This window comes from Rhinopithecus roxellana, chromosome 13 (assembly GCF_007565055.1).
Source record: "Rhinopithecus roxellana isolate Shanxi Qingling chromosome 13, ASM756505v1, whole genome shotgun sequence".
NCBI lineage: Eukaryota > Metazoa > Chordata > Mammalia > Primates > Cercopithecidae > Rhinopithecus > Rhinopithecus roxellana.
The window spans coordinates 51,559,543-51,703,721 of record NC_044561.1 but is presented as its reverse complement, the minus strand read 5'-3'; the positions used below and the strand labels follow the sequence as shown (position 1 = coordinate 51,703,721).

General features: G+C 44.5%; 2 protein-coding genes across 4 annotated transcripts; both read right to left on the bottom strand.

Annotated features, from left to right (window-relative positions):
- Positions 1-38,312: 38,312 nt before the first annotated feature.
- CHAF1B (chromatin assembly factor 1 subunit B) lies at positions 38,313-69,144 on the bottom strand. 3 transcript variants are annotated; one of them, XM_030914507.1, is made up of 14 exons: positions 69,046-69,144; positions 67,662-67,861; positions 66,235-66,367; positions 61,965-62,082; positions 60,505-60,608; positions 57,669-57,765; positions 55,579-55,663; positions 52,613-52,706; positions 46,676-46,745; positions 46,051-46,142; positions 43,544-43,685; positions 41,831-42,265; positions 39,752-39,846; positions 38,313-38,868 (listed from the first exon to the last, which is right to left on the bottom strand). In XM_030914507.1, the coding sequence occupies exons 2-14, from the start codon at positions 67,785-67,787 to the stop codon at positions 38,777-38,779; spliced, it is 1,683 nt and encodes a 560-aa protein (XP_030770367.1). In that variant the 5' UTR covers positions 67,788-67,861; positions 69,046-69,144; the 3' UTR covers positions 38,313-38,776. The 3 variants fall into 3 exon arrangements, with proteins under 3 accessions (XP_030770367.1, XP_010383454.1, XP_030770368.1); XM_010385152.2 differs by lacking the exon at positions 69,046-69,144 and adding an exon at positions 68,473-68,546; XM_030914508.1 differs by lacking the exons at positions 39,752-39,846; positions 69,046-69,144 and adding an exon at positions 68,473-68,546.
- An 8,749-nt stretch (positions 69,145-77,893) lies between these two features.
- On the bottom strand, positions 77,894-134,316 carry MORC3 (MORC family CW-type zinc finger 3). The gene is made up of 17 exons (XM_010385250.2): positions 133,767-134,316; positions 121,238-121,310; positions 119,519-119,651; positions 118,571-118,785; positions 117,285-117,432; positions 115,026-115,173; positions 111,915-112,043; positions 111,586-111,705; positions 106,497-106,594; positions 99,545-99,649; positions 95,884-96,006; positions 95,703-95,777; positions 93,769-93,814; positions 91,690-91,856; positions 85,751-86,639; positions 82,460-82,617; positions 77,894-79,393 (listed from the first exon to the last, which is right to left on the bottom strand). The coding sequence occupies exons 1-17, from the start codon at positions 133,803-133,805 to the stop codon at positions 79,240-79,242; spliced, it is 2,820 nt and encodes a 939-aa protein (XP_010383552.1). The 5' UTR covers positions 133,806-134,316; the 3' UTR covers positions 77,894-79,239.
- Between the last annotated feature and the right edge of the window lie 9,863 nt (positions 134,317-144,179).

Below are 144,179 nucleotides of genomic sequence, written 5' to 3'. Positions count from 1 at the left end.
CATTAAATACCTTCAGATATGTGACTCCTCTAATATATTTGACATATGATTTAATATAACTTAAAAATTCATTTGCACAGAACTTTCCAGGACCATATTGTGTGGAGAACAAAGTCTCTTGGAACCATAGTGGCTGCCACTCCACTGCGAAAAGAAGAAAGAAAAGAAAAGGGTAAGGCCTTGACCAAAGCTGAAAGAGAAGAAAAAAATGTAAGAGAATGTGTTTTGTGCAGGACCCAAGAGCCCATGCCTTTTCCTAAATGGAGGCTGAACCCAGTTTCATCATGAGAGTCGATAATAAATAGCAGAGACAGACACATTCTTCCACCATGCCCAAATATGGTCAAAGCTACAGTCAAATCAGGGTCTTTTGGGAGCAGCTCTGAAGTGTGACTCTCAGTGCTGTAAAACAGCACCATCTGATCTTTTGTGCACGAAATTCTTTTAATGAAGGCAAAGCCTTTCTATTCACATTTAAATAAAATAGGACTGGTACAGTGACTCACACCTGTAATACCAGCACTTGGGGAGGCTGAGGTGGGCAGATCATGAGATCAGGAGATTGAGACTATTCTAGTCAACGTGGTGAAACCCTGTCTCTGCTAAAAATATAAAAATTAGCTGGGCGTGGTGACACGCACCTGTAGTCCCAGGTACTCAGGAGGCTGAGGTAGGAGAATCACTTGAACCCAGGAGGCGGAGATTGCAGTGAGCTGAGATTGTGCCACTGCACTCCAGCCTGGCAACAAAGCTAGACTCCATCTCAAAAAAAAAAAAAAAAAAAAAGAAAAGAAAGAAAATAATCTTCCTGCTTCTTATCTCCAAATCCTCAAACTTACTTGTTTCTATTCCCATCCGCTGCTTCCTTTCTGCTCCTCTCCCAAGTTAAAAGCCAGTCTTTCACACAAAGATGTGTCCCTGCTTTTCCAGACTTCTTCAGACTGTCTCCTTGGCAATTTCTCTCTCTCCTGTGTTGTTTGATTCTTTGGTATCCACTCTGCTTTTTTTCCCTTTTTTTCTTAGAGACAGGGTCTTGCTCTATCACCCAGGCTGGAGTACAATGGCATAATCATAGCTCACTGTAACCTCGAACTCCTGGGCTGAAGCAATCCTCCCACCTCAGCCTCCCAAGTAGCTGGGACTACCAATGTGTGTCACCATACCCAGCTAATTTTTAAATTTTTTGGTAGCAACAAGGTCTTGCTATGTTGCCCAGGCTGCTGGTTATGAACTCGTGGGCTCAAGCAATCCTCCCACCTCAGCCTCCCAAAGTGCCGGGATTATGGGTGTAAGCCACCATGCCCAGCCTGCTTTTCTATTTTTCTATCAATTATTGATAGAGAAGTATTGAAATCTGACTATAAATTAGGATCTATTTCTCCTCACAGTTCTATAAGTTTTTACTTCATATATTTTGAAGCTCTGTTGTTAGGTGCATAAACTAGAATTGTTATAGTTTCTTGATTTAAACCTAAGAATATCAATAATTACATTAAATGTAAATGGTCTAAACACATCAGTTAAAAGCAGAGACTGTCAAATTGGATAAAAAAGCACATCATTGGGTTGAGTCTTCCCAATTATGTGCTGCCTACATAGAAAATCACTGTAAAAATAGAGACACGATAAGTTAAAAGTAAAATAATGGAAAAGTATATGATATTAACGCTGATTTATTTAAAAGATGGAGTGGTTATATTAATATCACACACAGAGATTTCAGAGCAAAAAATATTATCTAGGATAAAGAAGTTAAGTTCCTAATGATGAAAGGTTTATAACAACCCTGGAAAGTTGTAGAATATTATTCAACTTTCCACTTCCTTCTGATAAAACAGCCAAAGTAATCCTTTAAAATTGGGAGCTATCAATTTAATACAGCAGACTAAGTTCATGTGTTTAAATCCCCATTCTTCCCTGGCCCCATTAAAATAATAGTAAATAATAAAAGAATATAATACAACAATAAAGAGAATGTGAGAAGTGTCAAAAAATTTTTTTAAAAGTATTGAAGACAGAAAGCTGAAGTGAAATAATATATATATTTTTTGAGACAGGCCATCACCCAGGCTGGACTGCAGTTGTGTGATCATAGCTCACTGCAGCCTTGACCTCCCAAGCTCAAGTGATCCTCCTGCTTCAGCCTCCCAAGTAGCTGGGACTACAGGTCATGTCACCACGCTGGGCTAATTTTTTGACTTTTCATAGAGACAGGGTCTCACTATGTTGCCCAGGCTGCTCAAGTGATCCTTCCACCTCAGCCTCACAAAGTGCTTGGATAACAGGCATGAGCCACTGCTCCCAGTCAAAAATACAATGTTTTTGATATAAATACAAAAATACAGGGTAGCAGGAGGCACAGCTGGGAGTATAAACCTGGAGTACAAGCGGAGAGTCTGCAATTGAGTTAACTAACCTGACAGGCAGACCCTGAGGGGGGAGTGGAGCTGAAAATGCAAAATGCAAGGCAACCAGGTATTTACTTGTGTATTGCCTCCCCCTCCCACACATCCCACCACACACATACAGAATACTCTTTTAAAACAACTAAATAGGGCAGGCATGGTGGCTCACACCTGTAATCCCAGCACTTTGGGAGGCTGAGGCAGTGGATCACCTGAGGTCAGGAGTTCGAGACCAGCCTGGCCAACATGGTGAAACCCCATCTCTACTAAAAAAAAAACCAAAAAACAAAAAAAATTAGCCAGACATGGTTGTGGGCCCCTGTAATCCCAGCTACTTGGGTGGCTGAGGCAGGAGAATCGTTTGAACCCAGGAGGTGGAGGTTGCAGTGGTCCGAGATCATGCCATTGCACTCTAGCCTGTGCAACAGAGCAAGACTCCGTTTCAAAACAAAACAAAAAACAAAACAGAAAAACAGATAAACCATTTGGAAAGAAACTTACAAGGTGGGTAGTACAAGTGTTGGCACCTCCCCACGAAGCTCTTTACTTCTGTCATTTGAGAAGTCCTTGCGGGTAAACCCAGTTTCTCTGGTTAAAGGGAAGCCTCCCTTTTGACAAACCTTGCTTATGTAAGCAACACTCCCTGCCAGCCTCTGTATTGCCTCACATACCAAAGAGTCATCAGACATTTGAAGAAATACTGCATCATGAAAGGGAGAGAAAAGAAGAACAAAGAGAAAACACCTGACACCAGAGGAAACAGATCATTCAGGGAAGAAAATCTCAATTTAGGCCAGGTGAGATGGTGCATGCCTGTAATCCCAATACTTTGGAAGGCCAAGCTGGGAGTACCGCTTTAAGCCAGGAGTTCCAGACCAGCCTGGGCAACACAGCAAGACCCTCATCTATACAAAAAATAAATTAGTCGGGAGTAATGACTTGCGCCTGTAGTACCAGCTACTTGGGATCTGAGGAGGAAGGATCTCTTGAGCCCAGGAGGTCGAGGCTGCAGTGAGCCGTGATTGCACCACTGCACTCCAGTCTGAGTGACAGAGACCTTGTCTCAAAAAAATAATAATAATAATTCTCTATTCTCAGAAAAATTCAAGGTCACATTTTATCTATAAGAATAGAATGCTATGTAATTCCAGCACTTGGGGAGGCCGAGGCGGGTGGATCACTTGAGGCCAGGAGTTTGAGAGCAGCCTGGCCAACATAGCAAAACCCCGTTGTTACTAAAATTAGCCAGGCGTGGTGGCTGTAATCCCAGCTATTTGGGAGGCTGAGGTGGGAGAATTGCTTGAACCTGGGAGGTGGAGGTTGCAGTGAGCTATGAAAAGGTTAGAAAATGGAAAAGTCTCTTAAATTTAAAAAATGTAAATAAAATATTTAAAAGTTTAAAATAAAAAAATACATTTTTAAAAAGTAAACAAAAGGGTTGGAATATACAGCAGAGAAAACATTCTAGAGCATAACAGAGATTACAACACAAATAAAAAGGAACCACGCACCAGAAGACGAAGGACACAGAAGTTCCCCGTAGGAGGTCAAGCATCTGACAAGCAGGAGTCCCTGAAAGAAAAGAATACAGAAAACAGATGAGCGAAAATTATCTTTAAAAATGTTGAAATAGGCCAGGCGCAACGGCTCATGCCTGTAATCCCAGCACTTTGGGAAGCCAAGGCGTGTGGATCACCTGAGGTTAGGAGTTCGAGACCAGCCTGACCAATCTGGTAAAACCCCATCTCTACTAAAAATACAAAAGTTAGCCAGGCATGGTGGTGGACGCCTGTAGTCCCAGCTACTTGGGAGGCTGAGGCAAGAGAATTGCTTGAACCCGGGAGGCAGAGGTTGCAGTGAGCTGAGATTGCACCACTGTACTCCACAGCCTGGACAACAAGAGCGAGCGAGACTCCATCTCAAAAAAAAAAAAAAAAAAAAAAAATTGAAATAAATTTTCCAGAACTAAAAGGGGACCTGAACTTCCCAATTGAAAGGGCTTAAAAAGCATCAGATAGAATGAATGAACAAAGATCTACATTAAGAACTAAGATACGTCCTGGCCGGCCGCGGTGGCTCACACCTGTAATCCCAGCACTTTGGGAGGCCGAGGCGGGCAGATCACGAGGTCAGGAGATAGAGACAATCCTGGCTAACATGGTGAAACCCCGTCTCTACTAAAAATACAAAAAATTAGCTGGGCCTGGTGGCGGGTGCCTGTAGTCCCAGCTACTTGGGAGGCTGAGGCAGGAGAACAGTGTGAACCCGGGAGGCAGAGCTTGCAGTGAGCCGAGCTTGAGCCACTGCACTCCAGCCTGGGTGACAGAGCAAGACTCCGTCTCAAAAAAATAATAAAATAAAATAAAAGAACTAAGATACATCTTCATGAAATTTCTGAACATAAAAGAAAAAGGACCCGAAAAAGCTCCAGAAGGAAGGATTAAATCCAGATAGTATAGAAGAAGTGACTGGCTCCTTCTCACCCAAAGCAGCCCCCACATCCCTGTGAGTTATTATCTCAGCACACTGTTCATTTCCCACACAGTTTTTCTCAGAATAAAACAATTACATTTTTTTTTTTTTTATTAATTGGAACACACGTTTTTCTGAATCTTCTATTAGGCTCTAAGGTCTGAGTTCAGAGACTATATCCACGTCATTCGTTATTCTACGTGCAGGACCAGACACAGCCCCAGCTAAATTTCAGGTCTGGTTTTTTGTTGTTGTTGTTGTTTGTGTGTGTGTGTGTGTGTGTGAGAGCGAGACAGAGAGCGAGAGAGAGAGACTGAGTCTTGCTCTGTCGCCCAGGCTGGAGTGCAGTGGTACAATCTTGACTCACTGCAACCTCCATATCCCTGGCTCAAGCAATTCTCCTGCCTCAGCCTCCTGAGTAGCTGGGACTACAGGCGTCCGCCACCTCGCCCAGCTAATTTTTTGTATTTTTAATAGAGACGGGGTTTCATCATGTTGGCCAGGATGGTCTCGGACTTCTGGCCTCGAGCAGTCCACCCACCTCAGCCTCTCAAATGTTGGGATTACAGGCCTGAGCCACTGCGCCCAGCCCAGGTCTGTATTTTAATTGGAGGGGGGAGGCAGGGAAGGCAGGAGGTGGGAGTTGTTCCTCAGAGAGCTATCAAACCAGCTTTGACTCCCACTAAAGTAGAAAGCCTGTTGCCTCAGCAAGCTCAGGTGCCTAAGGGTGGACGGGAAAGGGCACCAAAAGGGACAACCAGGGCCAGGCTCTGAGATGGACTTGAGTCTGGCACCACCTGGCAGCCTACACAACACAAGAACATTCTTGGGAGAGGCCTCAGCCCAGAAGCTGCCTTTGGAGGTTGGGTTAACTACAAAATGAATCTGGTTTCCTAGAGCATGAAGTCTGGAGGAGGGAGAATGGAGCACAGGGGTGAGGGCAATGGGACCAGAAGGAAACTTTGGGTGCCCCAGAAGCAGTGGGCTCCTTGGCTGCCCTGACCATCTATAATAGACTCCACTGTCTCACAGGCTCAAGTTCACGCTCTGATTAGCAGCGGACACTTTCATCAGATGCCTCTGCCTGACCCAAGGGCCACAGGTGGTAGCACTGGCCCTCCTTCCCTCACAGGGCTGCTCCGGGTCACTGGTCTTGCAGCAATGACTGATTCTGCTGGCAAGGGAGGGTCCAATGGTAGCTAAAGAATAGCAGCTTCGGCCAAGCGCAGTGGCTCACTCCTGTAATCCCAGCACTTTGGGAGACCAAGGTGGGTGGATTGCCTGAACTCAGGAATTCGAGACCAGCCTGGGCAACACAGTGAAACCCCATCTCTACTAAAATACAAAAAATTAGCCAGGTGTGGTGGCAGGCACCTGTAATCCCAGCTATTCGGGAGGCTGAGGCAGGAGAATCGCTTGAACCTGGGAGGCAGATGTTGCAGTGCACCCGGATCACACCATTGCACTCCAGCCTGGGTGACAAAGCAGGACTCCATCTCAAAAAAAAAAAAAAAAAAAAAGAATGACAGCTTCATCCCACTTCTGTCGCCTTCCCCCTCGGCCCCGCCACAGCAGCAGAGCACTCTTCCTCTTTTATTGACTCTATTTCAGTGTAGACCCAGAGCAGCGTGTGAGAGGTTAAGGTCTTCACAACATGCACCTCGGAGTCCATGAGTGGTTCTATGGGAGGCCCTCAGGTAGGTGAAACTAGAGAATTCAGAAAATGTGAGATGATGGACAGGAATCCTTAAAAAGCCACAGACAATGACGCCACCAACACATTTCAGAGGGTAGAGAGTCCTTCTAACTAAAATGCAATAATGACCCCACAATTCCACTCCTAGGAATATATCCAAAACAGGAGAAAGCAGCAGGGACTCAACAAACCCTTGTACACCAATGTTCATAGCAGCATTACCCACAATAGCCAAAAGGAAGAAACAACTCAAATGTCCATCAATACAGCAATGGAGGAACACAATGTAGTCTGGCTATACAGATAGTATACACGCCACGTGCATTCTGATACATGCTGCAGTGTGGCTGGACCTCCAAGAAAACACTATGTTAAATGAAAAAAAAACAGATACAAAAGGCCACAAATTATGTGACTGCATTTATAGGAAGTTGCATAACGTCTAAGATTCATTCATGTCATAGCTCATATCCAAACTACATTTTTTGGTGGGGCTCGGTGGCTAACGCCTGTAATCCCAGCACTTTGCAGGGCCGAGGCAGGTGGATCACCTGAGGTCAGCAGGTCGTGACCAGCCTGGCCAATATGGCGAAACCCTGTCTCTACTAAAAATACAAAAACATTAGCCAGGCCTGCTGGTGCCCACCTGTAATCCCAGCTACTCAGGAGGCTGAGGCAGAAGAAATGCTTGAACCTGGGAGGCAGAGGTTGCAGTGAGCCGAGATCATGCCACTGCACTCCACAAGACTCCATCTCAAAAATGGAGTCTTTTTTTTTTTTTTTTTTTTTTTTTTGAGACAGGGTCTCACTATGTCACACAGGCTGGAGCACAGTGGCGAGATACAGCTCACTGCAGCCTGGACCTCCCAGGCTCAAGCGATCCTCCCACCCCAGCCCCCCAGGTAGCTGGGACCACAGGCGTGCACCACACACTTGGCTGAGTTTTTAATTTTTTTGTAGAGATGGGTTCTTTCTATGTTGCCTAGGCTAGTCTCAAACTCCCAGCCTCAAGTGATTCTCCTTCCTTGGTCTCCCAAAGTGCTGGGATTACAAGCCTGAACGACAGCACTTGGCCCATTTTTTAAACGGTTGAATAATAGTCCAATGTACAGATGTCCCCATGTGCCATGTGTGTGCCCCACTGTATCAGCCCAGTCCCACTGGTGGTTGCCAGGGGCTGCGAGGAGAGGAATAGACAGTGAATTCCTAATGAAGTATGGCATTTTCTTTGGGGATAATTAAGACATTTTTCAAGAGTAAAATATTTTTCACTAGATAGACATGGTGATTGTGCAACATTGTGTATGTACTAAATGCTACTGAATTGTACACTTTTATGCATTTATTTAGTTTTGAGACCAAGTCTCATTCTGTTGCCCAGGCTGGAGTGCAGTCACATGATGTTGGCTCACTGCAACCTCTGCCTCCTGGGTTCAAGCGATTCTCCCACCTTAGCCTCCCAAGTAGCTGGGACTATAGGCGTGCACCACCACACCTGGCTAATTTTTTATGTTTCTAGTAGAGACATGGTTTCACCATGTTGCATGGCTGAATTGTACACTTTTAAATGGTTAATTTTATGTTATGTGAATTTCACCTCAATTTTTGAAACACGTAATAGGAGATGATTTCCCAAGCTGTGACCAGGGAGGAAGACAGGAGCTCCCAGCCCGAGGCTGCAGCCGGGAAGGAGGAGGCAGGAGCCATGTGGGAGGGACACAGACAGCCCCACACTCCTCTCTGACCACTCGCAGAGTGAGAGCGATCTCTAAGGGGTGGCACCCACTGAGGGGTAACCTAAGGGTAACCCACAGAGCAGCATCAAAGGAGGATTTTCCACTGTTTGCGATGGAGTACAAGATGCAACTCCCTGCTGTCTCCATACTAAACCTTCAGTAAAATTTGTGAAACCACAAATGCCTTTGAGCAACTGGAAATGTCTGGAGGGAAACTGCAGAAACATTGAGTTCCACGACTGGGCTGGCACAGCATGGAACAGACACTGGAGACTCAGGAGCAAAAGGACAAAGGGACAATGGGATAACTGAGTTCTATGAGAAAGAAAAGTCCATTTCATCTGCAAATATGAAGAGCTTCGGCCTCTTGTCATAAACATCAAAGGCCACTGACTGGGTGTAAGTGAAAAAGGACACACCAGGGACACACACAGACATCGGATTGCGAGCACGGTGAGGGTTGTCACAGGAAGAGAAGGAAGTTCTGAAGGGCTCCCCACAACCCCGAAACCCTGCTGGCCTAGAAGAGCTAAAGGCATGAGTGGGTTCTTTCGAATACTCTTCCTGCTGCAGACCAGCAAGGCGGTAGGAACAGGCTCCTGGCCAAGCAGCATCAAGACACTGCAGCCCAGGGCTTTCTTATCTGCTGTTCCCTCTGCCTGAAATGCTCTTCCCCACAATCTCCAAATGGCTCTTTCCTTTCCTTCATTCAAGTTTCTCCTCAAATGTTGACTCCTCAGAGAGGCCCTCCCTTCCCAACCGGGAAGATCTGGAGACACACACACACACTTCACAGCTGCAGACAAGCAGCGACTGTTGGATAAAAATCAGCGCTCACACACAGAACAGAAGTCCCCAGGCCAGGCTGCAAGGCACCCCTCCAGCGCGAATTCTCAGTGAAGTGACTGCCTCATACCAATGCAGAAAAACAAACTGAAATCCAAAGGTCATCCCCACATGCACAGAACAGCCAGTGTCCCATGGAGTCAACATATTCAGAGATAAGCCACAGGGCTGGAGTTTCCAGAAACCACAACCTCCGTCCTCCTCCCAAACGCTAAGGCAACCACTCAAGCAACTAACGATCTAAAGAGAGAAGAGACGGTGAGATCCCACTTCGCGGAGTAAATGCTAAGGGGAGGATTCCAGCCATGCTCAGGAAGACAGGAAAGGGAAATTTCTCCCATATTATTTTTGACAATTAAGATAAAGATTTCTATCACCCACAAGCTTAGGCAGTCTCTCCCTCTCTCCACCCCGTCCTCAGGTAACTACCATATGGTTCCATTTACATAAAACTCTATACTTCGTGACCTTCTATGTTTATGTCTTTTCCTTACCTTTGCCATGTCTGTAACCTCCAGAACCATGGGGAATAGAAGTGTTGAAAGTGAACGTACTTACTGCCAACCTCAGAGGAAAACAACATGGTCTTTCATCATGTGATATGATGCTAGCTGTAGTCAGGTACATTTTAGGGAAGACTGAATGAATGACATAGTTCATAGATTCCTGTCCATAGAACATCTTTCTGTGGACTTGTCACATGAATGATAACTTGGCTGGGTATGGAAAACTGGGTCATACAACACCCCTCAAACATAGTCCTCAGTAGGCATTACTCCATCTTCTTCTTTCGTTTAAAATTGCCAGGAAGGCAAGGCACAGTGGCTCATGCTTGTAATCCCAGCATTTTGGGAGGCTGAGGTAGGAGGCTCACTTGAGCCCAGGAGGTCGAGGCTGCAGTGAGCCAAGATGGTACCACTGTACTCCAGCCTGGGTGACAGACTGAGACCCTGCCTCAACAAGAAAAGGAAAGAAGAAATCTGAGTTAGACTACTTTTCTTGGTATATAACTTTATTTTTGCCATATTCTTTTTTTTTTTTTTTTTTTTTTTTTTTTTTTTTTTTTTTTTTTTGAGACGGAGTCTCGCTCTGCCGCCCAGGCTGGAGTGCAGTGGCCGGATCTCAGCTCACTGCAAGCCCCGCCTCCTGGGTTTACGCCATTCTCCTGCCTCAGCCTCCGGAGTAGCTGGGACTACAGGCGCCCGCCACGTCGCCCGGCTAGTTTTTTGTATTTTTTAGTAGAGACGGGGTTTCACCGTGTTAGCCAGGATGGTCTCGATCTCCTGACCTCGTGATCCGCCCGTCTCGGCCTCCCAAAGTGCTGGGATTACAGGCTTGAGCCACCGCGCCCGGCCGCCATATTCTTTTTAACCTTGTCTTTCAATAATTTCTCTCAGAGTTTATAGTTCTTTATTATAATGAAGGACTTCTTTGATGTAAACATTTATGTCTTCCTTCATTTCAGGGAATTCCATTTTTATTATGCTTTTAATTTTTTTCTGTTCAATTTGTTCTATTGTATTTTTAGGTCTATAAAATTAGTGGAACATTAGATACTTGGGTTGTCCATCCTCCATATAGAGCATTGCTTTTCCTCAGATGGAAATGCCTCTTCTCTTTATTGCAGTGATAGTTTCACAGGTATGTGTGAACCTAAACTGATCCAATTGTACATTTTAGATACATGCAATTTAGTATACTGCAAGTATACCTCAACAAGATTGAAAAAATCTACTTGAAGACACAATCTATGTTAAAGACAAGATTAAAATAATTAACTTAGGCTGGGCAAGATGGCTCATGACTGTAATCCCAGCACTCTGGGAGGCTGAGTCAGGAGGGTCGCTTGAGCCCGAGAGTTCAAGACCAGCCTGGGTCTGAAGACAAGGCAAGGGCCTCATCTCTCTTTTAAAAATAAATAAATAGCCAGGTGTGGTAGCTCATGCCTGTAATCCCAGCACTTTGGGAGGCCGAGGTGGGCGGATCATGAGGTCAGGAGATCAAGACCATCCTGGCTAACACGGTGAAACCCCGTCTCTACTAAAAATACAAAAAATTAGCCGGGTGTGGTGGCAGGCACCTGTAGTCCCAGCTACTCGGGAGGCTGACGCAGGAGAATGGCGTGAACCTGGGAGTTGGAGCTTGCAGTGAGTGGAGGTGGCTCCACTGCACTCCAGCCTGGGCAACAGAGCGAGACTCTGTCTCAAAAAATAAATAAAATAAATAGATAAATAAATAACTCAGAAATGAGGAAGTCATATGATTAAAAGTCAGTAAGGAGCACTGAATCTATTAACTATAAATTACATCCAAGTAATGCAGAAGCTCTAATTACAAGAATATTATTGTAATTCCTGGGAAAGAAAGGCCTATTTCATTATTTTCAACAGACAATGGTATAAAGTAGGACAAACACTCCAGAACAAGCACATAAAATTAGGAAATGGAGAAATAGATACTCCAAGAGTACATTTTCTTTCTCTCTCTCTCTCTCTCTCTCTTTTTTTCCTTTGAGACAGCCTCTTGCTCTGTCACCCAGAGCAAGTGCAGTGTGCAATCATAGATGACCGCACCCTTGAGCCCCTGGGCTTAAACGATCCTCCTGCCCCGGCCTCCCAAAGTGCTGGGATTACAAGCATGAGCCACTGCGCCTGGCTTCACAGTACGTTTTAAAAGATAGCTCTAAATATATGCTGATATATTAAAACAATGTGGTTCAGAAGAGCTCAAAGTCAAATTACAAGCAAAATAATATGATGGTACCTAAATAAATGATGGTGCCTGAATAAAAAGAAAGCAAGGGAAATGTATAATAGTCTTATCTGAGAAAGCTGAATGCAAGGAAAACTCAGTAAGTTATACAAAAAGGTCACTTGATTATGATGAACCTCATAATCCACAGTGAAAAGATATTTCTCAGGACCTGCAGCAAAGGACAGTAACATATTAGTGTAGGATATTTTAACTCACTTCTCTCAGTCGCCATCATCAAGTAAGTGGGTAAAAAAGATGCAAAGAGTCTGAATAACAAGATGCACAAGGCTGATCTTACACTGCACATGTATATCTAATTCTTTGTCCTGAAAGGAAAGCGAAAATAGAATACACTGTCTTTTCAAAAACAATAGGAGACTTATACAATTTTACAATATATTAGATCACAAAGAAAACCTCAATACATTCTAAGAAGTGAAATAGAAACCACGTTCTCAAGCTACAATAAAACTAAGAATAATAAGGTTGAAGCAAAAAGAAAATTAATACTCAACCTATCGGAAATGTAAAAAAAAAAAAAATCTTGTTTTTCCTCATTTTAAAGAGGAAATCAAACTACAACTGCAGCCTATCTAGGAAATTACAATAATGAGGATATTATATCTCAAAACCTCATGGGACAGGGTCAAAGCCGAAGGCAAAATGATATTTATATTCTTAAATACTTCATGGAAAGCAGAAGTGAATCGAGTATTCCGCAGGGAGGAGGGACTTAGAAACATTAACACAAAACTGAAAGGAGACAGAAGGGGGAAACAGAAGAATTGTTAGCAAATTCGTGATTTATCACTGAGCGCAGTGGCTCACTCCTGAAATCTCAGCAGTTTGGGAGGCCAACGCGGACGGATCACCTGAGGTCAGGAGTTCAAGACCAGCCTGGTCAACATGGCGAAACCCCGTCTCTACTAAAAACAAAAAAATTAGCTTGGTGTGGTTGTGGGCGCCTGCAGTCCCAGGTACTAAGGAGGCTGAGGCATGAGAATCGTTTGAACCCGGGAGGCGGAGGTTGCAGTGAGCAGAGATTGTGCCACTGCACTCCAGCCCGGACAACAAGAGTGAAACTCCGTCTCCAAAAAAAAAAAAATCACGATTTAGTTCTCTTTGAAAAACAAAGTAGAAAGATCACAAACTCGTTTGATCATTTTTTTTTAAAGGCAAGGGTCGGGGAACACAAGTAATAAAATTAGGATCAAGTAAGGGAAATAATTACAAGACAATATTTAGGCAACTCTGTGCTAGTTAATGGTCTTCCAGGAAAGTACATCTTACTAAAATTGACCAAAGGAAAGATGGAAAGGGTTACTTAGTAATTTTGGAAAATGGAAGAAGTTGTCAATGAACGATTCCCCCACAAAAGCTTTACATTCAGATGGTTTCATGGCAATTCTGCCAACTTTTTGTTTTTAATTTCCAACTTCTACTTTAAGTTCCGGGCTACATGTGCAAGATGTGCAGGTTTGTTACATAGGTAAACCTGTGCCATGGTCGTTTGCTGCACAGAGCATCCCATCACCCAGGTATTAAGCTCAACATCCATTAGCTACTCTTCCTGGTCCTCTCCCACCTCTCACCCCTCACCCTCCAACAGACCCAGTGTTTGCTGTCCCCGCCCCCACCCCCACCGCCCCCCATCATGTGTCCATGTGTTCTCATCATTTAGCTCCCACTTATGAGTGAGAACATGCGGTATTTGGTTTTCTGTTCCTGTGTTAGTTTGCTAAGGATAATGGCCTCCAGTTCCATCCATATCCCTGCAAAGGACATGATGTCGTTCCTTTTTATGGCTGCATAGTATTCCATGGCGTAAATGTACCACATTTTCTTTATCTAGCATCTATAAGGAATTTAAATAAATTTACAAGCAAAAACAACCCCATTAAAAAGTGGGCAAAGGGCCGGGCATGGTAGTTCAAGGCTGTAATCCCAGCACTTTGGGAGGCCAAGGCAGGAGGATCATTTGAAGTCAGGAGTTCGTGACCATCCTGGGCAACATGGTGAAACCCCATCTCTACTAAAAATACAAAAATTAGCAGGCATGATGGCGCATGCCTGTAATCCCAGCTACTCAGGAGGCTGAGACAAGAGAATCGCTGGAACCCAGGAGGCAGAGGTTACAGTGAGCCAAGATCATGCCACTGCACTCCAACCTGGGTGACAGAGCAAGACCCTGTCTCAAAAAATAAATAGATAGATATTGATACAAATGCTTAATAAAACATTAGAAAATAGAACCGATAAAGATAAATGTACACCATAAATGAGTTTATTCAAAATCCATCCCAGAGGACTCAATAGTTCAAAGGAGAAAAATAATACAAGCATCACAAGATGAGCCATTGAGACATTTGATAAACTTCCATTGCCTTTTCTAATCAGAAGGAGAAGGTAATCATGAAGAAGTTCTTACCTTCTACTCCAGTGACACACCCACTTTATCTTCCTGGCACCTTCTATTCTGGTGACACCCACTTTCCCTTTGTGGCACCCGTTTCCCTCTCAGCCCAAGTACTTTGGGTGAGGCTAACTCCACTCTAGCATTGACTCAGGCCTGCCCCAGGATGGGCCTGCGACCCCATTAATGCCAGTAAGAGCCAGTGGGGTTCACAAAGCACCCAAAGAGAGGCAGTTGGACTTGAACCTGGGAAGAGACAGGCTCTGGCCTAGGTTGGGAACAAGGTTGAGTGACAGAAGTTAGAAGTTCTTTATGCTTATACTTGTATAAAGTATCCCTGGAAAGACACACCAGAAACTGGTAATATTGGCTGCCTCCGGGAAGAAGAGCAGAGGATGAGGGTGGGAAGAAGACATTTAATTTATTTTTATTTATTTATTTATTTAATTTTTGAGACAGGGTAAAACTTTGTCACCCAGGCTAGAGTGCAATGGTCAATCTCAGCTCATTGCACCCTCGACCTCCTGGGCTCAGTGATCTTCCCACCTCAGTTTTTTGAGTAACTCATACTGCAGGCGTGCGGCACCACCCTCAGCTAATTTTGTTTATTTTTTGTAGAGATGAGGTCTCACTATATTGTCCAGGCTGGTCTCAAATTCCTGGGCTCAAGTGGTCCTCCCACTTTGGCCTCCCAGAGTGCTGGGATTATAGGCATGAGCCACCTTGCCTAGCCAGGATTTTTTATATTATATCTTCTTATTATAGCCTTTTGTACCTTCTGAATTCTGAACCACAGGAATGTATTACATATTCAAAAAAGTTTAAAAAATTGAGTAAAAACTAAAAATTTTCTAAAAACTTCAAAGATACATTTTAGTAAACTATGTTTGGGTTAAGATTTCTTTAAAATGGTGATATATTTTATGTACACATGTGGGCATGTTACAACACATATTAGGAAGGGCACCCACTGCCTCCATTATTGACCATTATTTAGGAAGTGTTGTACTATAAAATGGAACAAGAGAGTCAATAGGATAAATAAATGGTTGAAAATAAGAGAAAAAATTATATTTATTTCCTGATAATATGGTTATATGTCTGGAAAATCTAGTTCAATAAGATGACTAGTTACAGGATTAGACAGATAGATGATTGATAGATAGATGGTAGATAGATAGATGGATAGATACAGAGAGATGGTTTTAAAAGTTTCATGTAGCACGCAATGACCATAGTATCAAGATGAAAATCTACTTCAATAAGATGACTAGTTACAGGATTAGACAGACATAGATAGAGAGAGAGAGAGAGAGAGAGAGAGAGAGAGAGAGAGAGAGAGAGAGAGAGAGAGAGAGAGATAGAGATGGATAGAGAGAGAGAGAGAGAGAGAGATGGTTTTAAACGTTTCATGTAACACGCAATAACCATAGTATCAATATGACACAGGATCTAGTTGAGAACACAGAAACTACCATAAGAGGGAGTAGTTAATATAAGGAGTTGATTAAACAGGCATTGGAGAAGTGAAAAGGGAACTGTGGTGGGCAAAAGAAAGACCCCCAAAGATGCCCATAGGGCGATGCTCAGAGCCCATAAATACATGAAGTTACAGAGTACAGGGAGCTGAGGCGACAGGCAAAGTTGCAGTTGCTAGTTCCCTGACCTTACAACAAGCAGGTGCCCCTAGATTGTCCAAGTAGGCCCCATGTCTTCACAAGCGTCCTTATAAGTGGAGGAAGGAGGCAAGAGCCAGACAGATGGCAGCATGAGAAGGACTTGGGCCAATGTGGCTGGCTTTAAGGAGGGGGCCACAAACCGAGGATTGCAGGTGAAACTAGTATACAGGAAATGGATTCTCCCCCAGACCGTTCAGAAAAAACACAGCCTGCCAACACCTTGGTTGGAGCCCAGTGAGATAACTGTTGAACTTCATTTATTTATTTATTTTGACAAGGTCTCCCTCTGTTGCCCAGGTTGGAGTGTGGTAGCACAATCATGGCTCACTGCAGCCTCAACCTCCTGTGCTCAAGCGATCCTCCCGCCTCAGCCTCTTGAGTAGCTGGGATTACAGTTGCATGCTACCACACTTGGCTAATTTTTGTATTTTTAGTAGAGACAGGGTTTTACCATTTTGGCCAGGCTGGTCTCAAACTCCTGACCTCAAGTGATCCGCCTGCCCCGGCCTCCCAAAGTGCTGGGATTACAGGAGTGAGCCACTGCACCCAGCCAGGATCTCTTGAGTCCAAGAGGTTGAGGTTGCAGTGAGCTGAGATCACACCATTGCACTACAGCCTGGGCAATAGAGCAAGGCCTTGTCAAAAAAAAAAAAAAAAAGAAAGAAAGAAAAAAAGAGAAAAAAAGGAAAAGAAAAAGAAATAGACTATCAAGCCATAAAAAGACAGGAAGAAATCTTACATGCTTATTGCTCAGTGAAAGCAGTTAATCTGAAGAGGCTACATAGTACATAATTCCAACTATGGGACATTTTGGAAAACACAAAAACTATGAAGCACTAAAATAACCAGTGGTTGCAAGGGGCTCAGAGGAAGGAAGGAAGGGAGAGAGGGAGAGAGGGAGGGAGGGTGGGATAAAGGGACGCTGGCATTTCTAGGGCAGTGAAACTGCTCTGTATGATACTGTAAGGATGGATAACTGACATTATACATGTGTCAAAACTTTGAATGCACAGCACAAACAGTGAATGCTACTGTAAACTAGAGACTTTAGGTAATAATAATGCATCAATATGGGGGCATGGAATGGTGGCTCAAGCCTGTAATCCCAGCACCTTGAGAGGCCAGACTTGAGCTCAGGAGTTCCAGACCAGCCTGGCCAACAGGGCAAAACTCCATCTCTAGTTTAAACAAACAAACAAGGTATCAATATTGGCTCATTAATTTTAACAAACGTAGCACTTATGCAAGATGTTAATAACAAGGGAGATTGGGTGGGGAGCGGGGCAGGGTGGGAGGTACACAGAAACACTCTAAACTTTCTGCTTAATTTTTCTGTAAACTCAAAACTGTTCAAAAACATAAAGCCTATTCATTAAAAAACAAAAAGCCCCAGTAATGAATTTGAGAGATATGCGGAACCCATATGAAGATTTTAAAACTCTCCTGAGAGTAATTAAGGAAGACTTGAGGAAATCAAGACGTAGCCCGTGTGTTTGGATAGGATGACTCAATACACTCAGTACCGTGAGGGCGCCCTTTGTCCTGAGAACAATCTATAAATCCAATGCAATCGAATATAAGCTTTCATTTTTCTCTTTTAGAACTTGAAAAAAATTATTTTCCGAATTGAAATGTAAGAATTAACACGTGAGAGGCTGGGCATGGTGGCTCATATCTGTAATCCCAGCACTTTGGGAGGCCGAGGTGAGCGGATCAGCTGAGGTCAGGAGTTCAAGACCAGCCTGGCCAACATTGTGAAACCCCGTCTCTACTAAAATACAAAAATTAGCCGGGTGTGATGGCAGGCACCTATAATCCCAGCTACTTGGGAGGCTGAGGCAGGAGAATCGCTTGAACCCAGGAGGTGGAGGTTGCAGTGAGCCAAGATTGTACCATTGCACTCCAGCCTGGACAACAAAAGTGAAACTCCACCTCTAAAAAAAAAAAAAAAAAAAAAATTAACACATGAGAATAGCCAGGGAATTTCTGGAAATGAGGAGAAACAAGGTCTGCATGGGGACCGATAGTGATTTACAAATGGAAGACATCCTTTGGTCTCACTGCCCAGCCCCTACTGGCTCTTACCTTCCATTCTGGTGACACATCCACTTTCCCTGTGTGGGACCCCATTTTCACTCTCAGCCCAAGTACTTTGGGTGAAGCTGACTCCACCCTGGCATTGACTCAGGCCTGCCCCAGCATGTGCCTGTGATCCCATTAATGCCAATAAGAGCCAACAGGGCTCGTGCAGCAGCCAGAGAGAGGCAGCTGAACTTGAACGTTTGAAGAGACGGGCTCTGGCCTAGTTTGGGAGCAAAGTCAAGTGACAGAAAAAGAAAGGATCCTGGTGACTTTCAGCACTCCCAGTCTTTTCATTTATTTGAGCCAATATATTGCCCTGTGCTTAAACCAGTTTAAGATGGATTTTCCAGCACTGGCAACAGAAAGGCTTCCTAACTGACACATAAAGCTACAGTGATTAAAACAGTATGGTACTGGTACAACAGCAGACAAATTCATAGGTAGACTCATGGAACAAAAAATAATTCAGAAATAGAGCCACCAATATGTGGAAATTCATTGAATAAGAAGAGTGGCATTTTAAATTGATTGGGGAAAAATAAATTGTTCAAGAAATGGTATTGAAACAGCTGGCTAACTACTTGGAAAATAAAGCTTGGCTTTCAACCTCTCTTCTGACACCAAAATAATTCTATAAAGATCAAAGCTTCAATCTTAAAAAGAAACTATAAAACATAGAAGAAAATGAATATTTTTATAATATTGGGTTGATGAAGGCGTTTCTAAGCAAAAAAGAACAAAACTGACAAATTTAACTATGGAATAAATACAAAATTTAAAGTTGGCAAGAAAAAACACTTAAAAACCATAACACTTTAACAAAAGGTAACCATAAACTGGAAAAAAATTATATATCATGTGTGTATATATATAAATATATATGTATATATTATACACATACACACACACATTATATATATATATGAGCTCTGATGAATCAGAGGAAAAAGAGCCCAGTGCGGTGGCTCACACCTGTAATCCCAGCAGTTTGGGAGGCCAAGGCAGGCAGATCACGAGGTCAAGAGATCCAGACCATCCTGGACAACATAGTGAAACCCTGTCTCTACTGAAAATACAAAAATTAGCCGGGCATGGTGGCGGGCACCTGTAGTCCCAGCTACTTGGGAGGCTGAGGCAGGCGAATCACTTGAACTCGGCAGGCGGAGGTTGTAGTGAGCCGAGATGACGCCACTGCACTCCAGCCTGATGAAAGAGTGAGACTTCGTCTCAAAAAAGAAAAGAAAAGAAAAAAGAATAACTGAAAAGAAACACGAGGAAAAACAGAAATGCAAATATCCAATGGAAAAAAAGAAGTTCAAGTGAAATTAACAAGAGTTTTCAACTACCAGATTAGCGAAGATTTAATTTTGTGTTAAACTAAAACTCAAAAACGCTGCTGATGGGAATGTAAATCGGTAAAACCATTTAGTAGACATCTGACGATGTGGATTACAATTTAACATATGCATACCTTTTGACTCAATGGTTTCTAGACCTTATCCAAAAGAAATACTTTCACAGGTTTGCAAACATATATGCACAAGACACTCATTGTAGCATTGCCTTCATTACAAAAAAGCAGAGAAAAAAGATACAACTCTCAGTCCTATGGGATCTGGGCATAAAAAAAGAGAGAGACAAGCCAAGTGTGCATCATTAAGGGAGTGGCTACATCCACCAGCCAGTGAAAAAAGTTCTTATCAAGGACATGAATGGCCCGTATTTTGCCAAAACCACCAGTTAGTTTTCTGTCCTCATCTTACTCACAGTCTCAGCAGCCAAGTCAGATATTTGACCACTTCTTCATCTTGGAAACCTTCCTCCTGGGGCTTGGGGAACACTGCAGGTTCTGGTGTAACCTCTTTGTTTGCTCTTCCTCCCTCCAGACCCAGGTCTCTGTAATGACTTTTTTTTTTTTTTTTTTTTTTTTTTTTTTTTTTTTTTTTTTTTTTGGAGACAGAGTTTCATTCTTGTCGCCTAGGCTGGAGTGCAACGGTGTGATCTTGGCTCACTGCAACCTCCGCCTCCCAGGTTCAAGTAGCTGGGATTACAAGTAGCTGGGATTACAGGCGCCCACCACCACGCCCGATTAATTTTTGTATTTTTAGTAGAATCAGGGTTTCGCCATGTTGGTTAGGCTGGTCTCGAACTCCTGACCTCAGGTGATCTGCCCACCTCTGCCTCTCAAAGTGCTGGGATTACAGGCATGAACCACTGCATCCAGCCTGTCCTGGACTGTCTCCTCTCCTCTGCTTGGTGATGTCATCCAGTCCATGGTTTTAAAATTTCATTCATATGCAGTGCTCTCAAATCTGTATATCCTGGAGTTCCAGGTAGGCATGTTCCACTGTCTCCTTGATTTCTCTACTCAGAAATCTCACAGGCATCTCAAAATTAATGTGACTAAAAGAGAAGTATTGATTCCCCAACCTTATGTTTTCCAAATCAGTAGACAGTGTCATTGGCTTCCCAGTCCCTGGGGCCCAGAGCCCAGATATCATTCTTGTTTCTCTCTTCCCCCAACATCTTACAACAGTTAGTCAGTGAGACACTGGGCAGATGCCACTAGTTGTATACTATTATCCCTTCTATCATTTTTTCTTTAAAAAACTCCAGTATTGTTTGGGGTGAGCAATGTACCCAGATAAAGACATTCATTTTTCCCAATCTCCCTTACAGCTAGATCTTGGCCAGTGAAATATTAAGTGGAAATTACCAAGGCTTCCAGGAACTCATTTTAGCAGCTTTTTAACAATGCCTAAAACACCTATGTGATGCTGGAGGTGAGCAGCCACATTGTGACCATGAGGCAATAGACATGAAGTAGTTTATGTTTACGTTCAAATCTTTCAACTATCTGGTATTCACATACATATATATATACACACACACACACATACACACATAGTGGGGTGCCATTTTTAAGCCACAACTTAAAGTTTACTTGATCAATTATTATTTGTCCAGGAGACCAATATTATGTCTTCACATTACTGCATTCTAGGTCTAGCTTCTGGCTCCCAATTTTTTTTTTTTTTTTTTTGTGAGAGTCTCGTTCTATTGCCTAGGCTGGAGGGCAGTGGGGTGATCTCGGCTCACTGCAATCTCCACCTCCCTGGTTGTGCCACCATACCCAGCTAATTTTTTTTGTATTTTTAGTAGAACGGGGTTTCATTGTGTTGGCCAGGCTGGTCTTAAACTCCTGACCTCAGGTGATCTGCCGGCCTTGACCTCCCAAAGTGCCGGGAAAAGTAGCAGCAAACAGATTTATAGATGTCCCCAAAGCTCAGCAAGCTGTGAGATCCTCTCCTGTTCCTGCAACCTGCCTGAATTGCTGGTCTGGCAAAGAATGATTTTTTTTTTTTTTTTTTTGAGACAGAGTCTTGTTCTGTTGCCCAGGCTGGAGTACAGTGGTGCTGTCTTGGATCTCGGTTCGTTGCAACCTCCACCTCCTGGGTTCAGGCGATTCTTATGCCTCAGCCTCTCAAGTAGCTGGGACTACAGGTGTGCACCATCATGCCCAGATAATTTTTGTATTTTAGTAGAGATAGGGTTTCACCATGTTGGCCAGGCTGGTTTTGAACTCCTGACCTCTCATGTGATCTGCCCGTCTTGGCCTCCCAAAGTGTTGGGATAACAGGCGTGAGCCACCACGCCTGCCAAGAATGACTTTTAAAAGAAAAAAAAAATTTTTTTTTTTTTGAGATGGATTCCTGCCCTGTCACACAGGCTGGGGTGCAGTGGCACAATCTCGGCTCACTGCAATCTCTGCCTCCCAGGTTCAAGCGATTCTCGTTTCTCAGCCTCCCGAGTAGCTAGGAATACAGGCGCCTGCCACCTCACCTGGCTAATTTTTGTATTTTTAGTAGAGACAGGGTTTCACCATGTTGGCCAGGCTGGTCTGGAACTCCTGACCTCAGGTGATCCACCCGCCTTGGCCTCCCAAAGTGCTGGGATTACAGGTACGAGCCACGGTGCCTGGCTGAAAATTCATAATTCTAAGAGTTGCCCCAACCCTCCAACAGTTGATACCACCTCTGATCCCCAGGCTAGAAAACCGGGGGCCAACAGCAGATGCATGCAGAAGCATCAACTGCAGCTGGCCGGAAAACACAGACATGCACATACCCAGGCTGGGGCGTCTGCCTTCGGAAAATCATTACAGATAGGGCTGCTTGAAAAGACACTTTTCCCTTTGAGCATTAGCACTGTGGAGAGGGGAGTCTCAGTCAATCCATTACAAGAGAACCAAAGAAGAACCCTTTCAAATAGGCATTTTATTGGCTTTTTTTTTTTTCTTCCTTGAGGCAGAGTCTCGCTCTGTTGCCCAGGCTGGAGTGCAATGGTGTGATTTCGGCTCACTGTAACCTCTGCCTTCCAGGTTCAAGCAATTCTCCCACCTCAGCCTCCAGAGTAACTGGGATTACAGGCGGCTCCCCCCACCATGCCTAGCTGATTTTTGTTACTTTTTAGTGGAGACGGGGTTTCACCACGTTGGCCAGGCTGGTCTTGAACTCCTGACCTCAAGTGTTCTGCCTGCCTCGGCCTCCCAAAGTGCTGGGATTGCAGGCATGAGTCACCGCGTCTGGCCGCATTTTATTGACTTTTAACACATGCTGGCCACTGCCTTTTGTATTTTTCTGTATTCCTACTGTTATTTCCTCTCTTTACCCCACCTTTTGTCTCCAAAGGTACAGTTTTTCTAAATGGACTAAATAAATAAGTCTGTGAAAAGCCGAATCCATAGCAGAATATGGGGGACTTGGCAGGGTGGTGGGGGCGGAAAATGTACTTGCAGGGCTTCGATAAAGTAATCTCTCTTTTGAGGTGTGCTTTTGAATTTGGGAAAGTCTGGATTTGTCAGGCAGGAGAAATAACATTCAGAGGCCCCAGCGCTCTGCAGGATGCTTTGGTGCAGGCACAAGTCTCAACAGGACAGCCTAGAAGGTGTGAGTGATATGCAGAGAGGCTGCAGGGAGAGCCCAGGGTTATACATCACGCTCAATTACTGAGGCTGGCCGGGCCCTTAAACCACCTGGCTGATTCTCAGCAACCTCCCTCCCTTGAACTAGGGCTCTGGCTTCCATCTGACTGCAGACTTTTCCAGAAGGGGTTCTCCAGGGATAAGATAAGCAGTGCAGATTATAACCCCAGACAGCACTGGCGCAACTTCTTCAATAGATGTTAGCACCCCTTGTGTTTAAGACACAAAGAATTCCCTAGTCTGTAGCAAGCGTTTAAAATTTTAAAAGACACAAAGACAGTAACCCTGTTTACTACAGCTAAATGGCATGCAGGCATGGTGATCTCCCAAAGACTAGGAGTTAGAGAGGGGGACATCCCATAAAACAGAATCGCATCCTCTCTGAGGTTGTGCTTGGCCTGGCAGGTCCCCTAGAGACTCTGGCTGGACACTGGTAACAGTAGCCCCTGGCCCAGGCTTCCTCCTCTGCAAAGGAAGGATTGGCTGGAGCTGAAGGCCCTGGCAACACTCAACATTCTATGACTCCAAACACTCTTTCATCTTCTGGTGGCAAGAAAGAAGCAAGGGCTGGCCGGGCATGGTGGCTCATGCCTGTAATCCCGGCACTTTGGGAGGCCGAGGCAGGCAGATCACGAGGTCAGGAGTTTGAGACCAGCCTAACCAATATGACAAAACCCCTACTAAAAATAAAAAAATTAGCCGGGCATGGGGTCGCGTGCCTGTAATACCAGCTACTCAGGAGGCTGAGGCAGGAGAATCGCTTGAACATCGGAGGCGGAGGTTACAGTGAGCCAAGATCACGCCGCAGCACTCCAGCCTGGGTGACAGATCGAGACTCCGTCTCAAAAAAAAAAAAAAAAAAAAAAAAGCAAGGGCTGCGTGAGAGAGCAGCGGCGGCCTCGAGGCCCTTTCTGACACCCTACGACTCTCCCCTTGGGCGGGAGATTGTCAAGCATGAACCACTGGGTCCAGGCAGATACATGCACAGGCTGATCTTTGGAATAACCAAGCCTGCCTCTGTGGCTGGGCCTTCCTGTGTCCCCAAATCACCAGGTCTGGACGGAAATCTCAGGTATCTCTCCTCATTGCTTTATTCACATATAACCTTCATCTTTGGACACTTTGAAGGGGAGCTCCCCTAAGCCAACCACTCCCCCCACTGGTAATACTCAGCCTTCCGTGGGGCCACGCAACCATGGCCAAGCGCCAGGGATGGGTGGGTGTGTGCTGGCTTCACGGGTGCTGGAGGGGATTGGAGGTTAGATGGTAGGCAGATGGTGCATGGACGTTGGTTGGAATGGTGGCTGGGTGGGTGGATGTGTAGGTGTTAGGTGGATTGTGGGGGTGGTAGTGAATTGGCGGGGGGAGTTGGGGAGATGAGTAACTACAAGAAAGAAGGCAGGAGCTGTAAAAACCCATTTTCATAACAGCTTAAGGGAGAAACACCATTGACAATGATTCCAACCCATCCTCTGGTTGAAGTACAATCTGAGAGCCAAACATTCCTCATTGGTTTAATATTTTCCAGCTTGCAAGTTTGCTCTTCGCAGAATGTGGATCTTCAGACAAGTTTTATCAGTTCCTAGCTGTCATCTGTGTAGCCACACAACAGTGCCTTTCTTACCATTATGAATAGCTCATTCCTTCCACAGCTATTGATTTGTCATCTAACTTTTGTCAGGCACTGGGCAACATGCTGGTTCCACTCCGTTTCAAATAAAAAACAAATACAGTCTAGAGTAAGCAGACAGAAAGCAGGTAAGCAATGAACTGATCATCTTAAACTGTGATCCATGCTATGAAAAAAATAGGCAAGGAGTAGTGAGAGGGTGACAGGGTAGGTCTCCCCTACACAGGCATGTTGGCAGAGGCATCCTGAGAAGGATACACTGGAGGTGAGACCCACAGGCCAGGAAAGAGTCAGAAGGGAGAAAAGCAAGACAACAGCCATCCGGGCTCCGGGGCAGCCTGTGCAAAGGCCCCACACGGGCAAGAGCTGAGAAACTCAAGGACACACTAGGGCCAGTGTGGCTGAGAGCAATGGCCAGGCTGACCTCCCCTCCTGGTGTGCTTAAGACAGTCCCAGTGGATGTCTGTTGTCCTCCTTTATCTTTCAAAAACCTCCCCGTGTGCACGCTGTATCTCACGATCTCCCTTGGTCATGAGAGGGAAGAAGTGAAGTGGGTGGGGAGTCGGGGAGCCACCATGAGGACTGTGTGAGGAATTCAGGTTTATTCTAAGCCCTCTGAGAAGCGACGGGATGGGGCTGCTGTAACGTTCCTAGTGAACTAGCTACACTGAATGAAAGCAGTGGGGAAGGCCAAGGCCAGGGCTTTCCATCCACTCATACATCCAAACAGAGTGACTAAGCAAACCATATAGGGCACTGTGCAATGGGGAGTTAAATACAAATGAGAGGAAGAGGGGCCGGGCGCGGGGGCTCATGCCTGTAATCCCAGCACTCTGAGAGGCTGAGTCGGGCGGATCATGAGGTTGGGAGATCAAGACTATCCTGGCTAACACAGTGAACCCCCATCTCTACTAAAAATACAAAAAATTAGCTGGATGTGGTGGCTCATGCCTGTAATCCCAGCACTCTGAGAGGCCGAGGCGGGTGGATCATGAGGTCGGGAGATTGAGACCATCCTGGCTAACACAGTGAACCCCCATCTCTACTAAAAATACAAAAAATTAGCTGGGTATGGTGGCAGGCGCCTGTAGTCCCAGCTACTTGGGAGGCTGAGGCAGGAGAATCACTTGAACCCAGGAGGCGGAGGTTGCATTGAGCCGAGATCACACCACTGCACTCCAGCCTGGGTGACTGAGTGAGACTGTTTAAAAATAATAATAATAAAAATAAAAAACAAGTAAGAGAAGATGTACGGATGGCCAGCGAAGATGCTGAGCACCCCACGCACGAGGGAAATGCAAGTCAAGACACAGTGAGATCCCACTCCATGCCTACTAGGATGGCGACAATTTTTTTTTTTTTTTTAAAGGAAGGCTGGGCACGGTGGCTTACGTCTATAATCCCAGCACTTGGGAGGCTGAGGCAGGTGGATCACTTCAGGTCAGGAGTTTGAGATCAGCCTGGCCAACATGGTGAAACCCCAATTCTACTAAATATACAAAAAGCCGGGCGTGGTGGCACGCGCCTGTAATCCCAGCTACTCAGAGGATGCGGCAGGAGAATCACTTGAACCTGGGAGGCGAAGGATGCAATGAGCCAAGATCGCACCACTGCACTCCAGCCTGGGTGACAGAGCAAGACTCCGTCTCAAACTATGAATGAATGAATGAATGAATGAATGAATGAATGAATGAATGAATGGAAAATAGCAGGTTTTGACGAGGATGTGGAGAAATTGGCGGCCTCTTACATTGTTGGTGGGAATGAAAGTGGTGCAGCTGTGGAGGGAAGTGATTTGGCAGTTCTTCAAAAACCTAAACAGAATTACAATATGTATTAGTTTCTTAGGACCGCCGTAACAAAGCACCACAAACTTAGTGGCTGAGACAAAGAAATATGTTGTCTCCCAGTTCTGCAGGTGGGAAGTTCAAAATCAAGGTCTTGGCAGGCACAATGGATCATGCCTGTAATCCCATCACTTTGGGAGGCCGAGGCAGGTGGATTATTTGAGGTCAGGAGTTGGAGACCAGCCTGGCCAACATAGTGAAACTCTGTCTCTTCTAAAAAAAAAAAAAAAAATACAAAAAACTACCCAGGTGTGCTAGCAGGTGCCTGTAATCCCAGCTACTCAGAAGACTGAGGCAGGAGAATCACTTGAACCTGGGAGGTGGAGGTTGCAGTGAGCCGAGATCACGCCACTGCACTCCAGCCTGGGCAACAGAGCCAGACTCTGTCTTGAGAAACAAAACAAAACAAAACTTAAATCAAGGTTTTGGCTGAGTTGGCTCCTTCCACAAGAGAAGGATCTGTTCCAGGCTCTCCCAGCTTTTGGTATCCCTAGCTTGTTGGTGCCACCTTCTCCCTGTGTGTCCACAACGTCCTCCCTCCATACATGTCTACGTGTGTCCAAATCTCCCTGGTTTAGAAGGACACCAGTCAGATTGCTTTAGGGTGTGCCATTTTCAGTTGATTACGTCTGTAAAGAGCCTCCTTATTTCCAAATAACATTACATGCTGAGGTACTGGTGGTTAGGACTTCAACATATCTTTTTGGGAGTACATAATTCAACCCTTTACATCATTTGATCCAGTAACATAGAGAAACCCTGTCTCGACAAAAAATACAAAAATTAGCCGGGTGGCCGGGCGCGGTGGCTCAAGCCTGTAATCCCAGCACTTTGGGAGGCCGAGACGGGCGGATCACGAGGTCAGGAGATCGAGACCATCCTGGCTAATATGGTGAAACCCCGTCTCTACTAAAAAATACAAAAAACTAGCCGGGTGAGGTGGCGGGCGCCTGTAGTCCCAGCTACTCCGGAGGCTGAGGCAGGAGAATGGCGTAAACCCGGGAGGCGGAGCTTGCAGTGAGCCGAGATCCGGCCATTGCACTCCAGCCTGGGCGACACAGCCAGACTCCGTCTCAAAAAAAAAAAAAAAAAAAAAAAAATTAGCCGGGTGTAGTGGCACATACCTGTAGTCCCAGCTATTTTGGGGGCTGAGGTGGGAGGATTGCTTGAGCCCGGGCTGTCGAGGCTGCAGTGAGCTGAGATCGCGCCACTGCACTCCAGCCTGGGTGACAGAGTAAGACTATGTCTCAAAAAAAAAAAAAAAAGTACACACCCAGAGAAACTGACTCCCCCGCAAGCTTGTGTTACATATTGTGGGCATCTCGACCCAGGCTCCATTTCCCGTTCTCTCATTTAGCACAGTATAAAAATCCCACGTTACCTTGGAAAATGAAACTCCGGCTGCACAATTCCCTGCCTCTGAACAGGGAAGCCCGAGGGCCAGCCTGAAGGCGGAGGCGAAGGCTCCTGTGCCTGTGACTTAGGAGTGCCCAGAGGTGGTTTCTGGTCCCACCCAGCTGCGCTCGGGTAGTCACTCCGCAGGGTCATGAGCTTCACGCAGCCTCCAGGCCAGATTGTGTTTCTTCCACCTGCTTCATCAGCCAGGAAACAGGAGCCCCTGACTAATCTGAAGCCCTGGCCTCAGAAGAAAAAAACGCTAATGACTCAGAGGCCACAGCTGAGACCAGACAGACCCGGTGCAGCCACTCAGGCCAGGCTGCTCTGTGAAGCTGTTGTTTCCTCTGCTGCCGAAGTGATTTCTTCCACTCAGGTCAGTGCGGTGGTTTGGCGACTTAGAGTTTTGGAGGTCCCCCTCTTCCTGAGAGTTAACTGTCCTGAAAAAGAAAGCTCAAAACAAGAGCCGTATGATCTTAAATCCTGGGGGAGAGGACGCAGGCTGCCCGGAGGGGCCGAGGGTACACCTACAGCTGGGGTTTTGTTTGTTAGAACCAGGGTCTCGCTCTATTGCCCAGGTTTCAGCACAGTGGTGCGATCTCGGCTCACTGCAGCCTCGACCTCCCTGGGCTCACATGATCCTCCCACCTCAGCCTCCTGAGAAGCTGGGACTACAGGCACACACCACCACTCCCAGCTAATTTTTTTGTGATTTGTAGAGACAGGGTTTTGCCATGTTGTCCAGGCTGGTCTTGAACTCCTGGGCTCAAGCAGTCTGCCTGCCTTGGCCTCCCAAAGTGCTGGGATTACAGGCGTGAGCCACCGTGCCTGACCACAGAGCTGAGTTTTGATTCCGTATGTGGAGAAGCTGCCTGCCTAGGGCTGAGTGGGAAGTGTCTAGGGCTGAGCTCACAAAGTGATGAGCTCCCATTGCCAGAGGGCTTCAAGCTGAGGCTGAGTGAGACGAGGCACGATGGAGTGAACGGTATCCCTGTGTTGGAAGGAGGGTGGATTATGTGGATACTGTCCCTTGTGGTAAAGAGCCCAGCCCTGGGCTCCACTTTCTTGAAAGCGAATTTGGCGTCTGCTCCTTGGACAGACCAACACAAGCACCTACCCTTCCTGGGTCTCAGTCCCTTCTTCACCCAGAAGGGAAGTTCAGGGAAATTGGGCAGACATGGGCAATCCCACTGGGTTGGCTGCTTCTGGCTGTAAAATTCAAATCTCTAAGGCCTTCCCAATAACAGAGTCCTAGAATTTCACATCACCAGCAAAGTCATGATTGCCAAAACACCCCTCCAGTGCACCTATTGTTTCACCCCGCAAGCCAGCATCTGGCCCAGGCCCGTCCCCGCTGCCTGGACTATTGCAGTAACTGCCTGGCTAGGATTCTGTCCACAGTTCATTGCCCACCCAGCATCCAGACAGCTCTGTCTCAACTGCAGATGAGGAGTCCTCTGTGTGCTGTGAATATACGCAGACTCCCCTCTGTCCTCAGCACACATCCTCTGCCTGCTGGTGCACAAAGCTCCAGCCACACGGGTGTCTGTCTATCTGTCTGTTCCTCAAATAGGCCAGGCCTTCCCATTTCAGGGCCTGCTGGCTATTTCCTGTGCCTAAAATGCCCACCTCCACTTCTCTTTGTATTTCAAGCCTCTACTGGCTCAGATGTCATCCCTCAAGTCAGCCTTACATAAACATGCTTTTAAAAATAGGTACGGCCAGGCACGGTGGCTCACACCTGTTACCCAAACACTTTGGAAGGCCAAGGTGGGCAGATCACCTGAAGTCAGGAGTTTAAGACCAGCCTGGCCAACATGGTGATCTCTACTAAAAATACAAAACTTAGCTGGGTGTGGTGGCACGTGCCTGTAATCCCAGCTATTTGGGGGGCTGAGGCATGAGAATCGCTTGAACCCAGGAGGCGGAGGTTGCAGTGAGCTGAGATTGTGCCACTGCACTCCAGCCTGGGCAACAGAGCAAGACTCCATCTCAAAACATTAAAAAATAAAAATAGGTCCACTCTCCTGTGACTCCCCTACCCCTATTGTCCATTGCAGCCTTCTGGGACCACCTGCTGCATGGGGTGGGGACCACAGTCTAGCCCAGAAATCCTTTTGTCTTTCACTGAAGCCTCCACCTCAAAATCCCTCATCTTCCCTTTTACTCTAGGGCTCTCTCACGAGCTATCTCCATGGTCGGAGTGACCCAGTCCGACCTGTCACGGTAGAGCTGAGCTCAGAAAAGCTAAGCCAGATGGCTGCCACCTTCACTGGACTACCAGGTGGCAAGTCTTTTCATTCTTTTTTTTTTTCCTTTTTGAGATGATGTCTTTCTATGTTGCCCAGGCTGATCTCGAACACCTGGGTCCAAGCAAGCCTCCCACCTCACTCCCTCAAAGTGCATCTTTTCACTCTTTTACTAGTGAAAGGAAAATCCGTCCTCGAGGAGGGATGGAGTGAGTTTGGTCCAGCTTCACTTGAGCTCTTGGAGCTTCTCCTACACCCAGGGAAACCCAGGTTCTGGCTCGTTATATGCCCACATTCCCCAGGTAAAGATAGGATTCCAGTCAGGTATCAGAGTGGGTGGGACCACAGGCTTTGGAGCCAGCTAGCTCCCAGCCAGTTACTAACTGCAAGTTTAAGACTATGAGCAAGTTTCTTATGCTCCCTGCGCCTCGGTTTCCTCATACCTCCAAGAACTGTGTGAGGATCTGGGAACTAATGCTGGTGCCGTGAGGCTAACTTCAGCAGCCCCTCTGGCTGCCCACATACCATCGCCTCCTCTCCTCCAGCCAGCACCAGCCAAGGCAAAGGAACCTTCAGAAGGGCCATGCCTAGCCAGCTGAGGACAGTTCCAAGGACATGTTGCATTTCTGCAATTACGGTGGTTTCTTCCTGGCTTGGGTTTACCCGCCACGTGTTGTGAAACTGCTGTCCATCTTCCAGCCAGCCCTCCTCACAGGCCCATCCCATGGTATAGTGTAGATCCTGTCCCTCCAAATTTGGTGTCCACCCGAAACCTAAGAATGTGACCTAATTTGGAAATCACATCTTTGCAAATATAATTAGTGTACTCATCCATTTTCATACTGCTATGAAGAAAGACCCAAGACTGGGTAATTTCTAAAGAAAAAGAGGTTTAATGAACTCACAGTTCCACATGGCTGGGGAGGCCTCATAACTGTGGCAGAAGGCAAAGGAGAAGCAAAGTCATGTCTTACATCGCAGTGGGTAAGAGGTCATGTGCAGGGGAACTGCCCTTTATAAAACCATCAGATCTCATGAGCTCTATTCACTATCACGAGAACAGCCAGGGAAAAACCCGCCCCCATGATTCAATTACCTCCCACCAGGCCCCTCCCATGAATTATCTTGAGGCCAGGTGCGGTGGCTCACGCCTGTAATCCCAGCAATTTGGGAGGCCAGGCAGGCAGATCACCTGAGGTCAGGAGTTTGAGACCAGCCTGGCCAACATGGTGTAACCCCATCTCTACCAAAAATATAAAAAATTAACCAGGTGTGGTGGCGAACGCCTGTAATCCCAGCTACTCGGGGGGCTCAGGCAGGAGAAGCACTTGAACCCAGGAGGTGGAGGTTGCAGTGAGCCGAGATCGTGCCCTGCACTCCAGGCTGGGCGACAGAGTGAGGCTCCATCTCAAAAAAAATAAAAAAGAATCTTGAGATATCATCCTGAATTAGGGTGGACTCTAAAGCCAATGGCAGGTGTCCTTAGAAGAGAAGGGAAGGAAGAAGACGGGAAGACAGGAGAAGGCCATGTGAAGACGGAGGCAGAGGTTGGAGTGATGTGGCTTCTGGGAAGACCAGAAGCTGGCAGGAGCTGGAGGAGGCAAGGAAGGATTCTCCCCTGCAGCCTTTGGGAGGTGTGGGGCCCTGCCGACCCCCTGCCTTAGGACTTCTGGCCTCCAGAACAGACAGAATACATTTCTGTTGTTTCAAGCCACTCTTGACGAAGTATTATAGTAGCCCCAGAAACTAATATGAACTCATGAACTCTAGTATTCTGTTTCACACTGGCTTGGTGGATAGAATCTTGTTCTGTTTTTTGTTTGTTTTTGAGACACAATCTCACTCTGTTGCCCAGGCTGGAGTGCAGTGGCACGATCTCGGCTCACTGCAACCTCTGCCTCCCAGGTTCAAGTGATTCTCCTGCCTCAGCCTCCCAAGTAGCTGGGATTACAGGCGGGTGCCATCGCGCCTGGCTAACTTTTTTGTATTTTTAGTAGAGATGGGGTTTCACCAGGCTGGTCTCGAACTCCTGACCTCAAATGACCCACCCACCCACCCCGGCCTCCCAAAGTGCCGGGATTATAGGCATGAGCCACTGTGCCCAGGCTTGCTCTGTTTTTTAAATGCTTGTTTCTCACATTGGCTGTTTTAAATTCCTTTCTGCAAACGTGTGCGTGAGAGCCTCACTCAGGACTGTCAGCTGTAGAAGCCTTGCCACACATAGGAGCCTCATCCGCCTCACATCACCAGACGTTTCTGCCCTGCCTCTGGTTCATGGCGCCCACCCTGCCTGAGTCAGCTCCCCTAGAGGCTGCTCTGGCCTGGGCTTCTCTGGTGGGTGTCAAAGCCAGCCGTGGAGGGCGAGAAGATGATGTTATGACTGCAGCTTGAGAATGTGCATCTCACTCAGCCCTCAGGGTGGTCCAGGGCCACCAGCCCGCTATGGGTCGCTGCTCCTTTGTTGGTGAACAGTACGAATCCCACCGTCCCCCAAAGGGAACTTTCTGCCCAACATCTGCTTCTCAATAGCAAGAAACCCAACGGTAAAGGGTTTTTGGTTTTTTTTAGAAATGGAGTCTTGCTATGTTGCCCAAGTTTGAGTACAGTGGCATGACCATAGTTCTCTGCAGCCTTGAACTCCTGGGCTCAGCCTCCTGAATAGTTGGGACTACAGGCTTTAGCCACTGCCTCCATGTAGGGCTTTTGAGATGTTAATTTGATAGCTTTCAACAGGGCAAGGGTCCACTAGGAAGAGCAATATAAGCTGGAGCCCAAAGGCATTGGTTTGGACCGAAACCCCTGCAGCACATGTGCCCATGAGGGGGTCAGTGGCGATGGTGATGGGGTCCAGAGAGGAGCACCCCTGGCTGGCGGGTTCTGAGACTCACCACAGGGGACACCAACACCACAGGGTCTCTCATTTAATCTGCACTGCAAGACCCCGAGCCCAGGGCTCTCTGTCATGTCATTTTACAGATGAAAAAACCAAGGCTCAGAGAGGTTAAGCAACACAGCTTTGGTCACATAGCAACTGGCAGAGCCAGGATCCAAGCCCGGGCACACTGGCTGGGAGTCTGTAGCCTTTAAACCATGTGATGGCTGAGAACCTGTGTCGTGCTGGATTCAGCTACGTATTAACTCACAAATGCTTTGGGTTGTTCCTGCTCACAGGGAAGGAACCAGCCTAACCCTGTTTGAGTAGTTCCTGAATTGTCATGAGAGGTTCTGAGAGTATGGTATTTTATTGATATCCTCAGAGTATTCTCATTTTGTAGATGAGAAAATTCGGGGGGAGAGAGGGTATTGTACTAAATGTCTGGGAGGCCAGGTTAGCCATGGATTAAGGATCCAGACCCATGGCTATTTGGAGTATAGACTGTTAGTCAGCCCACCAGGCCACACACATTCTCAATTCCCAATTCCTAGTGCTGGCCTGGGTGCGGGCTGATTTTGTGTGTCAACTTGGAGGGTTGGCCATGCACATACTGCTTTCACCATCCTCTCCCACCCGTGTCTGCTCAACAATGCTCCACTCCAGGTCTGGCCACCAGGGGCGGAAGCCGGCGTCTAAGGCCACTCTGTTCCCAAGACTGGACGGGGACGCGGATCACTTCGAGGAGGTAGGGCGGAGAGATGGGGCCTTCAGGCCTAGGAGGCACAACTGCTGAGTGGATTCAGTGGGGACAGTGACCCCCAGTGGCCACTGAGAATTTGTGCACGAAAACAAGTGTCTGTTACTTCCACATGCCAGGGAAGGGAAGTGCGATCTGGCTCAACTTCCAGCCGCGTTATTTCAGTTTCTCGTTTCTGCTTGGGTGACTCCCCGATATTTTCTCTTACCCCTCTCCCCTACCAAAGCAAGCAAAGTCCAAGGTTTTCTAGCTGTAGAGATTTTTCTGGTGAAGAAACAGGCACAGACTCATGAAGTAATTTGTTCGAGGTCTGTCTGTCCTACACACACACCCAAGGTTGAACTGTAGCCAAATAACCAGGGAAGCTGCAGTAGTCCTGGGAGACCCCAGGCCAGGGAAGAAGGGGCTGGAGCAGCTCATCCTCCACCTCCTCCCTCTCCCTACTTGATGTTTCCAGAGCCAAGGACTCGGACCTATGTTGTTTAAGTGAACGCTGACAACTATTTAGGTAAGGAGGGCCAAGGGCATCGTTACACAGATGTGTTTTCAGCAAAGACAACGCAAGTGGATGTAAGGGAGGAAACTGGAGTAAACGAGGACCGCAGGAGGCTTTCTCCCCTGCCCCGTGGCACATCCTCCTGCCTCTCCCTGCTGGAGGACCCTGGCCCTGGGGGCACCTGCCAAGGATGGCTGGGCCCGTTATCCACGATAACCCGAGGCACCACATACCCCTGTCCACCGTACGTGCCTCTGCATGAAATGGAGGCTTCACCCTCTGCTGCCCACACTGCGCCTCCAGCTTTCTTCCTTCAAACGCCCGACCTATCGTCACAATCCCAGATTCCAGGGAACGCAGGTCAAATTCTCCCAAGCAGTCTCCCCAAGCCTGAGCCTGATTTTCTTCTAGGCACCCCCAGCAGCAGGAACTAATATTCAACAGTAGTGTTACTGGAGACATCTGGAAACACTGCTCAAAACAGAAACAAGTACAGATCCAGAACGGTGAGAAGGATCTTCACCACAGCACCCACCGTCAGGCAGAACCCTGCCCAGCCTTCAGGCTTTCCCAGTGCACTGCCCAGATGGTCGCAGGCAGTTTTACACTATGACGCTGAGGTGACTTCACTTGGTCTTTTATTGCCAATTTTGATTTATATTTAAGGATGATGGCTGAGAACAGGCGGGCCATCATTCCAATAAATGCGCACTTCAGGCTGAAGGCGCACCCTGCCCCCAACCCGAACCCCCACTATCAATGCATAAGAAACAGATGTGTAAAACCTAATATTGTTCTTTTCTTTTTTTTTTCAGACAGAGTCTCAAAAAAGGCTGGAGTGCACTGGTGCCATCTCAGCTCACTGCAACCTCTGCCTCCCGGGTTCAAGCGATTCTCGTGCCTCAGTCTCCCCAGTAGCTGGGATTACAAGTGCATGCCACCGCGTCTGGCTAAGTTTTGTATTTTTAGTAGAGACGGGGTTCCACCATGTTGGCCAGGCAGGTCTTGAACTCCTGACCTCAAGTGATCCGCGCACCTTGGCCTCCCAAAGTGCAAGGATTACAGGCGTGAGCCACCACGCCCAGCAAAACCTAATACTGTTCCTCCCCAGGTGTGGCCAGGAAGTGGGCTGCTCACTAAGGACAGGGGACCCATGGTCACTCATCTGTCTGCACAAGATCAACAACTGCACATCCCACCTCACAGCAGCTGCATGACACTGAAAGCCATCTCTTCAGAAGAACTAACGGCACCTCCTACATACTGTCCTTCAGTCCAGTGGCCCCAGTAAAGGAGGATGTCAATCAATGACCGGGCAGAGAAAATCAAGAAAATGCTTTCGGCCGGGCACGGTGGCTCACGCCTGTAATCCCAGCACTTTGGGAGGCTGGGGCGGGCGGATCACGAGGTCAGGTGTGGGAGACCAGCCTGACCTAACATGATGAAACCCCATCTCTACTCAAGAGGCTGAGGCAGGAGAATCACTTGAACCCGGGAGGTGGAGGTTGCAGTGAGCCAAGATGGCACCACTGCACTCCAGTCTGGGTGACAAAGCAAGACTCTGTCTCAAAAAAATAAAATAAAATAAAATGCTTTCAGTGGAAATGCATTTAACCAGAACAGACCGTATCCAGGGAAAGTTTTTTCCCTTAGATTTCTCAACCTTGGCTATGCATCAGAATTACTCCCGGAGCTTTAAGAAATCCTAATGCTCAGACCATGCCCCAGACCGATGAGGCCAGATCCTCCGGAGCAGGAACCCAGGCACTGGTATGTCAACTCTTGGGTGATTTCAATAGGCAGCTACAGTTGAGAACCACCCATCAAAACAGATATCATTTGACCAGGCATGGCGTCTCACGCCTGTAATCCCAACACAGGGAGGCTGGGGAGGGAGGATTGCTTGAGCCCCAGGACTTTGAGACCAGCCTGGGCAACATGACAAGAGCCCCATCCCTAGAAAAAAGGTTTGAAAAACTAGCCGTGTGCAGTTGTGTGCACCTGTGGTCTCAGGAGGCTGAGGCAGGAGAATCTCTTAAGCCCAGGAGATCAAGGCTGCAATGAGCCACGTTCAGGCCACTGCATGCCAGCCTGGGCGACAGAGCAAGACGGCATCTCCAAAAACAAACAAACAGATATCATTTGACATTTTAATACCTTTTCATCTTGAATGTGAGCCACATCTGCATTACAAGTATACATGTGTTGACCTTTCCATTCTCTACAGTGTAAATTATCTCTAGGTTACCACCTTCCATCTAAAACGGAGGCAGACTCTCTGGCTTACTAGGCTGTGGATTAAGCAATAAAGTGATGCTTCTTTCCAATTAATTTCTTTGTTGCTGGTGACCTGCGTAAAAAAGGTGCCTCCTCGCCAGGCGCGGTGGCTCATGCCTGCAATCCCAGCACTTTGGGAGGCCAAGACGGGCGGATCACCTGAGGTCAGGAGTTCGAGACCAGCCTGACCAATATAATGAAACCCCGTCTCTACTAAAAATACAAAAGTTAGCCAGGTGTGGTGGCATGCGCCTGTAGTCTCAGCTACTCGGGAGGCTGAGACAGAAGAATTGCTTAAACCCGGGAGGCAGAGGTTGCAGTGAGCCAAGATCGCACCACTGCACTCCGGCCTGGGCAACAAGAGCAAAACTCTGTCTCAAAAAAAAAAAAAAAAAAAACAACCAAAAGTGCCTCCTCCTCAGCGCAATTTCCATCAGATTGAACTGCAGGTACCAAACTCTCTGGCCAGCTTCAGACTGTGAAGATGGCCCTGAGGTTAGTGCCTTCCTATGTCACAGCGACAGCATCACACATTAGGAAATTCAACTGTGACAACGTCTCTCAAGGGGAGGCAGCAGCACTAGCTTCTAAACGAGGCCTCAACCCTCTCATCCACGCAGCCAGGGATCTCCTGAGCTAAGACAAGACTCCAATGTATGTGACTGGCACCTTCGGTCGACAGCATCACTTTGTACATTGAGCCCACAACTTTCATGCTTACTTCTAATAAAGAGAACACATGATCATCCTGGCCTAGAGAAAGCAAAGGCAGACATAAATTGCTAAGTAAAGATACTTTGTTTGGTCCGGGTACAGTGGCTCATACCTGTAATCCCAGCACTTTGTGAGGCTAAGGTGAGAGGATCACTTGAGCCCAGGAGTTCGAGACCAGCCTGGTCAACATGACAAAACCCTGTCTCCCCTAAAAATAGTATAATTAGGCCAGGTGCAGTAGCTCACACTTGTAATCCCAGCACTTTGGGAGACCAAGGCAGACAGATCACCGGAGGTCAGGAGTTAAGAGACCAGCCTGGCCAATATGGCAAAACCCCATCTCTACTAAAAATACAAAAATTAGCTGGATATGGTGGCACACGCCTGTAATCCTAGCTACTTGAGAGGCAGAGGCAGGAGAATCGTTTGAACCCAGGAGGCGGAGGTTATAGTGAGCCAAGATCATGCCACTGCATTCCAGCCTGGAAGACAGAGCAAGACTCCATCTCAAAAAAAAAAAAAGAAAAAAATATACATATATAATATATATGTGTGTGTACATATATATATATATCATATATGTGTGTGTGTGAAATTAGCACGGCATCGTGGCACATGCCTGTGGTCCCAGCTACTCGGGAAACTGAGGTGGAAGGATTGCTTGAGCCCAGGAGGTCGAGGCTACAGTGAGCCGAGACAGCGCCACTGCACTCCAGCATGGGCAACAGAGCAAGACCCTGTCTCAAAAAACAAAAAAGATACTTTTTTTGCTTTGAAAAACCAATCTAAAAAACTAACCTATTTAGATACCAAATTGTATATGAAAAAAATCTCAACTCTCTCTTCAGAACAAATAGATCCACAAAAATGCTAAGGAAATATACTACAACATTAACGAGGGTTACTTCTGGTGGGAAGATGATGGGTGATTCCCATCTTTTTCACTTCACTTAGTTACTAATAGAAAAAGCATCGTTACCTTTAAAATCAGAAAATAAACACAACTACCTTCCAAAGTTTAATCAATAAACTCCTTAGAAGTGAAATCTAACAATCACTTCAAATACTCTAAAATTCAACAGAGTAAAATCTCAAATTACTTTCTCATCTTCCTAATTCTTATTTAAAAGGAGTCCCTCCATGAAGTGTGTGCACTTTCACGAGGATGCCAGGGAGGACTCACTGATTTTCACACGGGATAATGTTGAATCACTCCAGTTTCAGAAACTCATCAAAAAGAGGATTTACAATGTTAAAACGTTCGTGTACCCAAGTTACAAATGGACACTGAATACAGCGGCATCCACATTTCTGGAGAAAAATCAGTACACGTGTCCCTTCTGTTACAGAAATCCATCTACAGTGCCTGTCCCACTCCATGGAAGCCCCGGTCTCAGGTACCTCCAGCTTCACCGTCTCCCTGCACACACTGGGCGCCTGGGAAGTGTCAAGCAGAAGCTGAGGTCCCATCAAGGATCCAGACTTTCCATGCCTCCTTTGTTTTCATCGAGTCTGGGCCGCTTTAGCTCTGGGGGACTGCCGTGAGCGTCTCCAGGCGTCTCTGCAACATTAACAAACATAGGTTGGCAAGTAAATGAAGAATTCTGGAAGTCAGGGGCTGATATTTACAGAACACAGAGCCAAGACATGGAACTGAGCTGCCTGGCAAGATCCTATACTGATATAAGGGAAGGATCTATAGAGTGGTTCTCAACCCCGGGCGATTTTGCCTCTCAAGGGACAGTGGGCAATGCCTAGTGGCATTTTAGGATGTCATGGGCAAGCCGGGCGCGGTGGCTCACGCCTGTAATTGCAGCACTTTGGGAGGCTGAGGCGGGTAGATCATTTGAGGTCAGGAGTTGAAGACCAGCCTGGCCAACATCGTGAAACCCCGTCTCTACTAAAAATACAAAAATTACCCGGGTGTGGTGGCGCGTGCCTGTAGTCCCAGCTACTCGGGAGGCCAAGCCAGGAGAACTGCTTGAACCCGGGAGGTGGAGGTTGCAGTGAGCTGAAATCGTGTCACTGCATTCCAGCCTGGGCAACAGAGCGAGACTCCATCTCAAAAAAAAAAAAAAAAAAAAAAGAATGTCATGGGCAAGAAGTAGCACCCAGGGATGCTGCTAAACATCCTATAATACACAGGACAGTCCCCTACAACTAAGAATTACTTGGCCCAAAAGGTCAATAGCCATCAGGTAGAGACACTTGATCTAAACGATCTCCTACTGAACCCACTCCCTGGCTCACCAGGATGCTCTCACTGGCCAGGTGCCTCCGCTGAGGGGTAAACACGCAGCCAGTGGGTTTAAACAATGGTTCCAATAAGATGCATCCTTGCTGTCTCAGAACTGACTTAAAATTAGATGGCATTAATTTCCAAAAGAACAAAAGAAAAGATATTCCACCTTTAATTATATTAAACCAGTAACAATGTTACGTACCTGACTGAATTTCTTCTGTGGAAGGGGTGGAAATCATACTGGTTGGTACAGAATTTGGTGGAGTGTCTGTCTTTAAGGGTGTTAAGTTTATTCTCCTTCATTTAAAAAAAAAAAAAAAAGTAGAGGAGTGCATGGCTCATTAGTATCACAGGTATTGTTTATGTACCACATCAACCTTCAAAACTACCAAAGGAAATACTTAGATTTTCAGCTGAACATATGGTTCAAGGCATTAAATAGTAAGATGTGACCACTTGTTTAATAACTGAGGGTTACATTCATGTATTAAGTTAAACCATCACATTTATAACAGTCAACTTAAACCATAACCAGTCATTTAAAAGTTTCAAAACCTGTGGTCTGCTCATTATCCATGGTTTTGTGAACACTCTGCTGGCTGCTGTAAAAGGCAGTCAGATATGGTTTCTACACATGGAAAGTGCCAAAACACAGATAATACTTTTTAAAAATCCAGAGTGTTGGGCTGGGCAAGGTGGCTCATACTTGTAATCCCAGCAGTTTGGGAGGCTGAGGCAGGCAGATCACTTGAGGTCAGGAGTTTTTGACCAGCCTGACCAACATGGCGAAACCCCATCTCTACTAAAAATACAAAAAGTCAGCCAGGCATGGTGGCACACGCCTGTAATCCCAGCTACCTGAGAGGCTGAGGTAGGACAATCACTTGAACCCAGAGGGTGGAGGTTGCAGTGAGCAGAGAGCGTGCCATTGCACTACAGCCTGGGCAACAGAGCGAGACCCTGTCTCACATGAATAAATAAATAAATAAATAAATAAATAAATAAATAAATAAAAACCCAGAGTCTTAATTTTCAACAACTATTCTTGTTTGTAAAAGATTACACCTTCAAGAAGCTTGGTAAATAATTCAGAAGAAATCAAGAGGGGGAAAATAATTTAATACCAAAAATAGTTCAAGGAATACCTTCCGTCACATAAAAACAAATAGAAAACCTATAAAATACATTGCTAAGCTGCAGAAAGAAATGAGAGATTTTAAGAGGGTGGTAAAGCCAGCAACCCATACACATATTATGAACTTGCCGAAGAAGACCTGTGGGCACAGGAGAGGCTGAGAGGCACAGCGCGCTCTGTCCAGCTCGCCGTCCCCACCACTCCTCTCTGCATGCCACTCCCCAGCCCTACTCCCTGACTCAGTTTATGGGAAGGCTGGGAGGCAGAGGGCCTGGTGGAGAAGGAGCTACACAGGATCAGAGGAGTAACTGGATATCAGCTGCAGGGAAGGATGGAATACGGGAGGCTGTGCTGCCTGACGGCGAAGGATGTGCTAAGCGGCTCTGTATCCAATAGGAGTGGCAGACACAGGCGTGCGTGCCAGACACAGACGTAAGCAGGGAAGAAATGACTCTGCACCTCCCTGGGGATTATTTATCAGATCAGGACCCCCGTTTCTCACGGACCAGGCTGCTGGAGACATCAAACGGAGTCTCAGGAAGACACTCCTGGAATTGCCTACATCCTGGGCAGGACAGCATGAATAAAAAGCAGGACCTGCTTCCTGTCCTTGGGGGCTCATAACCAGCAGGGGAAACTGAGGCATCAAAGCAGCTGCTATGGAATCTGATGTGTGGTGACAAGGGAAGGCTGAAGGGCCACAGAGACTGCAGACAGAGAGGGTACACTCAAATGGGTCTTTCAGAAGACTCCTGGCGCCACCCAGAGGAAGAGAGGTACAGGGTTTCCCCAGAGGAGGGAAGGACAGAGGCCTCAAAGGGCAGAGTGTGCTCTGGGAAGAGATGACATGCAGGACTGGGCTAGAGATGAAGGCCACGGACTCAGGAGAGAGAGTGGCCACAGTCCTGGATGACAGGCTGCAGCCAAATCACAAGCCTGGGCTTCATCTGACAGGCAGGAACTGGAGGACCAAACAGGCCTATATGCAAGAAATGACACTCTCAGATTTGAAGTTAAGAATCTCTCTGGCAACCTACTGGCATGAAGTATTCGCCACCTGAAATTTCACCTGCAGCAGGGTGGGAGTGTTCTGTTTGCATTTCATGTTTCATTTTGCAATGACATCTTGTTCCAACAAGGTCTTACCGGGGCGTTGTCTTGCTCCAGGCTTGCAGTGTGTTCAGAGTGACCCTCCGGGATGGGTGGCCTTTTGTGCTTTGACTACTGGGCTGCAGGGTCTTCTCTTCTGAAGGCCCTGGCAAGGGGCTTTTGACAGCAGGAGTGATGGAGGGAGGGTCTCTGATGGCTGTTGGGGCTGGGGCCTGTCTGGCTTGAGGGGGGGTTGTGCCGGGGCTGCTGGGGTCTTGGCTTCTGCTGGCAGGGGTTCCCTCTACCGGTCTGGGTCCTACCGGCGAAGACCCTCGATGTGTCTGACTCTTGGTTTTCTTTGCTGTATCAGGAGTTCTCATGCTCAGAACTGGCTTCTCTTTCAAAGGAATTCCAAGTTCATCTTTCTCAAATGTCACAAACGAGCAGTAACCGTCCGTAGAAGAAATGGCCAGGAAGGCGCCATCGCTGGACCTTCGTCCCCAAAATAGGGAAAAGTTACAGACCTTACCAACACTCTCATCTAGTTAGAAGAGGGAAGTTCAAGCAAAATCACAAGCTTGTTTGAAGGCAAAAACCAGGGAAAAGATACGACTGGAAAAGAGTGTGTGGTAGCAACTCACTCATGCAGTTTCATCACCATTTGCTAAGTGGCTGCAACCTATCTGTGCTACTAGCAACTTGCACTTGAATAAGCCGGGCACAGTGGCTCACACCTGTAATCCCAGCACTTTGGGAGGCCAAGGCAGGTGGATCATTTGAGGTCAGGAGTTCAAGACCAGCCTGGCCAACCTGGTGAAACCCTGTCTCTACTACAAATACAAAAAAATTAGCCAGGCATGGTGGCGGGCGCCTATAATCCCAGCTACTCAGGAGGCTGAGGCAGGAGAATCGCTTGAACCCAGGAAGCAGAGGTTGCAGTGAGCTGAGACTGTGCCACTGCACTCCAGCCTGGGTGACAGAGTGAGACTCCATTTCAAAAAAAAACCTCACACTGGGCCAAGCAACCTGCGGGGGCTGAATTGGGGACCCAAAGGTGGTGGAAGGGCAGTGCTGAGTGACATTCTCTAGACAGGCCCAGCTCAGGGCACTTCCCTGTCCTGGGCAGCAGGGACATGCAGGGGAGGGCTTCTTCCCAGAGGGCCTCAGGAATCCCCAGATGGCCAGGGAGTCTATAGGGTCTCCACTCAGTTTATCAGAGTCCGGTTAACCCCACAAGGCAATCTGAATGCCATCAAAACCTACCAGTGTGAAAATAAGAAGCAAGTATTATGGTAAACTAGCAACGGCTTTTCCTTTTAATGTTGATTCCTTTAAAAAATAAAATTGGGCCAGGTGCAGTAGCTCATGCCTGTAATCCCAGCACTTTGGGAGGCTGAGGCAGGAGGATCGCTTGAGCCCAGGAGTTTGAGACCAGCCTGGCCAACATGGCAAAACCCCATCTCTACTAAACCACAAGAATTAGCCAGGCGTAGTGGTGCACACCTGTAATCCCAGCTACTTGGGAAGCTGAGGCATGAAAATCACTTGAACCTGGGAGGTGGAGGTTGCAGTGAAACGAGATCACACCACTGCACTCCAGCCTGCGTGACAGAGTGATACTTGGTCTCAAAAAAGTAAATAAGAAACAAAATTGGTGAATATGTCCCCCAAAGTCATCTTTAGTAATGAAATGCTCCCTAACCCCAGGGTCTCTTCCAGGGTACAGCCATGGTCTCCTTCACTCACTCTCCCTCATTAGCAGCCACTCACCATGAAATGTCACTGAGGGTGTGGTAATGTATATTAGACACGTAACCGAAAGGGAGGGACTGCTGGGTGTCATACAGAAGCACGGAGTCCTCCGAGGCCACAGCAAACACGAGGCGGTAGGGCAGAGTCATCAGCTCCACACCTGGGGGTCGGGGACAGAGACAAGGTAAAATCCACAGAAACAAGGCTTCTGACTGGGCGCAATGGCTCACGCCTAGAATCCCAGCACTTTGGGAGGCCGAGCTGGGTGGATCACTTGAGCTCAGGAGTTTGAGACCAGCCTAAGCAACATGGCAAAACCCCATCTCTATCAAAAATACAAAAATTAGCCAGGCGTGTGGGTGTGTGCCTGTAGTCCCAACTACTCAGGAGGCTGAGACAGGAGAATCGCTTGAACCCAGGAGGCGGAGGTTGCAGTGAGCTGAGATTGTGCCACTGCACTCCAGCCTTGGTGGCAGAGGAAGACTCTATCTCAAAGAAAAAAAAGAGAATATTTATAGGAATAAAATACATCCAGCATCCACTAAGGTCAAATTCAGTGTCTGGTATCTAATCAAAAAGTACCAGGCAAACAAAGAAACAGGGAGATATGACCCACAAGGAGGAGAAAAAAATCAAAACCAACCTGTATACAAGGACACTAAAAGAGCTGTCATAACTGTATTCTATAGGCTTAAGAAGCAAGAGGAAACTGAGGTGGGCAGATCACCTGAGGTCAGGAGTTCGAAACCAGCCTGGCCAACGTGGCAAAACCCTGTCTCTACCAAAAATAAAAAAATTAGCTGGGTGTGGTGGCACACCCCTGTAATCCCAGGTACTCGGGAGGCTGAGGTGGGAGATTCACTTGAACCTGGGAGGTGGAGGTTGCAGTGAGCTGAGATTATACCACTGCACTCCAGCCTGGGCAACAGAGAGAGACTCCTTCTCAAAAAAAAAAAAAAAAAAAAAAAAAAAAAGAAAGCAGCAAGAGGAAAGATGGAGTGTAGAGAGGCACAGAATATGTAAGGAAAACCCAAAGTGAACCTCTAGAGATGAGAACCACAACAACGAAAAACACATTAGATGGGACCAAGGGCAGAGCATGCAGAAGAAAGGGTTAGCAAACTCAAAACACAGCTATACACACTTCCAAAATCAAACACTGGAAGAAGAAAAAAACAAAAAAAGTAAGCAGTATCAAAGACCAGGAACGAATTTCAAAGGACCTAATATAATACATGTGTAATGGGGAGTATTTGAATAAGAGAAGGGGATGACAGAAATAATATTTGAAGGAAAAATGGCTGAAACTTCCCAAATGTAATAAAAACTATAAACTGATAGGTCTATGAAGTTCAGTGAACCCCAAGCACAAGAAAACATAAAGAAAATGGCTGGGCGTGGTGGCTCACGCCTATAATCCCAGTACTTTGGGAGGCCGAGGTGGGTGGATCACCTGAGGTCAGGAGTTTGAGACCAGCCTGGTCAACATGGCAAAACCCCGTCTCTACTAAAAATACAAAAATTAGCTGGGTGTGGTGGCGTGTGGATGTAATCCCAGCTACTCCAGGCCGGGCGCGGTGGCTCAAGCCTGTAATCCCAGCACTTTGGGAGGCCGAGACGGGCGGATCACGAGGTCAGGAGATCGAAACCATCCTGGCTAATACGGTGAAACCCTGTCTCTACTTAAAAATACAAAAAAAAAAAAACTAGCCGGGCGAGGTGGCGGGCGCCTGTAGTCCCAGCTACTCGGGAGGCTGAGGCAGGAGAATGGCGTAAAAAACCCGGGAGGGGCTCTCTAGGGAGCTGAGACGGCCACTGCACGCCAGCCTGGGTGGCAGAGCAATACTCCGTCTCAAAAAAAAAAAAAAAAAAAAAAAAAAAAAAATCCCAGCTACTCTGGAGGATAGGCAGGAGAACCCCTTGAACCTGGGAGGCAGAGGTTGCTGTGAACTGAGATTGCACCACTGCACTCTAGCCTGGGCGACGGAGCAAGATTCCATCTCAAAAAAAAAAAAAAAAAAAAAAAAAGAAAAGTGATAATGAGAGACATAGACAAACAAAAGGAGTATGTCTATTCCTTTTAAAGTGCGTTAAGTAAAAAAATAAATCCTGAAAAAAGAAAAAAAAAAAAAAAACTGACATGTATTTTGATAACCTCAGTCTTTGCTCCAGCTTTTAAGAATAATTAAACCGGGCCAAGAACGGGGGCTCACACCTGTAATCCCAGCACTTTGGGAGGCCAAGGCAGGTGGATCACTTGAGTCCAGGAGCTCAAGACCAGCCTTGGTAACATGGTGAAACTCTGTCGCTACCAAAAATACAAAAATTAACCAGTCTCATAACCTGGTCTCAAAATAAATAAATAAATAGATTTAAATGTAAAAATAAAATATTTAAAAAATAACTGAACTGAACCAAACCCGCATACCCACCTTTCCCCACAAGACAGAATCCGAATCTCCACCCCACTCTGGTGACCTGTTTCAGAGAGAAAACATAATGCACCCCTGAGGCACTGAGGATACCTGTTTCCACCACTGGCCTCAGTTCAAAGTAGACCGGACAGCAGCGAACAGCAAGAGTGGCTTTTCCAGGACACGGAAGATGAGCGATGGGCCTAATGGATTAATTGCAGTGTTAGGAAAAGGCACTGTGACTCAGCGAAAGCAAAAATTAAAAGTAAACATTTCAGCCGGGCGTGGTGGCTCAAGCCTGCAATCCCAGCACTTTGGGAGGAGAGGCAGGCAAATCACCTGAGGTCAGGAGTTTGAGACCAGCCTGACCAACATGACAAAACCCCATCTCTACTAAAAAAAAAAAAATACAGGCCGGGTGCAGTGACTCATGCCTGTATTCCCAGCACTTTGGGAGGCTGAAGCAAGCGAATCACTTGAGGTCAGGAGTTTGAAACCAGCCTGGCCAACATGGTGAAACTTCATCTCTACTAAAAATAGAAAAATTAGCTGGGAGTGGTGGCGGGCACCTGTAATCCCAGCTACTCGGGAGGCTGAGGCAGGAGAATCGCTTGAACCCGGGAGGCAGAGGTTGCAGTGAGCAGAGATCGCACCACTGTACTCCAGCATGTGCAACAAGAACAAAACTCCGTCTAAAATAAAGGTAAATATTTCAAACATTTCCTTGACTGCATACCTTTTAAGATTCTTCCTGGAGAAAACATAAGTAGTATTCATTACATTTTCACCAGATTCCACACATCCAGCTGGGGAGCAGGAAAGGGAGGGAGAGGAAAGAAAAGTCACTGTTTCAGCAAACTGTTCTGTTCTGTTCACCAACGGAAACTCAAGAGCCTTCAGTTCCAGTTTGCAAAATAGCTCCCCCTGAAGTTATATTCTTTAGACAATGTTGTGACTGAGCACAAAAACAAATATTCCAGCACTGTCTGGTCTCGGCCTTTACTCCAGTTCTACCTACCTGTCATTTCCACCTACCTATGGGCAGTCCCCGGGGACCTGGTTCTGATCTTGGGCGGGAGAACATAGTGAGCCTTTGCCACAGGGCACCTTTGAGCCTCCAGGCAATTCCTCGATTGAAGCACCATGACTAGATTCAGCTGCCCAGGCTCCTTTCTCCCTAGGACCCTCATATCTATTCCCTGGATTCCAGCCTTGGATGCCATCCAAAGGCTGAGACTAGCCTTTCCCCAACTTCCCTATCCAGCATGAGGCTGCCAGGAGACCTTGCCCTCTGCTGAAACCTCCAGCCTCCTTCAGGACCTGACTTTGCTCTGGGGAACAGTCCCCATCTGAGAGCTCTTCTCCACTCACCCCGTGCTGTACTTAAAACAGTTCAGCCCTGTCAGAGTGATCATCATACACTGCTGCTCTTGGAAACATCTCCGTTTTATGTTATTTCTTGATACGTATACACACACACAACTTTATATATGACCGTTTCATATCTACCAGGGAGGGCAGTAGACAGTATCAACAGTCTTTTTTATTATTATTATTAATACATTCTACATAGCTGCCCTCTTTTCTTTTGAGACAGAGTCTTGCTCTGTCACCCAGGCTGGAGTGCAGTGGCGTGACCTTGGCTCACTGCAATCTCCACCTCCAGGGTTCAAGCAATTCTCCTGCCTCAGCCTCCTGACTAGCTAGGATTACAGGTGCCTGCCACGATGTCCGGCTAATTTTTGTATTTTTAGTAGAGATGGGGTTTCACCATGTTGGCCAGAGTGGTCTCGAACTCCTGACCTCAAGTGATCTGCCCTTCTTGGCCTCCCAAAGTTCTGGGATTACAGGCGTGAGCCACTGCACCCAGGCCCCTCTTCATGCCACTCCATTCTTCCATCCCCAAGAAATCCATTTTAACATTCAACAAACCATTATGTTATCTGTACATTTCCCCCATGCTCACAAAATCATTACAATCAGTTATAACTCAATCACATATATACCTCTATGATTTTTTTTTTTTTTTTGAGACGGAGTCTCGCTCTGTCACCCAGGCTGGAGTACAGTGGCACGATCTCGGCTCACTGCAAGCTCCGCCTCCCATGTTCACGCCATTCTCCTGCCTCAGCCTCCTGAGTAGCTGGGACTACAAGGCGCCCACCACCACACCTGGCAAATCTTTTTGTAATTTTAGTAGAGACGGGATTTCACCGTGTTTGCCAGGATGGTCTCGATCTCCTGACCTCATGATCTGCCCGCCTTGGCCTCCCAAAGTGCTGGGATTACAGGCATGAGCCACCACACCCGGCGGAGGATTTTTTTTTTATTTAGTCCATTTGTTTTACAAAGCAGGGTATTGTTGACACTTCTCCTTATTTTGCTTGTTTCAATCCACTACTCACGAAAATTAACTTGCATAGCACTGATGCATTATTTTTTTGTAGTTGCATAATATTTACTGCAAGATTCATTCATCTAACCTCTATTAATGAGTATTTATTTGCTTTTGGTTTTTTACCACTATAAACAATGCTTGCAATAAGCATACTTGAACATACAGTTTTTTTTGTTTTGTTTTGTTTTGTTTTTGAGACAGAATCTCACTCTGTTGCCCAGGCTGGAGTGCATTGGCGCGATCTTGGCTCACTGCAACCTCTGCCTCCTGGGTTGGAGCAATTCTCCTGCATTAGCCTCCTGAGTAGCTGGGACTACAGGTGTGCATCACCACGCTTGGCTAATTTTTGTATTTTTAGTAGAGACGGGGTTTGTCATGTTGGCCAGGCTGGTCTTGAACTCCAGACTTCAGATGATCCACCCGCCTTGGCCTCCCAGAGTGCTGGGATCTTGAGCCACCACGCCCGGCCAGTTTCCAGCCTTAATTGGGTCTTCTCCATTCCTAGAATGTCCTCCTATATTTCCTTACAAGAGTTTTCTATTTTTACCTTTTGTGTTTAAGTACTGAATTCACCTGGAATTTATTTTTTATATCCAGGCAAGGGGTCCAGTTTTATCTTCTTCCACATAGCTGGCTACCCCAACACTACTCATTCAATAATAGAGTCCTCCCTTTGCAAGATCTATCTCTTGTACAACATGGTTCATAACAATGTATTATATTCCTGAAAAATGCTAAGAGAGTAGATATAAAGTGTTCAAACCACAGAAATCCTAATTATGTGAGATCATGCTATGCTAATTAGCTAGATTTAGTCTTTCCACAACATATATATACTTCGAAACATGTCGTACACAACTACATACAATTTCATCTGTCAATTAAAAAAAAAGGGGGAGGCTGGGTGCGGTGGTTCACGCCTGTAATCCCAGCACTTTGGGAGGCTAAGGCAGGTGGATCGCCTGAGGTCAGGAGTTCGAGACCACCCTGGCCAACATGGTGAAACCTTGTCTCTACTGAAAATACAATAGCTGGGCATGGTGGCAGGCGCCTGTAATCCCAGCTACTCGGGAGGCTGAGGCAGAAGAATCGCTTGAATCCAGGAGATAGAGGTTGCAGTGAGCCAAGATCATGCCAATGCACTCAAGCCTGGGTGACAAGGGTGAAACTCTGTCTCAAAAAAAAGAGGAATAGGTCTTTGTCCAATCTCAACACTTCCCAGCCTTCTTAATGACATATTCTTGTCCTATTTGCCTTCAGTGTCTAATTCTCTTGAGAATTATTTAAGTAACATACAATTAATTACAAATAAATAACAGATTTTTTTTCCACTGGAACAGTACCTGAGGTCATATATTAAATTGCCTTATATCCTGAGATTTTTCTTCTGGACTCTGTGTTCTGGTCCACTAATCTATTTGTTTGGTCCTCTAGCAACACCATATTGATTGGATAAAAGTAGTGTTATAGTATCTTCTGACATGTGGCGAGGCAAATGCCCTCCCAACCAAGTATCACTGGGTTTTTTTCATACTTCCTTGGCTATTCTTCAGCATTGATTCTACTAAACAAAGCTGAGATTTCATCCAATTAAAAAAAACAAAAACTTTAATGCGATTCTACTTGGAAATGAAATTGGTATGTTAATTGTTAGAACATGATATATCTTTCCATTTGTTCAGAACTTGTTTTATAACCTTCAATAAGACCTTCTAGGCTTCTCCATAAAGGTCCTGCCCCTTCCTTATTAAATTTACTTCTGCCGGGGTGTGGTGGCTCACACCTGTAATCCCAGCTCTTTGGGAGGCTGAAATGGGAGGGCTGCTTGAGCCCAGGAGTTTAAGACCAGCCTGGACAACACAGCAAGACCCTGTCTCTACAAAAAATTAAGAAAATGAGCCGGGTATGGTGCTACATGCCCATGGTCCCAGCTACTAGGGAGGCTGAGATAGGAGGATTCCCTGAACTCAGGAGATCAGGGCTGCAGTGATGCAGTGGGCCATGATCACACCACTATACTCCAGCCTGGGTGACAGAGTGAGACCCTGTCTCAAATAAATAAATAAATAAAGACATTTACTCCATGTATTTTGCAGACTTTGCACTACAATGAATAAAATATTTCTCCTCCTTCCATTTCTAAGTACTCACTGCCAATATAGACGAAAGATAACAGATTTTTATATATTTTACACTATCCAGCCATCTTATCAAATTCTTTTAAAAATTCTAATAGTATTTTTAAAATCTCTTGGATTTTCTAAAAATACAATCCTATTGCAGTTTTTTATCTCTTCTTTTCCGATCTTTGTAATTTCATTTTCCTGTTTTTCCCACACTAACACCACAAAGAATAATAATGTTGATAACAGACATCCACCCTGCTTGATTTTAATTGAAAATATTTTTAGAGTGGCCACTTAGTAAAGGATTTGATACTGGGGCCGGGCACGGTGGCTCACACACCTGTAACCTGTAATCCCAGCACTTTGGGAGGCCAAGGTGGGCAAATCACCTGAGATAAGGAGTTTGGGACCAGTCTGGCCAACATGGCGAAACCCCGTCTCTACTAAAAATACGAAAATCATCTAGTCATGGTGGCAGGCGCCTGTAATCTCAGCTACTCAGGAGACTGAAGCAGGAGAATCGCTTGAACCCAGGAGGTGGAGGCTACAGTGAGCCAAGATGGTGCCACTGCACTCCAGCTTGGGTGACCAAGTGAGACTCCAAAAAAAAAGGCCAGGCGCGGTGGCTCATGCCCGTAATCCCAGCACTTTGGGAGTCTGAGGCAGGCGGATCACAAGGTCAGGAGTTGAGACCAGCCTAAGCAACATGGCAAAACCCTGTCTCTACTAAAAATACAAAAAAATTAGCGGGGAGTGGTAGCCACACCTGTAATCCCAGCTACTCAGGAGGCTGAAGTAGAAGAATTGCTTGAACCCGGGAGGCGGAGGTTGCAGTGGTGAGCAGAGATCGCACCACTGCACTCCAGCCTGGGCAACAGAGCGAGACTCCGTCTCAAAAAGAAAAACGATTTATTACTGGATTTAGTGAATAACTTCTAATAAATGTTTAGTAACTAACTTTAGTACATATAACCTAAACAATTACTTATTCTTGGGCCTGAGACTTCTTGAGCCAAAGTGTCGTTCCCACATGTTCCGCGGTGTTCTTTAAAGCCCTACCCACACAGCTGCATGTGTGATTCACACCCTTCTCAGGCACTCCCTGGCTCCGCTGGGGTGGGACTCAGTGGCAAAGCTGGCTGGTGCCCTCCTGTTTGGCCCAACCCTGGGCTATGTTGTCATCTTTATGCACAGGATGGTCCTGGAGCCATGGCAATGAGCAGACATTCTCCTCTGAGAACACTGTAGCCACAACACTGCCTAGCCTTATCTTACTGGGCTGAGCTCCTTTCATTCCTAGGGACAATAAACCTATCTTGTCCTTGCTACTTGGCTGACCTTTTGATTTTGACCACTGCTGCTTCCACAAGTTTGTCCATGTGTCTAATGCTGTCACAAATGCGCTTCTTTATTGCGGAGAATAAAAACAATAAAGGAGCTTTATTTTTGGCTTTAGCACTATGACTTCCATATATATGTTAATGAATGGAAAAGCGTTCATTAAAAGGTTTACATAGTAAAGTTTATTTTATTTTATTTTATTTTATTGAGATAAGTTATCACTCTGTTTCCCAGGCTGGAGTACAGTAGCATGACCTCGGCTCATTGCACCGTCCGCCTCCCAGGTTCAAGCCATTCTCCTGCCTCAGTCTCCCAAGTAGCTGGGATTACAGGTATGCGCCACCAAACCCAGTTAATTTTTGTATTTTTAGTAGAGAGGGGGTTTCACCAAGTTGGCCAGGCTGGTCATGAACTCTTGACCTCAGGTGATCCACCCACTTCAGCCTCCCAAAGTGCTGGGATTAGAGGTGTGAACCACTATGCCCGGCCAAAAGTTAAATTTATGTAAGAGAAAATGCCTATCATTTTAATCTCATAACTCCCAAAGTTTTCTGCACGTTAGAATCACTTGGAAATCTTAAAATTCCAAAAGCCACACCACCCAGGCCAATTACACTATAACCTCTGGGGGTGGGACATAGGAGCCAGTGTTTTTTTTTTTAAGCTCTCCTGGAGGTTCCAATGGGCAGGTAAGTCGGGGACCCTCACTCTAACCAGCATTCACTGAACTGATAAGCAGCAGCGTAAAATGGGAGCAGACATCCCCGCTCGGCCCTCATTCCCTTAAGTCCAAAACTACAAAACACACCTGGCGTGAGGAGCAAAGATCCATCGGGAGTGAAACTCAGCCTACGGAAGAAAGACTTCATGCTGTCGTCGTGGAACATCCGGTAGCTTCTTGCCTGTCACACACAACATTTATTTTTATTATTTTGTTTGTTTCTTTTCTACACACAAAGTTTAAACATTTTTCCAAATCTTTACACTCACAATAGCCTATGGTTTTCTTTACATAGTGTCATTTATTGTTGACATAATCATAAATGAAACTGAAACGTTACAAATCAGATAACTGTACAACACTGCAAGGGTAAACATTCAGGAAAACTGACCACACATTTTTGTTAGGTAAAGCTATATGTATATCTGTGTGTTTTATGTGTTCTAAAATTATTTTTAAAAACTCTTAAGAACACAAACCACAGGGTCAACAGTGGCATGTCTGGGGCTTGAGACTGGGAGATAGTGGCAAGATGACCTCTGCTTTCCATCCGTGCGGATTCATTTAGAATTTCCAACTGAACGCACTCTTTAGAGACAGTCTCATTCTGTCACCCAGGCTCGAATGCAGTGGCGCAATCATACGTCACTGCAACCTAGAACTTCTGGGCTCAAAGCAATCCTCCCTTCTCAGCCTCTGAGTAGCTGGGACTATAGGCACATGCCACCACATCCAGCTATTAATAAATGCACCCTTTAAAAAAAGAAAATTGTGGATTATTAAACTGGTAACCATTAATCTTTTAAAACAACATTTCTTGAACACCTGTCTGGGACAGTTTTTACTACTATTTATTGACATTTTATAAACATCAAGCGTTTGCTAGACATGGTGGCTCACACCTGTAATTCCAGCACTTTGGGAGGCCAAGGCAGGTGGATCACTTGAGTCCAGGAGTTCGAGACCAGCCTGGCCAACATAGCAAAACCCCATCTCTACTAAAAATACAAAAATTACCCAAGTGTGGTGGCGCACACCTGTAATCCCAGCTACTCAGGAGGCTGAGGCAGGAGAACCGGTTGAACCCAGCAAGTGAAGGTTGCAGTGAGCCGAGATCGTGTCACTGCAGTCCAGCCTGGGTGACAGAGCCAGACACTGTCCCAACAAACAAGCACTTAATTCTCAAGACTACAAGGAAGCAGGCATTGCTATTCATATATATTGAATATATATATTCAAATATATAATATATATTTATATGTAATATAAAATATATAAATCTGTATGTAATATATAAAATACAAAAATATAAAAATATGTCATATAATATATAAAATATATAATATATAAATATATATTATATAATATACAAAAATATATATTTTTTACATATATATATTTTTTGAGACAGAGCTTCGCTCTTGTTGCCCAGGCTGGAGTGCAATGGCGTAATCTCGGCTCACCGCAAACTCCACCTCCCAGGTTCAAGTGATTCTCCTGTCTTAGCCTCCAGAGTAGCTGGGACTACAGGCATGCACCACTATGCCCAGCTAATTTCTGTATTTTTAGTAGAGACAGGGTTTCACCATGTCAGCCAGGCTAGTCTCGAACTCCTGACCTCAGGTGATCCGCCCACCTCTGCCTCCCAAAGTGCTGGGATTACAGGCGTGAGCCACCGTGCCCGGCCAGTATTACTATTCTTACTTCACAGGTGTGACCTCTCAGTGCCTGTCAGTGCCCAGCTCACACTGCCTTACCCTGGTTCCTTGGGTGCATTTGCACCTTGTCCCCGTGTGGAGCCAGTAACCAGCTTGCTCCCCTGCACCTCGCTGCATGCCTCAGTAGCCTTGATTCCTTCAGAAATAGGGTCTTATTTTCATTTGCCAATTCTTTCAAAGTCAAAATCCTTCCTATTCCTAAATACCAGTGTTTTGGCTGGGTTTCCGCTGTCTGCTAGCAAAGCTCTCTACCTACCTGCCAAGACAGTAAACTGCCTGCTGCCAGACAGATCCAACGCTCGACCTGCCTATCTTCTGTTGCCTCATGTAGGGATCTTCCCAGATCAGTAGTGACCAGCCCTTGCTACACCTGAGAATCACGGAGGCCCTGCTTAGCTCCAGCCAAGAGAATCACGCCATTCAGGCTGGGCCCATGGCATCCATATTTTTATTTTTATTTATTTATTTTGAGACTGAGTTTCGCTCTTGTCACCCAGGCTGGAGTGCAATGGCGCGATCTCAGCTCACTGCAACCTCTACCTCCCAGGTTCAAGCAATTATCCTGCCTCAGCCTCCTGGGTAGCTGGCATTACAGGCATGCGCCCGGCTAATTTTATATTTTTTGTAGAGAAGGGGTTTCACCATGTTGGCCAGGCTGGTCCCAAACTCCTGACCTCAGGTGATCTGCCCGCCTCAGCCTCCCAAAGTGCTGGGATTATAGGCGTGGGCCATCATGCCCAGCCTTATTTCATTTTATTTTTGAAATAGAGTCTCGCTCTGTCGCCCAGGCCAGAGTGCAGTAGCATGATCTCAGCTCACTGCTGAGACCTCCACCTCCTAGGTTCAAGTGATTCTCCTGCCTCGGCCTCCCTAGTAGCTGGGATCACAGGCCTGCACCACCATATCTGGCTAATTTTTGTAATTCATTGAGATGGGGTTTGGCCATATTGGCCAGGTTGGTCTCAAACTCCTGACCTCAAGTGATCCACCCGCCTCAGTCTCCCAAAGTGCTGGGATTCCAGTCATGAGCCACCGCACCCGGCCAGCACCCATATTTGTAATTCTTCCCAGGTGATTCAACGGTGCAGCCAGGGTGGAAAACCACTGTCCTATCCTCCATCAGTGGCTCTCCCCTGGTCTCCAGATGTCCCCATTTCCTAACAGACTAGCCCACCACAGTAACGGAGCCTTGACTGTCCAAAAGGAAACCTTACTGTAGTTCAGGAATCAGCTCCTTGAGGCCAGTGATTTGGCCGCAAGGGTATGGGAGGAGCTCACGACTTCCTAAGTCTCAGTTAAAGCACTGCTGAAAAAGAATAGCAAAATATTTTATACCTCTCCTTCAGCACCTATTCCAGACAGCATCTTTGAAACATTAAAAGCCACACGCTTCTTCTGCATACTGTACACTCGCAGCACCCTGAAGAAAGAACATGTCTGATTTACCACTTCTAGTAAATGAATTATGCTTCACACAGAAACAACTTATTACCAACAGCCTATTACCACCTCAACAACTTTTAGTCTGCAAAAGCTTTTATGAATGATATTCACAACTGGGTAATTAAGAAGGAAGCAAGCATTAACAACCTAAAGGATATTACAGGCTGGGCGCAGCGGCTCACGCCTGTAATCCCTACACTTTGGGAGGCGGAGGCGGGTGGATCACTTGAGGTCAGGAGTTTGAGACCAGCCTGGCCAATATGGTGAAACCCCATCTCTACCAAAAATACAAAAAAGTAGCTGGGTGTGGTGGCGGGCGCCTGTAATCCCTGCTACTTGGGAGGCTGAGGCAGGAGAATCACTTGAACCCAGGAGGCAGAGGTTGCAGTGAGCCAAGATCATGCCACTGCACTCCAGCCTGAGCAGCAGAGCAAGACTCTGTCTCAAAAAAAAAAAAAAAATTTTTGGTAAGTCACATTACTCCCACTAGCTAATCAGATTGTTTTACTGATGACTGTCTGAATAAAACACACTTATCAGAAAATAAATGGTATTTAGAATACAGCAGGAAATTCTATAAAAAATAAACACTAACTCCTCCCTACCACTTTTATTCCAAGGCCATCTTATATTCAATTTGTTTTAATTAAAAGTAGTTAAATATTCAAAAGGACTATTAAGTAATATAGGAGGCACTCCTCATTTTTTAAAAATATTTATTCCAAAAATACAATTAAATGCAATTATGCCAGTAAACACAGCAACAAGACTTCTTTTCAGAAAGGACAAAAATAGTTTATTTTTTATATCGATTTAAATGGAGTCATTAAAATCACTGGGCTTGGCGAGGTGGCTCACGCCTGTAATCCCAGCACTTTGGGAGGCCGAAGCGGGCAGGTCACCTGAGGTCAGGAGTTGGAGACCATCATGGTCAATATGGTGAAACTCTGTCTACTAAAAATACAAAAATTAGCCAGGCATGGTGGCACACACTTGTAATCCCAGCTACTCAGGGAGGCTGAGGCAGGAGAATCGCTTGAATCTGGGAGGTGGAGGTTACAGTGAGCCGAGATCGCACCCCTGCTCTCCAGCCTGAGGGACAGAGTGATACTCTGTGTCAAAAAACAATTAAAAAATAAAAATAAAAATCACTGTAGCACACCTGTAATCTTAGCACTTTGGGTGGCCAAGGCAGACAGATGGCTTGAGCTCAACAGTTCAGGAACAGCCTCGGCAACATGGCAAAATCTCATCTTTACAAAAAATATAAAAATTAGCCGGCTGTGGTGGTACACACCTGTAGTCCCAGTTACTTGGGGGGCTGAATTACGAGGATTGCTTGAGCCCAGGAGGTCAAGGCTACAATGAGCTGTGATTGCGCCACTGCACTCCAGCCTGGTGACATAGTGAGCCTCTCTCTCAGAAAAAAAAAAAAAATAGTAATAATAATAAAGATTTACTAAGTTCAGGGCCGGGTGTGATGGCTCATGCCTATAATCCCAGCACATTGGCAAAGGCAGGCAGATCATTTGAGGTTAGGAGTTTGAGAACAGCCTGACCAACATGGTGAAACCCTGTCTCTACTAAAAATACAAAAATTAACTGGGCATGGTGGCATGTGCCTATAATCCCAGCTACTAGGGAAGCTGAGACAGGAGAATCGCTTGAAACCAGGAGGCAGAGGTTGCAGTGAGTTGAGATTATGAGATTGTGCCACAACACCTGCCTGGGTGACAGAGTGAGACTCTGTCTTAAACAAAAAAAAAAAAAAAAAGATTTACTAAGTACAAACTTCATGGAAGGCACTTGTCCTAATTAATTTCCAATTTCTGATTATGTTGTAAGAATGAGTATGAAAACAAGAACAAAAGAATCAAAGCTAGACTATGATAAATCTTGGTTAAGTGGCAATAAATACCTCTCTTCAGAAAATTACAAGTAAATACAAAGAAATTCCAAGTAAATGCTAAAGCTGAATTTACCTGTCACAGCTCAGAGTAGCAACATATTGACCCAAAGGGTCCCAGGTTACTCCTTGGACATAACTTTTATGTTCATTAAAAATTGATATCTTTTGTCCTACAAAAAAACACACACACCGAAATAGTATTATCAAAACCTATTTGAGCCCAAATGGTATAAACTATGACTTAAATATTATTCCCTTTACCATGCATCACTCAGCAGGCAGTAAGTGAGAGACTCCATACTAAATCCTGTGTCAGGCTCTGGGGCCACAGAGATGACTTCATGCAGTCCCCACCCTCAGGGAGCTCACAAATCAGCCGGACCCATCAACAGGCAAGCATCACACACGTGGACCCGGGGAGGGGAGCTGACAGCACAGGGCAGAGGGTCTGAGAAGATCTAAGTTCAGCTCCCCAGGTCAGGCGGGATGAAGCAGATGAAGGGTGGAAGAAGGTATCGTCAGGGAATCCCCGGGTTAAGACAGCTTAGTGAAGAGAATATGGAGCAGTGAGAGGCAGCTGAGAACTGTTAATGGGCACACAGGAGGGCCAAGAACAGAAGATAAGGAGGAAAAGAGAAGTGTTCCAGAGACCTTGTGTGTAAGGAAAAGGCTGTGGGTATTCGAGCTGAGGAGTCACCTGCATTTTAAAGGTGAGACAGGTTTAGAAGATGACAAAGAGGGTTGCTAGTTAGGAGGTGACAAAGTAGACCAAGAGAGAGATGAGGAGGGCCCAGAGCAGACAATGTGAACAGGGCTGAAAAAGGGACTTTGAGGAAAATATTGAGCACACAGAGATTGCCTGCATAAAAAGACAAGGGAGTTATGAAGTCTTGGCCATTCCTTTCTGTTTTTCTTTTGTTTTTTTTTGAAACAGGGTCTGGTTCTGTTGCTCAGGCTGGAGTGCAGTGGCGCCATCAGAGTTCACAGCAGCCTCAACTTCCCAGGCTCAAGAGACTCAGCAGCCCTAGTAGCCGGGACTATAGGCATGTACTACCACATCTAGCTAATTTTTGCATTTTTTTTTTTGGTACAGAGAGGTTTTTGCCATGTTGCCCATGCTGGTCTTAACTCCTAGGCTTCAGCAGTCCTCCCAAAGTGCTGGGATTATAGGCGTGAGCCACTGTGCCTGACAAGTCATTCTTTTTTTTTGAGGTTTTTGGTGAGTTTCAGTAACAACCCATCACACTTATGGTAAAACCTAAAATCCTGGCTCATGCCTGTAATCCCAGCACTTTGGGAGGCTGATGCAGGCAGATCACTTGAAGTCAGGAGTTCGAGACCAGTCTGGCCAACATGGGGAAACCCCATTTCTACCAAAAATACAAAAATTAGCTGGGGTTGGGGGGGGGGGTGCCTGTAATCCCAGCTACTTTGAGGGCTGAGGCAGGAGAATTGTTGAACCTGGGAGGCAGAGGTTGCAGTGAGCGGAGATCGTACCACTGCACTCCAGCCTGGGCGACTAAGGGAGACTCCATCTCAAAAAAAAAAAAAAAAAAAACCTGAAACAAGACAGAATGGAGGATGGAGGATGGCTTGGCTGGACAGCATGGAACTAAAAAGAGCAACAATTTTTATAGACTGAATGAGAACTGGGCTGACACACTGCTGCAGGGGCAGCCAATAACAACTGCCCTACCCAGGTACTTGAGTTGTAGAATTGGCAGGAAGAGGTTTGGGAGACAACAAAGTTTGAGTAAAGGATGGCGGGAGATAAAAATGGTTAGGAGTTAGCCACTACTTGCTTTTGGCATTTCACAGCTATTTTTACACCACTATAACTTTTCACATGTCCACTGTCTCCCCAACTAGAGAACAGAATGTCCTTGGCTTTCCTTGATCTTCTAAAATGGAAACCTACCCCATCAACTAGCATGCAATGCCCTATAAATTACAAGTGACTTGTTCATCTTCCCAAGATCCTAACCTCCATAAAGGCAGGGCTCGGGCCTGTCATCTAATCTGCTGGCCCCACCATGTGGGATTTGCCTGGCCCCAGTATCAGTAACTTGCAGCACCACTACTAAGCCTCTTACCCTCTGACAATCCATGGCATATGGTACTAAACCCTATCCTGTTGAGCCAACCACCTACTCTAGTTCCCTAAAACAATTTTTTGTGTTGCTTTTAAAGTTAAAGCAAGTAGGCCGGGTGTGGTGGCTCATGCCTATAATCCCATCACTTTGGGAGGCCAAGGCAGGTAGATCACCTGAGGTCAGGAGATCGAGACCAGACTGGCCAATGGTGAAACCCCATCTCTATTAATGATACAAAAATTAGCCGGGCCTGGGGACAGACACCTGTAGTCCCAGCTACTCGGGATGCTGAGGCAGGAGAATTACTTGAACCCAGGAGGTGGAGGTTTCAGTGAGCCAAGATTGTACCACTGCACTCCAGCCTAGACAACAAGAGCAAAACTCTGTTTCCAAAAAAATAAAAATAAAAAATAAAGTTAAGGCAAGTTAGGCCTAGGGGCAGTGGGTCATGCCTGTAATCCCAGCACTTTGGGAGGCTGACGCAGGCAGATCACCTGAGGTTAGGAGTTTGAGACCAGCCTGGCCAACATGATGAAACTCTGTCTCTACTAAAAATACAAAAATTAGCTGGGTGTGGTGGTACGTGCCTGTAGTCCCAGCTACTTGGGAGACTGAGGCAGGAGGATCGCTTGAACCTAGTAAGTGGAGGCTGCAGTGAACCAAGATCATACCACTGCACTCCAGCCTGGGCGGCAAAGCGAGACCCTGCCTCAAAAAAAAAAAAAAAAAAAAAAAAGTTAAAGCAAGTTAGGCTTTTAGGCTTTTATAGACGCTTAGAATATTTCTTCCTGCTAATAACAAAAACATATCATTTACCTTTATTGACATCCCATATGATGGCTGTGTTATCCACAGAGGCAGAAGCCATTAAATTCCCGTCAGTTGCCCAGCAAATATCATACACATCTTCTAAGTGGCCCCTAGAATCCAAAAACAAAGAGGAAAAAAGCAATTACTCCCCAGGTATAGCAGCTTACAACTGTAATCCCAGCACTTTGGGAGGCCGAGGTAGGCAGACTGCCTGTAGTCAGTTCAGGGACAGCCTGGCTAACACGGTAAAACCCCATCTCTACTCCAAATACAAAAATCAGCCAGGTGTGGTGGCTCACGCCTGTAATCCCAGCACTTTGGGAGCCCGAGGCAGGCAGATCACGAGGTCAGGAGATCAAGACCATCCTGGCCAACACGGTGAAACCCCATCTCTACTAAAATACAAAAAATTAGCCGGGTGTGGTGGTGCACACCTGTAGACACAGCTACTCGGGAGGCTGAGGCAGGGGAATCACTTGAACCTCGGAGGCGGAGATTGCAGTGAGCTGAGATTGTGCCACTACACTCCAGCCTGGCGACAGAGTGAGACTCTGTCTCAAAAAAAAAAAAAAATTAGCCAAAAAAAAAGCCAGGCATGGTGGCACACACCCGTAGTAGTCCCTGCTACTTGGGGGCTAAGGCAGGAGAATCCCCTGAAACCAGGAGGTGGAGACTGCAGTGAGCCGAGATCATGCCACTGCACTCCAGCCCACACGACAGAGTGAGACTCCATCTAAAAAACAAAACAAAACAAAACAAGAAGCAATTATTAACTCAAAAAAGGACAAGTTATCAAAAATATAAGGGCAAGCTCCAGAACCATGCATAAAATGAGATTCCAAAATTTCCACTGGCACTATATTAGCTATAAAAAACTACTTTCAAGGATCACTGTATCTCGCCAGGTGCGGTGGCTCACGCCTGTAATCCCAGCAGTTTGGGAGGGTGAGGTGGGTGGATCACCTGAGGTCAGGAGTTTGAGACCAGCCTGAGCAACAAGAGCGAAACTCCATCTTAAAAAAAAAAAAAAAAAAAAAAAAAGATAGCTGTATCTTTAAAATTGAATCCTTTTTACTGAGAAAAATTCATAGGAGAAACTAAGAAAATCCATTTTAATTATGCTTTCATCCTTTAAAACTATTGTCTTAGGACTGTTTCACATAAATAAAACTTCTAAATTAGACCAGCCTCGGCAACATAGTGAGACCCCGTCTCTACAAAATATGTAAAAATTAGCAGGGTGTGGTGGCATGTGCCTGTAGTCCCAGCTATTTGGGAGGTGAGAGGATCACTTGAGCCTGGGAAGTCAAGGCTGCAGGGTACTGTGATCACAGTACAGCACTCCAGCCTGGGTGACAATGAGACCCTATCTCAAAAAAAACACACTAAAAAAAAGTCAAAATGTATATTCCATTTAATGCACTTGGCCTAAAGAGAGATCACTGCCAGGGTCCCTCCCAAGTTACCGCAGAGTCTTCACAACTGTCCAGTTCTCCTTGTTCAGCTGGGCCTCGTCCTCATCCTGAAAAGCGATCTGCTCCGGCTCCTTGTTATCATTCACCTTCCACAACAGGATGACGGCATCTGCGGGGCGATTCAATTACAGTGATCCACGCTTCACCCACACTCCTTCACATCAGGATTTTTATTTATTTATGTATTTATTTTTGAGACGGAGTCTCGCTCTGTCGCCCAGGCTGGAGTGCAGTGGCGCGATCTTGGCTCACTGCAACCTCCGCCTCCCGGGACCATCCTGGATAACTGTCTCTACTAAAAACACAAAAAAAATGAGCCGCACATCAGGATGTTCAGGGTATTAAAACAACATTTATGTTGTTCAGTGGACACTATGGCCACAATGATTTACTTCCAAGCATTTCAACAGGGAAAGCAGGTTTGCCTTCTCAGCGGAAACTCCAAAATCAAATTCATAATAGATCAGAGCTATACAAAATCACCTTCAACAGAAGGGTCCCTAGGCCAGCAATATGCCACTGCAAAACGACACTGGCTACGTTAACAAAACTGAAGGCATAATCTATAAATAGCTGAACAGAAAAACAAAACAGTAAAGAACCCCTAGTGCAGGGGTTGGCAAATGTTCCTGCTGAGAAACCTTCAGCAAGTCACTTAGCATCTTGATGTCTGTTTCCTCACCTGTAAATGGGGATAATAGGCAGGGTGGGGTGGCTCATGCCTGTAATGCCAGCACTTTGGGAGGCTGAGACGGAAGGGTTGTTTTAGCCCAGGAGCTCAAGACCAGCCTGGGCAAGACAGCAAGACCTTGTCTCTACTAAAAAACAAAAACATTAGCCAGGTGTGGCGGCACACACCTGTGGTCCCACTACACAGGAGGCTGAGCTGGGAGGACCACTTGAGTCCGGGAGGTAGAGGCTGCAGTGAGTCCTGATCTTGCCACTGCACTCTAGCCTGAGTGACACAGCAAGACCCTGTCTCAAAAATGGGGAAAACAATGTATCTACCTCACAGGCTGTTCTGAGGATTAAATTGGTCAATGTGTATAACACACTTACAACACAATGGCTGGCAGATAGTAAGCCCCATGGAAGTGTCAGCTATTAATATCATTATAGACATATCAGGTACTTTAGCCTGAGGTCACCCATTGTCTGAGTCCGATGACTCCCCACATTCTGACTCCACGATTACCACGTAACCTTCTGACCATCCCTTGGCTTCCTTTAGAAATGTGCACAGCAGGAGAGTGAATGAATGAGGTTGTGAGGACATGCGCATTCCCATTCTTTTTTTTTTCCTTTTTGAGATGGAGTTTCACGCTTGTTGCCCAGGCTGGAGTGCAATGGCACAATCTCAGCTCACTGCCACCTTCACCTTCCAGGTTCAAGCGATTCTCCTGTCTCAGCCTCCTGAATAGCTGGGACTACAGGCATGTACCACCACACCCAGCTAATTTTGTATTTTTAGTAGAGACGAGGTTTCTCCATGTTGGTCAGGCTGGTCTCGAACTTCTGACCTCAGGTGATCTGCCTACCTCAGCCCCCCAAAGTGCTGGGATTAGAGGCGTGAACCACCGCACCCAGCCTGTATTCCCATACTAAGTTAACTGTAATCCTGATTGCACACATTAGTCTGGGAGCTTGGTTAAGACGCCATTAGCCCTGATGGATGAGCACTCTCTGCGTGCTGACAACAGCAGGTTTCTGGGCCTCCAAGGCCAAGGCACTTTGGAAAATGGGGACTGCCATGTGCAACCTCAGGGCAGACAGCAGGCAGCCACCCCTAGGTGACGCTCCTGCTCCCCACCTTTCCCTCTACAAATCAGCGTGCGTGCGCATGCGCACACACACATACACACACACCCTGTCATGCGCTGTGGGCATCATGGCACTGAACTCAACCAGGTCTCTTTTCCTCCTTCTGCAAAAATAAAACTTTAAATTTCTGTTTTATTTTGTAATAGTTTCTAGATTGTTTTAAAGTATGGTAAAAAGGAAGGTTTACTTTTTGTTTTTTTTTGAGACAGAGTCTCATTCTGTTGCCCAGGCTGGAGTGCAATGATCCTATCTTGGCTCAGTGCAACCTCCACCTCCCAGGTTCCAGCGATTCTCCGCCTCAGCCTCCCAGGTAGCTAGGATTATAGGAGTGCACCACCATGCCCAGCTAATTTTTGTATTTTTAGTACAGACAAGGTCTCACTATATTGGCCAGGCTGGTCTCGAACTCCTGACCCCAATGATCCACCTGCCTCGGTCTCCCAAAGTGCTGGGATTACAACAAGTGTGAGCGACTGCGCCCAGCCTGGTTTACTTTTTCTATATAGTTTTATCCCATTTAAGCACAGGCAGAAAACAAGAATCAATCTATTCCCACAAACAAGTAAGCACAAATCACAAGGCCATTCATTAACGACACTCCCGGGATGCTCCCTCCCCAGCACCCTCCAGCAGCCTGGCACTGCAGACACCAGGACTCCAGAGCAGCATCAGGCACAGCAGGGAATGGGAGAAAACGCATGGATGTCAGACCAGAGGAGCTGCCAAGCTGGGTACTGATGTGGGATCTTACCCCGACGGGCACTGCTGGAGCATTTCAGAGGTTACTATGGGTATTGCAACAAGTATGTCACTGTGAGGAAAGGGAGCATCGCGGGGCTTTCCACAGTGCTGGCAGCTTATGTGCTTTTCAGCTACTACTTTTCTTACAGGGAGATCAAACATGAGCAGCTACTCAGAGCCCACTGAAGAGGGGCCAGTGGGAGGGCATGCTGCGCTTCTGAGCATGGCACCCCTCCATGAGGAACTTGGCCATTGCTGGATTCTTTCATATCCCACTTTAGAATTCATGCCCAAATAGCCCAGGCACGGTGGCTCACGCCTGTAATCCTAACACTTTGGGAAGCCAAGGCAGGCAGATTGCCTGAGCTCAGGAGTTCAAGACCAGCCTGGCCGGCATGGCAAAACCCCATCTCTACTAAAAATACAAAAATTAGCCGGGGGTGGTGGCAGGCGCCTGTAATCCCAGCTACTTGGGAGGCTGAGGCAGGAGAATCGCTTGAACCCGGGAGGCGGAGGTTTCAGTAAGCCAAGATCGTGGCACTGCACTCTATCCTGGGTGACAGAGTGAGACTCTCTCAAAAAAATAAAATAAAAAATAGCCGGGCGCGGTGGCTCAAGCCTGTAATCCCAGCACTTTGGGAGGCCGAGACGGGCGGATCACGAGGTCAGGAGATCGAGACCATCCTGGCTAATACGGTGAAACCCCGTCTCTACTAAAAAATACAAAAAACTAGCCGGGCGAGGTGGTGGGCGCCTGTAGTCCCAGCTACTCGGGAGGCTGAGGCGGGAGAATGGCGTAAACCCGGGGGGCGGAGCTTGCAGTGAGCTGAGATCTGGCCACTGCACTCCAGCCTGGGCGACAGAGCGAGACTCCGTCTCAAAAAAAATAAATAAATAAAAATAAAAAAATAAAAATAAAAAATAAAAACCCAAATAAAAGATGACTGGTTAAAAAAAAAAACTCCCAAAGCCAATTAATTAATAACACAGTCCTAAAGCCAATTAATTAATTATACAGAGACAATGAACTGACTCTGATCACCATAGATATTAAACAAACAATCAAACAAAACCAGAACAGCCGCCGCCTTGCTTGGGATGTGATGGAAAGGTAAGTGCCTCTCCATCTTGTCTCGGAACAGCCCAGTGGGAGCTAGCAGGAAAGCAGCTGTTTTCAAACAGGTGTTCCCGGTGTCATCTTGCTGTCCTCCCTCTCCGACTCTACCGCACTCCCTAGAACATTATTTTACTGAACTACCGAAATGACAGATTGAGAAGGTCGGCCATATCTGAAATAAAAAGCATATCCAGGCCAGGCACGGTGGCTCATGCCTGTAATCCCAGCAATTTGGGAGGCCGAGGCAGGTGGATCACCTGAGGTCAGGAGTTCGAGATCAGCCTGGCCAACATGATGAAACCCCATCTCTACTAAAAATACAAAAAAAAAAAAAAATTAGCTGGCAGGCACCTGTAATCCCAGCTACTCGGGAGGCTGAGGCAGGAGAATCACCGGAACCCGGGAGGCGGAGGTTGCAGTGAGTTGAGATTGCGCCACTGCACTCCAGCCTGGGGAATAAGAGCGACACTCTATCCCATCCCCCCTAAAAAAGCATATTCAGCTCAAATCTCACTATCTGACACGAGACACACAGGTATCTATCTGGTTCCTAAAGAATCTCTGAAGAACAGCAATACTCACCATCTCCTCCTGATGCTAAAATTTCCCCAGTTGGAGAAAAACGCACGACATTGACGGCTTTGGTATGACGAGCAAGATTGGACAAAAATTCCACGATGGCTTTTCCATCTGGTCCCTTTTCTACCTTCCAGATCTGTCGATACCAAAACATTCATTTGAAAAACATAGAATGGGCACATATTGTACTGTTTGTATTAAAACAATATTATGGGCTGGGTGTGGTGGCTCAGAACTGTAATCCTAGCAGTTTAGGAGGCCAAGGTGGGTAAATCACTTGAGGCCAGGAGTTCAAGACCAGCCTGGAAACATAGTGAGACCTGGTCTCTACAGAAATTTTAAAAAATTAGCCAAGTGTGATAGCACATGCCTGTAGTTCCAGTTACCCGGGAGGCTGAGGTGGGAGGATCACTTGAGCCCTGGAGGTCAGGGCTGCAGTGAGCCGATCAGGCCACTGCACTCCAGCCTGGGCGACACAGTAAGACCCTGTCTCAAAAAAAAAAAAAAAAAAAAAAACTATGCTTATTTTCGGAAAGAAATCCCTATCTAAAACATAAATGTCTACTGTTCCCCTCCACCTTCTTTCTAGAGCAACTTGTTACCCAATAGGAACCAGGATCAGAATCCCAAAACAATGAACGTCCAGTTACAATAATCTAGGGAAAATGAATCAAATAAGAAAGCAGAGCCGGGCATGGTGGCTCAGGCCTGTAATCCCAGCACTTTGGGAGGCCAAAGTGGGTGGATCACCTGAGGTCAGGAGTTCGAGCCCAGCCTGGCCAACATGGTGAAACCCCATCTCTACTTCATAAAAAAATTAGCCGGGTGTGGTGATGAGTGGCTGTAGTCCCAGTTACTTGGGAGGCTGAGGCAGGAGAATAGCTTGAACCTGGGAGGCAGAGGTTGCAGTAAGTCGAGATTGCACCACTGCACCCCGGCCTGGGCAACAGAGCAAGACTCCATCTCAAAAAAAAAAGCAGCTGTCTTTTGCTTTCATTTTTCACCGCAGGCCCTGGAAATTTAGCGTTCTGGGCTAGATGACAAAGTAGTTTGGATTTGTTGACATATGTTCATTTATTCATTCATTTACTTAAGAGAAGGGTCTGGCTCTCTCACCCAGGCTGGAGTGCAGTGGAATGATCGTTGCTCGCTTCAAACTCCAAGACTCAAGCGATCCTCTCACCTCAACCTCCCAAGTAGTTGGGCCTACAGCTGCACACCGCCACATCCTGCTACTTTTTCATTTCTGGCTATGTTGCCTAGGCTGATCTCGAACTCCTGGACTTAAGTGATCCTCTTACCTCAGCCTCCCAAAGCACTGGGATTGCAGGCGTGAGCCACCGCGCCCAGCCGACATTGGTTTTAAATAAAAGAATGAAAACTATTGCTTCAAGCAGTGTTCCCAGATGGCTATCTCTGCCCCAGTTTACCCTGACAGCGGTGTCCACGCCCGCAGACGCCAGTCTGTGGATCCTCCCGGCCGCCCCATGCTGGAAGTCCAGGCTGTACACGGGCTCCTTGTTGTGCCAGGCTATTTCACAAGTGATGACTTTCATCCTCCTGAGTCTTGAAGGGGCAAAACGTTTCTCCGGCACCGTTCTACTTCAAGACAGAGGAAAGCTGCAAAATGCTGGTGATGGATTAAACAACAGTGTTAGCAGCAGCGAAGGGTTACTGAGCGCTGAATAGGGCAGGAGCCATTTAAAATGCACACTGCATTGGGAAAGGATGTTAATGTTGCCATCTGACAAGAACATCTTGCTAGCTCCACCTAAAATGCTTCGCTGGGTCCTGACATCCACAAGTTTATGATACGCCGCTACGTCCAGAAAAGCAAAACCAAACATCCAGGTGGAGGCTACCTAGGGGCCCCGGCCATCTGCACTGCCTGTCCCCGCTTAGTAGGGTCTAGGGGCGCGCCCTGAGAGCCCAGGTAGGGGCCCGCCCCGGGAGGGGCCTCCCGGAAGAGGGGGGCAAACGGGGTAGGGGACCGGGGCGGCGGGGCGAGAGCAGAACTCCGCCTTTCCCAGGGACCTGGCGCTGGGCCCGGGAAGCTGGGACGGAGGCCGCCGGGAGGAGGCCGCGCGGGGCCGGGGGTGGACGGGGCCTCGCCGCCCGAACGCGCGCCCTCCGGAACTATCCCAGGCCCCAGGGGCCCGCCCTAGGCGAGGGCCTCTGGCCCCAGATCGACCCGACCAAAAGAGCCGCGGAGCCGCCCGGGCCAGCCCCGGGAAGCGGTACCTGCAGGGACCCGGACGGTCAGGGGCGCCGTCACCTCCCGCGCAGCGCGCGCCGCTTCCCGCGCGCCGCAGGCCCCGCCCCCCGCATGGGTGGGACCTCATGGACGCCCCGCCCCTCAAGCGCCCCTCAGGTCCCGCCCGACGTGGGCGGTACCCCCAGGGAAGCCCCGCCCCCTCCTAGGCCTGGAGGCAAGTCCCCCTCTGGCCCTGGGGTCGGAATCCGGGCCGGAACTTATTCCCGCCAGACCCACGACTGCAGGAAGAATGGATTCATTATTATTTATTATTATTATCCATTACTTATTCCTTGTTGATTCGTTCTTTTAGCAAACGTTTACAGAGCCTGGGCTATGTGTTAGACCGACCCTATGGAGGGCGAACACGACCGGTTCTCTTGCCCCTTCTGCAAACAAAAACTGAGATCTCTGGGTTTCTATATTGGCTTCTAGAACATTTGGGAGGGTTCAAAGCTATGAAATTGTTCAGTACCTAGCGCAAGGTTGTTTACATTTTATTATTATAGTAGATGCTATTTTATTATTATAGTATAAACCCTTTCTAAGAACAGACTCACATTTTAAAGTGAGGCAGTAAATTGATCGGTAGGCACAGATACCGCAGGCCTTTGAAATGGGACATTTTCAGATGAGACCTAATTTACTTGTGGACTTCGCAGAAGGCCAGGAAACAAGTACCCCTGGATGCGCTGCTTTTCCTGGATAAAAGAAACACACAGGTTTATCTGAGGAACCAATGCTCTAGGATTTTTGGAAAAAAAGAACAGATATGGATTCTTTTTTTTTTTTTTTTTTTTTTGAGACGGAGTCTCGCTCTGTCGCCCAGGCTGGAGTGCAGTGGCCAGATCTCAGCTCACTGCAAGCTCCGCCTCCCGGGTTTACGCCATTCTCCTGCCTCAGCCTCCCGAGTAGTTGGGACTACAGGCACCCGCCACCTCGCCCGGCTAGTTTTTTGTATTTTTTAGTAGAGACGGGGTTTCACCGTGTTAGCCAGGATGGTCTCGATCTCCTGACCTCGTGATCCGCCCGTCTCGGCCTCCCAAAGTGCTGGGATTACAGGCTTGAGCCACCGCGCCCGGCCAACAGACATGGATTCTTATGTAAATACTGGCTGATGCTTTTAGCCAGCTTTATGAAAGGTACAGAGATTGCCTAAAAATCAGTGTCTCATGTTGATAAGAATGGCTGTATGCTCCTTGAAGCCTGATTTCTACAGGAAGCTAGAATAACATAATCCAAATATGCAGTTTTTAGATTTTTCTCTCCAGAATTTACAGATTTTGGACTGGGAATGACTATATACTTTAGATAATTTGGCTGTTATGAAAGTACAGACTCCTGGCCCTACCAGCCCCATGATTCCGAACATCCAGCAGAGGCCCCAGCTCCAGGAGCTTGCATTTTCATAAACCTCAGTCTGTTTTGGAAAGCTCGGGATTCTTGGTGTCTCTCCAACATCAAATTTCTCCAAATTTCTCATAAATGCTATTCATTCACAAATGAATAATCTGCCCACCTCTTGAAGTGTCACGACGCTGAACTGTGGATTTAAAAGATAAAAACACATGCTTTAAGTACTAAAAGTACACGAAGGAGTTGGCTTTCTTGGCGAACATTTTAGAGATCCAACTTCAGTGCCAACTTGATAAGCCAACACGGGCAGGGGATGCGGCTCCAGAGAGAGGCCCTGGGCTATCTCAAATATTTTCTCAAAAAAAAAAAAAAGAAAGAAAGAAGTTATTTGCTCAAAACCTCAAAGTTTGCACCACAAATGTTGGACTAGAGAATTCCTGCCGGGCATGATGGCTCACGCCTGTAATCCCAGCACTTTAGGCCGAGGCAGGCGGATCACGAGGTCAGCAGATAAAGACCATCCTGGCTAACACGGTGAAACCCTGTCTCTACTGAAAATACAAAAAATTAGCCGGGAGTGGTGGCGGGCACCTGTAGTCCCAGCTACTGGGGAGGCTGAGGCAGGAGAATGGCGTGAACCCGGGAGGCAGAGCTTGCAGTGAGCCAAGATGGTGCCCCTGCGCTCCAGCCTGGGTGACAGAGCTAGACTCCATCTCAAAAAAAAAAAAAAAAAAAAAAAGAAAAGGAAAGAAAGGAATTCCTATAACGCAATTCTAACTAGATTCCTCAACAACCACTGGCCTTCAGTTTGGGCCCCAAGCATCCATTTTGGGCAGAACTGCCTCCATTTAAGGGGACCAATGTTATTTGGTTCCTGAGAACTTTTTAATAATGAAAATTGATATAAAAGCACTAACTCTTAACTCAGCTTCAAAAAAAACTTCTCAACACACTTTAATTTCCATTTGTAAGTGTGAACATTCTAAAATCAAAATCTGAGCCAGGCATGGTGGCTCACATCTGTAATCCCAACACTTTGGGAGGCCAAAGCAGGCAGACTGCTTGAGGCTAGGTGTTCCAGACCAACCTGGCCAACATGGCAAAACCCCTTCTCTACTAAAAATACAAAAACTATCCAGAGTGGTAGTGTGTGCCTGTAATTCCAGCTACTCGGGAGGCTGAGGCAAGAGAATCACTGGAAGCCAGGAGGCGGAGGTTGCAATGAGCTGAGATCGCATCTCTGCTCTCCAGCCTGGGCGACAGAGTGAGACTCTGTCTCAAAAAAAAAAAAAAAAAAAAAAAAAGTTTTGATAACAGAAATAAAAAGTTCAGTAAAGGGTTGGAAAAAAATGTTGAGGATATATCAGAATAAGAAAAATAGGGAGAAGCCAGGCATGGTGGCTCACACCTGTAATTCCAGTACTCTGGGAGACTGAAGTGGGCAGATCACTTGAGGTCAGGAATTCGAGACCAGCCTGGCCAAAATGGCGAAACCCCATCTCTACGAAAAATGCAACAAACAGGTCGGGCGCGGTGGCAGGCGCCTGTAATCCCAGCTACTCAGGAGGCTGAGGCCAGAGAATCGTTTGAACCTGGGAGGCGGACATTGCAGTGAGCCGAGATTGTGCCATTGCACTCCAGCCTGGGCGACAAGAGCAGAACTCCATCTCAAAATAATAATAATAATAACAATAATCATAGCCAGGCATGGTGGCGGCGCCTGTAATCCCAGCTTCTCGGGAGGCTGAGGCACTAGAATCACTTGAACCCACGAGGCGGAGGTTGCAGTGAGCCAAGATCATGCCACTGCACTCCAGTCTGGGTGATAGAAACAGACTCAGTCTCAAAAAAGAAAAAAAGAAAAATAGGAGAAATAATAGAAATCACTACAGGAGAATGGCAACAACAGGACCTCTGGCACACTACTGGTAGAAGTATAAACTGATGTAAATACTTTAGAAAACTGTTCAGCAGTGTCTAATAAAGTTATTGATATGCCTACCCCATGACTCAGCAATTCCACTCCCTGGCATATGTATCAGGAAAACAAAAGCAAACTCATACAAGAATCATTATTCATAACAGCCCCAAACTGGAAAGATACCAAATGTCCACTCACAGGAGAAAAGGTAATCAGACTGTGCCATATTCATACCACAGCATTCTACTCAGTAATCCAAAAGAAATACTGACTGTGATAGTTAATTTTACGTGTCAGTTTGCCCGGGCTAAGACATACCCGACAGGTGGTCAACATTATTTCTGACTATGAGGGTGTTTCTGGAAGACTTTAGCATTTGAATCAGTAGACGGAGTCCAGATCTGCCCTCACCAACCTGGGCAGTATCTGGGGCATCATCTAACCTGTTGAGTCTGAAAAGAACAAAAAGTGGAGGAAGGGTGAATTCTGTCTCTTCTTGAGTTGGGGACATCCATCTTCCACCGTCAGATGTCAGAGCTCCTGGTTCTCAGGCCTTTCGACTCCAGGACTTAACGCCATTGGTGTCCCTGGTTCTCAGGGCTTAGGAGTGGGACTGTTATACCACTGGCTTTCTCGGGTCTCCATCTTGCAGACAGCAGATCATGGGACCTCTCAGCCTCCATAACCACTTAAGCCACTCCTCCTGATCAATCTCTTGCATCTATTATATTGGCTCTGTTTTTCTGGAGAACTCTACACTGACTGACGCAGGCAGCAACATGGATGAAGAAACATTGTGATGCACACAAGGAGTTACTATTTCAAGTGACTGGCAAACACAGAAATTTTATACTACCCCAAAGAAAATTTACCTCCAGTCATACTATGGCTAGAAAATACTGGTATTGTTACATATATGCGTATTTATGTATACATTGGGAAGAGCAAATAATTATGTGGTTAGGAACCAAGATTTTCAGCAAAAGAGACTATAGTCTCTTTTAGTTCAGTCCACTAAAAAGGCCTAGAAATGCCCAAACTAGGCCAGGCACAGTGGCTTATGCCTGTAATACCAACACTTTGGGAGGCTGAAGCAGCCCAGGAGTTCAAGACCAGCATGAGCAATGCAGCAAGACCCCGTATCTAGAAAAAAAAAAAAAAAAAATCAGCCAGGCACGGTGGGACGCACCTATAGTCCCAGGTACTTGGGAGGCTGAGGAAGGTGGAGCACTTGAGCCCAGGAGTTTGAGGCTGTAGTGAGCTATGATTATGCCATTGTACTCCAACCTGGACAACAGAGCAAGACCTTGTCTAAAAAAAAAAAAAAAAAAAAAAAAGCAAAAAAGAAGAAAAAAAAGAAAAAGAAATGGCCTAACTAAAAACAATGACTACATCTGTGCCTAGATTATGGTCTTCAAATAGCATTTCCCACAAAACAAAGCAGAGCTCTTGGAGAAATGGCTGTCACCAAGTCTAGATCAGGAAATTTATTAGATGTGTTGAAATCACCTTACATCTGAAATACCCTGGAGTATACAGAGTATAGAAAAACAACAACAAAAAAAAACAAAACCATAAATTAGGGTTCATTCCCATAATCCCCGCACTTTAAGAGATTAAGAGGTGGGGGAGTGCATCGCTTGAGCCCAGGAGTTTGAGACCAGCCTGGGCAAGAAGGCAACAATCTGTCTCTACAAAAAAATACAACAATTAGCTGGGCATAGTGGCGTCTGCCTGTGGTCCTGGCTACTCAGGAGGCTGAGGTGGGAGGATCACCTGAGCCCGGGAGGTTACGACTGTAATGAGCCGTGATCGCGCCACTGCTACTCCAGCCTGGATGACAAAGCAAGAGCCTGTCTCAAAAATATGTATTTTTTAAGGCCGGAAGCAGTGGTTCACACTTGTAATCGCAACACTTTGGGAGGCCACAGTGAGCAGATCCCTTGAGCCCAGAATTTCTTGAGACCAGCGTGGGGGAAAAAAAAAAAACCTAAAACAAAACAACCAAGCAAGGTGGGTTGGACAAGCTTGCTGGTACCTCAATTGCCTCCATGAATATCACATTTTGAGAGAGATTCCCACCAAGGGAGTCACAAAACAAGGGAAATTGCCTAGAAAAAAAAATTATATACTCAAATTACCTTGAGTCTTGGTTCAGATCACAGTACAAACCAAGGGCCTCACTTCCAAAAGGAACCCCATGGGAGATTTGGAAGACTTGAGTCTTTTGTGAATATAAAACACCATTACATTTTATTATGAAAATACAGCCAGCTGGGCATGGTGGCTCATGCCTGTAATCCCAGCATTTTGGGAGGCCAAGGCAGGCAGATTGCTTCAGGCTAGAAGTTGCAGCAGCCTGGGCAACATGGCAAACCGTCTCTACAAAATATTCAAAAATTAGCTGGGTGCAGTGGCATGTGCCTGTAGTTCCTGCTACTCGTAAGGGCTGAGGTGGGAGGATCACTTGAGCCTGAGAGGTTGAGGCTGCAGTGAACTGTGATCATGCCACTGCACTCCAGCCTGGGCAAGAGTGATACCTTGTCTCCAAGAAAAAAAAAAAAAAAAAAAAAAACCCACAAAAAAAAAACAAAACTACAGCCAAATTCTAGATATTCACATATCAAGCACATACATAACCTAAATATTGTTAGCCAGGTTGGGGTAAAAATCCTTTATATTCAAATTTAAATTTATTCTGTCTTGTTACCAAGATATTGAGTCCTGATGACTCTCTAAGAAATTGTGGCTCTAAAAGGTTTCTTAACTCCTAACCAGACTTTCTTCCTACAGGCTAGTATATGAAAGTTAACTCTGTGATCAAGAAACAATTCTAAAAAGCAACACATTTATTTTTTCCTCTACACCAATCAGGTATTAATAGCATTCACTTTATGAGCGGTGACCAACATTCAACAGACAAATATGCAAAGACAGGATTCTATTTAAATTTTCAAGCCACTTCAGTGAGTCCCTGTTTATGAGACACTGCAGAAAATAGGACTTAACCAGTCAGGTGCGGTGGCTCAAATGCCTGTAATCACACTTTGGGAGGCCCAGAAGGGTGGATTGCTTGAGTCCAGGAGCTTGAGACCAGTCTGGGCAACATGGTGAAACTGTTTCTACAAAAAACAGAAAAATTAGGTGGGCATGGTGGTGCACGCCTCTAGTGCCAGCTACTCGGGAGGCTGAGGCAGGAGAAGCATTTGGGCCTCGGAGGTTGAGGCTGCAGTTAGCCATGATCACACCACTGCACTCTAGCCTGGGCAACAAAATGAAACCCTGTCTCAAAAAAATAAATAAATAAAAAATAATAATAAAAAGAAAAAGACAACCTACTGTGAATTTTCTGAAATAGGAAGAAATGGGTAGTGTCTGGGTAGTTTTGGGTGATGTGTGGCCAAATTAAGGCAAGCTTTCAGCTTCTTTACAGCAAGAAGAACCCAGTAGAAAAGAATAGGCAAAGAACATGTATAGAACACAGAAAATTATAATGGCCAATATAAGGACTGAGACAAATGTCAGCTGTCATATTTTCACATATAAATTAAGTTTGAGAGATTTTGAGGAAAAGTCGTATTTATTACTCGTCCTACGTATAAATTCCTGCAACCATTTTTGGATGGCAACATTTATTTAAATGTACATGGCATACATTCTTTGACCTATTACATTCACTGTTAACAATTTACACTCTGGATGTAATCAGAAAATCATGTGTGGTATGTATTAATTTTCACAATATGTTCTTTTTTTTTTTGAGATGGAGTCTCGCTGTCGCCAGTCTGGAGTGCAATGGTGCAATCTCGGCTCACTGCAACCTCTGCCTCCTGGGTTTAAGTGATTCTCCTGCCTCAGCCTCCCAAGTAGCTGGGATTACAGGTGTGTGCCACCACACCCGGCTAATTTTTGTATTTTTAGTAGAGACGGGGTTTCACCATGTTGGCCAGGATGGTCTCGATCTCCTGACCTCGTGATCCACTCACCTCGGCCTCCCAAAGTGTTGGGATTACAGGTGTGAGCCACCATGCCCGGCCAGTATATTCTTTCTAACGAAAAGTAACTATTAGGAGCATATTCCTGTGATGAAATGTTACTTAAGCTTTTTGAAAGAATGGTATGGAAATGTTTAGTTATCAATTACATGGTATAATCCCGTTGTGTAAATTTCGATACAAATATATGCAGTTTAATGTAAATAAAATACATACACATGAATGTGTGCATGTATATGCACACAAAAGCCAATAGTGGGCCGGGCACGGTGGCTCAAGCCTGTAATCCCAGCACTTTGGGAGGCCGAGACGGGCGGATCACGAGGTCAGGAGTTCGAGACCACCCTGGTGAACACAGTGAAACCCCGTCTCTACTAAAAAATACAAAAACTAGCCGGGCGAGGTGGCAGCGCCTGTAGTCCCAGCTACTCGGGAGGCTGAGGCAGGAGAATGGCGTAAACCCGGGAGGCGGAGCTTGCAGTGAGCTGAGATCCAGCCACTGCACTCCAGCCTGGGCGACAGAGCAAGACTCCGTCTCAAAAAAAAAAAAAAAAAAAAAAAAAAAAAGCCAATAGTGGTTACCTTTAGAGGCCGTGGAGAAAGTCTTTTCACTGTTCATTTACATCTCTAACAGGGGCACCGCTCTGCTTCCCCTCCCTCTCCCTGCTTGCCCCAGTGAAAAAGTGGATATGCTGATCCCGTTTGTTTCATGAACCACTCAAGTTCAACATTTATAAATAAATACTCAACAGAAGACACAGATCAACGGTGCTCGGCTCTGACGGTACACTGGAATTAACCCGGGAGACCCTGAAAAATAGTTATCTGGGTCTAACCCCAAGGACACTGACTTAATTAATGTGAAGTGCAGCCTGACTTTGGGAGTTTAAAACACTCCCCAAGTGATTCTACTATGCAGCCGGAGGTGAGAGCTTAAATGATTTCTCAATGACGTATGAGACCCAAGCTTAAGAGGTCTATGTGACAGCAAGAATCAAGCGTCTGAGATCACAGGCAGCATGATCAACTGGACCTGCCACATGAAGAATCTGAGGCCCAAAGGAAGCACACAGGGACATGCCATGCCCTCCTGCTCTGTGTGCTCACTCAGCCTTCACTGCTCTTGCCACCCTAGGTCCTGTTTGAAGACCGTGGACTGTTTTGGCTTACTTCCTCCTACCTTTTGTGTTTTAAAGTAATAAACGTTAGTTGAAGCAATACTGTCGCCCACACGCAACAAAAGAGAAAGGTACATACATCACGAAAGCCCACACTGTTCCGTTAAACAACCGTTGTTCTGTCTGAAACTGTTAGCCACATTTTTGAAGTCTCATATCTTGGCAATACTTCAATATCTTCATAAAGAGCAAAAAATATCTAAGTGCTTCCGAAGAATCAATTTAGCAAGCAAGTTTCTCTTACTAATGCCATGATTAATTTTCCCATCAAGCCAGATAGCCACAGGAAGTATTTTTGCAAGAATACACACAGAAGCTGGCCAAAAGGAAGGGAAAAATAGCAAATTCCAAAAAGAACCACTGCATGAGTTAGATATTCACAAAACTTACACATGATTAACATAGCTGCTATTATTTAGGCAAGGTTTCTCTAGAGTAAATGACTTACACAATGAAAAGTCTTTTTTTTTTTTTTTTTTAAAGACGGAGTTTCGATTTTGTTGCCCAGGCTGGAGTGCAATGGTGCGATCTTGGCTCACTGCAACCTCCACCTCCCGGGTTCAAGTGATTCTCCTGCCTCAGCCTCCTGAGTAGCTGGGATTACAAGCATGTGCCACCATGCCCAGCTAATTTTTGTATTTTTAGCAGAGACGGGATTTCTCCATGTTAGTCAGGCTGGTCTCGAACTCCCAACCTCAGGTGATCCGCCCGCCTCAGCCTCCCAAAGCGCTGGGATTACAGGCGTGAGTCACCGCGCCGGGCTGAGAAAAGGCTTTTGAAAACAGAATACACATACTCTGAGGAAAGAGGAGCTCAGCCTCAGTCTTAATGTTAACAGTCTTGAAAAAATAACGTGCAAATAAAGTAGTTAAAATGAGCTCCAGTTGAGGGTCTAATGAATACATTTTTAGCTTTAAAATAATTTAAGGTTAATATTAATTCTTTAAAAGTAGTATCTGAACAGTTAGCCATCATATATTTTTATTTTATTACAAGATATTTTAAAATTTGGGAAATTACAATTGTGACAGAAAACCAGCTTCATACCAAAAATACACTTTCAATTACTTTATCAGGCAAATAAAAACAATCTTCATTTATTTGCTCTTTCCAGAATTACTATACAGTAAAAATTCAATATTGTATATGACAGACATGTATTAAGCGTACATACAAAATGAACAGATTGAATGTTCAAAAACAAAGGTAAAAATAAATAGCAATGATAAAACTTTGGAAAAAATAATGCACATTTTAGTTGTGGAAAATATGGTTCTTATATATACATAGTTTATACTTAATAGAAAGCCATCTCTTTAAAATTGCACAAAACATGGGACCAATAAAGCATAGTATTTTATGGCATGTAATACTATAATCTTAAGGAAATTTGTTCCTTGACTCCAGGATATAAAACACTTAGGTTTGTAATATAATAAAAGGTATGTAGTATTGTTCGAGAAAGACTCTTCCTCAACTCACATTAACCTGTAGTAATCCTACAAAAGGCTGTACAGGAAATTTCACAAAAAGAAATATTAAAAAATTATCATGCCCACTTCATGCTGACTAAACAGCCAAAAATGGGCTTCAAAGTAAACTTGGTGGCCATTTAATATTTCAATACCTTTTTTCTGTTAAAGACTGTTTCTTTGTTCGATAAAAACACTTTGTGTTCAACCGTGATTGGCAATCTCAGCACAAGAAAATCCTGGCAAAATGGAGTTGGTTTTTGCTTACCTTATTTTCATGAATAAAATATTTCAGGATAGGAATTTATACAAAAGAAACATTAATGCTCAATTCACTTATAACCAGAGTTGTATCAGGAGTGTTACTACATTATTTAAAAATCCTATTTAATAAACTCCTTTATAAGAAAATCAAAGGTAACATTTCCATTTGTATTATGGCATAGCCCTCGACTTAGAGAAAAATACACTTTGGGGAACCAGAAAAAATTGCACAAAGCTTAGGGGCAACCTGAAAAGCTCTTGGTGAAAAACACTTCAGTACTCTAGGGCAATAAAAAAATATGTGCAGGCTTAATTACAAATATTTACATTCCAAACACAGTCATGAGTTAGCTTCAGCTGCTCAATGCCAACAATTCACAGGTATTTCAAAACATCTGATAATGTGTCCACAATATCTGTGACCACATTTGAATGCATAGAATACAGTAAAGATTATGGTTTTCAGTCTGTTGCCTATCATATCTATAAAACAAACATACTTATATTTTAAAAGCTGTACAACCAAAAGAATTGAGCAAATATCTTCTTATCTTACATAATATATACTTTAAGTACTACTGATTTCACTCATTTGTTCAACAACTTGTCCTAAAATCTCATCAACTACATCAACATCGTAATTCACTTGCTGAAGATCAAGATCAGGCACAATCATAGCCAGCAGCTGTCCTACGTTAACTCGAAGAGATCGGAGTTTGAGGCTGCAAATACAAATACGTAACATATTAGATGAGCATTACAAGTTAATATTCATGTAGACCTTAAAAAGTAAAATACCAAAATCAAATCTCTGTAGAATAATATACAATTAAACAAAAAGAAAAGCAAAACCTCCCCTAGAGAACTCAATTTACTTTTATCAGTCAGGTGCACTTGCTCATGCCTGTATTCCCAGCACTTTGTGAAGCCGAGGAGGGAGATCGCTGGAGCCCAGGAGTTCGAGGCCAGCCTGGCCAACATGGTGAAACCCTGACTCTACTAAAAACACAAAATATTAGCCGGGCTTGGTGGTGGCACCTGTAGTCCCAGCTTCTCAAGAGGGTAAGGTGGGGGATCACCTGAGCCCAGGAGGTCAAGGCTGCAGTGAGCTTCGATGGCACCACTGCTCTCCAGGGTTCATACAATTATCCCACCTCAGCCTCCCGAGTAGCGGGAAGCACAGGCCCACACCACCATGCCCGGCTAATTTTTTAAAATTATTATTTATAGTAATGGGGTTTCACTATATTGCCCAGGCTGGTCTCAAACTCCTGGGCTCAATCAAGCATTCTGCCCACCTAAGAGTGCTGGGATTACAGGCATGAACCATCATGCTAAGCCACAATTATCTAAAACATGTTCTATAAGATATTCATAGTCGTATAAGAGGTAATAAAAGGTTCTGTGGTCAAACAAGCTTGCAAAACGTTGTGTTAAACAATGTGAAAAAAGTTTTTTTTAGGCTGGGCACAGTGGCTCACGTCTGTAATCCCAGCACTTTGGGAGGCTGAGGCGGGCAGATCCCCTGAGGTCAGGAGTTCAAGACCAGCCTGATCAAAATGGTGAAACCCCGTCTCCCACTAAAAATACAAAATGTAGCTGGGCGTGGTGGCACACACCTGTAGTCCCAGCTACTGGTGAGGCTGAGGCAGGAGAATTTGCTTGAACCTGGGAGGCAGAGGTTGCAGTAAACCAAGATTATGCAACTGCACTCCAGTCTGGGCGACAGATCAAGACTCTGTCTCCAAAAAAAAAATAGTAATAATAATAATTGCAGGACTGTTCTGATCCTATTACATTAAGTTACCATGCATTTACAGACAGCAATGGTTTTCTGAAAACAGTGGGAAGCCCTAGATTAAGATAATTACGCCTTCCAAGTTTATGAATATCAGCATTCTAGACTTTTATTAAAATGCCCAAATGTATTTAAGCAATAAACACCTAAACTGTAAGGCAGCTTTTGTTTCAAATATTATGGCAAACACATAAAATGAGTGTTACAGTTGTTCTTGTTCCCCATCCCACTACAATATAGTAAGTCCATATTTAATTTAGATACTGATTTTTCTCAAGTGGAAATCTATGAATGGATCGAGATGTTCTTCCTTAGGTTGACAATGCAGAAAATGTGATGTTGAGCATGTTCGTTTTGTGAGCTTTTACGGTAAGAGTCCACTAGACCCAATTTGAAAATACTGTAATCGTTCCCATGCCAGCTTTTCTTTTTTTTTTGAGATGGAGTTTTGCTCTTGTTGCCAAGGCCAGAGTGTGGTGGCGCAATCTTGGCTCACTGCAACCTCCTTCTCCCAGGTTCAAGTGATTCTCCTGCCTCAGCCTCCCAAGTAGCTGGGATTACAGGTGCGTGCCACCATGCCAAGCTAATTTTTTTAGTAGAGACGGGGTTTCACCATGTTGGTCAGGCTGGTCTCGAACTCCTGACCTCAAGTGACCCACCCACCTTGGCCTCCCAAAGTGCTGGGATTACAGGCATGAGGCACCATGCCTGGTTTTGAGACAGAGTCTTGCTTTGTCACCCAGGCTGGAGTGCAGTGGTGCAATCTTGGCTCACTGCAACCTCCACCTCCTGGGTTCAAGCGAGTCTCCTGCCTGAGCATCCCAAGTAGCTGGGACTACAGGCACCTGCCACCACGCCCAGCTAATTTTTGTACTTTTAGTAGAGACAGGGTTTCACCATGTTGGCCAGGCTGGTCTTGAACTCCTGACCTCAGGTAATCCGCCCAACTCAGCCTCCCAAAGTGCTGAGTTTATAGGTGTGAGCCACCACGCCTGGCCTACTTGTTTTTTTTGTTTTGTTTTGTTTTGTTTTGTTTTGTTTTGTTTTGTTTTGTTTTTGTTTTTGTTTTTGTTTTTTTGAGACCGCCTCCCGGGTTCATGCCATTCTCCTGCCTCAGCCTCCCGGGTAGCTGGGACTACAGGCGCCCGCCACCTCGCCCGGCTAGTTTTTTTGTAGCTTTTAGTAGAGACAGGGTTTCACCGTGTTAGCCAGGATGGTCTTGATCTCCTGACTTCGTGATCCGCCCGTCTCGGCCTCTCAAAGTGCTGGGATTACAGGCATGAGCCACTGTGCCCGGCCCCTACTGGTTTTAATAGGACTTCTTCCTAGTATCATCTGTACTATGGCAATTTTTAGTAATTTTGTGATTTCCTAAAAGATTAGAGAGAGCATATCGTGAAATAAGGACAGCAAGCCATTAAGAAATGCTACCAAGTACGACAATAAAAGAGAAACAGGTTGAAGGAGTGAATTTCAGTAACAGTCTCGTGTCTTCTACTCATGGCCAAATTCCCCCTATTCTTCAATATTGTGCCCATTTTTATTTTCCTTCAAAAAACATTCTAAAACCACTCTGACCAATCAAATGTTTTATTCCTTCTAAATTCCAATTTTTTTTTTTTTTTTTTTTTTTTTTTTTTTAGTAGAGATGGGGTTTCACCTTGTTAGCCAGGATGGTCTCGATCTCCTGACCTCATGATCCGCCCGTCTCGGCCTCCCAAAGTGCTGGGATTACAGGCTTGAGCCACCGCGCCCGGCCTCCTTCTAAATTCCTATTCCACTTAAATAGAACCTAAATGGTCAGAAACTGGAAAGGAAGGATAATGAAGTGTCACTTCTTTTGTATCTATCATATAACACCAGGGTCAGAGCAAACAATCAATAACTTCTTCTGACAGATCAGTATCTATCTGATGGGTGCTAGCAGATAAAAATAAATAGTATCCTAACCATAATTGCAGCCCCACAAAAACGCCTCATTTAATATTACCTTTCCCCATCCATATAATTTACAGACTCCTCAATGTTACTTGATGTTGAAACATCTGCTGCTGTCTGTTGATTTGTAGATTTTAACTGTTCAACTTCAGTTTTGAGTTCTTCACACTGTGAACGGATTTGTGATTTTTCCATTTCCAGCAATTCAACCTAACAAAAAATATAAATGAACTTTATAACTGTAAAACTTAAAAATGCTAATGGCAAAGTGAAATTTCAAGCTAAGAAATATAGAGAACCTGCTTGATAACATTATCAACTATCAAAAAACAAATACACAAAGAAAAACCAGTAGTTTTCTATAAACAAAGCTTCATTCGTTTACAGCTTCACTTCTCTATCTTTTTACATGGAGAGAATACAACATATTACCACTTGATTTAAAAAAAAGTGGTACCTAGAAAATGAAAAACCAGCCAGCACGGTGGCTCACACCTGTAATCCCAGCACTTTGGGAGGCCGACATGGGCGGATCACCTGAGGTCAGGAGTTTAAGACCAGCCTGACCAACAAGGAGAAACTCCATCTCTACAGAAAATACAAAATTAGCCAGGTGTGGTGGCAGGCGCCTGTAATCCCAGCTACTCGGGAGGCTGAGACAGGAAAATTGCTTGAACCCAGGAGGTAGAGGTTGCAGTGAGCTGAGATCATGCCACCGCACTTCAGCCTGGACAACAAGAGCAAAGCTCCGCCTCAAAAAAAAAAAACAAAAAACAAAAAACAGAAAAACCAAGATATTAATGCCTAAATTATGTTAATGTCACAGTGGCTTTTATTTCTTGCATACTCATCAACTTATAATTAAGTTACAATAGCGAGTTTATGCTTTTTATAAACAGATGGTCCCTGACTTACAACGGTTTGACTTTATGATTTTCCAACTTTATGATGGTGTGAAAGTTACATGCATTCTATAGAAACCTCACTTTGCATACCAATACAACCATTCTGTTTCTCGTTTTCAGCACAGATTCAATACATTACATGAAATACTCAGTATGTTGTGATAAATCAGACTTTGTGTTAGATGATTTTGCCCAAATGTAGGCTAATACAAGTGTTCTGAGCATTTTAAAGGTAAGTTAGACTAGGCTAAGATTTTGGGAGGTTGGCTGTAATGAAATAAATTTGGAGTTAATGCTATTTCCAACCTATGATGGGTTTTCCAGGACTGACACCATAAGTTGAGGAGCATCTGCATTTTGTCATTCAGCTCCTGAGCCAAGGCATCAAGATTAGTGTTTGCATGAGCAGCACTAGTCCCAAGGAAGAGACAGCACAGCACCACACCATGGTTCCCAAACTCTTGAGCAGGAAAATCCTTTCTTTTCTTTTTTTGAGGCAGAGTTTCGTTCTTGTTGCCCAGGCTGGAGTGCAATGGCACGATTTCGGCTCACCGCAACCTCTGCCTCCCGGGTTCTAGCGATTCTCCTGCCTCAGCCTCTGGAGTGGCTGGGATTACAGGCATGCGCCACCCCATCCGGCTAATTTTGTATTTTTAGTACAGACAGGGTTTCTCCATGTTGGTCAGGCTGGTCTCGAACTCCTGACCCCAGGTGATCTGCCCGCCTCAGCCTCCTAAAGTGCTGGGATTACAGGTGTGAGCCAGTGCGCCTGGCCGGAAAATCCTTTCAAAAGCCTCACACACGGCCAGGTGTGGTGGCTCACGCCTGTAATCCCAGCACTTTGGGAGGCCAAGGCGGGCAGATCACGAAGTCAGATAGAGACCATCCTGGTTAACACGGTGAAACCCCATCTCTACTAAAAAATACAAAACAAAATTAGCTGGGCGTGGTGGTGGGCGCCTCTAGTCCCGGCTACTCCGGAGGCTGAGGCAGGAGGATGGCATGAACCCGGGAGGCAGAGCTTGCAGTGAGCCGAGATCACGCCACTGCATTCCAGCCTGGGCAACAGAGCAAGACTCTGTCTCAAAAAAAAAAAAAAAAAAAAGCCTCACACACAAAAATGTATAAAATAGATTAAAAGGAGCTACCTGAATTTGAAGTAGGGGCATACGAAGAGGCTACTGATATTTATCATTTGTCTACCAGTATTTATCGTTTTTCTACTTCTTCAGTAAAAGAACCCACGCATAAAGACTGCATTTCCCAGGCACCCTTTAGCCAGATGACTCAATACTGATAGAACATAAGCAATTCAGGCCAGACATGGGGGCTCACGCCTGTAATCCCAACACTTCAGGAGGCCATCGTGGGTGGATCACTTGATGTCAGGAGTTCGAGATCAGCCTGGTCAGCATGGTGAAACCCTGTCTCTACTAAAAATACAAAAATTAGCCAGAGATGGTTGCATGTGCTGTAATCTCAGCTACTGGGGATGCTGAGGCAGGAGAATTGCCTGAACTCGGGAGGTGGAGGCTGCAGTGACTCGAGATCGGGCCACTGCACTCCAGCCTGGGCAACAGAGTGAAACTCTTGTCTCAAAAAAATAAATAAATAAATAAATAAATAAATAAATAAATAAATAAATAAATAATATACACACACACACACACACACACGTATATATCAATCAAGATTTTTAAAGGGATAAGTCAATTTCTCTCAGGAATCGTGAAAGACATAATCTAGAAAAATGAATGACTCCATAACTAAAATATTAACTATACTTAAAAGTAGAATTGATGCCCAAAAAAGAAAGAACATAATTAACTGTATTAATGAGGTATTAAGTTAATATTGGTATTTTGAACAGGATATTTACCATACCTGGCTACCCCCATTATTTTTCAGGAATGCACATCTCAAGACATTGAAAGAACCAAAAATGCCCCTAACACATTTCCATATGCCTCCAGGAAGCCCTCTCCTCAGGTGAGAACCAGTAGAATAACAGACACTCATTAAAACATAATTATTTTTAAGTGAAAGTATTCCAATCTAGCAATTGGTATTTTTTTTTTTTCTCTTTTTGGAGACAGAGTCTTACTCTGTTGCCCAGGCTGGAGTGTGGTGGTGCAATCCTGGCTCATGGCAGCCTCCACCTCCCAGGTTCAAGTGATTCTCCTGCCTCGGCTTCCCAAGCAGTTGGGACTATAGGCGCCTGCCACCACGCCCGGCTAATTTTTGTATTTTAGTAGAGATGGGGTTTCACCATGTTGTCTAGGCTGGTCTCGAACTCCTGATATCAAGTGAACCACCCGCCTTGGCCTCCCCAAGTGGTGGGATTACAGGCATGAGCCACCGCTCCCAGCCAACTGGCAGCTTCTTAAGGTTTAAATGGCCCTGGACTCCATGGCTACATGTTGGATGATATAACTCACCTCACTTTTATACTGGTCCCTCTCAATACTGCATTTGTCCAGTTGTCTAAACACATCGTCAAGCTGCACGGCCATCTCATCCATTTCACTTTTACTCTCATTATTGGAACACTGGCTGCATTCAGCCTTTACATGTTGCAAAGCACTACATTGTTTTTTCAGCCTTTCTATTTCTTCCAAAGCTTGCTGATACTGAGATACCATATGGTCTGGACTTTCAGATTTGCCATTAATACTTTCAAGTAAAAATACAGCATCGGTTTCAGTGGACTGATGGCAAGTTTCTTTCTTAACATACTTGTCATTCATTTCTAGTATCCTCTGTTGTAACACTTTGATTTCATCAGTAAACATATGACACTGTCTTTTATAATTCTCTTTCTCCTCGGTGACAAGGAGTAACTGGTTTCTCAGTTCTTGTAATTGGCAGCCTGCATCATCTGCAGATTTATCAGCGGTTTCCTGGGTTTCATGTATCTTTGCTTCAGCTTCTACAAAGGAGGGCAGAATCACTGCATCATTTCTTACATCTATCTCGTCTTCAACGGTTTCTTCTTTTTTAACAACTAAACTCGGTACTTCAGTCTGGGTAGCTGCAGTATTTCCCTGGTCGCATCGGGATGATGAGGTGCTGGTTGAACCAGTCTGGCCACAAGGTTCACTGTCACCCACAAGCTCGACCTGAACACCACCTTGCTCAACATGACTCTGTTCTGATTTCATGTCAATATCATGATCTACTGCAGGTTTGGGGGTACTGTTTTCTTCTAAGATGATGACATCTTCGTCGTCGTCATCACCTTTATAAACTGAATTTTCAAACTGACTACTCAATCTCCGATTCTTTGCATTCAAAATTGAAGAACGAGTAGAAAGTCTCCGTTTCAGGCTGAAAAAAATTTTATATATAAAATATAAGATTATAAAATACAGACAAAATAGATGACCTTGAAGTAATTATTCTAATAAATGCAGTATTATAACAATTTTTTTGTTTGTTTTTTGAGATGAAGTTTCACTCTGTCGCCCAGGCTAGAGTGCAATGGCATAGTCTCAGCTCACTGCAACCTCTGCCTCCCAGGTTCAAGTGACTCTCCTGCCTCAGTCTCCTAAGGAGCTGGGATTACAGGCACCTGCCACCATGTCCAGCTAATTTTTATATTTTTAGTAGAGACGGGGTTTCCCCCATGTTGGCCAGGCTGATCTCAAGTCAAGCAATCTGTCTACCTCAGCCTCTCAAAGTGCTGGGATTAGACGCATGAGCCACTGCGCCCAGCTTGTAAGTTCTGAAATACTAAGAAATACCCAGGCTCATTTTTTAAAGTGATGCATTGTATAGTAGCAACCACTGATTTAATGAAGTAGAGATTATTTTCTCCTTTTACAGATCAAGACAATGGACTATTGAGATCTTTTTGAAGTACCAGATCTATTTACTGCCAAACATCTCTGCATTTGACGACCTCCAGGCATTTCAATGTATACATTTTCAGAACAGAATGCTACCCACCCCAGCCCCTTCTTTGTATTCTTCAGCTCAGGGAATGGCATCACCTGGCATCACCATTTTCATTTGCCCATAATAATTTTTATCAGTAATCAGTGATCAGAGGTTAAGCCATAAAACAAACCAGTATTTATCCTTCCGTATGAAACAATTTTATCCGAATTAAAAATTGTCCCAGTTTCTTCATTTGCATCATTTCCTGTTTATTCATGTTAATATGTGCACAGTTCACATTTATTTATCACCATTTGATTGCCTGTTTCCACACTTGGAAGAATATTTGTACTGGTTTGCTATTTGGGCCTTGTGTTAGACCTCCTAGATCTCAGGAAGGATTTCCTCCTTTTTAGACTGTCTCACAGGGAGCACAGCCTGCAACAGCATCTTAATGAAGGGTACAGAGAACATAACAAATGCCAAGTTCTGCATGATGAAACATCTTTATTTCCCTCTCAAGTCTATTGCTAGCTTAACTGTTATACAGGCTTCCAAGTTGAAAAATTATTTTCTCAGAAATTTAAAAGCATCATTCCATTTTCATCTGCCATTCCAGTGTTTCTGCCTAATTCCTCATCTCTTGGACATATATAATCTGTTTCTTTCTGAAAAAATATTTTATTCCCTGTGTTAAAAAATGTAATGATCCTATGTCTCTGAGTGGCTCTCTTTCTAGACATTATGCTCTGTAGCTAGTGGAAATGCAGTTTTTCTGGTATGATTTCCCATTCTGGAAGGCAGCTATGTTTACTACACCATACCACCACCACCAGTGCCTACTTTCCATTCTGAAGCTCCCTTATTCAGATGGTGGCCTTCTAGTACAGATACTGTATCTTTTCTTCTTTCTCTGTCTTCCAGCTGTTAAGCTTTTCGTTCTAAATGATTTATTTATTCAAGTCTACACCACTTTCTGCCAATAAATTTCACAATGTTTTCTTCTATTCCCTTTGTTTCCGTTTGCTGTTCCATGTGAGAGATGACACATATGGCTATCCATGGCTATCTGTGTATACCTAAGAGTGAAACTGACTAGCAGCAGTGAGGGCTGAGCTGGTGATTCAAAGGGTGCTCAAACTGCCATCATCATTTAGGGCTTCTCTCCTGGAGCACAGTGAGGAGGGGGGGTGGATTTCTCACCATTCAGTATCCAAACTTTCCCTTACTTACTCTGTTTTAAAACAATGGCTCATCTACATCTTCAGCAGTAAAAAATGCTCCATAAAGTAAATCCCCTATCTTCTGACAGAGGCAGAAAAAGAGCACTCGCCAGACTTTGCAGGTTGGGAAGTAGTCTCGACTTTAAATTTCCAACCAAGCCTCTGGTTCTCGCGCCTATCTATCTTCCACCTTCAGCAGTCCCCAGTGCTTCCAAGTTAGGAGACTTTCTAGAGACCTGTGGAGTAAACTGGTTTTTACCATCCTCCAGTAGCCTTAGGTTTCAGCTTCCGTTGGTTTGCTATATCAATTACTTTTTGCTTACTCTGCCCTGTTTAACTTGGAGTTACTCTATTATTTTTCTTACCAAGCTAATTCCTATTTGTATTTCCTAAGACTTAGTTTAGATACACCCTTTCAACATACTTTGGTTTCTAAATTTGAGAATAAATATGGCTTTAAAAACTGTTTAATAGGGCCGGGCGCGGTGGCTCAAGCCTGTAATCCCAGCACTTTGGGAGGCCGAGACGGGCGGATCACGAGGTCAGGAGATCGAGACTATCCTGGCTAACACGGTGAAACCCCGTCTCTACTAAAAAATACAAAAACTAGCCGGGCGAGGTGGCGGGCGCCTGTAGTCCCAGCTACTCGGGAGGCTGAGGCAGGAGAATGGCGTAAACCCGGGAGGCAGAGTTTGCAGTGAGCTGAGATCCGGCCACTGCACTCCAGCCTGGGCGATAGAGCAAGACTCCGTCTCAAAAAAAAAAAAAAAAAAAAACTGTTTAATAGGCCGGGCGAAGTGGCTCACGCCTGTAATCCCAGCACTTTGGGAGGCCGAGGCAGGCAGACTGCCTGAGCTCAGGAGTTTGAGACCAGCCTGGGCAATATGGTGAAACCCCATCTCTACTAAAATACAAAAAATTAGCAGGGCGTGGAGGTGTACATTTGTAGTCCCAGCTACTCGGGAGACTGAGGCAGGGGAATTGCTTGAACCCAAGAGGCAGAGGTTGCAGTAAACTGAGATTATGCCACTGCACTCCAGGCTGGGTGACAGAGCAAGACTCTGCTTCAAAAAAAAAAAAAAAAATTTGTTTAATCAAAAATTTCCCTCTTTACTCTTGTCTTCCATTTTGATGACAGCCAACTTTTAAAAAATTTTCTTTGCAGCCATAAAAAAGAATGAAATAATGTCCTTTGCCACAACATGGATGCAGCTGGAGGCCTTTATCCTAAGCGAATTAATGCAGGGACAGAAAACCAAATACTGCATGTTCTCACTTGCAAGTGGGTGCTAAGTGCTAGGTACACATGGACATAAAGATGGGAGCCACAGACACTGGGAACTACTAGAGTTGGGAGAGAGGAAGGGAAGTGGGCAGGGCTGAAAAACTACACATTGGGTACTATGCTCAATAGCGGGGCAATGGTATCATTCATACCCCAAACCTCAGGATCACGCTATACACCCATGTAACAAACCTGCATGTGCCCTGAATCTAAAAGTTCAAATCATTAAAAATACTTTTAATTTCTTATCTGTAAACTATAAAACCATCCTTACAAAGAAAAGCCAAAAATATTAAGGAGACCTGTAAAATATGAGTTCTTAATAAAGTAGCAATCCAGCTCCAAAATGAGTGTCCAATACACAGGTTATAAAGAGCAAACTGGCCAGGCGCTGTGGCTCACGCCTGTAATCCTAGCACTTTGGGAGGCCAAGGCGGGCGGATCACCTGAGGTCAGGAGTTCGAGACTATCCTGGCTAACATGGTGAGACCCCATCTCTACTAAAAATACAAAAAATCAGCCGGGCATGATGGCGTGTGCCTGTAATGCCAGCTACTCAGGAGGCTGAGGCAGGAGAATCGCTTGAACCAGGAGTCAGAGGTTGCAGTGAGTTGAGATGGCACCACTGCACTCCAGCTTGGGCAACAAAAGCAAAACTCTGACTCAAAAAAATAAATAAACAGCCAACTATTCTAGAATATGCCCTTTTTGATTTATATATGCATAAACGCAGTTAGTTATTTATAATCTTCCTTGGGGTCAAAAACGCCTTTGAGAATTTGATAAAAGCTACAAAACATCTCAAAAAAATCTGGTCCCATTATCTTTGAGAAGTTTGTTTCAATGTTCCTCTTTGAATAACAAACATCACTATAGTCAGTCTGATCCACTAGTTTGTAGACATCACGTTCATTCTTCTTCACTTTTCTTCATTCTATTAACTTGGAAGAGGCCGTCTACAAGACTACTGTTTCCAGAACTTCAGGAGCCAACCCAAGTACCACCTCATCACAAAGCCTTCGCTGATCAATCCAGTCAAGATGGCTGACTATTCAATTCATGTATCACTTTCTTTTTGTCCTTTCCTTCTCCTTCCACTCCTCCAATAAATTAAGTGCCTACAGCATGCCACAGGTGTTGCAAAGGATTTCCGGGTCACTATAGTGTCATACTGTTAATTGTTTCACTTTTTTTCTTTTTTTTTTTTTGAGACGGAGTCTCGCTCTGTCACCCAGGCTGGAGTGCACTGGCACGATCTCGGCTCACTACAACCTCCTCCTCCCAGGTTCAAGCGATTCTCCTGCCTCGGCCTCTCAAGTAACTGGAATTACAGGCATGTACCACCACGCCCATCTAATTTTTGTATTTTTAGCAGAGACAGGGTTTCACCATGTTGGCCAGGCTGGTCTCGAACTCCTGACCTCAAATGATCCACCTGCCTCGGCCTCCCAAAGTGCTGGGATTACAGGCGTGAACCACTGCACCCGGCCTGCTTCACTTTTTTTTTTTTAGTCCTCATCATCTTAAAAGCAGGAATTGTCATACTATATAGAAGTTCAAAGAGGTGACAATGTGATCAAACTCTAAAATCAATACAATTAATGCTTTTTTTTTTTTTTTTGAGGTGGAGTTTCCCTCTTGTTGCCCAGGCTGGAGTGCAGCCTCAGCCGCTGGAGTAGCTGGGATTACAGGAGCCCGCCATCATGCCTGGTTAATTTTTTTGTATTTTTAGTAGAGACAGGGTTTCACCATGTTGGCCAGGCTAGTCAATTAATACTTTTTAACTCATTTAACAGGTGGCAGAAGTAGGGTTTAGCTTAAGTTTAGACAATAAAAGCAAGACAATCTGTCCTTAAGATTTTCACATTCATGGAACCTACAATTCACAATGTAACCTACAATGATCCTGAATTGCATCACTGTCATAGAAGTGTCAAGTAAAGGTTCTGTTTAATATTCCCCAAATGGAAAACCAATCTTAGCCACTGACCTGTTGCTCTCAGGTTCAGACTGGGGTGAAACTTGATGATTATTTAGAAGTCTTGTCGCATAAGAATTTGTTCCTTCTGAAAGATGTCTTCTTGGAACACTTTCCTTAGGAGAAGAAAAGCTTGGAGTTGAAAGAGCAGTTGGCCGAAACAACAGTTCAGCATTAATCTGTTGGAGGGAAAAATCATCATCTCAAAGGAACTATTTCTAGTGTGACATGCCCAAAACACAAGATATAATCTTCCTTTTCCCCCTTATCCCAGAAGACAGAAAAACAATTCTAAACATGTAAATTCCTTGTGCTATATAACAGGACTCAACAAGTCAACCCATGAACTAAATCCAGCCTGCAAGTAGGCTAAGAATGGCTTTGCATTTTTAAAAGATGTGAAGAAACAAAGCAACAAAACAAAGAAGATGCAACAGAGACTTTATGTAGCCCACAAAGCCAAAAAGATTTACCATGTGGTGACCTCTTTGCTGCTGGACTTATCAAGACCCAAACTTCTCAAGCAAGAAGCACAACCACCTACTTGTATTCAGATGGCCCGATTTACAATGGCATCAACTTTATGATGGTGCAAAAGCAATACCCATTCAGCAGAAACTGTACTTTTGAGTACTCAAGCAATTATTTTGGTTTTGTTTTTCACTTTCAGTATTCAATAAAGTTCATGAGATACTCAACACTTTATGATAAAACAGACTGTCAGATGACTGTCCAATGTAGGCTAATATAAGAGTTCTGAGCACAATTAAGGTAGGCTGGGCGAAGCTATGATATTCAATAGGTTAAGTGTATTAAATGCATTTTTGATAACAATATTTTCTGTGTTTTTGGGGTGTGTTTTTTGTTTTTCTGAGGCAGAGTCTCAGTCTGTTCCCCAGGATGGAGTGCAGTGGTGCAATCTTGGCTCACTGAAACCTCCACCTCCCGGGTTTAAGCAAGTCTTATGCTTCAGCCTCCTGAGCAGCTGGGATTACAAGCGCCTGCCACCATGCTCAGTTATTTTTTATATTTTTAGTAGAGACGGGGTATTGCCATACTGCCCAGGCTGGTCTCTAACTTCTGGCCTCAAGTGATCCACCCACCTCGCCCTCCAGAAGTGCTGGGATCACAGGCATGAGCCACCACGGCTGGCCAAAAACATTTTCAACTTATAAGAAGCTTACTAGGATATTAACTCTATGGTAAGCCCAGGAGCATCTATACTCAACCAAAGCTCTTTAACACAGTAAGTATTAAGACAGAAGAGAGAAGCCAGGCACAGCAGTCGACACTGGGAAAAACACTATGGTTTTTGTCCAGGTTAGGACTAGAAGATGGCTTCCTGGGTGTTCCTGGGACGTTTTCCTTAACTGCTTATCTAACAGTACAATTTTAAAACGTTTGTTTCTCTTTCCTCAGAAGATACCCAACTAAACAATAAAACTAACGGTTTGAATGATGTTGGATTAGGAAGAGTCGGAAAGGTGGGCAAGGAGAAGTACAAGAGAAGAGAAGAAAATGAACTAAATAAACCAAATCCCTTTGATATGTATTAAACTTTAACATTCACTACTGATTAAACTAAGCATCACACAACATAAGACACAGCTATAAAATGGAAAGTTTGGACAAGTGTGGTGGCTCACACCTGTAATCCCAGCACTTTGGGAGGCTGAGATGGAAGGATTACCTGAGGCCAGGAGTTCAAGACCAGCCTGGTCAACATAGTGAGACTCCATCTCCATTTTATGTATTTTATTTTTTGAGATGGAGTCTCGCTCTGAGGCCCAGGCTAGAGTGCAATGGCACCAATCTCTCTCACTGCAACCTCCGCCTCCCAGGTTCAAGCAATTCTTCTGTGTCAGCCTCCCAAGTAGCTGGAACTACAGGCATGTGCCACCACATCCAGCTAATTTTTGTATTTTTAGTAGAGACAGGGTTTCACCATGTTGGCCAGGCTGGTCTTGAATCCTGACCTCAGGTGATCCACCCGCCTCAGCCTCCCAAAATGCTGGGATTACAGGTGTCAGCCACGACACCCAGCCCCAATCACTATTTTAAAAAAAGAAAAAAAAATGAAGGCTTAATTACCCGAGGGATCATTTCCGGTTGTCTGATCCTGAATTTTTCCTTGTTGCTTTAAAATAAAGATGAAAAACATGTTGTTATGTCTTAATCCCATTTCCCAACGATACACCTGCCATTTACGCAGTTACTAAGGTCCTCTGAACTCTGCTTCTATTTCAATATAATCAGCAGTAACCCCTTTGGGAAATATTCTCTACCTTTTATCTCGGTAGCACCCTAATTTCAGCCTGAACTTTTCCATCGTCACGGGTACAAACTGCAGCTCTTTTGGTGTTTTTTCCTCCACTAGGACCAGATAACTCAGTCCAGAATCACAGACTTTTGAACTAGAACATCACACAGGTTATTTATTTATTTATTTTTTGAGAGGGAGTCTTGCCCAGGCTGGAGTGCAGTGGTGCAATCTCAGCTCATTGCAACCTCTGCCTCCCAGGTTCAAGCAATTCTCCTGCCTCAGCCTCCCAAGTAGCTGGGATTACAGGCGCCCACCACCACACCCAGCTACTTTTTGTATTTTTAGTAGAGACAGGGTTTCACCATGTTGGCCAGGCTGGTGTAACTACTGATCCACCCACCTCGGCCTCCCAAAGTGCTGGGATTACAGACGTGAGCCACCACGCCCGGCTTTTTTTTTTTTTTTTTTTTTTTTTTTTTTTTTGAGACAGAGTCTCGCTCTGTCGCCCAGGCTGGAGTGCAGTGGTATGCTCAGCTCACTGCAACCTCTGCCTCCTGGGTTCAAGCAATTCTTCTGCCTCAGCCTCCTGAGTAGCTGGGATTACAGCACATGCCACCACACCCAGCTAATTTTTGTATTTTCAGTAGAGACAGGTGTCGCCATGTTGGCCAGACTGGTCTCAAACTCCTGACCTCAAGTGATCCACCCACCTCAGTCTCCCAAAGTGCTGGGATTACAGGTGTGAGCCACCGCACCAGGCCCACATGGGTTTCTATACTTCTAATACTATTGCTGGATTTCATTAAAGAATAGTACACTACAAATCAAAGCCATCTGAAAGGCTTAGTAACTTGGCCTTCTGTGTGTGGTAGATTAGCCTGAAGTCTCCACTGGCTGACTATCCTTATTCAGCATCTGTCCCGCCTCCATTTTCTTTCTTTCTTTTTTTTTTTTAAGATGGAGTCTCACTCTTGTTGCCCAAACTGGAGTGCAGTGGCGCGATCTTGGCTCACTGCAACCTCTGTCCCCCGGATTCAAACGATTCTCCTCCCTCAGCCTCCCAAGTAGCTAGGATTACAGGCACCTGCCACCACACTTGGCTAATTTTTTGTATTTTTGGTAGAGACGGGTTTCACCATGTTGGCCAGGCTGGTCTCGAACTCCTGACCTCAGGTGATCTACCCACGTCAACCTCCCAAAGTACTACATTCATTTTCCATTATTCCCATTCACATACTGTAGCTAAACTGAGCAAATGTTTGCTCCCTGTACATTCTCATCGTTCCCATCCTTCAAGGCCTATTACAAAAATGATCTCCTTTGTGAAGTTTCCTGATCTATTTCTGCTCTCCCACCCACCAGACAGAACCACTCTCCCTATGAGCTTCCTTACAGGACTGGACCAGAGCTTCTATGGCACTCACCAACACCTGATAAAATTCACGTCTCACCTCTTCTGTTAAACCTTCTCTATAAGCTTGAATGGGGCAGTATTCACTAATGATTCCTGTGTACAGCTCAAAACAGCAGACTGCTCTTACACAAAACATCTGGCACATATGGCAGCAATAAGCATGAAAGAAACAGCAGGTATCCAGAGCATAAGTTTTTGTTTTTAAAGCCCTTAATATTACGCACTTCACATTATAAACTTTTTCAGTTACACAAGCTTTACCTTGGAGAAGCATCAACTAATGTTGCCAAGGCATCAATGTTCATGATCTGGGCATTATTACCCACCATACATCACTACAACACTCACGTCTTTTTGTAGGTTTTTTCATAAGTGGGATGTACCAAATCCTCATCTTCAGGTTCTTCTGGAACCTCACAATTTCTATTCAGAAAAATCACATAGGAATAACATGTCACCAGCGCCTATTCATACATTGTGAACAATACTTTCCATCTTTCCAAAAAGGGTACTACCAACTCTATGGTACCTGAACTGTGGGTCAGGGTTATTGGAGCAATACCATTTTTCAGGAAGTTGATCCATGCCATCAGGTAATTTCCGCCACTTTAAACAGGCATCACACTGAACCCATGTCTGATCAGGACGCTTCCTGTCCGAAAACAAGAACAAAACATTAACACAGAAATATGGACTTTAAATACTGCATCGGATGTTCCATGTCATTTCTACCACAAGATGCCGTTATTGAATTCCTTTCCTAAAAATTATGACATTAACTCTTTCAAAATTACGCTGGGTACAATGGCTCATTCCTATAATCCCAGGAGTTCGAGACCAGACTGGACAACATGGTAAAACCCTGTCTCTACAAAAAAACACAAAAATTAACTGGGCGTGGTAATGTGCACCTACTACTCAAGAGGCTGAGGTTGGAGGATTGCTTGAGCTCAGGAGGCAGAGTTTGCAATCACACTACTGTGCTCCAGCCTAGGCTACAGGGTGATCAAAAAAAAACAAAAAACAAAAAAAAAAAGCAAGGCACGGTGGCTCACGCCTGTAATTTGTAATTTGGGAGGCCAAAGCAGGAGGGTTGCTTGGGCCCAAGAGTTTGGGACCAGCCTGGGCAACACAGTGAGACCCTGTCTCTACAAGATTTTTTTTAGAAATAAATTTTAAAAACAACTATTATGAGTCAGGTGTGGTGGCATACACCTTAGTCTCAGATACTCAGGAGGCTGAGGTAGGAGGACTGCTTGAGCACAGGAGTATGAGGCCAGCCTGGGCAATAGAGTAAGACCCTATCTCTCAAAAAATACGACACAACCATTTTGGTTACCTTCAAAAGATTAAAAGTCACAAGCCAACTTGAACAATGTGACTTAAATGTCTTAATAGCATTACATTTTTTTCATAATAACTTAATACTCCAAATGCCTTGCCCTGAACTTTATGTTGTTTAGTGTCTACAATGTCTGCATACATTATACTGTATTTATTAGCATAATAAATCACTGAAGTCCAGAAAACAGAATTCTGTTGTTATAATTTAAGTAACTTTTTTTTTTTTTTTTTGAGACGGAGTCTCACTCTGTCACCCAGGCTGGAGTGCAGTGGCCGGATCTGAGCTCACTGCAAACTCCGCCTCCTGGGTTTACACCATTCTCCTGCCTCAGCCTCCCGAGTAGCTGGGACTACAGGCGCCCGCCACCTCGCCCAGCTAGTTTTTTGTATTTTTTTTAGTAGAGACGGGGTTTCACCGTGTTCACCAGGATGGTCTCGATCTCCTGACCCCGTGATCCGCCCGTCTCGGCCTCCCAAAGTGCTGGGATTACAGGCTTGAGCCACCGTTAAGTAACTTTCAATCAGACACTTTTGACCTCTATATTTCTAAATAACTAAAATTTGTATACTTCTAGTTTACAAAATGCTTTCACATTTTTCTTATTTAAAAGTCACAGCTGGGCGCAGTGGCTCACGCCTGTAATCCCAGCACCTTGGGAGGCCAAGGTGGGTGGATCACAAGGTCAGGAGATCGAGACCATCCTGGCTAACACGGTGAAACTCCGTCTCTCCTAAAAATACAAAAAATTAGCCAGGCGTGGTGGGGGGTGCCTGTAGTCCCAACTACTCCAAGAGGCTGAGGCATGAGGATGGCATGAACCCAGGAGGTGGAGCTTGCAGTGAGCTGAGATCGCGCCACTGCACTCCAGCCCGGGCGACGAGAGAGATTCCAACTCAAAAAAAAAAAAAAATTAAAATAATTCCTGTAAAGAACTTGTATATATTCTTCTTCTTCTTCTTTTTTTTTTTTTTTGCTTCTACTTTATTATTATTTTTTTGAGAGAGGTGTTACCACATTGCCCAGGCTGGTCTCCAATTCCTGGGTTCAAGCAATCCTTCTGCCTTAGGATTACAGGCATGACCCACTGTATCCAGCCTATGTAGACTTATTTTACATATGAAAACTTCACCTTAATGTCAATAGCTTTTTAAATCTAGTTTTATTTCATTTTATTTATTTATTTTTTTAGAGACAGTTTCACTCTTTTCGCCCAGGCTGGAGTGCAATGGTGCAATCTCGGCTCATTGCAAGCTCTGCCTCCCGGGTTCAAGCTATTCTCCTGCCTCAGCCTCCCAAGTAGCTGGGACTACAGGTGTGCACCACCATGCCCTGCTAATTTTTGTACTTTTAGTAGAGGCGGGGTTTCACCATGTTGGTCAGGATGGTCTCAAACTCCAGACCTCAAGTGATCCGCCCACCTCAGCCTCCCAAAGTGCTGGGATTACAGGTGTGAGCCACCGCACCTGGCCTGCCTTTTAAAATCTAGCTTTGAAAAAAGTATTTAGATATTTATAAAAAACTTCAAAACAGGCTGAGTGCAGTGGCTCACACCTGTAATCCCAGCACTTTGGGAGGCCGAGGCAGGCAGATCACCTGAGGTCAGGTGTTCTAGACCAGCCTGGACAACATGGTGAAACCCCATCTCTACTAAAAATACAAAAATTAGCCAGGCATGGTGTTGCACGCCTGTAGTCCTAGCTCCTCAGGAAGCTGAAGCAGAATTGCTTGAACCCAGGAGGTGCAGGTTGCAGTGAGCTGAGATTACACCACTGCACTTCAGCCTGGGTGACAGAGTGAGGCTCCATCTCAAAAAACAAAAAACAAAAAAACAAAAAAAATCCAACCAACCAACCAACCAACCCCAAAACTTCAAAACAATCCACAGATTTATAAAGCATAACTTTATACTTTATAAACTCCTTGTCTCAGGAGATTACCACTGTTAATTTTTAAAATACTGGCAGAAATTTTCTATGCTTATAAAGTATGTATGTGTATATTGACACATTAAAAAAATACAAGCTGGGCATGGCGGCTCATGCCTATAATCCCGGCACTTTGGGTGCGAGGCACCTGAACCCAGGACATTGAGACCAGCCTGGGCAACATAGTGAGACCCCATCTGTATAAAACTTTTTTAAATATAAAAAAATTGAAAAGTACAATGGGAAGCCTATAAACTGAGCTGCATCTTTTCTTGTTTTTATTATATATCTTGGTTATCTTTGTAATAATGTATAAATTATGAGTAATATATATAATGTATAAATTATGTATAATAATGTATAAAGAATACACAAATAAAGAACACATAGATATTGTTCATTCATTTATAGGACTATTATCACATGATGTGTTACTAAGTGCCTGTCAGGCATATTATTTAATTCACATAATTCAAGGAGGCAAATGGTCTTAATGTTCCCATTTTATACACAAGAAAATGGAGGCTTACAAGAGGCCAAGTAATATGTTGAATGTCACATGGCTACTTAAGTGGATGAGAATATGAACTCAAGATGGGTTTCAGTCTCATCATCCTAATGATACACTATACCAGTGTTTTTCAAACTATTATATAATCCATTCATAGCATCTTAAAGTGTAGTAACATTAACATGCACCACATACGGGTAAACATTGTTTTATGAATGCTTTGTGTACATGTATATATGTTTACATTCTATTCACTGATGTTGCAGTGTGCTAATTCATGTTGCAGAATTTATTCCTTACTATGAGTTACAGTCCTAAGTTTGTGAAACATTGTACAATTCCTCTACTCTCTAATACCACATCTTGGTATCTAAGTGAGTTGACTGATATTTTTTAAAAATGTACTTACTGTATATCTTCAACTGGCAAATTTAGAGGATATTCTGTATTTTTCTTCACTTTCATTTCATTCCAGTAATCATTCAGCTTTTCTCCTAGTGCTGTTATTGTAAGTCTTAAAAAGTAAATCATAAAATCAATTTAAGAAAAATATTCTTTTCAAACATAAATCATAAATAATCTAGTAATGAGTAAAAAAACTCCAAAACATATAGCTAATAAAGAACATTCAAGGTACAGGTGACCCTTGAACAACACAGGTTTGAACTGCACTTATATAAAATTTTCTTTCAATAAATTAGAAAATTTTTTAGAAAGTTATAACAATTTGAAAAAAACTTGCATGAACTGCATTGCCCAGAAATATCCAAAACTTAAGAATAAGTTAGATATGTCATGAATGCATAAAACATGCAAATACTAGTCTATTTTATAATTTACTACCATAAAATATACACAAAGCTATTTAAAAAGTTAAAATTTATCAAGACTTAAGCATATACAGACTGTAGGTGGTTTCATTTGCAGTCAGAAATGTAAACAAAGATGCAGTCTTAAAATTATAACTGCATAAGATTAATTATAGTACATACAATACTATTATAATAATTTCATAGCCACCTCCTGTTGCTATTTTCGTGAGCTCAAGTGTTTTATTTGCTTCAAGTGCCTTATGACATGCTTATCTCCATGTAAGCATCTCCAAGAAATTTTGTATTACAGTAAAAATCATTTAGTGAATCCTGTAAACCTTGAATAACACCACAGGACCCACACAAACTGCCACTAGTGATGCTAGTTGTTTTCCCAAGAAGCAAAGTCATAATACAAGAAAAAGTCTAAATTGCTTGATATGTAGGTTGAGCCTCCTGAATAGCTGGGGCTACAGGCACTCGCCACCTCACCTAATTTTTTATTGTTTTATTTTTTTGTAGAGACAGGGTCTTACTTTTTTGCCCAGGCTGCTCTTGAATTCCTGGCCTCAAGCTATTCTTTTGTCTCAGCCTCCCAAAGTGCTGGGATTACAGGGATGAGCCACCATGCCCAGCCTGTTTGAACAGGTGTTTAATGCAGACAAAAGTACTCTATTCTGGGAAAAAATGCCACAAAGAACACGTATTAGCAAAAAAGAGGAGCATAAACCAGGATTTAAGTCCAAGAAGGGACAGGCTAACCCTACTGCTTTGTGCAAATGTAGTCAGGTTTATGATCAGGACTGCCGTTATCTTTAAAGATGCTAACCCTCAAGCCTTGAAGAGAAAAGACAAACACCAGCTGCCAGTCTTCTGGTTGCACAAACAGAAGGCCTAGATGAGAAACCCTTTTTCTGACTGCTTCCATTGATGCTTTGTTCCTGAAGTCAGGAATTAACTTGCCAGTAAAGGACTGCCTTTTACAGTTCTTTTGATATTGGACAAGGTACCCTGGCCACCCATAACCCCATGAGTTCAACACCAAAGGCATCCAAGTGGTCTACTTGTCCCAAAACACGTCTCTAATTCTGCCTCTAGATCATAAGAGGGGGTAAGGGGGGTCATAAGACCTTTAAGGCTCACTACACACAGCAAGTCTATGGAAAAGGTTGTTAACGATGTGAAAGACAACTCCGACGGAGAAAACATCATGAAAGTCTAGAGTAACGACACCACTGAAGATGCTATTATCAGTACAGAAAAAGCTGTGAAAGAAATCAAGCTCAAAACAAATTCCTGCTGTCCACATGTTGTGCACGACTTCACAGCATTTACAAGAGAGCCAACAGAAGAAATCATCAGAAAGATTGTGGATATACAGGAAAAAAAAGGTAGAGGGCAAAAAGTTTCAAGATATGGATATTGCAGGAATTCAAGAGCGAACAGACACCACACCTGAGGAAATCAACTGAAGCCGACTTGATGGAGATGAGTGTTTCTGAACCAGTGTTAGACAGTGAGGAAGAAGACAGAAGAAGCAGTGCCCAGACAACAAATTGACATTAGACAATCCAGCAGTTGGGTTCCAATTATTCAAGACTGCTTTTGACTTCTTTTACAACATGGACACTTCTATGATACAGGCACTGAAACTGAAGCAGACAGTGGAAGAAGGATTGGTACTGTACAGAGATAATTTTAGGAAAATAAAAATGCACTGGATATGGTGGCTCAAGCCTGTAATTCCAGCACTTTGGGAGGCAGGCAGATCTCAAGGTCAGGAGTTCAAGACCAGCCTGGCCAATATGGGGAAACCCCATCTCTACTAAAAATACAAAAATTAGCTGGGCGTGGTGGCGTGTGCCTGTAGTCCTAGCTACTCAGGAGGCTGAGGCAGAAGAACTGCTTGAACCCGGGAGGTGGAGGTTGCAGCAAGCCGAGATCTGGACAACAGAACGAGGCTCCGTCTCAAAAAAAGAAAAAAAAAAAGAAAAAAGAAAACTGTTAAAAAGTCAGACAGAAAGTACAATGTATAAAAATTAAACTGAGTGTGCCTGCCTCGCCTTCCACCTCTTCCCATGCCATGGCAAAACCAATCCCCCTTCTTCCTCAGCCTACTCAACATGAAGACTACGAGGATGAAGACATATGAACCACTTCCACATAATGAAGAGTAAATATATTTTCTTTTCCTTATGATTTTGTTTTTGGTTTTCTTTTTTCTTTTTTTCTTTGGAGACAGCGTCTCACTCTATCACCCAGTCTAGGGCGCAATGGGGTGATTTAGGCTCACTGCCGCCTCCACCTTCCAGGTTCAAGCGATTCTCCCAAGCAGCTGGGATTACAGGTGCCCACCCCCATGCCTGGATAATTTTTGTATTTTCAGTAGAGATGGGACCGGGAGTGGTGGCTCACACCTGTAATCCCAGCACTTTGGGAGGCCGAGGTGACCGGATCACCTAAGGTCATGAGTTAGAGACCACCCTGGCCAACATGGCAAAACTCTATCTTTACTTAAAAAAAAAAAAGAAAAAAATACAAAATTTAGCCGGGCTTGGTGGCAAGCGCCTGTAATCTCAGCTACTTGGGAGGCTGAGATAGGGAGAACTGCAAACCCGGGAGGCGGAGGTTGCATTGAGCCGAGATTGTGCCACTGCACTCCAGACTGGATGATAGAGTGAGACTCCATCTCAGAAAAAAATAAATAAAATAGTAGAGATGGGGTTTCACCATGTTAGCCAGTCTGGTCTTGAACTCCTGATCTCAAGTGATCTACCTGCCTCAGCCTCCCAAAGTGCTGGGATTGTGGTTCCCTGGTGGTCTAGTGGCTAGGATTCAGTGCTTTCCAAAGTGCTAGGATTACAGGTGTGAGCCACCACACCGGCCTGAGCCACAGCACCTGGTCATGGTTTTCTTAATAACATTTTTTTTCATTAGCTTAAGAATACAGTATATATTTAACATATGAAATACATGTTAATAGATCGTTTTCTTTTTTTTTTTAGAGACAAGGTCTTGCTCTGTCACCCCGGCTGGAAAGCAGTGGCACTATCACAGCTCACATGATCATTCTGCCTCGAGCATCCTGAGTAGCTGGGACTATAGATGGGTGCCACCATCCCCAGCTCAATCAACTATTTTTGCTATCAGGAAAGCTTCCATTCAACAGCAGGTTCTTACGGTTCTAGGGAGTTATGTGTAGATCTTTGACTGAGGAGTAGTCAGTCCCCCTAACCACTGTGCTGTTCAAGGGTCAATGGTACTTAACGTTGTCAACTATGGGTACAAGTTGAACATCCCAAATCCAGAAATCCAAACTGCTCCAAATCTGAAACTTTTTGAGTACCAACCTGATACTCAAAGGAAATACTCATCAAAGCACCTTGGATTTCATATTTTCAGATCTGTGATGCTCAACCAGTAGTTGTAATGCAAACATTCCAAAATACAAAAAATCCAAACCAAAACACTTCCGGTCCCAAAGATTTCAGATAAGGATACTCGACCTGTAACAGAGCTTTATGTCTTCAACACCCCCTCTTTTTTTCCCGGCCTTATTACATTAGTTATTTCCTCAAGAGCATTAGTGAATAGCTGATATCCTTAACTCTTTCCCACCCTTCCAGGGAAAGCTATCAATTGTTCCCCATTAGTAATGTTGCTTGCTGCGTGTGTGCAAATACTCTGTTGTTATACCCTTTGATTCACAGTTTTTGTAAGTGTTCCTTTCAAAAATAATCGCAAGTGCTTCTTCTCTACGTAGATGACCATAAGAGCTTTCTCTTATTTAACATCAGTATGATGACTATACTCATTTTTTACGTTAAAACCACCCATGTTGTCTTAGAACACAGCCCACCTGGTTTTAATGGTATTATTCTTTTAGCGTGTACTGGATGGTATTTACCAATATTTTAATTAAGACTTTTAATTCTATGATAAGAGATTGACGTAAATTTCCTTTCCTGTACTCTTGAGCTTATTATCAAGGTTATGTGGCTTCATAAAACCTTTGATTATTGTGAACAGTGCTGCAATAAACATGAGTGCAGGTATCTCTTCGAATATACTGATTTCCTTTCTTTTGGATATTTATCCAGCCATGTGATTGCTCAATCATATGGTAATTCTATTATTAGTTTTCTTGAGGAACCTCCATCCTATTCTCCAAAGCAACTATACTAATTTACTTTCCCACTAACAGTGTACAAGGGTTCCCCTTTCTCCACATCCTTGTCAGCATCAATTAACGAATATGAATAAAGAAACTATGGTACATATACACAATGGAATATTATTCAACCACAAAAATACTTCATTTGTAATGACATGGATGTAAATGGATATACCTGAAGGACATTCCGTTAAGTGAAGTAAGTCAGGTATAGAAAGCCAAATATCTCATGTTCTCATTCATATATGAGAACTAAAAAATACTGACCTCAGGACATAGAGAGTAGAATGAGGGTTACCAGAGGCTGGGACAGGTAGTGAGGAGAGGGAAATAAAGAAGGGTTGGCTAATGAGTATAAAAATACAGTTAATTAAAAGGAATAAGATCCAGTATTTGGTAGCACAATAGGACAACTGGGCCAGGTGCGGTGGCTCACACCTGTAATCCCAGCATTTTGGGAGGCCAAGGCAGGAGGATCATGAGGTCAAGAAATCAAGACCATTCTGATCAACATGGTAAACCCAGTCTCTACTAAAAATACAGGAAATTAGCTGGGCATGGTGGTGCGTGCCTGTAGTCTCAGCTACTCGGGAGGCTGAGGAAGGAGAATCACTTGAATCCAAGAGGCGGAGGTTGCAATGAGCTGAGAGGCCACTGCACTCCAGCCTGGTGACAGAGTGAGACTCAGTCTCAAAAAAAAAAAAAAAAAAAGAGGACAACTGTAGTTAACAATAACATCTTATATATATATTACAAAGTAACTAGAAGAGTAAAACTGGAATGTTCCTAACACAAAACATGGCAGCTGCTTGAAGTGATGGATATCCCAGTAACTGACTTGATCATTACATGTTGTAAGCTTGTACCAAAATATCACATGTATTCCATACAAATGAAATATTATGTACTGTTTTAGTTTTTTTTTTTTTAAATAAAAAGACTGATGCCACTTCTTCCTTAAATGTTTGAATTTAATATGTGGAACATTTTCTAAAAACTGATTCAATTTCAAAGGAATGTGTCCACGTCATCTAAATGGAGAAAATGTATTTGTGCTATCTGCTTAACGTTTCATGTCTGGAGGCTCTGTAGTAATTTCTTCTTTTTCATTTCTAATATTGATGATTTGTATCTTCTACTCTTTCTTTTTCCTTAATCAGTCTTGCCAAATGCTTACAGACTTTATTAGTCCTACCAAATAACAACTTTTTGGATTTTTTTTTTTTTTTTTTAGGCAGGGTGTCTTCTGTCACCCAGGCGGGAATGCAGTGACACAATTACAGCTCACTGCAGCCTCAATCTCCCGAACTCAAGTGATCCTCCCACCTCATTTTTTTATTTTCTGTAGAGATAAGCTCTCACTATGTTGCCCAGGCTGGTCTCAAACTCCTCAGCTCAAGCGATCCTCCTGCACTGGCCTACTAAAGTGCTGGGATTACAGATGTGAGTCACTGTACCTGGCCTCTCTTTTCCTAAGATGGGATCTCACTCTGTCATCTGGGTTGGAGTACAGTGGCGCCATCTCGGCTCACTGCACACTTCACCTCCCCAGGCTCAAACGATCCTCCCACCTCAGCCTCCTGAGTAGCTGGGACCATAGGCACATGCCACCACACCTGGCTAATTTTTTGGTAGAGACAAGGTTTTGCCATGTTGCTCATGCTGGTCTCAAACTTCTGAGCTCAAGCAATTTACCCACCTTTGGACCCCCTTAGTGCTAGGATTACAGGCATGAGCCACCACACACCCGGCTGACTTTTTTGATTGAGTCAGTTACCAATTTATTATCTCTAGGCTCCAAATCTAGCCCAAGTTCTGGTACGCTGTTACTATTTTGCTAGGGCCCAGTGACCTCCCAGAGGAGCTTCAGCTGTGCCCACTAAGCCATGCTCTGCCCACCAGCAGTCTTCTGCTAGCTCCAACAACATAAGGCACCCTCTACAGACCAGCTCCAGCCTATCCACACACCCTATATGTCAACCAGAGACCATGTCAATAGGCCAGCATTGGCCAGGCCCTCTATTTACCTATTTAAATTATTGACTTCTTTTTAAAGTTTATTTTCAAAACACTTGCATAACTTCTCTTAAGCTAAATGTTTTGCCACCTTGTGGATTTTTAATTTTAATTACAAAATTATAATTACATAATCAAACTTTAAGAAAATGGGTAGGTAAGGGAGTTACATAGAAAACTAATATAACCATCTTCCATTCTAGGAATTGTAACCTACACCATCACAAGTAGTATATACATATTCAAACCCTTCTTTACTATAAGGTATTTCTGAGATTCGCAGAAAATAGAGTAGTTCCTGCTTTCTTGGTAATCCATTTCCTAGGAACCTCAGTCAATAATTTAAATAGGTAACATACCTGTACTCATTAGTATAGTCGAAATCTTGTTTATTATGAGTTGGCTTAAGGAAATTACACTCTATAATTCCAACCACTCCAACACCCATGTTGTTTGCCTGAAAAAATAAAATGAAATCAGCATTTTAAGCATAAGACATGATGTTCAAAGTAATTACCCTTAAAGAATTATAGTTTGAGTATTTTCCTGTATTTTATCTTGCATGATTCTCATCACATCTATGTATTTTTATTTTTATTTCTATTTTTATTTTTTGAGACAGAGTCTCATTGGGCCACCCAGGCTGGAGTGCAGTAGCATGATCTTGGGTCACTAAAAAAGCCAAGCGGCTTCCCAAGCTTGGGTGACTCACGTTGCCTTAGCCTCCCGAGTAGCTGGAAGCACAGGCACGCACCACCAAACCCAGGTAATTTTTCTATTTTTTGTAGAGACAGGGTTTCACCATGGCTAGTCTCAAACTCCTGACCTCAAGGAATCCACCAGCCTCGGCCTCCCAAAGTGCTGGCATTACAGGAATGAGCCACCGTGCCCAGCCAATTCTCATCAAATTTAGACTGAAAAAAACACTGGTGGGTGATTTATTTTCCTGAGAGTTAATTTCTAAATACACTAGAGCCTTCCACAAAAACCCTTTGATTGTTGACAAGTATCCATTTAGACAAGTATTATCATCCCCAATTTTATACAAGAGAAAAAGGACTACCTGCTGGGCGTGATGGTTCACGCCTGTAATCCCAGCACTTTGGGAGGCCGAGGTGGGTGGATCACCTGAGGTCAGGAGTTCGAGAACAACCTGGCCAACATGGTGAAATCCCATCTCTACTAAAAATACAAAAAATTAGCCAGGCGTGGTGGTGCGCACCTGTAATCCCAGCTACTCAGGAGGCTGAGGCAGGAGAATTGCTTCAACCTGGGAGGTGGAGGTTGCAGTGAGCCGAGATCGTGCCACTGCACTCCAGCCTGGGCAACAAGAGCAAAACTCCATCTCTCAAAAAGCAAAAAAAGAAAAGAGAACTACTTTTACTAGGGTACAATTTCTTAGAGAACAGAAACCACAAATAATTCATCTTGATCTTGCAGTGACTAGCTAAGACTCTGAAAGGCAATATTCCATAAGTTTGTCAGATAAAAGTTCAAAGTTACGTATCCAGTTGCTAATGATGAAATAAAAACCTAGGTTGGTTAAATTAGTTATTTTTTAAAATCTGCTAGCTAAAATGTTGAACTCAAAGTATACGAGTCATCTTCTGATTATCTACATGTGACTAACCAGTATATTTTGTTCATGAGTGTCGCTATACTTTTTGCCTATGAAGAAAAAAGTAAAATAATGTGTAACTCATGAAATGAACATTTTTATAAACACAACTATAAGCCAAACCATACAACTAATCCTAATTCTGCTCTATTAAAAACCATCAGGTTCACCATTTCAGACTATTTGTGAACTACAGTAATAACAAGATCCTTCTATCTGTGGTTCTTATCCATCTTCCTTCCAGCCTTATCCTGTCTCTCTCATTCCTCTGTTCTCCCCTTAAAATATGGTCCAGCCACAGCAAATTACTCCCTTTATGATGTCATACTCTCAGATGCCTCTTTCTCTGCCTTTGCACATGCTGTCTCTCCCTGGAAAGCCCTTCCAGACTTTGCAGCACAGTGAAGTCAACTGAGACTCATCTCAATCAACACTTTCTCTAAGAAGCCTTTTCTGATGCTTCCAAGGATGTTCCACAGTCCCCTCACAAAACTGAGCTTTGAGGGTATGCTCTGTATTTTATCAACTTTTTTTTTTTTTTTTTTTTTTTTTTTTTTTTTTTTGAGACGGAGTCTCGCTCTGTTGCCCAGGCTGGAGTGCAGTGGCTGGATCTCAGCTCACTGCAAGCTCCGCCTCCCGGGTTTACGCCATTCTCCTGCCTCAGCCTCCCGAGTAGCTGGGACTACAGGCGCCTGCCACCTCGCCCGGCTAGTTTTTTGTATTTTTTAGTAGAGATGGGGTTTCACCATGTTAGCCAGGATGGTCTCGATCTCCTGACATCGTGATCCGCCCGTCTCGGCCTCCCAAAGTGCTGGGATTACAGGCTTGAGCCACCGCGCCTGGCCATTTTATCAACTTTTTATGCTGAGCACCCAGCACAGCAAATCACGATGGGTATCTGATACTTATTTAATGCTTACTGAATCCACAGAATGCAAATACTAGGCCCAGTCCATCATCTGGTAAAGACAAACATTGTAATTTAGCTGTAACAGCCTATTTTTACAAAGTCAAGCTTAACTAGGAAATACACACAGTGCAAATTTAACTCAGTTGGGAAAATGGGCTATGTATCTTGGTTAAGTCAGATTCATAAGTGATAAAACAAAAAAATTTACATTCTGTGGTAGATATAAAGTTCATTTACTTCTGCAAATATGCTATATTTGGGCTCATGCCATATAAAGCAGGTGAAGCAGAGTCAGACCCCCTGTTAAGTGATATTCAAGGTGAATCCACATTGTTATACCTTGTAGAGCTCACATCATTCTACAAAAAACTCACAATAAAGTAAGATAAAGAATTACCACCAAAATCTTTTTTTTTTTTTTGAGACGGAGTCTCGCTCTGTCTCCCGGGCTGGAGTGCACTGGCCGGATCTCAGCTCACTGCAAGCTCCGCCTCCCGGGTTTATGCCATTCTCCTGCCTCAGCCTCCCGAGTAGCTGGGACTACTCACATCGCCCGGCTAGTTTTTTGTATTTTTTAGTAGAGACGGGGTTTCACCGGGTTAGCCAGGATGGTCTCAATCTCCTGACCTCGTGATCCGCCCGTCTCGGCCTCCCAAAGTGCTGGGATTACAGGCTTGAGCCACCGCACCCGGCCCCAAAATCTTAAAAATATGCACTGGATCCATATCCAAACGCAGTTAAATGATGTGTTTCCGTCTGAGATCCATGCTGTTATGTCTTAGACAAGCTGCTTCATCTATTTATTATTGACCCCAATTTATTTTCTTTTTTCTTTTTTTTTTTATTTAAGAGACAGGGTCTCACTCTGTTGCCCAGGCTGGAGTACAGGGGCAAAATCATAGCTCAGTGCAGCCTCAAACTCCAGGGCTCAAGTACTCTCCCACCTCAGCCTCCCAAATAACCGGGACTACAAGGACATACAACCACTCATGGCTAATTTGTTTTTGTTGTTTTGTAGAGACAGTGTTTTTTTGTGTGTTTGTTTGTGATAGGGTCTCACCCTGTTGCCTAGACTGAAAAGCAGAGGCACAATTTTGACTCACTACAGCCTCAACTTCTTGGGCTCAAGCAATCCTCCCACCTCAGCCTCCTGAGTAGCTGGGACCCACCAGGGCCAGCTAATTTTTGTATTTTTTTGTACAGACAGGGTTTTGCCCCATTGCCCAGGCTGGTCTTGAACTCCTGGGCTCAAGCAATCCCCTGGCCTTGATTTCTCAAATGTGCTAGGATTACAGGTGTGAGGCACCATACTCAGCTGAGATAGAGACTTGGTATGTTGCCCAAACTGGTCTTGAAGTACTGACCTCAAGCAATCCTCCTACCTCAGCCACACGAAGTGCTAGGATTACAGGAAAGAGTCACTGTGTCTGGTCCTCAACTTTCTTATGCATAAAATAGGGATAAAAGAAATATTCTGTCCCCACCTCAGGGCTGTTCAGTATCAAATACGAAATTAATATAATAGGCCAGGCACATGGGCTCAGGCCTGTAATCTGAGCACACTGAAAGGCCGAGGTGAGTGGATCACTTGAGGTCAGGAGTTTGAGGCCAGCCTGGTCAACATGGTAAAACTCTGTCTCTACTAAAAATACAAAATTTGGCCAGGAGTGGTGGCACATGCTGGTAGTCCCAGCTACTTGGGAGGCTGAGGCCCGAGAATAGCTTGAACCAGGGAGGCAGAGGTTGCAGTGAGCTGACATCACACCACTGCACTCCAGCCTGGGTGACAGAGTAAGACTCCATCTCAAAAAACAAATAAATAAATAAACAAAAGAAATTAAGGTGCTGGCATGAACCTGTAGTCACAGCTACTCAGGAGGCTAAGGTGCAAGGATCACTTGAACTTGGGAGTCAGAGGTTGCAGTGAGCCAAAATTGTGCCACTGCACTCCAGCCAGGCACAGTGTCTCTAAAAAATAAAAATAAAGCCGGGCGGCCGGGCGCGGTGGCTCAAGCCTGTAATCCCAGCACTTTGGGAGGCCGAGACGGGCGGATCACGAGGTCAGGAGATCGAGACCATCCTGGCTAACACGGTGAAACTCCGTCTCTACTAAAAAAAATACAAAAAAACTAGCCGAGCGATGTGGCAGGCGCCTGTAGTCCCAGTTAACTCGGGAGGCTGACGCAGGAGAATGGCGTAAACCCGGGAGGCAGAGCTTGCAGTGAGCCGAGATGGCGCCACTGTACTCCAGCCTGGGCAACCGGGCGAGACTCCGTCTCAAAAAAAAAAAAAAAAAAAAAAAAGCCGGGCGTGGGGGCTCACACCTGTAATCTCAGCACTTTAGGAGGCCGAGGTGGGTGGATCACCTCAAGTCAGGAGTTTCGGACAAGCCTGGCCAACATGGTGAAATCTCGTCTCTACTAAAAATACAAAACAATTGGCTGAGTGCAGTGGCTCACACTTGTAATCCCAGAACTTTGGTAGGCCAAGATGGGCTGATCACCAGGTCAGGAGATCAAGACCATGTTGGCTGACATAGTGAAACCCTGTCTCTACTAAAAATACAAAAATTAGGCAGGTGTGGCGGCACCTGCCTGTAGTCCCAGCTACTTGGGAGGCTGAGGCAGCAGAATCGCTTTAACCCAGAAAGTGAACGTGGCAGTGAGTTGAGCCAAGATTGTGCCACCGCACTGAAGCCTGGGCAAGAGTGAGACCCTGTCTCAAAAAAAAAAAAAAAAAAAAAAAAAAAAAGAAAGAAAGTTCAAATACCATACTAATGTTATTTTTTTACAAATTTACATTAAAAAGCCATAGGCAAAAAGGTACAATAAAATTATTTAACATTTGACCCAAGAGTGTATATTTTCCTAACTTTTGAGGAAAATAAACATTTTCTTTTCAAATTAAAAAAAAAGCTTACCCTTAACTGACATCCAACTTTTTCATAAGCTTTGATGAGTCTATTTCTGTGATACATCATTATCCCATAATGATCTTTATTTCTGCAGTTGAATCCAAAGGTAATTCTCACTGTTTTAGACTTAGGATATTAAGGTAAATTTTGAACACAACACCTCACTCAGTTCAAATCATCCTTTCTATTTCATTATTTAGTAAGTCCAAAAGCACAAAAGGAGGGCAAAGCTAGAACAGACTAGAATCCCTATCAGCATATAAGGCGAAAGGGGCAAAAGAGAATACACCTGACTAACATATCTCTATAAGGAATCATAAAAAGAAAAAGGATACTAAAAATTTGGGTCGATAAACATCACGTTCGATGTAGGCAAGACTCTTCGAAACCAGCTGTGTCTTCACTTTCTGTCCACGTAGGATGATCTGCATTCTTGGCTTTAGATATAATATACTGCAATAAGCCTGGAAAATAACATAACAAGAAGTTAGTATCTACAGATTTGCTCACCATTACTTAGACACGGATTTACACAGAAGCTCTCCTATTAACTTGATAAAAGACCAATTGACTCTTCAATAAAATAGGCTATAAGACTGTATGTTATTCTGATTTGGTTGTTTTTCATTAAAAATAAGCTCAAAATATCGCAGCCAGTAAAAATGACTTGCAGAATACAATCAACTGATCTACACAGACACTGATATAGTTAATATTACTGAGTGAAAAAGATTACAAAACAGCACATATGGTATGACATTTTAATTTTAAAAAATGTATATATGTACAAAAAAGTACATTTTCTGATTTTTCTGTCAAGTACGGAGGTGGAGCTGCAGTGAGCTGAGATCACACCACTGCACTCCAGTGTGGGCGACAGAGGGAGATCCACACCTCAAAAAAAAAAAAAAAAAAAGATTCAACACGGAACTAAAACTTAAACATTTCTCTTACTTTTCCTGACTCTTGATTTCAAAAGAAGTGGTGCTTTGTGTCATTTAAAAAACATTGTATTTTGTAGTGTACTAAAACCATACCATCTTCTCTGGCTGCCTCTAAACTTGTTTTGTACTTGGGTAAGACTTTTTCAACACTAGGAACACATTAGGATACATCAAGGAATAGTAAATATCTGCTATTTACTATTTTAGTAAATAGTAAAATTACTATTTACTATTACTAATACTATAATTACTAAGACCTTGGTAAAAATTACATGGAAAATCTGTAAATGTCAAATACATCCACAACTTGGGATTAGAGAATTATATTAACACAAGAAATAAAGCAAAAAGTGGCCAGGCTAGGTGGCTCAGCCCTGTAATCCCAGAACTTTGGGAGGCCGAGGCGGGTGGATAACAAGGTCAGGAGTTCAAGACAAGCCTGGCTAACATAGTGAAACCCCATCTCTACTAAAAATACAAAAATCAGCCAGGCAGGGTGGTGCATGCTTGTAGTCCTGGCTACACAGGGAGCTGTGCCAGAAGAATCACTTGAACCCAGGAGCCGGAGGCCGTGGTGAGCCAAGATAACGCCATTGCACTCCAGCCTGGGCAACACAGTGAGACTCTGTCTCAAAAAAAAAAAAAAAAAAAAAAAAAAGAAAGAAAGAAATCAAGCACAAAGTTAGTATCACATGTCTTATCAAAACTACTAAAAAACTTTAGGGTGCAGTGGTTCATGCCTGTAATCCCAACACTTAGTGAGGCCGAGGCAGGCAGATCACCTGAGGTCGGGAGTTCGAGACCAGCCTGGCCAACATGGTGAAACCTCGTCTCAACTAAAAATACAAAATTAGCTGGGCATGGTGGCGCATGCTTGTAATATCAGCTGCTAGGGAGGCTGAGGCAGGAGAATCGCTTGAACCCAGGAGGCAGAGGTTGTGGTAAGCCGAGATAATGCCATTGCACTCCAGCCCAGGCAACAAGAACAAAACTCTGTCTCAAACAAACAAAAAACCTTGATATTAATTTATCGATATTGTTATATCAAGATATTAATTTCTGCAATCTTTTTTTTTTTTTTTTTTTTGAGACGGAGTTTTCGCTCTTGTTGCCCAGGCTGGAATGCAATGTCTTGCTTGGCTCACCACAACCTCTGCCTCCTAGATTCAAGGCATTCTCCTGCCTCAGCCTCCCGAGCAGCTGGGATTACAGGCTCCTGCCACCATGACCAGCTAATTTTTCTATTTTTAGTAGAGACAGGGTTTCACCATGTTGGCCAGGCTGGTCTCCAACTCCTGACCTCAGGTGATCCACCCGTTTCTGCCTCCCAAAGTGCTGGGATTACAGGTGTGAGCACTGTGCCAAGCCAATTTCTTCAATCTTAAACAGACACTCATTTTGACCAGGCGCGGTAGCTCATACCTGTAATCCCAGCACTTTGGGAGGCTGAAGCAGGTGGATCGCTTGAGACCAGGAATTTGAGACCAGCCTGAACAACATGGTGAAACACTGTCTCTACCAAAAATACAAAAAAATAGCCGGGTGTGGTGGCACACGCTTGTAGTCCCAGCTACTCAGGAGGCTGAGGTGGAAGGACTGCTTGGGGCCAGGAGGCAGAGGCTACAATAAGCCAAGATCGCACTGCTGCCCTCCAGCCTGGCTGAGAGAGTAACACCCAAAGACCTAATCTCCAAAAAGAAAAACAAAAAACAAAAACCTCATTTCTAAAGGGAAAATCCTAGAGGCATTTATCACAAAATTATATTAATGTACCGTATCTATCTATAGTCTATAATTTATTGCTTTAGGAGGACAATTAAGGTATGTATTCTAGAATACATTATATTTTTGTGTGTGTGTGTGATGGAGTCTCACTCTGTCACCCAGGCTGGAGTGCAGTGGCGTAATCTCAGCTCACTGCAACCTCTGCCCCCTCTTGCCCCACCTCCAGGTTCAAGCGATTCTCCTGCCTCAGTCTCCTGAGTAGCTGGGATTACAAGTGTCTGCCACAGCGCCCGATTTTGTATTTTTAGTAGAGATGGGGTTTCAGAATCTTGACCAGGCTGGTCTTGAACTCCTGACCTTGTGATCCACCCATCGTGGCCTCCCAAAGTGGTGGGATTACAGGTGTGAACCACCGCGCACGGGCAAATATGTTAAATTTAATAAGACTTTGAATTTGTTGTCTGTTGAATTTTTAGTCTGGCCACCATACACTGATTAATATAATAAAAATATACTGATTCTAATATGATAATAATGTTAGCATATAGTAAAAACTACAAGCATTGTTAGGCCTGACGACTTTACAATTTAAAAAGGGTTTTTAAGCAAATAAATCAAACAGTGTGCTAATGAAAAGTTTAAGCTGGTTCATGTCTGAGATACTTCTATTCAGAGAGCACTGGCAGCCTTTGTATCACAAGTAGGTAACATGAGCTCTCCTAATACTACCATGATTCAATGATTTTCTCACTTCTACAAAGAGAGTTGAATACATACCCTCAGGGAATAGTCACTCTCAGGGGCAATCTGGTCCATCCTTTCCTGCTTCTTATACCCCTTCTTCCCTGTTATCTCATCTAAATCCTCAGGAATTCTGATATCATATTTATCCTTTTCAAAATCAAACTCCGTTGCATTTTTGTAGCTGCAAAAATAATTTTTAGAAAGAACCAAAAATTAACTTCACAGTAAGATAAGAAAGCAAACACTGTAAGCCATTAAAAAGGTAAGCAAATAAATAAACCTACACATGGTGCATGTCAGTGGGGGATTGGGGGTGCAAAGGCAAGAGGAAAAGAAAGAAAACAGATCCTGGAAGATGTGGAGAAACTGTATCACTCGTACATTGCTAGTAGGAAAACACTCAGTAAAACAGTCTGGCATTTCTTAGAAAATAAAACTGAAGTACTCTATGATACAGCAATTACATGCCGGATATTTATTTCAGAAAAATGAAGACTATATTCCCACAAAACCATGTACACAAATGTTTATAGCTTTATTTGTAATATCCCAAAACTATAAACCCAGATGTCTTGAATAGGCAAACACACTGGGTTCCACACATACAATGAAATACTACTCAACAAGAAAAAGGTGCAAACTGGCTGGGTGCGGTGGCTCACACCTGTAATCCTAGCACTTTGGGAGGCTGAGGCGTGTGGATCACCTGAGGTCAGAAGTTCAAGACCAGCCTGGCTAATATGGCAAAACCCTGTCTCTACTAAAAATACAAAAATCAGCTGGGCATGATGGCGGGTGCCTATAATCCCAGCTACTCGAGAGGCTGAGGCAGCACAATCACTTGAACCCAGCGGGTGGAGGTTGCAGTGAGCCGAGATGGTGCTACTTCACTCCACCCTGGGAGAAGAGCAAAACTCCATCTCAAAAAAAAGAAAGAAAAGAAAGAAAAGAAAAAGGTGTCTATACATACAAGAACCTGGAAAACACCAGAAAGTTATGCTAAGTGAAAAAAGTCAATCCCAAAAGGTTTCCATGTTGTTTATGTAATATTCTTAAAATGGCAAAATTATAGAAATAGAGAACAGATTAGAGGTTGTCAGGGATTAAGCAGGGAGTGGGGTTATGAGGGAAGTGGGTATGGCTACAAAAGGGCAACATGAGGGATTCCTGTGATGACTAAAGTGTCCTGCATCCTGACTGTATCAATGTCAAAATCCTGTCTATATCAATAGCACTACTGTACTACAGTTTTGTTAGATGTTACCACCAGGGGAAACTGGATAAAGAGTACATGAGATCTCTGTATTACTTCTTACAACTACATATGAATCTACAATTATCTCAGAAAGTATAACTGAAAAAAATCCTCCAGGAGAAGGAGGGGTAGGGAAGTGAAAGCATGAAAAATGAATTCAGGTATCAGAATAGCACAAGTTTTTTCAGTTCTTTAGTCTTATCACTACCTGTGCTTTATTCCTATGATTCAGTATGTCTTAGATCTTTCAATATTACACATTAGTCTTAAATTTTAAAATTTATTTGTGAAGGATTTTATCCTCACAAAGATAAAGGATTATAAATTTTAGCAACGCAAAAATCTCACCTATATTACTTTTCTCATCAGGTGCTACATCACTTTTAGCTTTAAGTAATGGACACAATGAAGAAAGATTTATCCTCCTAAATTTGTCTTCTCATTGCTTTTTTTCTCTTTTCTTTTTTTGAGAAGACGAGGTGGAATAAATGAGAGAAAATGGAGTGCTAACGGAGACTGAATGGCAGGGATAGAAAATTTTATTTTTTTTGGCTGGGTGCAGTGGCTCATGCCTGTGATCCCAGCATTTTGGGAGGCCGAGGCAGGTGGATCACCTGAGGTCAGGAGTTCTAGATCAGCCTGGCCAACATGGAGAAACCCCGTCTCAACTAAAAATACAAAAATTAGCCAGATGTGGTAGCAGGCGCCTGTAATCCCAGCTGCTTGGGGGGCTGAGGCAGGAAAATCGCTTAAACCTGGGAGGCAGACGTTGCAGTGAGCTGAGATCGCGCCATCGCACTCCAGCCTGGGGGACAAGGGCGAGACTTCATCTCGAAAAAAAAAAAAAAAAAAAAAAAGAAAAGAAAATTTTTTTTAACAATATGAAAATATCCTGGGCAAAGACAAATCAGTAACTACACCAAAAAATGAGTACCTTTCCGTGTATTTCTACTGTGTGTAACGAGAGATGAATGTAGGGACACCACCCTGCACAAGCACTGTACTCCCAAACGGTCAACATCTATGTCCATATTTACCTTCTAAGATTCCAAATGATGATCCTTGTCCCCTTCTTGCCCATAATAGCATCAAGTTCTGCCAGTAACTTCTGTTCCGTAGAAAACAGAGAATGTTCCAGAATTGCAGCAAGGCTGGCTTTTGATTCTGCTAAATTAATCATCTGTCGTATATCGTAAGTTAAAGACTCAGATTGCCAACATATATTTCATAATTACAATATGAAAACCAACTCTGTAAACTTAAATAACAGAAAAACTATTTATACATAATTTTCCAAGGTTTTTTTTTTTTTTTTTTTTTTTTTGAGATAGGGTCTCACTATTGCTCAGGCTAGAGTGCAGTAACATGATCAGGGCTAACTGCAGCCTAGCTGGGACCACAGGCACCCACCACCATGACCAAGTAATTTTTAAATTTTTGGTAGAGACAGGGTCTCCCTATGTTGCTTGAGCTGGTCTCTAAATTCTGGATTCAAGCAATCCTTCTGTGTTGGCCTCCCAAAGTGATGGAATTTCAGGCATCAGCCACCAAGCTCAGCCTATTTTCTAAGTTTTACCATGGTGGTTTGATTTCAAACAAACATCAAGAAGAATAAAAAACGAGGCCGGGCGCGGTGGCTCAAGCCTGTAATCCCAGCACTTTGGGAGGCCGAGACGGGTGGATCACGAGGTCAGGAGATCGAGACCATCCTGGCTAACACGGTGAAACCCCGTCTCTACTAAAAATACAAAAAAACTAGCCGGGCGAAGTGGCGGGCGCCTGTAGTCCCAGCTACTCGGGAGGCTGAGGCAGGAGAAGGGCGTAAACCCGGGAGGCGGAGCTTGCAGTGAGCTGAGATCCGGCCACTGCACTCCAGCCCCGGCGACAGAGTGAGACTCTGCCTCAAAAAAAAAAAAAGAATAAAAAACGAGCAGGTTATTATTCCTAACTAACTTAATACTTTCCAATATTTCAATGTGTTCATACAAAAGGCATTTTCCTAAAGTTATCTTGCCTTTCGTGGTCACTAGTCAAATTTTCAAGCCAGACCATAAAGTCTTACTAGTCTACAATAACCTTGAACTAAACAGAAGAGGTATAGGAAGTTTAACATAAAATATTGAGTATTTCCATAGTAGGAGTCCAACAGAGAAGAGAAAGGAACAAACCCTTAGCCTCAGGTGTATGGTAAATGCAGAGGACAGAGGTAAGAAATGGAATAGGTGTTATTCAAAGGAAATAATTTGGAAGAAGGCAAAAAAATGGAATGTTTCCGAATTATTTCTTCAGTTTCTCCACAGCTTTTGCACAACCAAAAGGATATGGTGCTTGTTGAATGCCACTATTGGAACAACAACATGCTCCGCTTTTATGACTTCCAAGTAGGTCTGAGACAAAAGGCCCACGCTCATGCTTTCTCCATTTTTGGTAAAAACAATTGCGTCTTTACCCAGACGCATAGAACCTGACTTGAAGCCATTCCCATATAATCCAACTGGCACATGACCATTCATGGTGACTTTGTCACTGAAGCCAAAGCTAAGAAGAAAAGAAAGATCTTAAAAAATAAATACCTATAATCAAAAATAAATAAATAAATACCTATAATTTTTTTTTTTAATTCATTAATTGTAATACCAAGTAAAAAGCCTGGGTTCAAATGCTGGCCTCACCCTTCCTAGCTGTATAATCTTGGGCAGATTACTTTTTTGTTGTTGTTGTTGATTTTTTATGTATTGGGCAGATTACTTTTAATGTATCTTGACGTGTTTTCCCAGCTCTGAAATGAAGGAAACCAAATCTACGTAACAGGGGAGAGAAAGGATCACAAGTACTAATATGGAAACTCATTGCTGGCACACCCTGACTAAACAGCTGAGTATAACCCATGCTCCTGGGACCATGAGATTTCACCCCATGAATCTCTTCCTCTAAAAGTTACTCCCAACAATGTGGTAAGTTTTATTATAAATACTTGTTAAACCTAATTTACACTAAAGTTATCAGTAATTGATATAAATATACTACAACTCTAAAGGAATGGTGGACTTTTAGGGAGTTGGAGGTAGGGTGGAGTAGGTGATGACAATGGTGAGGACTGACTAATCATCTACCAGGAGTAGAAAATCATGGGAAGACTCTTAGAGAACAGCTCACACTGTACATACAGCATTTCATTTCAAAAAACAAAAACCAAGAATAGTCAGTATGGCATGGGAAACCCTTTAGGCAAAAGCAACAATTTTAAGAAGCGTGGCACATTTTTACCTACCTTAGCATTTTATGTAATTTATCAGAAGTCATACCATTCCCATTGTCAGTGAATGTCAAGCATATATGGTCATTTATTACTGTTTTGTCAATCCATATTTGTTTAGCGTTCACGTCAGGATCGTAAGCATTATCTGGGAAACACAAGTTTGAAGAAATTCTGATTTTCCACTTTAAAAAAGAGCAATTAGTTCAGAACAATCCTATAAGAAGCAATAGAAGACTATGTTTTAAGACAACTTTAAAAGCTGCAATTTTTAGCAACTCCTAAGATTTAAGAACATGAAAATAAACTGCATCCTGGTATATATTAATTGACTATTACAGAATTAACACCTTCCATGTTAAAGAGACAGCAAAGACTGGTACCCAGCACACCAAAAAAGTACAAAGGAAGAAAAACCACTACACTGCAGAGATGATTAAAAGACGGACTAAGGCTGTGTGCGGTGGCTTACGCCTATAATCCGAGCACTTTCGGAGGCTGAGGCGGGTAGATCACCTGAAGGTAGTTCGAGACCAGCCTGGCCAGCATGGTGAAACCCCATCTCTACTAAATATACAAAAATCCGCCAGGCATGGTGGCGCGTGCCTGTAGTCCCAGCTAATACAGAGGCTGAGACAGGAGAATTGCTCGAGCCTGGGAGGCAGAGGTTGCAATGAGCAGAGATCATGCCACTGCACTCTAGCCTGGGCAACACAGCAAGACTCTGTCTCAAATAAAAACAACAACAACAACAACAACAAAAAAAACGGATGACCATGGTGGCTCACGCCTGTAACCCCAGCACTCTAGGAAGCTGAGGTGGGCGGATCACCTGAGGTCAGGAGTTTGAGACCAGCCTGGCCGACAGGGTGAAATCCCATCTGTATTAAAAAAAAAAAAAAAAAAATTAGCCAGGCATGGTAGCTGGCGTCTGTAATCCCAGCTACTCAGGACGCTGAGGCAGGAGAATTTTTTGAACCCAAGAGGCGAGGTTGCAGTGAGCTGAGATAGCGCCATTGCACTCCAACCTAGGCGACAAGAGTGAAATTCCGTCTCAAAAAAGGAAAAAGAAAAAAAAAAGGGGGTGACTAACCTGGCTATCATAGGGGAAAGAGATCTGACTGTCAATGGAAGGTACACAATAATCGATGAATAAATGAGAAGGCAGCAACATTTTCTGCTAAGCTACATACAAGGATGGCAGATTCACTTTCTACTATTTCTTTAAATTGTGGCACTTTTCAGTTTCACCAAGTTAAATCAAGTTTCTGGCGGCTTTTACATTATTTCTTTATACCTCTCCATTTAACATCCTTGTTTAACATACTCATTTCTCTCAGGATAGGTGTACAAAGAAATATATTAAAAAATGAAAACTAGGGCTGGGCGCAGTGGCTCATGCCTGTAATCCCAGCACTTTGGGAGGAGGAGGTGGGTGGATCACCTGAGGTCAGGAGTTTGAGACCAGTCTGGCCAACAGGGTGAAACCCTGTCTCTACTAAAAATACAAAATTAGCCGGGAGTGATGGTGGGCGTCTGTAGTCCCAGCTACTCGGGAGTCTGAGGGACAAGTGCTTGAACTCAGGAGGCAGAGGAGGTTCCAGTGAGCCGAGATTGCGGCACTGCACTCCAGCCTGGGCGACACAGCGAGACTCCGTCTCAAAAAAAAAAAAAAAAAAAAAAAACACTACAATTGTAAGCAACAAATGGTATACGAAATGTCAAACCACATACCTATTAATTCAGCAACTGCACTGAACGGCCAGGTGTGACTAGTAGAATTTGTATGTAAAAACTTCGGGCAAAGCTGAAACAAACAAAAGGTTCATGTAAATTAATTCAGGTCTTACTTTTGAAAATAAAAACCAGTATTTTTATCCCCATGTTAAACAACATTGAGACCAAACAAAAGTGACTAAACTGCTTGATCCAGAATACATCTGGAAGATACAATCTAGAATATTCGATTCTTAGGAGATAACATTGGGAACCAACTAAATAGCTTACTCACCAAGACTTGGTTCACAACACTGCCCTCTTTAAGTCTACAATGTCATAATTGTCCAATCCCAAATAGGGACCTACCTTGCCAAGACCTAGCTTAAAATGATCCAGCCAAGGCCCTAAAATCCTATAAACACCATTTCCTAATTTCTCTATTTTGAGACACAACTAAGACTTTGTCAAGGAGGCATTTTCTCCTACGTGTATCAGGCCTAATAAACTTAACTTGGCTTGATCAGTAAGCTTTTCTGGCACTGTGACTTGATTATTTACTCCAAGTTCATTATAGCTGAACTTGTAGCAGTGGAGTAGTATACAACTACAAACTCTTCAAAGAATTCAAATAAGAGTTCCAATTGTTGGCCGGGCGCGGTGGCTCACACCTGTAATCCCAGCACTTTGGGAGGCTGAGGTGGGCGGATCACGAGGTCAGGAAATCGAGATCATCCCGGCTAACACGGTGAAACCCGTCTCTACTAAAAATACAAAAAGAAATTAGCCAGGCTTGGTGGCAGGCGCCTATAATCCCAGTTACTCAGGAGGCTGAGGCAGGAGAATGGCGTGAACCCAAGAGGCGGAGCTTGCAGTGAGCTGAAATCGCGCCACTGCATTCCAGCCTGGGTGACAGAGCGAGACTCCGTCTCATAAAAAAAAAAAGAGTTCCAATTGTTAAACTTGGCCCGAGAATGCCTCCATATTCCAGTCAGTACGTAAGGAATTACAACCTAACAGTATGAAAACTAACTGAATGCCTAACAGGAGAATTTGTACTCCAGTAACAAACAGCCGAATCTCAGTCCATTGCAGAAGCCCGTCTTCAGACAATCACAGGTCACCAGATGATTTAAATAAGGCAAAATGCCAAGCTCCAACCAATTAAACTATTTCTGTACTTTACTTTTGTTTTGTCGATAAATATTGCCTGATCACGTTGCAGGTCAGAGTGCTTAGAACCTGTTCTGGTTCTGAAGCCTGTCCTATTTTTTTCTGAGACAGAATTGTGCTCTGTCACTCAGGCTGTAGTGCAGTGGCACAATCTCGGCTGACTGCAACGTCCGCCTCCTGGGTTCAAGTGATTCTCCTGCCTCAGATTCCTGAGTAGCTGGGATTACAGATGTGCACAACCACACATGGCTAATTCTCTGTATTTTTAGTAGAGATGGGGTTTCGCCATGTTGACCATGCTGGTCTCGAACTCCTGGCCTCAAGTGATTCACCCACTTTGGTCTCCCAAAGTGCTAGGATTACAGGTGTAAGCCACCGCACCCAGCCTCTTATTTTTTTAGAGACAGAGTCAGTCTCTGCTGCCCAGGCTGCAGTGCAGTAGTGCAATCATAGCTCACTGCAGCCTTGAACTTCTGAGTTCAAGTGATTCTCCTCCCTCAGCCTCCCGAGTAGCTGGGACCACAGGCATGCACCTCTATGCCTGGCTAACTTTACACTATTTTATAGAGACAGGAGTCTCACTATGTTGTCCGGGCTGGTCTCCAACTCCTGGCCTCAAGTGATCCTCCCACATCAGCCTCCCAAAGTCCTGGGATTCCAGGAGTGGGCCACTATGCCCAATATTGAATCATTCTTAGCTCAACAAAACTTTAACTTGTCTAAGGTTTTTCGTTTGAACACAATGCAACAAATTGGCATTGCGTCTTAATTCCCAAAGCTTTTATGTCTGATTTTACTCACAATTCATTACGGAAGAATATGCCAGTCAACCTCATGCTATTGGGAATTCTCTAAATTCCTGAATAGTGGTATGTACAAGTGTATAAAAACACACATGTCGTTTTTGTTTTTTTTTTTTTTTTTTTTTGAGACAGAGTCTCACTGTCGCCCAGGCTGGAGTGCAGCGTTGTGATCTAGGCTCACTGCAAGCTCCGTCACCCAGGTTTACTTACACCATTCTCCTGCCTCAGCCTCCTGAGCTGAGGACTACAGGCGCCCGCCACCACGCCCGGCTAATTCTTGTATTTTCAGTAGAGATGGGGTTTCACCGTGTTAGCCAGGATGATCTCGATCTCCTGACCACGTGATCCGCCCGCCTCGGCCTCCCAAAGTGCTGGGATTACAGGCGTGAGCCACTGTACCCCGGCCAAAAACACACAAGTAGTTTTAAAAGGCAGAGCCTTAAAATTTTCAGTATCCAGAGAATTTTCAAGCAATTTTTTTGTTCATTCTGAACAGATTCTCTCCTAATTAGGGGGAAAAAGGTGGAAAGCACTTTGCAGTGTGAAGAGCCCTAAAAATATGATTAGACTGTAGATCAAGTCAACCACATCTGTAGTTCTCAGGTGCTGCCACAAGGTGTCAGAAAGGTCTACTTTTCCTCTGTCCACACTTCTGGACGATTCCCAAACCTTCATTTACCATTAAGTTGAAGCACACAAGTGAGAAATGGTATCCTGAAGAAGACTGTTCAAACTAGTATATATGCAATTCAGACTTTCTCTGGCAGACATCATAAAATACAGCATACATCCATGAAATATGGAGTATAGGTAACTCAGACTTTCTAAAGCACACATCACAAACAGTTCTTAATGAAACTAAATTTCCAGCTCTTCATCTTGCACAAGAAGTCTTTTCTCAAAACTGAGGCATCAGGAAAACCTTTCTGTCTCACCTCCTCCCCTGTACAAATATCATTCTACCATTGATAAAAGAATGATACACTCCTCCCCCAATCTACATCTTAACCATGGGGCACGGCCCTGGGGTGTAAAACCTCTGGCTACTGTCGATGAAAAAGAGTCAAACTTTGTAAAATATTTGAAGACATTTATTCTGAGCCAAATATGAGTGACCATGGCCCATGACACAGCCCTCAGGTGGTCCTGAGAACATGTGCCCAAGGTGGTCGGGGTACAGCCTGGTTTTACATATTTCAGGGTGGTATGAGATATCAATGAAACACGTTTAAGATGTATATTGGTTTGGTTCAGAAAGGCGAGACAAGTCAAAGTGGGGACTTCCAGGCTCTAGGTAAATTTAAACATTTTCTGGTTGATGATTGGTTAAGTTTGTCTAAGCACCTGGGATCAACAGACAGGAAATGTTTGGGTTAAGACAAAGGATTGTGGAGACCAAAGTTTCACTATGCAGAGGAAGCTCTTAGCTAGCAGGCTTAAGACAGAAGAGGCTGTAAAATGTTTTCTTATGAGACTGAAAAGGGTGCCCGACTCTTAGTTGACTATCTCCTGGGTCTGGAAAGAAAAAAAAAAAAGGAATGGCCAGGTGCGGTGGCTCAGGACGGGTCTGGTGGCTCACACCTGTAATCCCAGCACTTTGGGAGGCCGAGGCTGGTGGATCACCTGAGGTCAGCAGTTCAAGACCAGCCTAACCAACACGATGAAACCCCACCTTTACTAAAAATACAAAATTAGCCGGGCCTGGTGGCTCATGCCTGTAATCTCACCTACTTGGGAGACTGAGGCAGGAGAATTGCTTGAATACAGAAGGCGGAGGTTACAGTGAGCTGAGATTGGGTCACTGCACTCCAGCCTGGGCAACAAGAGCGAAACTACGTCTCAAAAACAACAAAAAAAGAAAGAAAAAGAAAAAAAAGGGAAAAGGGGATTCTCTACACAATTTACATTTTTTTCACAAGAAAAAAGAGACAACAAGAGACAAACTTTGTAGGGCAACTTCAAGATATGACAAGGAAATCTATTTAGAATTACTTTGACTTCTTTCCTTGTTATGTGATGTTACACCAGAGAGTAATGAAGCAGGTCTGACCCCAACTTTCTGTCATGGCCTGAACTAGTCTTTCAGATTAAATGTTTAGAGTGCTCTGGCTGAGAAGGAAGTCCACTCAGATGGCTGGAAGAGCCTTAGAATTTTATTTTTGGTTTATACTACTAAACAAGAAGAAAATTATTAGTCAACTACCATAAACCCTTAGAGCTTCCTGTAATTCTGACACACCAACCATAAATTGGGTGTTCATATGATTCTCTCTTTATGTTTGACAATGTGCTATAATGCTCACAAAACTCAAAAAAACACTGATTCATTGTAAAGCAAGCCTGTCCAGCCCTCAGCCCGCGCGGTGCACGTGGCCCAGGACAGCTTTGAATGCAGCCCAACACAAACTTGTAAACTTTCTTTTTTTTTTTTTTGAGATGGAGTTTCGCGCTCCATTGCCCAGGCTGGAGTGCAATGGCACGATCTCGGCTCACTGCAAACCTCTGCCTCCTGGGTTCAAGCGATTCTCCTGCCACAGCTTCCCAAGTAGCTGGGATTACAGACACCTGCCACCACGCCCGGCTATTTTTTTGTATTTTTGGTACAGACGGGATTTCACCATGCTGGCCGGGCTGGCCTCAAACGCCCAACCTCAGGCGATCCGCCCACCTCGACCTCCCAAAGTGCTAGGATTACAGGCATGAGCCACCGTGCCCAGCCTGTAAACTTTCTTAAAACATTATGAAGTTTCTTTCGTGATTTTTTTTTTCTTTTGTAGCTCATCAGCTATCATTACAATGTTTTTTTTTTAAACCTCATCAGCTATTGTTAGTGTATTTTATGTGTGTGGCCCAAGACAATTCTTCTTCCAATGTGGCCCAGGGAAGCTAAAAGTTACAATGTAAAGGATATTACAGTCTGGGCCCAGTGGCTCATGCCTGTAATCCCAGCACTTTGGGAGGCTGAGGCAAGTACGAGACCAGCCTTGTCAACATGGTGAAACCCTGTCTCTATTAAAAATACAAAAAATTGGCCAGGCGCGGTGGCTCATGCCTGTCATCCCATCACTTTGGGAGACCGAGGTGAGTAGATCACCTAAAGTCAGGAGTTCGAGACCAGGCTGACCAACATGGCGAAACCTCATCTCTACTAAAAATACAAAAAATAGCCAGGTGTGATGATGCGCACCTTTGTCCCTTTGTCCCAGCTACTGGGGAGGGTGAGGCGGAATAATCACTTGAACCCAGTAGGTGGAGGCTGCAGTGAACTGAGATCGCATCACTGCACTCCAGCCAGGGGGACTCCATCTCCAAAAAAAAAAAAAAAAAGTCAGCTAATTAGCATAAACTCCGGTGTGCTTAAAAAAAAAAAAAGGGCAGGGGCTTATTATTGTAAATAACAAAAGATGTTCTTCTCATGGTTATCAGGAAATACCAAAGATTTCAGGAACTCCAGTGCCAAGAACCAGGACCAAAAAGAAATATACTTTTTGATCATATCAACTGTATATAAATGTGAAATTAAAAATACAGGAGGACAGCTGGGTGTAGTGGTGGCTCACACCTATAATCCCAGGACTTTGGGAGGCCGAGGCGGGTGGATCACTTGACATCAGGTGTTCAAGACCAGCCTGGCCAACATGGTGAAACCCCACCTCTACTAAAAATACAAAAATTAGCTAGGCACAGTGGCACACACCTGTAATCCCAGCTACTTGGGAGGCTGAGGCACAAGAATCACTTAAACCCGGGAAGCAGAGGTAGGAGTGAGCTGAGATTGTGCTACTGCACTCCAGCCTGGGCGACAGAGTGAGACTCATCTCAAAAAAAAAAAAAAAAAAAAAATTTAAATTTATACTGTTGTCTTCTGACATATAATAAAATATTAACCTTAAGCAAAGAAGGAAATCCTAATGCACACTACAACATGGATGAACCGTGAAGACATTAATGAAATAAGGCAGTCACAAGTCAAATATTGTATAATTCCACTGATATGACTACAGCAGTCTGCCTTTATCCTCAGACTCAGAGAATCCATTCTAAGACCCTCAGTGGATTCCTAAAACTGCAGATGGTACCAAACCATATATACGCTATGATTTTTTTCCTGTACGTACTTATGATAGAGTTCAAATTATAAATAAGGCACAGTAAGAATTTAACATTGTATTATTTATTTATATAGAGATGGAGTCTTGCTCTGTTGTCCAGGCTGGAGTCCAGTGGCGTGGCTCACTGCAACCTTCGTCTTCAGGTTCAAGCGATTTTCCTGCCTCAGTCTCCTGAGTAGCTGGGACCACAAGTGTGTGCCACTATGCCCAGCTAATTTTTTCGGATTTTTGGTAAAGTTGGGGTTTCACCATTTGTCCAGCCTGATCTCAAACTCCTGATCTCAAGTGATGTGCCCGCCTCAGTCTCCCAAAGCTGGGATTACAGGCATGAGCCACCGAGCCTGGCCAAATTAACAATAATTTATTCTATTTTATTTTTTTGAGAAGTTGTTTCACTCTCGTCATCCAGACTAGAGTGCAATGGCACGATCTCAGCTCACTACAACTTCCACCTCCCGGGTTCAAGCGATTCTCCCGCCTCAGCCTCCCGAGTAGCTGGGATTACAGGTACCCGCCACCATGCCCAGATAATTTTTGTATTTTCTTTTCTTTTTTTTTTTGAGATGGAGTCTCGCTCTGTCGCCCAGGCTGGAGTGCAGTGGCCGGATCTCAGCTCACTGCAAGCTCTGCCTCCCGGGTTTATGCCATTCTCCTGCCTCAGCCTCCCGAGTAGCTGGGACTACAGGCGCCTGCCACCTTGCCCGGCTAGTTTTTTATATTTTTTAGTAGAGACGGGGTTTCACCGTGTTAGCCAGCATGGTCTCGATCTCCTGACCTCGTGATCCGCCCGTCTCGGCCTCCCAAAGTGCTGGGATTACAGGCTTGAGCCACCACGCCCGGCCAATTTTTGTATTTTCAGTAGAGACAGGGTTTCACCACATTGGCCAGGCTGGTCTCGAACTCCTGACCTCAAGTGATCCCCCTGCCTTGGCCTCCCAAAGTGCTGAGGTGTGCGTCACTGTGCCCAGCCAAATTAACAACAATTTCATAATAAAATAGAATGATACAACGACAGTGAATCTGGTAACTCACAGCTACTAAGTGACTAATAGGTTGGCAGCACAAATCCACAGTGCGGATATAATGGACAAAGGGATGATTCACATGCCAGGCACTACTCAGATGGGGGCACAGTTTAGAATTTATGAACTGTTTCTACAATTTTCCATTTAATACTTTCGGATCATGGTTGACTTTGGGAAACTGAAACTGAAGAAAGCAAAACTGTAGATAAGTGGGGACTACTGTAGTCAAATTCCCAGACAGAAAGTAGAATGGTGTTTGTCAGGTGCTGGAGAAGTGACTATTTAATGGGTACAGGGTTTTAGTTTAGCATCAAGAAGAGCTCTGGAGAGGCTGATCATTACACAACAAGGTGAATGTACTTAGCAGTACTGAACTGAAACTTTAAAACGGTTAGCATGATAAATTGTATGCTACATGTGTTTTATTACAATAATAAACAAATAAACAGCAAGTTAGCAAACTGAACAATGTGATATGACTTTCTTCCTTTCATGCCAATTTCCAAGAGCTAGCAGCCAGGATTATGCCATGGCAGGAGACTACACACAGTAGAATTCCTCCTTGGGAAGCTCATTTCTAAAAGTTCTATTTGGTTCCTTAAAAATTGCGCCTGGCCTTTCTGGATTGCATCTTGTTTTTGTTGTTCTCGGTTTTTAAAATTACTTTTTAAAATTTTCAGTTTTTAAAAATATACTTATCTTATTGTCCAACAGTTCCCATTTTTTACGGTCTACAGACACCAACATAAAGCACCCCCAACAAAATGACTCCTTCCTATGTGATCACCCAACAGTGAAGCCCACCAAACTAGCTCTATTCTCGTATGAAAATCTTGCAGTCAGTTTTTAGTGTCTCACTTAAAAATGTGAGAAGGCTGCCAGGTGTGGTGGTTCCCGCCTGTAATCCCAGCACTTTGGGAGGCCGAGGCGGGTGGATCACTTGAGGTCAGGAGTTCAAGACCAGCTGGGCCAACACAGTAAAACCCCGTCTCTATTAAAAATACAAAAACTTAGCCAGGCATGGTGGCACATGCCTGTAATCCCAGCTACTTGGGAGGCTGAGGCAGGAGAACTGCTTGAACATGGGAGGCGGAGGCTGCAGTGAGCTGAGATCGTGCCACTGCACTCCAGCCTGGGAAACAAGAGTGAAACTCCGTCTTAAAAAAAAAAAAAAGTGAGAAGGCTGTTTCCAGACATTTGAGAGAGTTTAAAATTAGAAACCAAAAAACAATACACAGTAAAAGAAACATGAAAACAGAGATAATGCAGTGAGCAAAAGAAAACTTCAAATATACTACAGTTAGGCCAGGCACAGTGGCTCATGCCTATAATTCCAGCACTTTGGGAGGCCGAGGCGGGCGGATCACGAGGTCAGGAGATCAAGATCACCCTGGCTAACATGGTGAAACCCCCATCTCTACTAAAAATACAAAAAATTAGCCGGGCATGGTGGCGAGCACCTGTGGTCCCAGCTACTAGGGAGGCTGAGGCAGGAGAATGGCGTGAACCCAGGAGGCGGAGCTTGCAGTGAGACGAGATTGCGTCACTGCACTCCAGCCTGGGGGACAGACGGAGACTCGTCTTAAAAAAATAATAATAATAATAATAATAATACAGTTAATGTATCTAGCAATAAGAATGAACATTTTGTCCAGGGAGAATTCAAAAAGACATTCAAAAACTAAGACATTATTTGTAACAATTAAAAGCGTTGTGGCTGGGCGTGGGCTCAGGCTTGTCATCCCAGCACTTTGGGAGATCGGGGTGGGCAGATCACCTGAGGTTAGGAGTTCAAGACCAGCCTGACCAACATGGAGAAACCCCGTCTCTACTAAAAACACAAAATCAGCCGGATGTGGTGGTATATGCCTGCAATCCCAGCTACTTGGGAGGCTGAGGCGGGAGAATCGCTTGGACCCGGTAGGCAGAGGTTGGGTAGGCAGAGGTTGTGATGAGCCTTGCACTTCAGTCTGGACAACAAGAGTGAAACTCCATCTCAAAAACAAACAAACAACAAACAAGAAAAACACTTCGGTAGCACGGCCTCTATTAAACAATCAAGCACATTTTTAAAATTCGGAAAGAATTTCCAATCCAGAATGCAAATCTAGCCAAATTATAATTCAAGAAAGAGCAAGCGTAGCATGAATGTATTTTCCAGAAATGACAAAATTTTTTTCTTCCCATGAACCCTTCTTTCAGGAAGCTACACCTGTTTCTGGAAATGGTTTTATTGTCAGTGGTGGCTATTCTCCACCACTAACAGTAACAAAAATAGCAAACATTATTGTGCACCTACAGCACGTACAGCCCTTTTATTTATCTATTTGCTCATGTAATTTTTAAAACAACACTTTGAGGTGGGTAAGATTATTATTGCCATCATTCAGATTGGAAACTCTGGCACAAAGAGGTTAAATGACTCGGCCAAGGACACACATCTGGTTATGAGTCAGGATTTGAACCCGAGAGAGTAGGCTTCAGAATGTCAGTCACTAAGCTACATATCAGCCAGAAGGATATGTGAGATGGAGGCACATGAAAAGAGGAAGGAAATTTCCAGACAGATGTTAAAGGGAAGTCCCCAAATTACAACTGAGCCGATGACTCCCAACTGACTTCCAAATGACAAAACACTGGGTGTGTCTGAATCCATCTGGAAAAGAGCTCTCAGTTCTCTGGATGTCTGGATGATCAGTACAGAGAAAAACTAAACAAACAAAATATAAATCAATTAACTTCAGGGAAAACATAAGGTTTGTATAGGAAAGAAAATGCAATCATGCTACACTGGTTAGCTCATTTGTAAGAGTAATAACAAACCATATAGTAATTCAACCAAAAAAAGTGATAAAAGCATTGAAGTATGGGAGGTGGTGAAGAGTGTACATCAGCTAAATCCACAGTAGGATTTCTGAAAAAATAAACAACAAAAACCAAAGTATATGCATTTCACTTCACTAGAATTACAGGGTTTTGCAAAAAATTTAAAAACTTTTTGTCACTCTGCATTTCATCCTGGTATCTCTGACCTCCTAAATGACTGTTTAAAATGTGTATACATTGGGCCGGGCACAGTGGCTCAGGCCTGTAATCACAGTGCTTTAGGAGGCCAAGGTGGGAGGATCACCTGAGGTCGGGAATTTGAGACCAGCCTGGCCAACATGGTGAAACCCTATATATACTAAAAATACCAAAATTAGCGGGTGTGGTGGCCCACGTGTGTGAACGCAGCTACTCGGGAGGCTGAGGCAGGAGAAGTGCTTGAATCCAGGAGGTGGAGGCTGCAGTGAACCGAGATAGAGATCGTGTCACTGCACTGCAGCCTGGAGACAGAGTGAAACTCTAGCCCACTCCCCCCCAAAAAGTGTATACACTAAGGGTTCACCCCTTGTGCCTTAAAAATGTAGGACTTTTGACAAATGCATAAGCTCATTAACTTGTATCTCTATTAATACACGCATTTGAGAACTATAAGCAAATAATGTTTATGGCTATATTCCAATAAAATTTTATGGGAACTGAAATTTGTATTTCGCATTATTTATACCTCACTAAACATTCTTCTTTCTTTCCTCAACCATTTACAAATGTATAAATCACTCTTAGCCTTCAGGCCATATAAAAACAGGTGCTGGGCTGGATTTGGCCCATGAGCTGTATGTAGTTTGCCAACTCCTGACCTAAAGCAAAAGCAAAGAGGCTGCAGATGGGAGATTTCTGTCAGTAAGGTTCCCAACAGCCCATATTACCCACAAAACAAAGAGCCAGCACATGGACAGCAGCTACACCCAGAGGGCCCGCTAACAATGCTGGTGTCTAAACGCTGTTTGACCACTATCTCTGCTTCCTTTCTCCCCTCAATCTTGAAGAGCCAGAGTCTACAAGAGCCCGGGGGCCGGGAAGGGAGAAGAGAATCAAAAAACAGAAACAGTTAGGAAATCAACTCACTGCATTTCTCCCCTACAGGTTTCTGGGCCTGAACAAGACTCAACCTCGAGAGGGGAAGGAGAGAGAAGCGGGGAAAGAAGAGAGGGGGAAAAGGGAGGGAGAGAGAATAGAGATTTTAAACTAGATAAGGCCAGACTTGACAATACCTTAAGCTAATGGGAAAGCGTTAGTCAACCCAGATTCACACAAGTGGGGAATAATTAATGTCTACAGCCAATGGTTAAAAAAAAAAGAAAGAATAAAATTGTCCTCTATTTTCAAACTACCAAAGCCTAGCTCGCTCAATAAGCCAGTTACATAACCAAAGGATGGACCTTTATCTAGAATACGTAAAGAACTCTTACAAATCAATAAAGATCCTCCCAAAAGAAAAACAGAAAATGGGCAAAGGATATTAACAGGCAATTCAAAAAAAAAAAAGCCAAAACAAAAAACCACAAAGACTAATACACGCGAAGAGCTCAACCACACAAAACAGTCAAGGAAATGCAAGTAAAAGCAGATATCATTTCACAAAGATCGGACTAGAAAAAATTTAAAGTCCGTCAAAACCAGGTGTTAGAATCTGCCTAAACGAATGAAAGAAGTCGCAGAGCAATGCACCAATTATTCTCTACGTGTTTGTATCCCAAGCAGCGACTACCCATTCGAATGTTAAAATTAGTGACACTAGGGCAGTCATTCTTCGGCAAGAGTCAACAACCTCCAGAAAAGAGGAACATTTCAGCATAACAACAATTGCGCTCACAAGGAAGTAAAGTTTTTTAGGATAATCAGGTGGGGAAGCCACGCCCACATTTCCTGGACGTGAGATTTCAAGTTATCCTGTGTGACCGCTCCCTACGATTTAAGATACAGGAAATGTTCGCAGGGTTTCCAAGAACTCGAAACGCCCCAAAACAGACGCAACGTGGGATAGCGTAGAGTTCGAGCTCGGCGATCTAGGGTCTGGGCCCCAGGGCTTCCACTGCCGAGGAAGCTGCGGGCACTGACAGATATCAGGCACACTCATCCCGACTCCACTCGCCCGTGGGCAGGCCCGGCGCCCAGTCCCCACCCCCGGGAGGTCGAGGCCGCCGGCGTTTCTGGACGCGGAACCCGCTCCTTTCCCACCACGGCGCCCAGCGGACAGAAGAGTCAGGGGCCCCGCGGCCCCCGGAGCAGTCCGGTCTCCCGCCGAGGCCTCGCCCGCGGACGACAGCTGCGGGTAGACTAGAAGGGAGCTGGAAGGAGGGGCCGCGACCCTGGCCCTCCCCGAAGCAAAACAGAAACACAAGGCAGAGGCGACGGAATGCAGCCCGGCCCACAGCCTAGCCGCTCCGCCGACGGGAGCGAGATGGCCGCCCCCTCCCCGGGCCCCGCCGCAGCCCCCGCCGCCTCGCCGGCCCCACAAGCCGCCACCGCCCACTGCCGGCCCACCCTCGCTTGCCCGCCTGCCCGCCCTCCTGGGACACGGCCCGCTCCACCCCTCGCGGCTGCTCACCGCGCTGAGGCGTATCCCGCGGGGTGGCTGCGCCGCCATCTTGAGCTAGCTACAAAGCCAGGACCGGCCTCCGCCGCAACCCGACTGGGCGGCGGCGGAACGACTGTAGAGCCCTTGGGTCCCGCCCACTTCCGGGGAGGGGCGCACGTCTGGCCTCTCCCACCCACTTCCGCCTCCAGGCAATGCCGAATTGGGAGCTTCGGGAAGGAAGGTGAATTGCCTGGCTGGTTAAAGCAGGGTACACTGGGAGCTGAGCTTCCAGCGCTGGGCCCTGCGGGCCTAGGGCGCATGCGCTAGGCGCTGCGGGCCCGTACCCGTCTCCACGCCCAGCTGGACCTCGAGACTCGGGGATCTAGCTTTTGAAGCCTGGCGCGAGGTGCGGTATACCCGAGACAGGTGAACTCGTCACTTGACCTAGTAGGATGTGAATTTTTGCGCTGAAAAAAGCCATTCTATATCCTCCAGTGTTCATGTGAAACCTTAACGAAATAAAGACAGAAATTAATGGAGACTGTTTGGATTTGCCCTGAAAATTATCAACCTAACTCATGATTTAAAAAAAAAAAAAAAAAAAAAAGAGTTCTAGGGCCGGGCGCGGTGGCTCACGCCTGTAATCCCAGCACTTTGGAAGGGCGAGGCGGGCGGATCACCTGAGGTCAGAAGTTCGAGATCAGCTTGACCAACATGAAGAAATCCCATCTCCACTAAAAATACAAAATTAGCTGGGCGTGATGGCGCATGCCTGTGATCCCAGCTACTCGGGAGGCTGAGGCAGGAGAATGTTTGCACCCAGGAGGCGGAGGTTACAATGAGCTGAGATTGCACCATTGCACTCCAGCCTGGGCAACGAGTGAAACTCTGTCTCAAAATAAATAAGAGTCCTAAAGGCATAAGTCCAGTCGCAGTGGCTCACGCCTATAATCCCAACACATTGGGAGGTCAAGGCTGGGGGTTCACTTGATAGGGTTCAAGACCAGCCTGGCCAACATGGTGAAACCCCATCTCTACTAAAAATACAAAAATTAGCTGGGCATGGTGGTGGGCGCCTGTAATCCCAGCTACTAGGGAGGCTGAGGCAGGAGAATTGTGTGAATCCAGGACAGGGAGGTTGCAGTGAGCCCAGGTCGCGCCACTGTACTCCAGCCTGGGCGACAGAGCGAGACTGTCTCAAAAAAATTACCTCTTTTTAAAAAGATAAATTGGCTGGGTGCAGTGGCTCATGCCTGCAGTCTCAGCACTTTGAGAGGCTAAATTGAGGATCTCTTGAACCCAGGAGTTCGAGACGAGCCTGGGCAACACGAGGAGACCTCATCTTTACAAAAAAAAAAATTGAATTAGCTGGCAGGGTGTGGTGGCTCACACATGTAATCCCAGCACTTTGGGAGGCTAAGGTGGGCAGATGACTTCAGGTCGGGAGTTTGAGACTAGCCTGACCAACATGGAGAAACCCCGTCTCTACTAAAAATACAAAATTAGCCAGGCGTGGTGCCACATGCTTGTACGCCCAGCTACTGGGGAGGCTGAGGCAGGAGAATCTCTTGAACCCAGGAGGTAGAGGTTGCGGTGAGCTGAGATCGCGCCACTGCACTCCAGCCTGGGCAACAAGAGCGGAACTCCATCTCAAAAAAAAAAAAAAAAAAAAAAAAAAATTAACTGTGCTTGGTGATGCATGCCTGTGGTCCCAGTTACTTGGGAGGCTGAGGTCAGGAGGACTACTTGACCCTGGGAGGCTGAGGCTGTAATGAGCCATGATCTCACCACTGCACTCAGTCTGAGCAACAGAGTGAGACTCTGTCTCAAAAAGCAAACAGAAACAAAAGAGAAAGGAATTTTTTTTCTTTCTAGAGACCTGTTGCCCACCCTGTAGTAGAGTGGCACAATCATAGCTCACTGCAACCTTGAACTCTTGGGTTCAAGCAATCCTCCCGCCTTAGTCTCCCAAGTAGTTGAGACAACAGGTGTGTGCCACCACACCCGGCTGATTTTTAAAATATTTTCTATAGAGAAAGGGGTCTTGCTGTGTTGCCCATGCTGGCCTTGAACTTCTGGGTTCAAGCGATCCACCTTCTTTGGCCTCCCAAAGTGCTGGAATTATAGCCGTGAGCCATCGTGCCTGACCAAGGAAGTAAGTAACCAGGATAGAGAGGAATTTCCAAAGAATTCAGAGGGACAGCATTCCAGGGAGTCACCACTCTGCAATTCCAGAGAAACAGCAGCAGAGGACTAGAGATTTGGAAAGGGCTGCTCATGTTTGAGGAACTGAAATGGGACAAGTGTAATTAGAGCCTGGCATTGGAGGCAGAGAGTGCAGTAGGATAGTGATGAATTGATGACATAACCTATTGTACAACAGACTGGTCTGCACAACCTGTTGTACAAGTGAATATGTCTTCAAATTTTCCTAAGGTTAAGAGGATTCTGGAAAGATACTGTGGGGGCATGGTTTTTGAGCCACCCCAAAAATTCCACTACATAAATCCCTCCATAAACACACATAGAGGGCTGGGCATCATGTCTCAAGCCTGTAACCCCAGCACTTTGGGAGGCTGAGATGGGCCGATCACTCAAGCCCAAGAGACCAGCCTGGGCAACAAGGCAAGACCCCATCTCTACAAAAAAAAAAAAAAAAAAAATACAAAAATTTTCCTGGCGTCGTGGTGCACCCCTGTAGTCCTAGCTCCTCAGGAGGCTGAGGTGGGAGGATCCCTTGAGCCTAGGAGGTTGAGGCTGCAGTGAACTGAGAACACATCATTGTACTCCAGGCAGGATGACAGAGGGAGACCCCTGTCTCAAACAAACAAACAATAGCAATAACAAAACACATGGAACAATTAGAATAGCAAACCAAATTTCATGGATGGTGTCTAAAAAACATGGTGAAACGCTATCTCTACTAAAAATACAAAAAACCATTAGCCAGGCGAGGAGGCAGGCATCTGTAATCCCAACTACTTGGGAGGCTGAGGCAGGAGAATCACTTGAACCTGGTAGGCAGAGGTTGCAGTGAGCTGAGAGCCACTGCACTCCAGCCTGGGCAACAGAGTGAGACTCCATCTCAAAAATAAAAAAATTTAAAAAGCCGTTAAAAGGTATCCTCATCAACCCCAAGACAGGAGCAAGTGGAACAACATGCATGAGTGTGTCCATTTAAGAACAAAAGAGGGGGGAGTGGCAAGATGGCTGAATAGGAACAGCTCTGGTCTGCAGCTTGTCACCCAGCGAGACCAACGCAGAAGGCAGGTGATTGCTGCATTTCCAACTGAGGTACCCGGCTCATCTCATTGGGACTGCTTGGACAGTGGGTGCGGCCCACAGAGAGTGATCAGAAGCAGGGTGGGGCGTCACCGCACCTGGGAAGCACAAGAGGCCGGGGAACTCTCTCCCCTACCCAAGAGAAGCTGGGAGGAACTGTGCCCTGAGGAATGGTGCACTCCGGCCCAGATACTATGCTTTTCCCACAGTCTTCGCTACCTGCAGACCAGGAGATTCCCCTGGGTGCCTACACCACCAGGACCCTGGGTTTCAAGCACAAATTTGGGTGTCCATTTGAGCAGACACTGAGCTAGCTGTGGAGTGTTTTTTCATACCCTATTGGCGCCTGGGATGCCAGCAAGACAGAACCGTTCACTCCCCTGGAAAGGGGGCTGAACCCAGGGAGCCAGGTGGTCTAGCTCAACAGATCCCACCCCCACAGAGCACGGCAAGCTAAGATCCACTGGCTTGAAATTCTCGCTGCCAGCACAGCAATCTGAAGTTGACCTGGGATGCTTAAGTTTAGTGAGGGGCGAGGCGTCCACCATTACGAGGCTTGAGTAGGCGGTTTTCCCCTCACAGTGTAAACAAAGCTGTAGGGAAGTTCGAACTCGGGGAGCCCACTGCAGCTCAGCAAAGGCTCCATAGCCAGACTGCCTCTCTAGATTCCTCCTTTCTGGGCAGGGCATCTCTGAAAGAAAGGCAGCAATCCCAGTCAGGGGCTTGCAGATAAAACTCCCATCTCCTTGGGACAGAGCACCTGGGGGAAGGGGCGGCTGTGGGCACAGCTTCAACAGAATTAAACATCCCTGCCTGCCAGCTCTGAAGAAAGCAGTGGATCTCCCAGCATGGTGCTGGAGCTCTGCTAAAGGACAGACTTCCTCCTCGAGTGGGTCCCTGACCCTTCTGCCACCTGACTAGGAGACACCTCCCAGCAGGGGTTGACAGACACCTCATACAGGAGAGCTCCCGCTGGCATCTGGTGGGTGCCCCTCTGGGACGAAGCTTCCAGAGGAAGGAATAGGCAGCAATCTTTGCTGTTCTGCAGCCTCTGCTGGTGATACCAAGGCAAACAGGGTTTGGAGTGGACCTCCAGCAAACTCCAGCAGACCTGCAGCAGAGGGGCCTATTAGAAGGAAAACTGACAAACAGATAGGAATAGCATGAACGTAAACAAAAAAGACATCCACACAGAAACCCCATCTGAAAGTCACCAACATCAAAGAGCAAAGGTAGATAAATCCAAGAAGATGAGGAGAAACCAGTGCACAAAAAGGCTGAAAATTCCAAAAACCAGAACGCCTCTTCTTCTCCAAAGGATCACAACTCCTCGCCAGCAAGGGAATAAAACTGGACGGAGAATGACTTTGACAAATTGACAGAAATAGGCTTCAGAAGGTGGGTAATGACAAACTCCTCTGAGCTAAAGGAGCATGTTCTAACCCAATGCAAGGAAGCTAAGAACCTTGAAAAAAGGTTAGATGAATTGCTAACTAGAAAAACCAGTTTAGAGAAGACCATAACATGACCTGATGGAGCTGAAAAACACAGCACAAGAACTTCGTGAAGCATACACAAGTGTCATAGGCCAAATCAATCAAGCGCAAGAAAGGATATCAGAGATTGAAGATCAACTTAATGAAATAAAGCGTGAAGACAAGATTAGAGAAAAAAGAATGAAAAGGAACGAACAAAGCCTCTAAGAAATATGGGACTATGTGAAAAGACCAAACCTATGTTTGATTGGTATACCTGAAAATGAGGGGAGAATGGAATCAACTTGGAAAACACTCTTCAGGATATTATCCAGGAGGACTTCCTCAACCTAGCAAGGCAGGCCAACATTCAAATTCAGGAAATACAGAGATACTCAAAGATACTCCTCAAGAAGAGCAACTCCAAGACACATAATCGTTAGTTTCACCAAGGTTGAAATGAAGGAAAAAGTGTTAAGGGCAGCCAGAGAGAAAGGTCGGGTTACCCACAAAGGGAAGCCCATCAGACTAACAGTGAATCTCTCTGCAGAAACTCTACAACCCAAAAGAGAGTGGGGGCCAATATTTAACACTCTTAAAGAAAAGAATTTTCAACCCAGAATTTCATATCCAGTCAAACTAAGCTTCATAAGCAAAGGAAAAGTAAAATCCTTTACAGACAAGCAAATGCTGAGATTTTGTCACCACTAGGCCTGCCTTACAACATCAAAGAGCAAAGGTAGTGCTTCCTGAAGGCAGCACTAAATATGGAAAGGAAAAACCAGTACCAGCCACTGAAAAACATACCAAACATACCAAATTGTAAAGACCATCGCCACTATGAAGAAACTGCATCAACTAACGGGCAAAATAACCAGCTAGCACCATAATGACATGATCAAATTCACACATAACAATATTAACCTTAAATTTAAACAGGCTAAATGCCCCAATTAAAAGACACAGAATGGCAAATTGGATAAAAAGTCAGGACCCATTGGTGTGCTATATTCAGAAGACCCATCACATGCAAAGACACACATAGGCTCAAAATAAAGGGATGGAGGAATATTTACCAAGCAAAATAAAAGCAGGGGTTGCAATCCTAGTCTCTGATAAAGCAGACTTTAAACCAACAAAGATCAAAAAAGACAAAGAAGGGCATTACATAATGATAAAGGGAGCAATGTAGCAAGAAGAGCGAATTATCCTAAATATATACGCACCCAATACAGGAGCACCCACATTCATAAAGCAAGTTCTTAGAGACCTACAAAGAGACTTAGACTCCCACACATTAATAGTGGGAGACTTTAACATCCCACTGTCAATATTCGACAGATCAATGAGACAGAAAATTAACAAGGATATTCAGGACTTGAACTCAGCTCTGGACCAAGCGGACCTAATAGACAGCTACAGAACTCTGCACCCAAATCAACAGAATGTACATTCTTCTCAGCACCACATCACACTTATTTTAAAATTGACCACGTAATAGGAAGTAAAACACTCCTCAGCAAATGTAAAAGGATGGAAATCATAACAAACAGTCTCTCAGACCACAGCGCAATCTAATTAGAACTCGGGATTAAGAAACTCACTCAAAACCACACAACTACATGGAAACTGAACAACCTGCTCCTGAGTGATTACTGGGTAAATAACGAAATTAAGGCAGAAATAAGTAAGTTCTTAGAAGCCAATGGGAACAAAGACACAATGTACCAGAATCTGGACACAGCTAAAGCAGTGTTTAGAGGGAAATGTATAGCATTGAAAGCCCACAGGAAAAAGTGGGAAAGATCTAAAATTGACACCCTAACATCACAATTAAAAGAACTAGAGAAGCAGGAGCAAACAAATTCAAAAGCTAGCAGAAGACAAGAAATAACTAAGATCAGAGCAGAATTGAAGGAAACAGAGACATGAAAAACCCTTCAAAAAATCAATGAATCCAGGAGTTGATTTTTTGAAAAGATTAACAAAATAGACCACTAGCCAGACTAATAAAGAAGAAAAAAGAGAAGCAGCAAATAGATATGGGCGGAGGAGTACCCAGGTGCCGAGGCAAGAGACTGAAGGCACAAACTGTTTCAGTATAATAAAGAAAATAGTTAGAATAAGAATAGTCATAATATAAATTAGATATAGAGATGATCATGGACAATATCAATCATTAGTATAGACATTATTAATCATTAGCCTTTAATATTACCCTTTGTTTTATTATTAATATAACCAAGGAATAACTGGCAGATATAGGGTCAGCTGCTGAAGGGACATTGTGAGAAGTGACCAAGAAGGCAAGAGGTGAGCCCTCTGTCATGCCCGCATAAGAGCCACTCGAGGGCTCCTTGGTCAAGCTCCTTGGAGGAGTCAGGGAACACTGCTCCACCAGCTTCTTGTGGGAGGCTGGATATTATCCAGGCCTGCCCACAGTCATCTGGAGGCTTAAACCCCTCTCTGTGGTGCTGTGCTTCAGTGGTGACACTCCTTGTCCACTTTCATGCTCCTCCCGTACTCCTGGTTCCTCTTTAAAGTTCTTAGAAAATAGTGGTAGAAAAAATATAGCGAAAGTCTTAAAGTCTTTGATCCTTCTGATAAGTGCATAAAAGAAAACGCTGACATATGCTGCCTTCCCTCTCTGCTTTGGCTACCTAAAAGGGAAGGGCCCCCTGTCCTATGATCACGTGACTTGCTTGACCTTCTCAATCACTTGGACGACTCACCCTCCTTACCCTGCCCCCTTCCTTGTCTTATATACAATAAATATCAGCATGCCCAGCCATTCGGGGTCACTACCGGTCTCCGCGCCTTGGTGGTAGTGGTCCCCCAGGCTCAGCTGTCTTCTCTTTATCTCTTTGTTTTGTGTCTTTATTTCTTACAATCTCTTGTCTCCGCACACGGGGAGAACAGCCACTAAGCCCCGTAGGGCTGGACCCTACAAATAGACACAATAAAAAATGATAAAGGGGATATCACCATTGATCCCACAGAAACACAAACTACCATGAGAGAATACTATAAACACCTCTATGCAAATAAACTAGAAAATCTAGAAGAAATGGATAAATTCCTGGACACATACTCCCTTTCAAGACTAAACCAGGAAGAAGTCGAATCCCTGAATAGACCAGTTCTGAAATTGAGGCAGTAATTTATAGCCTACCAACCAAAAAAAGCCCAGTACCAGAGAGAGTCACAGCTGAACTCTACCACAGGTACAAAGAGGAGCTGGTACTGTTCCTTCTGAAACTATTCCAAACAATAGAAAAAGAGAGACTCCTCCCTAACTCATTTTGTGAGGCCAGCATCATCCTGATACCAAACCCTGGCAGAGACACAACAAAAAAAAAGAAAACTTCGGGCCAATATCTCTAATGAACATCGATGCAAAAATCCTCAATAAAGTACTGGCAAACTGAATCCAGCAGCACTTCAAAAAGCTTATCCACCACAATCAAGTCGGCTGCATCCCTGGGATGCAAGACTGGTTCAACATATGCAAATCAAGAGACATAATCCATTACATAAACAGAACCAATGACAAAAACCACATGATTATCTCAATAGAGAAAAGGCCTTCAATAAAATTCAACACCCCTTCATGCTAAAAACTCTCAATAAACTAGGTATTGATGGAACGTATCTCAAAATAATAAGAGCTATTTATGACAAACCCACAGCCATATACTGAATGGGCAAAAGCTGGAAGCATTCCCTTTGAAAACTGGCACAAGACAAGGATGCCCTCTCTCACCACTCCTATTCAACACAGTATTGGAAGTTCTGACCAGGGCAATCGCGCAAGGGAAGAAATAAAGCATATTCAGATAGGAAGAGAGGAAGTCAAATTGTCTCTTTGCAGATGACATGATTGTATATTTAGAAAACCCCATAGTCTCAGCCCAAAATCTCCTTAAGCTGATAAGCAACCTCAGCAAAGTCTCAGGGCATAAAATCAATGTGCAAAAATCACAAATATTCCTATACACCAATAATAGACAAACAGCCAAATCATGAGTGAAATCCCATTCACAATAGCTACAAAGATAATACAATACATAGGAATACAGCTTACTAGGGATGTGAAGGACCTTTTCAGGGAGAACTACAAACCACCGCTCAAGGAAATAAGAGAGGACACAAACACATGGAAAAACATTCCATGCTCATGGATAGGAAGAATCAATATCGTGAAAATGGCCATACTGCCCAAAGTAATGTATAGAATCAATACTATCCCCATCAAGTACCATTGACTTTCTTCACAGAATTAGAAAAAACTAGTTTAAATTTCGCATGGAATCAAAAAAGAGCCCATATAGCCAAGACAATCCTAAGCAAAAAGAACAAAGGTGGAGGCGTTATGCTACCTGACTTCAAACTATATTACAGGGTTAGCATAACCAAAACAGCATGGTACTGGTACCAAAACAGATAGATAAACCAATGGAACAGAACAAAGACCTCAGAAATAACGCCACAAATCTACAACCATCTGAACTTTGATAAACCTGACAAAAACAAGCAGTGGGGAAAGGATTCCCTATTTAATAAATGGTACTGGGAGAACTGGCTAGCCATATGCAGAAAACTGAAACTGGATCCCTTCCTTATGCCTTATATAAAAATTAACTCAAGATGGATTAAAGACTTAAATGCAACACCTAAAATCATAAAAACCCTAGAAGAAAATCTAGGCAATACCATTCAGGACATAGGCATGGGCAAAGAATTCATGACCAAAACACCAAAAGCAATGGCAACAAAAGCCAAAATTGACAAATGTAATTAAACTAAAGAGCTTCTGCACAGCAAAAGAAACTATCATCAGAGTGAACAGGCAACCCAGAGAATGCGAGAAAATTTTTGCAATCTATCCATCTGACAAAATGCTAATATCCAGAATCTACAAAGAACTTAAACAAATTTAAAAGAAAAAAAACCCCATCAAAAAGTGGGTGAAGGATATGAACAGACACTTCTCAAGAGAAGACATTTATGCGGCCAACAAACATATGAAAAAAAGCTCTTCATCACCGGTTATTGGAGAAATTCAAATCAAAACCACAATGAGATACCATGTCATGCCAGTAAGAATGGCAAGCATTAAAAAGTCTGGAAACAAGAGATGCTAGAGAGGATGTGGAAAATAGGGAATGCTTTTACACTGTTGGTGGGAGTATAAATTAGTTCAACCATTGTGGAAGACAGTGTGGCGATTCCTCAAGGATCTAGAACCAGAAATACCATTTGATCCAGCAATCCCATTACTGGGTATTCTATATCCAAAGGAGTATACATCATTCTACTATAAAGACACATGCACATATATGTTTATTGCAGTGCTGTTCACAATAGTAAAGACTTGGAACCAACCCAAATACCCATCAATGATAGACTGGATAAAGAAAATGTGGCACATATACATCATGGAATACTATGCAGCCATGAAAAAGGATGAGTTCATGTCTTTTGTAGGGACATGGATGAAGCTGGAAACCATCATTCTCAGCAAACTAACACAGGAACAGAAAACCAAACATCTCACGTTCCCACTCGTAAGTGGGAGTTGAGCAATGAGAACACATGGACACAGGGAGGGGAACATCACACACCAGGGCCTATCAGGGGGTGGGGGGATAGAGGAGGAATAGCATTAGGAGAAATACCTAATGTA

What these genes read in the sequence shown, in the direction of transcription:
- CHAF1B (XM_030914507.1), bottom strand. Translation starts at nt 67,787, where the DNA reads ATGAAAGTCATCACTTGTGAAATAGCCTGGCACAACAAGGAGCCCGTG. An exon ending in TCCAGGAAGAATCTTAAAAG is followed by an intron (nt 46,143 to 46,675) that starts GTATGCAGTCAA and finishes TTAATCCATTAG; the next exon opens with GCCCATCGCTCATCTTCCGT. An exon ending in ACCCTCAGTGACATTTCATG is followed by an intron (nt 42,266 to 43,543) that starts GTGAGTGGCTGC and finishes TTGGGGACGAAG; the next exon opens with GTCCAGCGATGGCGCCTTCC.
- MORC3 (XM_010385250.2), bottom strand. Translation starts at nt 133,805, where the DNA reads ATGGCGGCGCAGCCACCCCGCGGGATACGCCTCAGCGCG. An exon ending in GACTATACTAATGAGTACAG is followed by an intron (nt 99,650 to 106,496) that starts GTATGTTACCTA and finishes TTACTTTTTAAG; the next exon opens with ACTTACAATAACAGCACTAG. An exon ending in AACCGGAAATGATCCCTCGG is followed by an intron (nt 91,857 to 93,768) that starts GTAATTAAGCCT and finishes TCCCTCCAACAG; the next exon opens with ATTAATGCTGAACTGTTGTT.